We start from the raw sequence: 121,896 nt of genomic DNA on the forward strand, positions 1-121,896 counted from the left end.
GAAGAAAATAATAATAATAATTCTTTTGAGTCTAGAATCAAATAAGAGATTTAAAAATCTTAAGTTATTGTCGTTCTTTCTGTATTGTAGCTTGAAATACATAGAGGCAAGTAACCTGCCTGCTCTATTACGCAGGGGTTGATTTTAAAAATGTTTGGACAGTAAAAATTGGTGATTTTTTCTCATTTGTATTAGAACAATAACACAATATGCCTCATTGTTAATTGATGAACAAACAATGATTTTATTACTGGGAATGGTGAACTATTGAACTATTCAACCTGTTGAAAATTGTAGTCGTAGGCATCTGGTACAAACTATTCGACCTATTGTTTGGGTCAAATTATAAACAGTCAATACTTGGAAATGTAAAGGAATTATGAGTGAAGATCTTACATTGATGTCCCGTTAATCCCCTACATTACTCGGAATGGATTTCATTTGCAATTTCTTAGATTTCCCTTTCACGTCAGCCCATTCCAGTTTTTGGTGTTTCTGGTCACTCGGGTCAGTTTTGTAGGATCAATATATAAGTTCAAATAACTAGAGTCTAATTGATATTGTTAAAAAACATGTCCTCTTTATATTTGTTTTTTAAACTTTTTCACAATTCCAAAGTAGCTTTGTTTACTCGTATATTTCAATGCAATATTTTTTTATTGTAATGTAATAATTTTTTTGTGTCATAATTCTGTTCACTGTAACTTTTTATTGTTTATATTTACCTTGTTTACTTATCGTCCAATAAGTGTTTGTTGTAAATAATCTTGTATTTTGTATACTGTATAATATGATATAGGCAGTTCCATTTATGTTATATTCGAGAAGTTAAAAGAAGCATGTATCAACATAGTCTTGAATGCCGTATTTTTATGTATAATTTTGATTACCTTTTATATTTATTAATCAATGGAAAAATAATATACTTCTATGGATAGGCGCGTTCTATATATCATAAAGAATATATGGTTTCTGTCCGTTGAAATTACCTATAGGCCTAAAACTAAGATGTAAAATTCAGGTTTTTTTATCAATGGTGAGTAAATGTTAAAAGCAATTAATTGTATTCATAGATTTATATTAACAGGATTTTACAAACCATTCCTGCATAAACAAATTGTATCTTACTAATATTATAAATCTGAAAGTTTTTGAGTTTGTGCGTTTTTGTGTGTGTTGCTCAATCACGCATAAACTACTGGACGGATTGGACTGAAATTTGGCATGATGATAGCTCACATTCCCGATTAACATTTAGGCATATTCTTATCTCAAAAATCCTTTCGGGCTCCACCCCAGTGGCTCTGTAGTTCCCCATGTAACCTTATGAGTATTCATATTTAAAGGGAAGAATTTAGTAAGCTGTTTCAACTTTACAAGTTAGTTCTATTATATGCAATAGCATTTAAAAGTTATAGGGTTTCCCAACAGGGTGCAGCACTATTATTGTTTTGTTTTTGCATATATAACAACAGCTAATTTGAACTAAGCAGCTACAAAAAGCTGTGATACACAATGAGAATTGTCAAAGTAGGATTGTTTACAGTTAGGTTTGAGTTTTTAATTTAATGAATAATTTGTGATATTGTGCGAATGTTTGATAATTTTTTTTCTATTGTTTAGGTGCAGTGGTAGAACATTATGGCAATGGTAGATGTGTTATACTATATCTTACCGTAAATTGATGAACCAAATTTTATCAAACTGTGTCCTCCCCCCATTGCAAACGCAAAGCTTGAGTATAACTGCAATAAGCATTTTATACATATATGCCAATCCCGTGCGAAGGACGGGTGATCTGCTAGTATTTAATAACGAGGGGACCCATTGCAAATTTGCTAATTTTAATAGGGTTCAACACATTTTTGAAGGTAAAACTAACGATACAATACCCTTTTCTTTTCAAAGATTACGGTTGTTTAAAGCAGCTATTAAAAGTGAATAAACTTATTAATATACAGATTTTAGATCCACACCATGAAGACACAAGTCGCCTACCTTATCCAAATCGCAATTATCAAAACGTAGCCTATTTTACATACATTTTTATTAACAGTTTTATAAATAAATTCTAAATGTGGTTCAACATTCAGCTGAAGGATCAGATTTTATATTGCAATTTAAATTCGAAAGTGAAAGTGTACGGCTTTGTAATTTGTTGATACCACATTAGTTTGGTAATAAGTTGCTCTAGATAAGTACGCCCAAATCAATGGTGTAGTCAGTGAGGCGGGACTAATGGGATTTACTCGCAAGCATTGTCTTGTTCAACCCTCGTAAGTAGGGGATTAGTTTCTTGCCCGGGTCGGACCGAGGAGCGCAAGCACATCTGCGCTCCTTGGTCCTACCCCCGACGAATTCTTTGGCCGAGGGGTTGACAGTTTTACGACTTGCGCTCCTCTGTCCGTTTCCCACCCAAATGGGCCTCAAGGCAACCCCCTGGGGTGAGCCTCAAGCAAGAGACACCCTCTCGCCCGACCGCACTAACATTCTCCACTGCTATTTTGTTTTAAGTCACACATACTATATTTTGATATTTGTTATTTTAGGTCCGTAATATGGTGTCTTATAAATCGGCATTTTATTTCGTACACAAATTATTACGATATGCATGGATGTTTCAAATTGATTAAATGAACAACTAACTATACCCTTAGCAATATGGAATGGCCTTTGATCGTAACATATCGTTTAGGAGCCCTCCCATATTGGGTATATACTTTTAATAGTTTCCTAGACTTAACTATAAATATTATAAAGTAAATTTATAAACAACACAAGCGTAAAAAATAAAACAAAACGAAAACATTATAAATCACCTCTCAAATTACTATACAAACTAGTATTACTAGTTACAACACACGTACAGTTGAAAAATCATAATTTCCAGCTAATGTAACAATACATATCTCCAAACATTGCCTAGTCACAAAAACTACTTCCTCCACTCGCAAAAAGCACTAGTACGAGTTTGAGCATCAATTTTTTTAACTGCTAAGTTTCAACAGAAAACATCACTGTTAGTTTCGCTTTACATAATTTTGCACAGGAGTCTAACACAGATTCTTTCACAGGAGAGTTTATTTTAATTTGGTTTGTAACAATATTTTGAAAGTTGAGAATAAACGTAGAATGACGCAACTGCATGTTTAGCGCAGTGAGACGTAACATTCACTCTTATACTTTTTACATAAAAAATAACAAAAATGAAAAAAAATACCCTCTTCTTCTTTAAATAATAAGTAGGACGAGATACAAATAGTGCCAAGAAAAGTGTATAAAAAGATGGTAAATATATGATGGCACGTGCTGGTCAACTTTGATTAGACACTCCAATGAAAATCGATCACACCACTTACCATCTTTTATTTGATAAAAAAGCTTTCCGTAAAATTAATCACACGTACTATGCTTATCAAGAAGTTATTTATTTTCAAATAGTAAAACTTATAAAACTGTTACTGGAAGTAAAAATAATTTGAAAGATTCACAAATAAATGTATGAGTTTATGCACAATGATGCTATAAATTAAATAATTAACCACTTTATTATTGAGAAATATGTTGAGTTAACATTTTAGCTAACAAAGGAAAATTTGATTTAAGATATTAGATATTATAACATACAACAAAGCACTGACAGCTGTAACAAATCCTATAATACCAGTAATGTGTTACACAATGATTTCAAAAATTGCTCCAACCATTTGCTCTAAATTGTTAGAAATACCTTAGTTTCAGCCATGCTAGCCTCTGTTCAGAGAAAATTCGTTTTTCTAAAAAAAAACTTCAAATTTTTCTGTAATATTTTTTACATTGGGATTGCCAACTAGGCAAGACACTGAAGATATTTTTATCAAAATGTAAATAAATGTATTGTAAAATATGCTTATCACAAATGATATACATTACAGTAGCAAATTGCTAAATTCAGTACAAAAGAAAAGGACATTCTATTAATACTATTGATCATTGATCATATATATTAATAAACTTGGCGTGTTTTACTAGGCACTGGGATTATAACGACTGTTCAAAGACCTAGAGAGAGCCCGCAAAACATTATTAACTATACAACATCACAACATTATATTTATAAACATTATAAAGTATGGAACTAAAAGTTTCTAGGGTACGTTTTGTATTTTTGACGACGCACCTTCAGAAAAATGGGTACATTTTTTGACAGATTATAAAATATCAACTGTAATGGATCATAAATATAAACAAAACCCCCGAAAATAACCATGTTTGTATTTATTATTTAAACGAAACTGATAAAGATCGTCCAAAACAGATGTACAGGTTATTAGTATTCGAATCCAGCGAGTGACGTCATTCTTTAGGGTTTTTATCTATACTCAGTTATAATATCCGTGGACGATCCCATTGTTGCGATGTTCAGTGGTACCAATGATTTGATAAAACGATGATTTGATGTAGCTTTACTACACAGAATAAACTCTGATTTGCAATTGAACAGTTTCTTGAATGGTAATATTTTAATTTATACTTAATAAAAGTATAATTTATACTTATTTTTAGCAAACTTCTTCATACTAAGCCAGTAAAAAAATATATATTACAGTTTGATCAACTAAAATGATAAGAAATCATATGTCTAACCAAACAATAGTTGAACAAAAATGTTTCAAGCATTTATATTTTATACATATCATAAACTAATAATCACATTGTTTTACCATTGGGGCAGACAATTTGTAAAAAACACTCTTTCAGTGATAAAAAAATGTTACAAATGGAACTATTTACTGTGGGCTGCTGTGGTATACATATTGTTTAGGGACTACAACAACTCGCTTGTTGGGTGGATTGATATTTACGCTAGTCTCCAGCCGAAGACAGTCGAAGGGAGGATCTCGTAGTGATAACGTTCTTGAACAATCCTACTGTAAGTAAATTAGTTTAGTACAATTTGTACTGTTTACCTTTATGTACACGATTTATGAATACGTTTCAAAAGATAGGTTGTTTCCAGGAAATTCTTTTTTGTTTAAACATTACATATAGGTTTGATAGTGAATTTAACGTAATAAGAAGAATTTAACGTTATAATATTGCAACGTCAGTTAGTTGTTTATGTGTAAATGTATGTTTTATTGATTAATTTATGTATATAATTTTGACGATATTTGAAATGTTGGTCAAAGATATAGTGGACATAGTATCCAAGTAAGTATTTAATTAAACGTGTATGTCCTATTTTACAAATAAGATGTTAACAAGAAATATGTTTGAAACACGTTTTATTTTGTATTTAGATATTTTGTTATGGAATCAAGCAAGACTAGGGGTGAGCTGGTGCCAGAGAGCACTGCAGTATAAAACGAAGTAAACTGATAAAAATGGCGGCATGACGTCATCTCTCGGCAACTTGTCCTGTGTTATTCGCTGCCCAACAAAATAATCCACCAACAGAATCACTTAAAAACTTACTGTAATCAATAAATTAAAATTTATATTTCCTATTTAATTGCAGATAGCGCGTTTTATTCTCTATAGGTCAACTTGAGTTTAATTTGCTTTATTTTATAGGTGAATTATCACATTTAAACATTTTGAAAAGTAAGATTTTATTGTTCTTTTTACATTCACAGGCATTGACTAGTCAAAGCTTCAGCATACATGTCTATATTGATAATTTCAGTATATTTTCAACCTTTGTAAATGAAGATCTTAAACTGGCACAAGTTGACAAAAATAATTTCATAATGTCAAAAATCTTGGTTTTCAATTTAAATGCATTGGGAAAAGTTTTATGAAAAAACCGGAGTAGTAAGAAACGTAGTGAGATCAAAATTGGCAAATAATATACGGTAAAAAATAATAAATAAAAATAAAAAATAATAATGTACGGTAGATAATTGTTTTCTATTTTGATTACTGCATTTATTTTTAAGGGGTGAAATAGAATATTTTGGGATTAGATAGTTAATTGGTGGTGTATTTTGCAAAAATCAGAAATCCCCAATAAGAAAATACATTGTATTTATTTATTTTTTTTTTGTAAGGTAAATTTCTCCAATGGCTGACAAATCAACTTCAATGCCTGAAGAGTTACCAGAAGCTCTAAAAGACGTGGGTGTTAAAATGCCTTATAACATAACACACATGAACCGTACTATGACTCCCATTGAACCATCAACGCCTGTATGGAGTGCCTGTAAGATGATTTCAATGATTATATTCAAAACATAAAACTCCTTTAATTTATTTAAGTTTTGATCAATAATAGTTTTAACTGTTTTATTTAACAAGATTAAGTTATTTATTGTATTTTTAAATATTTTTTATGACTACTCAGATGATAATATTTTCTATAGTGCTTATTTGTTTGAAATTTTCAAACCTGTCACCAGGAAGAGGGGGAAGACCCAATGGTAAATATTTATTTGTGGGAATTCAGAGCTGTAATTGAACGTCTCGGACACTATACAATTGCCAGGACATACAAGTTATTTAAAGCAAATTTAAAACATTAAAAAAATTCAAACATACATAGTGTTTTAATAAAAAGTTTTATCACAAAAAACCCGTTACAGACCAATATGGTTTTGAAATTACTCATTAACAATTGAAAAATGAAACTAGTCTGAAAAAGTTGTTCCAATAAGTACAGCTTATGTTTTATTTTTTTAGTGTTTGTGTAATTATCTTTTGAAAAGATTCTACACTTAAATATACACAAGGTGATGTAGCTACTAGATGGTTTATTCAGAAAGTTGTTATTTTTAAGCAGCTGAATTTTTTGTTTTGTTTTTGTTGTGTAAGAACCGCAGTGCTAAATCACGGGGTCATATACAAACTGAATATTGAGTTTAAATTATTTACAGTGTTCATTATGGTTTTGACAATTCATTACTCCTTATCACTGTATGCTTATTGTTTTTTTAACTTAACACTATTTTTTTTAGCTGAAACCCTTGCCATCGGATTTCTGACCCTTGCCATCATAATCAGCTGCTCCATCTTTTATGGCATATATTATATGAGGAGAAAGATCTATAACATCCCTCAAGCTATGGTCCGTTATCAGAAGCAGAATTCAAAACAAGGAACCATCAAGAAGTTACGAGAAGAAGACGACACTGAAGTCGACATTTTCAAATATGGCTACATACAACCGTTCCCTAAACCTAGCTCATGTAACCTATTGTTGGAAAACATGTTGTTCCCTCCCATGGGATCCCATGTAAGTTGTGGTTTTAGTAGTATTTCATAGTTAAGGTGTTAAATTTATAAGACTTTCGCATATACCCTACTAAACACATACTTTGTAAACTACTATGAAACACTTACAATAGCGGTCTACACTCGCATACTCACACACGATCTACAATAATATAACGAGGGTACACACACTAACACTACTTGCTAAATTCGGAAAAAAATATACACTTGATTGGTCAAAAGTATGAGCTTCTCCTAATAACTTTTTAATGGGCTACACCAGGAAATCCAAACTCTGCACACCTCTATATGGCATGGAAGTATATTATTCTTTTTGACATCCCCATTTTGGTGTTCATGTATTTTGGGGGAATCTCTAAATTTTTAAACGTAAAACCCTATCTAGTGACACCTCATTTTAAACACCATCAGTTAAAAAGAACATGGGCAGAAACTAGAGGTCTCCACCCCTACACATTACAAAATGGCAGCATTTTCAATTTTCATCATCCTAAGAGACCCCATTTAAAATACTTACACCTCAATAAACACAACATACCGTACCCGCTATTGTATTTTAACAGGTTGTACCAGAAAAACTAAACTCAAAATTACTGAAGTAAGAAACTAAAAAGTACTTTTTGGTCAGTATGACTCTTTTGCCAGGGACCCCAAATTTTATTTTGGGATCGAGCAGCTTAAAATGTTTATAGATCCCATCAAGTGACACCTCATTTTCAAGGCCATTAGTTGAAAGGAATATAGATGAAAACTAGAGGTACCTAGTAAAAAATGGCGATAGTTTTAAGTTTTCTGGCTTTACATTTAACTTTTTGGAGTTTCCCTGGGTTCACAGGCAAAATTGTGATGATTACAACGAAAAAGTACACTTTAAATTTTAACCCAATAAAATTTTAATGAGGGCTACCGGTATTGATGTATACTTTTAAGTGGGATCTCTTAGGTTTAGTAAAACTAAAAACTGCAATAATTTTGGATTGGGTTGAGATAGGGACCTCCTAGTTTTTGTTGATAACCAAAACAGATGGACTTTAAAATGAGGTGTCTGTTGAAAAAGCTTTGTGTTTAAGAATTTTGAACTGCTCATAAATATAGGTACCACTTTTTCGGGTCCCGGGCAAAAGTGTCATAGCAACCAAAAAGCATCTTTTAGATTCTTGCTGTGGTAATACTGAGTTTAGTTTTCCTTTTACAACCCATTAAAGAGCTAAAAGGGAATATCGATGTATATTTTTAAGTGGGGTCTCTATGGCTGATGAAAAATAAAAATGGTAATGAGTAGAGATAGTACCGGACCTCTAGTTTCCGTCGATATTCATTTCAATAGGTGGCCTTTAGTTGTCATTTGATGGAGTTTTAAATTTAAACATTTTTAGCTGCCTCCAAAACCCCATTTTGGTGTTTTGGACAAAATTGTGTTGGGATACCATAAAAAAATGTACTTTTGCCATATAGAGGTGTGCAAAGTTTGGTATTTCTTGTGTAACCCATTATAAGTTAATAGGGGGTGTCCATATTTTTGCCTAACTCTATATAAACCTGCACAAATCGGCACAAGAGAATCTATCGACTTAACATTTTACACTATTATTTTTTCATGTCAAAGTCACCGATACATTCTATCATTCTGATGCACACCTGAAAATGAGTAAAAATATAAATTATGCACTTGAACAGCGTTTTTTCTCTCATTAAATTATGCATCTAAACCATTGTTTCGAACTTGAGAATTAGTGTAGGGACTCTGTTTTGAGTTTCAAATTTTGTTCAACTCTTTTCTACACTCATTCCTTAGTTTTGTCGTAGACATTCTATATTTTTCTGGAAATAAACATCTGCAATCAAATCTTCGTATCTTGAAGCAAGACCGTCACATTTTAAAGGAAGGCTAGGAAAATATTTGGCAAGATTCAGGTTTGGACCATGAATCTTCCCCAATAATGGTGGAGTTTTGTGCATCCATGTTTTTGTTGTAGATTAATCAAGCGATCTTAATATTTTGATGTGTGTAGGAAGAATATGATCCAGAGGACTCTGAAGAAGGCGATATTTTCAAATATGGCTACGTGAAAGAATTCCAGGAACCCGGATCCTGTGCTCGGTTGAAGAAAAACTACCTGTTGTTCTCTCGCAAGGGATTCCGCGTAAGTTTTTCGATAGTAGTTCATAAGTTGGAAGAGATTAACCCATAAGAATTTCTCATTTTTTCAATATATTATATATTATTATCAATATATTATAAAGCACAGTTTTAGCCAGGTAAACCTTATGGAAGAGGGCTAAGGTTATGATTGCGAATCACCATCAATATGAGTAATGGTGGATGTTTATCGCATCAATGGTTATATAAGCTATAGTTTTATCAAGGAATCCAAATGTTTTGATGTATGTACAATATGAATACACAACAGTGTAAAATAGGTGTTGGTGAATATTCTGTTTGCAAACAATATTATGCTTTTTCACTTGCACCATTATTTGTTAATTTTTTACAATTGATTTTTGAGGGAAGGTTGATCACTTAACCCCCTACCCTGGTTACGACCTTTGTAAAACAGCATGAATTAAATTTCAACAAAAAAGTTTAAATTAGATAGACCTATATAGGTTTTGGTTGAACGAAAAAGTATTCCATTATTATACTGCTCTATTATAGAACAATACCACACCACAGACCTTTCTATATTCTAATCATTTTTTTATGTCCCTTTCTGCTTGCAAACGTGAAAAGGCTACATATGAAGGTAAGTATATAAAAACTGCAAGTGTGGCGGTCTGGGATTTATTAAGGATAAATTTTAAATATTCTATATACCAGCCAAGAACACAGTTTTGGTAATTGGTCTTGAGAAAGGTTATGCAATTCCACTAGCCGGAATTATCTTGCAATTTAATTGGGGTTTTGTTGAGTGTCATAAAGTATTCGGTACATCCGTTGCTACATCACGATGGTTTGGTCGTAGCATGGAATGTGTGTGCTGATTATTCCGCTTAACAAGAGGTGTCAAGCATTCCATGTTTATGACAGCCAAACCGAAATGCGGGGGTTAGTCACTCGAGTTAGAAGAGTTAGAAGAGTGCAATTAAGGGTTGTAAAATAGGAATTAACGGTCACGTCCGGTAACTTTCCCTCGACGTGGTTATCCACGTTGCCCTAATATGTCAAGTTAATCTATTTTGTAACAATTAGTATTTGGTATCGAAGGGAAAATCATTCTTAATTAGCCTTTGTCAACAATAAATTAAGTAGGCCTATTCAAATTTCAAAGTGGCCTTTCTTGATTGAATTTTCTTCCCTCCCCGTCTGTGAGTAGACGTCACACAAGTACAATTGAGGTTTGATTATTCTATTATTGGTTATCATGATTCTCTGTGAAATCCAACCCTTTGGATGGGGGAGTACTGTATATCGACTGTAGGCTACACTGTAGCTCGTATATAGGTTATAGATGTAGGGGATTATAGATTAACATGTTTTACCTTGGAGACATGATTTAACTATTATATAATAGTGAATCATTTATTTGCACAGAAGTAAGGTACAGAGGAAACATTCAATGGTACGCTTAAGTGGTGTCTAGCACTAGTGCTGGTGTCCAGAGCAAAGTCTAACACCGCCCCCCTCGCCATCATGTACTACAACACGCTCTCAGTGGAGACCCTGTGCACTGTGCGATGGAAATTTCTGCACAGTGCTCACCGCTCAGGCTCTTCCTTGCTTCTCATAAGTATATTTTCCGCACAACATACTAGAGCTGTAAGCGCATGGTCGTCTCATAAGCAATAAGTTTCTTCTGTACCTAACTTCTTCGTGTTATTCGCCATAGCAATACATCATCACATAGTAAAAATACCATCTAAATAAGGATTGAGACCAAACAGTCATCACAAAGTACCTATTCTTTATACAGGGTTAATAAAAAGTCTGGAGACCCCTTGAAAGTGAGGGGGTCACTCGATGGGTCTTACCATTTGAAATTGTTGAGTTTCCCCCAAAATAGCTGAAACCTGCTGTCGTCTGGCAAACTTCCTTAGCTGAAGAGGCGATTTGAAGCCGAAACAGGAACAATGCAAAAATAGCAATACTTAACGATCATAATTTTGTTTGCAACGACACAGATAATATAACCCCTACTACAGATATCTGACTGAGGCCGCTAGGCCGCTGCGGCTGAGGGACGTGCAGGGAGGGAGGAAATAGTTAAATTTTTACTCGCAAGGTGTCGTGAGCGTCCTCGGTGTGGTGCAGCGCTTTGCCGTGCCGTTGCCGTAGCCGTGTAGCGTAGCTTACGTTGTCAGATGTGTTGTCACGTCACTCTACTACCGCGTCAGTGCTGGAGAATATCGGTACAAACATCTAGCTTGCTCTTGCTGATAACAAGACGATAACTGAATAGAGATATTGTGTTCACTGATCTCTGTACATGACACTTCATTATATCCTAAGTTTCAAATATTGATATACAACTATTGTTCAATCTTTATTCAAAATATAAAATAGTTGTTGTACGCAAACCTTTTGAGTTCATTATTTATTTTTAGTTTTCATGTTTTTATTTTGATATAACATACATAAAGTACTAATTTTTAAAGCTACTATCAGTTACACGGCGTGGAGGAATATGGAATATAATACAATATAGGAATATAATATACGCCGTGTAAATAACCACCACGTGAGCTCGCAAAATACAGATATCCGTGTATAAAAAAAAGCAAGACGCTTTTTATAAAAGCAAGACGCAAATATACATACAGTATAATTATTGGAGGTTCTTTCTTGTAATGACAGTAATGTGGTGGGCTAATGAAAAATTGGAAGGTATTTGAATACAGTAGAACTCCGATTATCCGAATCAATAGGGACCAGACCCCATTCGGATAATCAAATATTTGGATAATCGGAGTTTTACCGGAATCCCGGAAATTTTAAAGATAAATCCTAATTTTCGGTACTAAGTGAACTTTTAATTAATAATAAATGAAATCAGAACATTTATACAGTTTACAATGCTCTTAGTACAAGTGTTCTATACATGTTATTAAGTTAATAGTTTAGCCAGTGTGTAATTTTGGTGTTCCATCAAAGTCCAAAATTACACACTGGCTAAATGTGTTTAATAACAATTCTTTGATATTTTGCAAAACTTATTACTGTAGCTTTACGTTTTTAAAATTGTTGAAGTAAGCGATTCGGATAATTGGAGTTCTACTGTACCTGAGGTAGCATACTTGATCGTTATTCACTTAATAATTTATGTGATTGATTAAATTATCTTTGAGTAGACTGACCGTCATTCGTTTTGAAAAAATGCCGGTTATACTTTACAATTGCTCGAATTCGAGCAACAGGTGTACTATCTGTTTATAATAATTTAATGGTTTTTACTTTTTATGTTTACATATTGAACAGTGGAGAATTTAAACGTTGTTGAGTGCACAGGTGTGCTGCGATCGGGGTTTAATATATTTGAACTTATCCAAGATAAAAAATAGTTTTCTGTGCTGCTTTCTGTGGGAACAGTGTGGCACTATTTTAAATCATGGCTATTACAGAATATTGTGATTTTTCAAACCTACAAAACAGTTGGTGAAAGTAAACATCTGCTTTTAATGATATTTATTTGTAAACATTGTAGTTCCAAAAGTCTGACCTAGGACACTTTAAAACCCTCTGGGGTGGAGCCCTTTTGACGTATCTGCACCGAACTTCACACATACCATCCTTAAATAATGCTTAATAATGCCAGAAAGAATCATTACAAGCTGTCAAAGCGATTTCAGAGTCCATTGGGTACATACATGCATACATACTTTGCCAAGAAATTGTTATTTTTTTTAAGGTTTTTTTAAGTAGAGTTTTAAATATGAATAAAGTATGGACTGCTGCTTAGAAATGTTGCAAGAAACACGTTTAACACGTAACATTTCTTTAATCTAGCAACAGAAGCTCTAAACGAAATTGTGTAATACAATGGTGATACTGTACACGTATAGTATCCGCAATTATTTTTTTTATCAAACAATTAAAGTATACACGTATAGATTTTAAGTAAACTTTGAAATATAAATTTAGGCCGTACGTATTGGTAATTTTTTAAATATTCGAGTGTGTGTAAGAAAAAATACCCTCACCGCAGCAAAATTGCGGATTAAGCGAATTTCCATTTACTCGGCTTGATTTCAATTCAAATATTCCCTAAAAATTTTCAAATTTATTTTCTATTGAAATAACATTAATTTTAGTTAGTACTGTTTAGGTTTGCTGCTACGGGAAAGATATTGAGGTGAGTTTTTATTATTGAAATGACAGCTTAGTATGAAATAAACAAAATTCCCAAATTGCAAAAGAAAATCATTATATTTTTTTCATTTTTATATAAGTCAAAGAAAGTACAAAGTGAAATGATGAATGCTATCTGACTGTTATTATACTGTTTACGAATCATGTTAACGGTCCGTATGAACTTGTACGGTGCGAGTATAAGGATGAGCATACTGCGTTGTCTGTCTGTCGTCGATGAGTCACCAGGATGGCACCGGCGCGGCGTCAGAGCACTTCCATCCCTCTCCCAGCAACCACCTACCCCTCTGCTCACCATCCCAGACACCAGTCACCACACACACATATATCGGTACTACAAACACAACACTAACACATCGACGCTCGCTGGTCTGAAACAGTTCATACTCAATGTCAGTTGGCAATCAATGTCAACTAAGCTCTATTGTAAAATGGCGTTTGCCGTGTATGTAATAAATAAATAAATAAATAAAAATACTTCATTCTACTCGTAATCAGTGGTTCAGGACACGAAATGTGGTTGCGGCGCTGTTTCTTTGCGCGTTACTAGCAATATTATTTTCCTAAATGATTTCGTTATCAAATAAACTATTTGTCTTTGAAAATACGTACCGTACCGTACTGTATTCAATTATTTACCACATATATCTAGGCCTTAGTACTTTGAACTTGAGGTTAAGCATTTTAATTTCCTAATGGGTTCGATTGAAGCATTTAATATCACAATACTACATTTCACACCATAAGGAAACTAATTAAGTAAAAAAGCGCCAAAACTACTAGAAACGTATTCTGCGCAAGCGCAGGCCCAAGAGACAAGAGACATGTCTGTCCAAACACCGACCGGTTGGTTGGCTCGAGACACGCATCTGTGACACGAGTCACAGGCAACGTGTCTGCGACACTGGTGTGTATGCTCCATAAGTTAACATAGGTTGGTTTTCAAGGGGCATGTTGCAGGCACGAAAAATATCTGCGACATCATGTGTGTAACCCGCCTTAAAATAAAGTTTCCTGCACAAGTTCACGTTACGCTCTTTCCAATGACACCAAAAACATGTCAATCGGTTCAGTAGTTTTGGAGGAGTAATTGTCAGAAAAAACCCCGCTTGCGTATTAAATAAGTACTAAGTACTAGTGTCGCTGTTGCTTGAATTCTGATTACTTTAAAAAGGTTTGACTCAAAGATTATTTGTAGCAAACTGTTAAAAAATTAGCAAACTTATTGACGGTTCACAATTCACAAAACCTGCTTAGGTATTAAATAAGTATAGATAGATATACTGTAGATATAGATATATAAATAGATTAGCATAATTCCGTTGGAAAATATAATAAAAAAAAACGTTTGCAAAACAAAACTAACAGCTCTTTCCTCACTTCAGTTGTTCATTTTTAATAGCTTCAAATGGTTTTCCAGCAACAAATACACTTAACTCGCCTGAATTTTTAATCCATAGTTGTGATAACATACTATCTCGAGGAAAACGAAACATTTTAAGACATTCTAACTTTGCCGAACTGTTAAAACAGTTTCTGTACGAGCACGTTGTTCTTGACATAATGAATAGAAGAATGAACATACTAAAATAAAAAATACATACTCTAACTTACTACATATATACAAAAACACACAAATTAATTGAATATATATATTACAGTCAAATGACGTTATCACAAAATAACTTTTAAGGTAGGTACTGATATGTTAAACCCGGCAACAAGGCTTAAAATTCAACAACACGCGTGCGTGGTGTAGGTGTACTCAGTAGTGTCGGGTAGGTCAGTTTAGTGCGACCGCACTTCTTGATTTTTCGGCGAGGGAGACAGAAGCAGAGGCGCTATCACAGCGTAGTGAGGTCATCACCTCTCCTCTCCTCATATCCCCCTGTCTCTCCTCTGCCCCCCGTACCCCGCGTGGTGTGCAGTGCTAGCAGCGCTCCTAGATGTTGGCGGGCAAACTACGCTGTCCTAGCGCAGCACGTTGCCGCCATCAGCCAGATATCTGTAGTAGGGGTTATATTATCTGTGGCAACGAGCATGCGTTCGGAAAAGGACTTGGTAAAGGCACCTTTGAGCAACTGATCTCTTTGGTAACAGATCCCGAAGTTTGGGTAACTGATCCATTAGAGTAACAGACCAACACCTTTGTCCAAAAGCATTGGATGTCGAAGAAAATTGGGATGTTTTTCTGCCCCAATTTGCGAGTTTCTGCTTCAGTTTTTTTTAACTCATCAGTACTGTGAAGAAGCTGCAGAGCATAGAATTTATTAAACAGCGTGTTACTGTCTGTGTTGTTTATTTCTGAAGATCAAAAGATCAAACAGAGTTGACAATGTAGGTAGATCACTCTAAACGATGATTCATACACTATAACTACACCTGTTAAGGTAAGCTGGACACAGCAGAAATCTGCTCAAATGGATCAGTTACCCAAACTTCGGGGTCCGTTACCAAAAAGATCGGTTGGTCAAAGGTGCCTTTACCAAGTCCTGTCGCGATCGCATGCTCATTGCAAGCAAAACTATGATCGTTAGGTCTTGCTATTTTTGAGTTGTTCCCTTTCAGCTTCAATTTGCCTCTTCAGCTAAGGAAGTTTGCCAGACGACAGCAGATTTCAGCTGTCTCTAGCTTACCTTTAGGACAGGTTAGTGTAAGAATCATCGTTTAGAGTATCTACCTACATTGTCAACTCTGTTTGATCTTTCCATCTTCAGAAATAAACAAGTGAGGTATTCCAAAACTGAGGCCAATGTCATGTTCTTTACTTCAATCACTACTTTTCAATATGGTGTCCACCTGAAATGTACATTTTCTATGTCCAAACATTAAACTACTTTCATGTCCGTCATCTCTTCAATAGCTCTTGGAGACCACAGATATACAGTGTTTTTTTTTAACCCAACCCAAAATAAAAGTACTGCCAGACATATTTAATGATAAAAAAGTTTATAGGTTGGTATCCCTTTGTTCTTTACTTCAGCTGATTAGCATTGTTGTCTAATAATGTATGAGGTTTAGTCTTACTGTATTGGGAGTTTATTGTGAGCAAGACTCAATAGTGTTTTTTCAAGAATGGTTTGAAATTAAGTTTCCAGGTATGATTCCAGTACCTAATAAATCAATAGTATTATTGGCATGATGTACAAATGTAAGGAAATCAAATCTGTAGTACTAAACAAAAAAACCTTGACCTACAAACAATGCATACTCTATTTCAGCTTGTGAAAACGCCATATTGGGTCTTATTTTAAAAATCCAAATAACACCTTATAGATAACTACATAACAATGTGTATCAGCTGATCGGCAATAAAGTAAAGAAAACAGGGATACCATCATAAGCTTTTTTTGTCGTTAAAAAGTGCCTCATTGCACTTATAATATTCAGGTTGTGTTTAAAGACCGCCCTGTATTATTACAGAACAGGGTTTAAACATAGCAGCAGCATCAATTTTCTATTATGTTTTAAAAAACTACGAGTAGACTGCTTGTCCTATTGCGGTGAAAACCGGCTTGAAAAGTGGTAGTGGATAATGTAAAAAGTAGGATTGGGCATCAGATTTTAACTACAGTAGCTTGTTTGGCTGCTAAAGGAGCTTAATGGTCCTTAATGGTCTTCTTTACTTAATGGTCCAGACAATCCTTGCACTGGGTGTCCCAGAAAGAAATGCAATTTAATTTGGGGACAGCTGAATGTCCAAGAAAGATAAGATAAGGAGCTTCAGGTCTTTGTAGCTATGCCCATGGAAAATAATTTGCCATAATTCGCTTTACCGGTAAGCAGCGTGCTTTCTTTTTACGCAACTATTACCAAATGCTTTCTTTTGTGACAATTCAATGACACTTCCGCTCTAAGCACAGACTTCATGATCTCAACCAAACGCCATCAGTGAACATAATCAAATGCTGAGTGAGCAAATTTAAAGCTACAGGATCAATTATGAACCCTTGTCCCATCGGTCGCCATAGAGAAGTGCGTTCAGAACAACATATTGAGCGTATTACAAAATTGGGCCGTATTTCTTTGAGGATAACGAAGGGAACACTGTGACAGTAAATTCCCAGCGATACAAAACAATGATTGATGATCATTTACAGCGGTTCTTGCAGACGTTACCTCGGGCTAACAGGCAAAGACTGTGGTTTCAACCTGTCGGCGCTACGTGTCATACAGCAGGAGACCCCATGACTGCAATAAGGCAGCTGTTTCGTGGGAAAGTCATTTCCAGATTTTGTGACATTAACTTTCCTCCGAGAAGCCCAGACCTATCTCCACTAGACTTCTTTTAGGGTATCTAAAAAGTCGGGTGTACAACAACGCTCCTGCTACACAACATCGTCTGAAGCAAAATATTTGTGAAGAAATTGAAGCCATCCCAACAAAACTCTGCCATTGAGTCTTTGCAGACGTAAGGTTTCGTATGGCAGAGTGCCGGCACCTGAAGGGTCTACATCTGGATGATGTAATCTTTCACAAGTAATTTCCCTGAAGTGTACAAACAGGTATCCTTGCAAAAATTGCTCTAAAGCCATTTTTCTGTTTTATTTGTTTTAAAAGTGCATTAGTTTCTGAGACACCCAGTATTTCAGATTTCAGGTTTGATGAAAGTTAATTTAGGAGTTAAGACTTCAATTATGTTGTTTTAGTACAAACAAAGGTTACATCAATGTTTGTATACTTAAAAAAATTAAACATTTTCTGTGCTGTTTAGAATCAAGATGAAGATTCAATGAGCTGGGATGTTGAAAACCAGACCAATGCTATTAAACACATTAACGAAGCTATGGAAATCTGTCAGCTAAAGGAGGAATGTAAGATCTTAGAATATACTGATTCTTAAAATTAAGATAAGTACTGTAATGTGAGAGTTAATTCTACCGAGTTTTACATCAACAAAAAGATGGTGTGTTTTTATTGAGGGGTGCAAGACAACACAACTTTTAAATATTATGGTTCATCTTGATTAAGTGATACAGTAATTATACAGATTAAAATCCCACCCCGGGTATCTCTATCTATTACCTATTTTTTAAAGCATTTTATACACTATAAAGCTAGTAAAAAATCACCTACATACATAAGTGGAAAAATTCACATTCTAGTCACCCCAACTGTAGGGATTCTTCCCATATGACTTTTTACAGCCTAAGTGCTGACGTAGCTTTCCCTAAGGCATCTTGTGTCTTTTTACCATTTTGTCTTACCCTCTAGGGTACATAAGGGTTGTTCAACATTTGGGGGGAGGAGCTTAGTCATTTTTGCTCTAGGGCGCTCCAAACCTGGCTACGCCTCTGCAAAATATGGATTTTGACAATGTAGTACTGTACATGCTTTGAAACTTTCGCCTCTTTCATAGCCTTGCTATTATTAAAATATATGTGACAAGAAAAGGTTTTTTATAGTTTTGGGTAGTATTTGATTTAAATTTTGCATACAAATTTCAGTTGTCAGGCCACAGAACCTTTCTTAGCCTGACATATTTTTACCTTATTGAATGCCTGAACTCTCTTGATTAAATTGGTACATCTATATTTTACTGTGTGGCGCAGGCGCCGTTTCATACTCTTCAAACATTAAATCTTTTCACTAAACTAATTCTAGTATGCATTATGAACATTGATCTATTTAAAAACCACATGATCATATTATTTGTCCCTCCTTACCTTTTTCATAAGCTGATTTGATGTAAGCAGCAATTTGAATTCTGGTTTTTACCGAATTTTCCTAAATCCATATTTTTTATCAAAATTGGTGCTGTAAAATACACTGGAAAATGGTCAGTGTCAGAACTAATAAGGAAGAAACTATTACCGTATGTGGCATGGGAAGACCTAGAACCGGTAACAATTTACTTTCCCATTTTGATGTCCAGAGGTCAAAAACACAAATCGTTAACATTTTTACATATCATATTTGTGCCAGTGAATGCAATAAATCGAGTCATTTTGGTGCAATTTTGATAAAATTTGTCATGAACCTGTTAGAGATACACCTAAATGAGTTGGCGAAGAAAAAAAAATTGGGTCATGTGAACGAGGTGATTATGGGGTTTATAAATTGTTCAAAAGCCAAATTTTTTCCGTTTAAACATTAAAATGCCCAATTTTCATTATTACGTGTAGAGCTTGAAATACAAATAATTTTGTACAATAAAGGTCACATGGAAAATGCCAAAAACTATACATTTCAATTTCCCATGTTATTCTCATGGAGATATGTGAAGTGTTTAGTTTTGCTTGATTATGGATATACAGGGTGTCATGTTCTATAAGTAAGTACAGTACCAAATATTTATGAATAGGTTTAATGGGTTAAAATAAAACAAAAATGCTACAAAACATCAACTCGATTACATGTGTGTATGGAATATACCACACAAAATTGAGTAGTAGACTTTTAAACAAATATATATATCAACAAGTTGTAATATTTATCTGAACATGTAATTTTTGAAATGTCCTCTAACAATTGTATGTTTATTGCAGATAAAACTATGCTGGGATATTTGACAAAAGACCATATGTGATTTTTTGTGGGAATACAAAAGAAGAACATTGTTTCTGTGTTAAGTTTTATTAACTGTTTTAATTATTGTAAGTACATAGTTGTAAAGCTATGTTTTTATCAATTTCATAAAATATATAAGTTTTTATTCAATAAGTTTTCATTTTCAGTTTTAGCATAGACAATCTTTTATGATGTTTTGTCTAAAAGAAGAAGATTGTTTCAGTTTTATGTTTTATAAACAGTTTTAATTATTTTACATTAGGTTATGTAAAACGTTAGGTTATGTTTGTCGATTTTGTAAAATCCATTAGTCTTCATTGGATAAGTTTTAACTTATTTATTTCCTAAGTTATAACTTATTTATTTAATAAGTTTTAATTTTTCTGTTCTAGTATAATCAATCTTTTATAAGACCTTTTTTAGGATCTTTAGTTGAGTTGCTTTTAGCAATTTTGTGGGAATCCAAAAGAAGGAGATTGTTTAATTTATGTTTTATAAACTGTTTTAATTATTTTACTTAGTTGTTAAGCTATGTTTGTCAATTTTGTAAAACCCATCAACCTTTATTTAAAAAGTTTTAACCTAATTATTAATAAGTTTTATTTTTCAGTTTTAGCATACATAATTTTTTATTTATTCTATGGTTTTAGACCCAGTAGTTTTTCTGTTTTAGACAAACACTGTTTTCCGTGTTCTAAATAAATAACCATACTGTCATTAATGCACTAATTCAAAAATAAAAGATACTTTTAGTTAAACATTTAACAACGCATTCAAGTGAATTTTTCATGTTTTTATTTTGATTGAAGATCAATTTACAAATTTACATACTCTTAATAATTTATGCAACTTTTTGATATTCTAAAAAAAAAGTCAACCAAATGTTTTGTACGGTTTTGTTTTGTATAAATAAAGAAATTTTGAAGTAAAAAACCCAAAAATTTATACTTTAATTAATATTACCTATGTTTACAAAATATAAAAAAAAACTCTTGCTTGGAATTACTTTAGATATAAAATTATTATCGTATAATTTATACCGTCAGTCATTCATATTCTGAGAGCCCACATCACAGTTGTTTTCGATCGCTTGTCATTCCTTATTTCAGCTTGCAATCGTTACAACACAAACTAAGTGAACACCTATAGAGCAGAGTCCATATACCTTTTGAGGTACCAGGAAGCTGTTTAATACCGAGGAAAGAGTCCTCGGTAGAAAAGTCAACCGTATGTCCAGAAGATTCAATCTCCTTAAACCATAAACCAGGCTGTTTTCGGGCATTTAAATAACTTTCTCCCTGAGAAGATGATTATCAATTGTTTGCCAAGGATGAAATAAGATATTGTTATACTCTTTAGAAAGCTATCATTGCAAAACAAAACTAAAAAACAGTAACCAAGACAGGGGGATGGCAAATAGCAGGGTTACCAGTATTCTCATCGCTCTAATTAGTTTTACGTAATCCTCACAAATATGGACGCTAAGATTTAGCCACTCCAGAGCACTATTATTCAGCAGAAGGGTAAACCAGTCCAAATCAGTAGCGCTCATCCCAGAAAGATGGTTTTAATATATTTAGTCCTGTTTCTTCCCAGATAGCATGCAAGCTAAACATGCGTTTGGTGTGTTTTTCGTTCGTTATTAAAAGTATGCATTGGAAGTTTGGCAAAAACTTGTTTTTGTTTCCCGTGAAAGTCTTCTGAAGCTTATTTGCTGTAAGTTTGCGGAAACGTTGCCTGTTGCCGCCTAGCACTACGACCAGGTGCGGGATGAAAGTGAAACGCTTCAAATAGTTCATGATGGCTCCGCACCTGTTCGTGTAGCGCTATGCGGCAACAGGCATCGTTTACGCAAACCTGTGGCAAATAAGCTCCAGAAGACTTTCACGGGAAACAAAAAAAATGCTTACGCCAAACTTCCAATGCATATTTTTAATAACGAACGATAAACCCACCAAACGCATGGGTGCCGGCGGACATTTTTTCGTTTTTTAAAATCAACTGCCCTTTGTGGAAAGACTAACCATAATTAATGACGCTCGACTTTATTAGGCGCAGGATAGGAATAACTTTGGAAATGCTCATCTTTAAATGATTATTTTAGTTTAGGCCTACAAGCGAAAACATTATAAAAAATAAAATAAACTAATACTGAATCATGCTTTGTATTTGGATCCATACCATTTTACTTTCAAATTTATTGAACAAATAGTAAGACAATAGTATTATATATACACTCTAATTAACCCTTTTGGGTGCCAGAAATTTATTTTAGTACATTCTGAAAAGTGCCAGTTTTTTTACTAGGTATGTCCGAAAAGTGCTAGGCTTTCCATAGGGACGAAGCTTAGTGCGCAAGAATACAAATCAGTAAAAGTATAAATTTTCATCCCAAAAGTACCAAGAAACGATATATCGTGCCTCAATTGTATGAGAAATCGATTGAAAGCATCGTTGTTTTAAAATAACAACCAAGTCAACCGATATGCCCATTTAAACTCACATGATTGAAAGTAGCGCCGGCCCGATATATCGTTACAATGTATTTTTCGGTAAGACTACCGACGACGATATATCGTTGTGAAGTATTTTTCAGATGTGTTATGCAAAACGATATATCGTTGCATGGCACTCAAAGGGTTAAATTAACTGTAACTAATTTATATAATAAGTAAAGGGACGTATTTTTTTTAGTTTCGCCGCCGAAAAGTAAAGGAGAAATTAGCGCTGTTTTTCAATAGCTCTCTTAATTAATCCTAGCTGATATACAAGTCAATTGAATAGTCACTATAATTATTACAAAGTTTTTTCAAACTTATTGTAAGGGTTTCGTGGTTAGCAGAGCACGATTAATTTCTCAGATTCACAGAAGCTAGGAGAATTACTATACCTAGCAGTTTTTTTTTATAGACACCCTGTAGATTATGTGACCCCTCTGTAACAATTCTATCCAAGGATCTAGCTAAGGGTAACATTGAGATAATGCTGTTGGCTGCAATTGAGTTCAAGCTTAAGGTGGAAGGACAACATTATATATATTTATATTTTCCATCCTAGTTTCAAGAACTTTAAATGTATTAGAGATTACCTTTTTGTTGTTGTAGCATGTAGTTCTTGTATAAGATGTTTGTGTCACCCTAGATGCATTTATCAACATTTTGTGGCACCATCAGGGGATCTTATTCATCTTCTTATCACTAACGCTATAAAATAGTCTATATTTACAAAAATATTAACACACACACACGGCCACTGTTATTGTTGTTGGGTCAATCGAACAATGGACATGCGGCGGAGTCATGGCAGGTCTTTCTTCCTCTGTTTCATTTCTAGGACTAAGGATATGCTTAATTTTAATTTGGGCCATTTGACAGTTGAGGGTAGTTCGGACTCTCCTGGTTTATGGTCGGGTAGATACTTTAATCTCTACTGTAGTGTTACCGTTTTATGGATGTGTTTATAGTTTTGTCTGTTTTAATGTTGTATATTAATTTGAAAATTAAGTAGGCCTAGAGGTGGCGCAGTCTTCTTTTTTTGCTTAGGAGGATGTTCAATCCATTTATATTTATAGGTACATGTTTTTATATTTGGTAAATTTTCTCGTTCTTTTATCAATTTAATTATTTGAGATGGGGACGCCCACCTAGGTGCGTATTTTAACCCAAATATGAGTGGAGGATGAGTGTTAAATGTTGTGAGATTATCTAAATCTTTTGCTAATGGTTTTGAGTGGGTTTTTGTTCCAAAATGTGAGGGAGTTGCAAAAAGTGATTTTCAAAATATCTTAAATGTCTTATTCTTAGTCACATCCTGTGGAGATAAGCATATGGTTCCCATTGCCGAGCGGAAATTCCTAGAAAGCGGCGGTTAATCCGGGTTTACACGATGCCAGCAGGTGAGACAATTGCCATCACATAGTTGTGGAATTGTCGTAGGCCAGGCAAGTTGAACAAGAACCTGTTCACACGTGGCCAACACTTGACCAGGCATTTTACAGTGAACCAGGGTACTACTGCCAAAAGGCAAGACAGTGCTATTGGCCTGCACCGTTTACACGGTGCCAATTGTCACGACAACTAGGTCTTCGAAGGGTGGGGGGCCTCACTGGGCCCAGCTCATTGTCCTCCTCCTCAGTCTACTCCCAGAGACAACTGAATTTTGAGGAAATTGCGAGGGCAATTGGCCTGAAGTGTTTACACAAAGCCAACAATTTCATACAAGTCAAAATTATCTCACCAACTGGCATTGTGTAAACCCGGCTGCTCTCAAAGCAAGGTTGGAACAAACTGTAATATTTTACGATCGAGGCTGTCTACTGTAATTGTAATTTTATGAATTTGGCTCTAGGCAAATATATGAGATGCAGTCGCCAGCTCAGCCTATGAGTCGAATATTTAATGGGATTGCCAAGTGTAGAAATTTTAGAAAAGGGTCTCTAGAGACAGTAGGCCTACATTGTCCTGTAAAAAAGTCTTCTAAAATGACTTTGAAGAGGATCCTCTCAACATTAAATATTGAGTTTGAACAAACATTTCTAAATAGCCTAAATAAAAATTTAGACCAAAACAAACCCACAAGATTAAGGCCACAGCACATAAATACATTTTTTAGGGAAGTAAAGGGAATAGTGAGCTTTTCCAGCTTTAAAGGTAATTTCATTTAAGTTACTTTTACTCTGCTTTATAAAATATGAAAATGCATGTGCATTTGAGAGGTTATGATCAACCAAAACAAAACCAAAAAATAAAAACAATAACAAAAACAAACAACAAACAACTCTGTTTTTTCTGACAAGCTGCCACTGCTGTCGCTGTCTGCTGAAATACCGGTACAACAAAAACTCACGGTCCATGAATCTGGAAAAAAAGGTAAAATAAAGTAAAAATACGTTGGTTATAAGGCCATTTTTTTAATATTTATTTAAATGCTTTTAATGTTATGTTCTTGCTAAAAAAAGTGCCAAAACAACTTAGAATGACTAATTATATATTTTATAATAAAGAAAATTGAAGATTCCAAAAATACTCAGGACCTCACCCACAAGTTTTGTAAATTAGGTGAGGCCAAGCCAATGTAATATTCTGAATAAACATATTTGAGTTTGAAGTAGGTTGTCTTGGTGGCATCTTGTCGCTGGCCTGCGTCGTAATGGGTCAATGGATGGGAGAGAACGAGTACACAAAAACACTCCACAGCGTAAAAAATGTGTGATAGTACAATTTTCAATCTCCAGAGTTGATTGGTAGTGTAGTGGGCCTAAGTACAAAGATTCAGCTGACATCAGTCACAGAGCAATCCCAGGAAACCAGGGGTAGATGCACGTAAACTCAAAACTTCATCAAAATTAACCATCGAAAAGAAAAGAGTTAAAAGGGAATTGCTTTCAGACGTGGAGACCTCTGATCGTGAATCTTGTGGTGAAAATTTAGTTTACAAATAACACAACTTCTTTGCCAGCAAGTATATACATTTTATGGTATAAAATTTAAAAAAAACTGAAATATTTGCAAAATTTTACAAAAAGTGGATCACGATACCCTTGATAAACACTTTGTGTTCCCAGAGAGGAGGAACTTCGAGAGAAGAGGCGCTAGTCGCCACAGTCATTCAAACTTGAACTTGGACCGAACCGAACAAGCTGCCCAGTTGAAGAGAAGTACGGCACAAAGGGACGTACAACACAAAGTATCGGATCCACCCTTTTAACCAATGGCTCTCCGTTGTATATATGCAGTGAACAGAAACACTTTTCCCTGCGAGAACCAACACTTTGATCGTAGTTTTTCTCGTCAACCACCAAAAGAAGACCATGCAAAGTATGATTCCTTTGATATTTACGCTTTTCCATACGACTTGGTGATATTATTTTAATTAAATATGCCCAAATAATCTCGGTTTATTTCTATAGAATCTGCATTACCGACACAATCTTAGTTGCCTTATTCGACCGATAGAGTTCGGGACCTGCACTACCACAACATAGAGTACATTGTATCACAACAGCCACAGCCACTACAGTACGCTGATGACCGAGCTCACCACTGTCGACCACCATATAATAAACTAAGATTCTAATTTTCTGCGCAACCACTGATCTCCTACCAAATATTAGCAAGGTTAAGATGCTCTACATAGAGCGGGGCTTGTTGACTATTTTGTTGAGCCAATAAAAGATTATATTTTACATCCTCCATCAAATAGTAGCCTAACAACTAGGATTGTTCGTTCAGTAGTTTAAGCGTTTCGTTGTGAAGACATTTGTCAAAGATTTTAACTCGTCAAAACACAATTTAAATTGCAAAATGTCAGATGTGCTGTTTATATTTATTTATTTCATACTGAAACATTAATTGCATAACTGTTGAATCCATGTTTCGGATTTTTTTTTAACACTTATAAAACCAAATTAAGGTCTAAAGATACCAATGACCCAATTAAGGTCATGGGGTTATTTAAGGTCCAATATGACCTTTATACGCTGCACTTTGTACCTCTGACTCGTCTTTGGGACCTTAACTTTGTTTTGTATTGTATTTGAGAATAAGTACCAAAATGGTCTTATGGCATGTTAATTATTACTGTACCAAACATTTTATTTTTACTAATGGATACAACAAAATTTATAACGTGCACAAAAATCGTAGCTCTGCTGCTTACATAAATAAAGTCAATTACAATTGCAAGACTGCTCTCAGAGTAGAAAGTATTATTAGTATACTCTAGAATCACATATACGACTAAAGGATATAGTCTATCTAATCTCACCGTTAGTAATAATTTTCCCGGAGCAAATTTGACATCACGATTGCGGCCCACCAGAGAGTATAAAAGCTCCCATATAACGAAATGCATCTAAAGGCCGCAGGTTTCTGCAGCTTCTAGGTGTGCCGCCTTGCATCTAGCTTGCCGCAGCAGCGTTCGGTGGCCGCCGCGGAGTTAAATTTGAGCACCCATTTAACTCAATCCACTTACAGGACCGCAGGCAGCAACGACGTGTGACACGCCGCAGAGAGTGTAAAAGGGGCCTGAGTCAGCGTCCAGGTTGAAACCCAGGTTGATTTACTTATTTGCTTAGCCAAATCAATCAAATACAATCAGTGTTAGCCATGTCAAAACAAACTAAAATACGAAACTTCTCATGTAGTACCTTTGTAAAACTATTTGCAGTGTAGGTTGAGTGGCGCGATCTTGTAGTCCGGTTAGTGACTAACATAATTAGTCAAGGGCATCAGGCTACTTACTGTATTTCCGAACTGATTAAGGGGGGGGGGGTTGATCTTCGGTTTTAACTTTGAAATAGAACTGTAACAGTTTTGAGACAAATTTTCCTATTTTGAAATTTGCTACCCAACATTTAAATACATTTCTATTAATTTGCCTTTTTTATCCCCTACAAAAGGCCCGAGTGTGCATTGCATACGTCGCACACTCCTCAGGCCATCCCTGACTAAATAGATGCTATTTGGGACCTATTAAACAAACATGCCAGGCTGATCACCAATTTTCAGTATTATTACAATTAATAATAAAAACATTAATTTCTTATATGAGACTGGTAGCTATACGTTCTTACATATAATCTATCATTCTATAGCTACATGAAAACTAATCGGATCATAGAAAAAATATGGATTTACGAATGATATGGAAGGCATTTGCATTATTTTTACTAAATTTCGCATATGTTTTTTAGGTTAGTTCAAGTCAATTCCTTGCCTTGTCTGCTTGTCTATCTTCCTTCGTTCGTTGTCTTCGTCTCGTTTTTGGCGTGCGTTTCTTTGACGTCTTGGTGACTTTGGTTTGAAATTTTTTATCAAGATGAAATACATCTTAGTGACTGGAGGAGTTATCAGTGGAGTCGGCAAAGGAGTAATTGCCAGTTCTTTTGGTACAATATTAAAAAGTTGTGGCATTCAAGTCACATCTATAAAGATAGATCCTTACATCAACATTGACGCAGGCACGTTTTCGCCGTATGAGCATGGTAAGTATATTTTGGCCTTTATTTACATTATTAAAAGATGACAAGATTTAAACATGATTCAATACTATTAACTTAGTGTGTTTAAGTTCTGGATAGTCGATCGTTTTTTCCTTATGTGCTTTTAAGGCACACAATTTCACAAGGTTACAGACAAGGTCTAGAGTCCTTGTTAGCCGTGCCTCATCAACTCTTTATCATACAACCATGTCAAAATAGGTCTTGATGTTATGTGTAACCAAATGTTATGCCATATTTTAAACATCAGCATAGTTGCTTATGTAAAATGTAAGCTAAGTAAGTTATATTGATCCATTACCAAATTTTCTTAGGCCTGAAAACTGTTATAGGTTAGGGACAGATGCTAGGTTAGGTTATGAAATAAGTTTTATACTTAGGTTTTGTAAACTTAAAAAATGAAGCATACAGCATATTGACTCCTTGAAGCCTAGCTTCCTATTTTATTCCTGACCAAATCTTATGTACCGGTAGCTTAGATTATAAGTACGGGCATTATCAGTTTTATGGAATTGCATTGTCCCTCCACCCATGCAAACCATTTTTAACACGTTCACTGCGGATGACGAATAATCTCGTCACTGCTATCGCTTTTCAGTGGCGGGCGACGAGTATACTAGTCAAAGAACCGTTATCAAAATAGAGGTTAGTGTAGCCACTGTGGTGAGAAGCCGTTTTGCTTATGCCGATTATTGTGTCATTGTTATAACTTACTTCAATCTGGTATAAGTTAGTTTGTTTTCTGATCTGACTATTATATTGGGGGTAGAGACGGTTACAAATTTATTGTAGTGTGGGGTTTAGGCTTGGATCCAATGACATTCAATAGAATAACAGAATAATGTTAATGAATGTAGGCCTACTGTAGCATTGTGGAATGAACCTAACCTCAAAATTGTGCTTGACCACTTTTTTGCAGTATTTTTTTATGGTTTAAGCTAGCAGTTTGGGTATTGCGTAGTGCTGCTATCTGTTGGGTCTTTAAAACCATATCCAGAACAAATGGTACACAGTATATGCCTCTCATTTGGATTAAACTAAATTTAAACGTTTTCGTGGACTCATCCACGTACAGCACACTAGAATGTTTGCGCCACCGACAACGGTCGGTCATTGCACAGCCACATTGAACGCGTTAAAAGTATTGCAAAATCTTATCTGTTAAATCAGCTCAAAACCCATCTTTTGTTTCTGATGAGGTATTTTGTAAATGGCAGTCTATAACTTCCAAAGGTTGCTGGTTTGATCATAAGAAAAGGCAGTTGGTAGCACTTTTAGGGCTTAAATTGAACCCAGCCTTTCCTGAATAGCCTACTTGCATTTTTTCATTAATGGTCCTGGCTTAAGAAAGGCGGATTTCAGTCTGTTTAACAAAGCTGCATATGGCATCCCACATCTTCCATTCATATTTTTAGATAAAAATATGCTTTGGGTTCAAAATATTGATTCTATTTCGAAGACTTGCTAGGCCCTTCCTCAAATCCTACTATTTGTGCAGGTGAAGTTTATGTACTCGACGATGGAGGAGAAGTTGATCTGGACCTTGGTAACTACGAGAGGTTTCTGGATGTTACCCTGCACAAGGACAACAACATCACGACTGGCAAGATCTACCAATCTGTCATCACCAAGGAACGCAAGGGAGATTACCTTGGCAAGACTGTCCAAGGTCAGTGGGTTTTATTCGTCTTGTTTCTTATGTCACAACATTGATGGTTGATAGTTTTTTGTAAGGGAAGGCAACAATCCGTAGTTCTGCTAAAATCTATTGCCAACATATGTATTAGGCAGTAGGCAGTACACATGTAAGCGTTACATCACAGACTCGAACACACATTCTTAAGCACTACCTACCTAAAAAAGACTGCGGGGGCATTTTCTTTGGTGAAGATGTACGTTATAATGCTTGCCTGGAAGTTCCCTCGCGGATTGCTATGTGTTTTTGAGTTTCGATGTTTGAAATTGAACCGCACACATTTCATAAGTTAAGCCGGAACTTTTAAAAGTTGGGTAGATGACATCTGAGTTTATGTAAATTCTGTGTAGGCTATTTACTTGTATATGCAACTTAAGGAATATATTTGTGAGTTTCCCTTTTTGGTTGAATGCAATATCCTACAACGTTCTCACAAGGTGCCATAAAAACCTCACTATTTGTCATTAACTGTAACTCGTCAAGGTTCTTATTTCTTTGGATTTGGGTAAATGATACCAAAGAACCGTGAGTTGTTTTACTTTCTTTGTCCATTTTCTTTATATCCAGGACAAAAAACCTAAACACATACTGTACCTACACTCTCTACATCTTCCAGTGTCGTTTTACGTGCACTGGGATGTGCCAAAATGCTTAAACCGTGCAATGCAACGCTGTCATGCACTCAAAGGTTTTTCTGGAAAATGCTTTTATGTTCGATGCAACACTTTCATGTGTAAGCCTACGTAGCCTTAGGAAGCATAATTAATCGATAGCCTAGGACTAAATGCCATGTGCTTCCATAAATAACCTCACAAAAAACCAAACAAAGATCCAGAGAAAACAAAGAAAGTTTTCTTTATGTATAGCCTAGTGTTTATCTCAATAATAAGTTTTGTTTGAATACCAAATATATTAAGGTGTAAGAGTGTTCACCTCGCTACATCGTATGATGACATGACAAGAGATTTGGAATTTGGATCTATTCCAGGAGTTCTATTTTTTGGCCTAAAATGTTTTGTTTTCTTCACCATTGGCACAGAAAACATACTACTATAACCCAGAATGCTAACCGCATGGTAAAAAGCGTTAAGTACTCGGAGAGAGCTTTGCCTGTCAATTCGTAGGCAGCGCCACCAGCATTGCTATGCTGGTGCATTGTGCAGCATTGTACAGCATAGCAACGCTGGTGGTCCGACAATAATCAATTGTTATTTACACTGGGCCTAGTTCAATTCCTGAAGTATATTTGATCTGTGAAAATTCAAATATTTTGTAGAATAATTTGTGAACTCCATGTAGGCCTACTGCTATTTTCACAACAATTTTACAACACAATAACGATGTTTTTTGTCTTTAGTGGTGCCACACATCACAGATGCTATTCAAGAGTGGGTGGAGCGAGTGGCCAATCAGTCCGTGTCTCAGGATGGTGCTAAACCTCAGGTAAACCTCTTGTAATAACCTGTGTCAGGATGATTGAGAACATTAGGAGTCTAACATGGTTTTAGACCAGTTAAACAAGACATGTGCTGTAAACTATGATAGCCTATTAACTCATGCGAACATTTGTAGTAGTCAATATTCAATTACTCTAGGCTGATTTAGTTAAGGCAGATGATTTCTGCAACATTGAGAAATCTTGGCTTGGGTTAATTTTCTGACTTGTTGGTCGACCACTTGACCTTTAGTGACTAGTAGTTCTGCTTAGCAAGGAATCAGAATCTCATACGATTTGGCTGAAGTCCGTCGGGTACATTGCTGCTATGTCCATACACTGCTGCATTTGCCTCTGAGGTCCACTATGATGTAATACAATGCTATGATTCTGCTTATTTACCCGGCCTAACACACTTATTAAATATTAATACAGTAAAACAAAAAGAACCCAAACATGACAGTGAAGACCCATGAATAAATCAGTGAATTTAATTTTCAAGTTTGGGTAGGGATCCTAATGACGTGATCTTGGGTTACACTGTTGTACATTAATTTATTGAACATATAACCTACAGTACAAATAGGGCCTATATTGTATAATGTTTATACTTTTTAGACACTTTGAACGCAATGTGTAATTTATTTTGCATACAAATTATAACGATTAGGCCTAAGTGTTTAAAACTTACAAATTGAGAGTTGAACTTTAATTTTTCAATCCAATTAATTTGTAAGCTATATGTCTATCTTCCTGCGGTCAGGGTAATTTGACCGTAATTTAATTGTGTCCTTACAGAGGCCCACGTTTTTCTCTTGGTAAGCCCAAGGTACCTTTCTTTGTGAACAAAATTGATTCTTGAGCTACACCAGTATTGTAACACTTATGCCATGTTATAGGTGTGCATCGTAGAATTGGGTGGCACCATTGGAGACATAGAAGGGATGCCATTTGTTGAGGCTTTTCGACAATTCCAGTTCAGAGTTAAGCGAGAAAACTTTTGCTGCGCCCACGTCTCTCTTGTTCCTCAGGTAAACCTATAGAATTTTTCTTTTCAAATACAGTTGGCAGGTCAAGAGGCAGTAGCTTTTTTCCTAAAAATAAATTTCTATATAAACAAAAACAAGATACATGCATATATGCTTCAATAATGTGCAAAAACTATACCTTACAAGGTTTGCTTGCACCGAAATAGTGTAAAGTGTAGTAGAACCCCTCATATCCGGCCTCAGTTTTATCGGTCCTCTGTTTATCCGGCCACTCCGCAGAAGCCAATATCTAAACGTATCTCCCTCAGTTTACGGACGTGTAGCTGCACACACTAGTCTCATGGGCTTTCCTAGTAAATCTGAATGTTTAAATTTTACTGTGTTCACCGCCCAGTTTAGTGAATAGGCCTCACTCAAACAGCTGGTTGATTTTTTCAGTGTTAGTACAGTTATGAATGAGATAGTATGTCAATGTAATCCATGGTACAGTACACTAATTGTTCTGTTTTGTCAAAAACAACGACAAGAAAGTCCAAGAAAAAATTTTCAGGCTATATTAAGGATTTAAAACAATCTTCAAAGCCAGTTTATTGTAAGTCATTTTTATCTCCATTTTGACTTTACATTTGTTTATATTATCTGAATTCATAATGATGTTAATTCCTTAACCACATAGTCCTATCTTCTATTGGTTTTACAAACATTTATCTTTTCCTTGAAAACGATCCCAAAAGATACATGAACAATACATTTAGCTAAATATATTGATTAGGTACAAATAATTGTTAGGTATAATAGGTTGGTTTATCCAGCCAAATCGTTGTCTGACCAGAGTCTCGTTCTCGGAGGGCTGGATATAAGGGATTCTATTGTAATGAAAATTTATTACATTTATTAAAAGATTATTAAAAAAAAAATAATTACCTTTTGTTTTAAGCTGAAATAGATCCAACCCATAACTGATATTTTATCCAGTGTCTGAAGGCTTTTTTAGTAATAATTTTGAAAATTGCAGTCACCTTCGACTCTTGCTTCACTCAATGAGTCATACTGAAATTGTTGGCTTAAATTTGATATACATTTTTCGATTTTTCAATAACTTTTTTCACACCACACTCTTGATAAAGTATTAAAGTTAGTATTAAAGAAATCGGAAACTTTACAATATTCAAACATGTCTGTTTAAATTTTCCCAGATCAGATCCTTACCCAGAAATCCCTCATCCTTCTTATCCTTTGACAACGATTCATCGAGCAACAAGTCCAGTGATAGCAAGAATATACAAGATCTGGATCTTATGTTTTGGGAAAGAGGTCGTCAAGATATGGAGGTATAACTTGGCAGGTTTTTAAAACAAAATTGAAACATTTTTTGAAAGATTTTAGTAAAATGCAAACTTTGGATCAGCTATTTTAAGAGCAATTTGAAAAACAAATGTCTAAAGAAAAAAGTGTATGAAACCCAAAAAATTACTAGAAATATCTAAATTTAATGTGTATATACAGGGTGTTCATTTGAAAACTTTCCATATCTGTTGTGTGCAAAGGTAAGGCTTTTAACACTTGTTTGTTCTCAATTCCCCCTAATTTGGACATGCCAAATCCAATAAAATTATTTTCAATTTTGAAAAATGCCCCAAAAGGGCCCAATTTGGGGGGTAGGGGTGCTTTTTGAGAAATTTTTAAAAGTAAACATGGGTTGTGTGATACATCAATTTAAAGCTCTAATCACCCCGATCATTTTGGTGCAAAAAAAGTTTAATTATCTTTAACCGTATTTACAGGGTGGGTCAAAACGTTTTAAAAAAGGACTTTGAAGTTAAGTACCGTATTACCCTAACTACTGAACGGAACAGCGCCAAATTTCTTTCCAAGCTTATTCTTGAGCTACTCTTTAAGATAACTTGTAGTAAGGGCATTTTCCATGTTATTATCTTAATTTTTAAAAAATCTCAAATTTTAAGAATAAAAGAAAGCTGAAAACTCAAAATTCTTAAATAGCAAGGTATGACAAATTCCATACCACGTGAAAGGTCCTTTTTTAACAAACATTTTACGTATTTAAGTTTTCTTTCTATCTCTTACCGTTTAAAAATTGCAGTGGAAAAACATAATTTTCTATGGTAAAATAACTAGTTTTCTAATAAAACACATTGCACTTTGTACAACGATGTAGTAGGATTCATAACAAATTGATCGACTACTTTTACGTGTGTCAGAATTCATCCTGTTCTTTTCTCATTGGTAACTGAGCCAGTTTCAGAAAACTTCCTAACTAAATCATTTACAGCCATATGACTCAATGTTATACCTGGATATCTATTGTTAAAAACTTTGCAGTTATCCTGGAACACTTTTGTTGTGACCAATAAGTAAAAATAAAGTCTATTTTTTTAATTTTACACCATATTTGATTAGGTACTACAGGAAATGGTACTTTTGAAATTAGTACTACCATTGACTAGTCAATGGTACTACAGAAAGCGGCCCACGCTTGGGTTTTTCTCATCAGCTATAAAACTTGTTTTTCACAAAGTAAAACGTAATGACTTGTTTGCCTATCTGCCTAAAAATAATTATGAATTGTTTCCTTCAGTTATTGCACCACTTAATGTGTCTAAAGACGAATTTTGGCTGTTTTATTAGAAAACTAGTTACAATTTTACCATAGAAAATTATGTTTTTCTACTGCAATTTTTAAACGATAAGAGATAGAAAGAAAACTTAAATACGTAAAATGTTTGTTAAAAAAGGACCTTTCACCTGGTATGGAATTTGTCATACCTTGCTATTTAAGAATTTTGAGTTTTCAGCTTTCTTTTATTCTTAAAATTTGAGATTTTTTTAAAATTAGAAAATAACATGGAAAATGCCCTTACTACAAGTTATCTTAAAGAGTAGCTCAAGAATAAGCTTGGAAAGAAATTTGGCGCTGTTCCGTTCAGTAGTTAGGGTAATACGGTACTTAACTTCAAAGTCCTTTTTTAAAACGTTTTGACCCACCCTGTAAATACGGTTAAAGATAATTAAACTTTTTTTGCACCAAAATGATCGGGGTGATTAGAGCTTTAAATTGATGTATCACACAACCCATGTTTACATTTGAAAATTTCTCAAAAAGCACCCCTACCCCCCAAATTGGGCCCTTTTGGGGCATTTTTCAAAATTGAAAATAATTTTATTGGATTTGGCATGTCCAAATTAGGGGGAAATGAGAACAAACAAGTGTTAAAAGCCTTACCTTTGCACACAATAGATATGGAAAGTTTTCAAATGAACACCCTGTATATCTATGCATATCCATAGTGTGGATTATAAATGTAAAAACGTAACACATTTTAATAGACCACTTAACATATTCTAAGGTACACTCAAAATTTGTAGTGGATATGTAGACCCATTTAGTCTTTCCATAACCAGTGAAGAATCTAAAACTGGTTATATGTGTTTTGTGTGGCAACGTTGGTACTTCGGTACCAACAAAATTTTTCTTCTCAGGATGAATTTCACTGTACCTATAACAGATCGTTTTATGGGTCAAACTTTTAAAATATAATAGTTTCGGCCTAAAATTATAATATTTTTTAATCTACACCAGTAGCAGTTTACTAGAGGTCGACATGAGAATAAAGTTTTATATCTATGCTGGAAATTAAACCCGTCACTCCCGCACCAAAGTCCAAGACGCTAACCACTAGGTTAGCAACACACCCAAAACAATTACAACTTTTCTTTACGAGTGGTAACAGATCAGAACACTATTGGTTCTAGTGTGTTCTAACATTACTGTACATAAGAACCACCAGGGTTTATGATTGGAAGGTAGTTTATTTTAATTGTTTTTGTCTCTGTATCACATTTAAATGTTGTTAATTGTTATTACTTGGAGTAGCCCTCCTGCTATCCGTAACCAAAGGGTTTCTATAAGGCTACTTATAAATTCAGAAGTCATCATCATAATTTGATTAAGGAATTGTTGGTTGAGTCTTGTACATTTATTTTATATTGAAGCTAAATAACCTTACTACTTTGAAATAACACTTACTAATTGATTGAATAAAAATTTGTCCTGGGATTAATTCCATTACCATGTACAACACTGATGAATAAAATTATTGATGTCTCGATGCCAAATGTTGATTCCATTGATTGTTGGTTGGCCTTGGAAATGAAACAAAGTATCAATCGCTAAAATTTGATTTCAATATTATTGATCCATCTGTGGTTTATCCTAATAAATAGCTGTATAAAATACTGACTGAACCTCCCTAGGTACCTAGTTAAATTGTAACACCAATATATTTGCATTTATTTATACCACCCTTTATTTTCCATTTAGTTTTGTTAAATATATATCAGTTATAATTTTAAAGATTAAAGATTTCAAGATTCTTTGTTTTGTCATTTACCATGAAATACAGTAATACCACGTCAGATTAGTTAGGCTACATATTAAATACTACATAAGATTTCTACTCAACGAATTGTATAATTTCATCATAGTAGGTAGCAGAATACTTGATGAATATAGCCGTTGGTTGAAATATAGGAGAAAACTAATGTGAGGGTTAAAATTTGTCTTGTTTTTGTTTTACAGCCCCGATCCACAGGAGAAGCAAAGACCAAACCTACCCAGTCTAGTGTGAGAGAACTACGCGGACTAGGTTTGTCCCCCGACCTGGTCGTCTGCCGCAGCGAGAAACCAATCAACCAAGACGTCAAAGATAAAATATCTAACTTTTGCCACGTCCCCCCAGAACAGGTATGCTGTGATATTTATTTTCCTATATTATAATTTGCATTCATAGTTTTGTAACCAGTACTCCCTGTTTTTATGGGCCGAGTGATCTGTGTGGTAATCTAAAAACAGTGAATCACTGTTACAGTTAATGTGCCTGGGAAAATGAGTGATCACAGTGATAAAAAAATACAAAGGTCAGTCTTAAAATAGCATTATCGACTTATCTACCCAACTTGACTTTGACCTGGCTACTTTGGTTTTTGGAATTATTAATTCCTGCCCTAAATTCTGTTTTTAGAACCTCCAAAAAACGTGAAACAAAGAAACCCGAAGGATTTCGATAGTGGAAATATCGTAGATATGCTAAGAAACAATGAACTCTTTCTCCAAATTTTAATAAACACACAAGTGTCATGTTTGAATCATTTCAGGAACTGCACACAATGTTTTTATCAGTAAAAAATCCATTTCTTGTCAAACATTAATGTTGATAAACAAAATTTGAAACAAACTGCCATCAGGTTAACTCGTTCATATTTTGTTTTTTGATTTGATACAAGCCGTCAAAGTACATGTATTCTAATTTGTATTTGTATATTTTTTAAACCTGAAATAATTTTAAAGTTAATCAAACTTAGCACAACCAACATGCTTCAAAGCATCAATGATTTTCATTAGGCACAAATTTGAATGATTTTCTTGAGCAGCTTTAGTTGCTGATGCTTCTAATACCCAAGAATTACATAAAACAGATGAGTTTAGATTTAACAGCTTAGCTTCTCAACATGGTTTAGGCTACAAATACTTAACATTCAGCAATTTTGTGTCCTGGTAAAAAAGCCTGATTCATTCGTGTATGAAGGTTTCAATTTGACGCAAAAAATGGCTAAAACAAAGTTAAATAAAAATTTGGCAAGACACAATTATGTTTTTTTTAAATAATAAAAATAGTTTGGATACCTAATATTAGGCAGTCCATTCAATGTGCAACGCAACTAGTTTCAGTTCCTATGGAGCCATCATTTGGACGTTTTTCTTTATCTTTCAAATTCAAATTCAAATAGTTTATTGCCATTAAGTATACATGTCATACAATAGGCCAGGACAACAACCTCTTTCCATGAGGATTGTCAAATTTAACTGACACAAATGTAAATATTGAAAAAGGGGACACACACACGATACATTTACGGTAACTGATCAGTAACAGCAGTGCAGAGGAAGACAACCGGTCCGAGTTTCCAGTCCAGACTGGTTGAAATTAAAACTTGACTGAAACTAGTTGCACTTTTAATGGATTGCCTAATGGCAGGTATTTGAACCTTTTCCAATATTATTTGGCAATCCAGAGGCCTACAGTGGAGAATGTTTTTGCTGTACACAATACATTACAAGTTTGGTAAAATTATAAATAACAAGACTTTATTTTCTCAACTAAACTGACTAAGTCACAACTTTAAAACATCCTATACGTTTGTGTGGTACAATAATTTAAGTGTGAATAGTATCTTTAACTGCTCTTTTATTTTTTGATGTGTATGTACTGTAAGACTATGTGTATGTAAACCTATTTATGTATTCCTTCGCCTACTGTTCAGTATTATTCAGTGTCGCTGAAATTATAATTGTATCAGCGAGTGTGTCCTATGATTCATCTGATAGCTTATCTTTCTTTATCTTCTGTTTTGTAATATTAACATTCTCTTTGTTGAGACTACAGTTTCTTATCCTATTAATTACTTTTATCTTACTGTTTGTTTTACATTCAGCATTTCATTACCTGTTCTCTAATCAGTTTACTCTTCTGTTTATATATTGCACATTTCTCTGTTTCTGTGCATAGTTGTTATTGTGGGAAGAGTATTTTTTCTAGTTGTTCTATTTACTAGTATTATTCTATCATGTAATAGCCTATTCTTTATGTGTCTATAACGTGTGTTAGACTTATGTGTTTAGAAATATTCTTGTTACAAATAGAATAATATTCTTTAGTACTGAGGATAAATTATTTGACTTCAGTACAACTGCTTAATTTTTCACACTGTGTGTTTTTTTCATCTTCTTGTGCATGTTTGTCATCTTTTCTTAATACTGTAGCTTTGAACATTGCCGTGTACAATATTTTATTTCGAGACATATACACTGACACAGAGAAATTGTTACACCCGAATTATAGTGTTTGTGTTTGAAGTTGTTGTTGTTTGTTAAAATAAAATAAAATGTTGTATAGGTATTTGTAATTTTAGAAATTATTTAAGCGAAATAGATAATCAATCCTGGTAGTGGATAAATACATTTTTAATATCTGGAGCAATCTCTGGTGTTGCCTCCTCGGCCAGGGCTAAGGGTTCGAATCCTGTTCAGTCAGGTCAGGTCACTGACCTTATTATGTGATATTATGTGACTGAGCTTAGTGAGAGAGAACCTAAAATGAACAGTGCCCAAATATTTTAATGCTTGACGGTCGTTAAATAAAAATTAGGACATAGTCTTATCTCAGCTTTTTAATAATCTCAGAAGTGGTAAAAACCTAATTAATTCGACATTTTGGCTTGTAAACTTCTACACAACCAAAAAGTTGATTGGCTTAATGACAGGATGTTGTACTGAAGTGGTATTTAAATCACGAACATGCAGGGCTAAAAATAACAAAGTTATTCATTAATGAGCAAGATTCTCTATCCATCAATATGTGTAAACATCACTATATTTGTTTTGCAATTCTAACTCGCCACTATAATTTGTTTTGGTACAATGAGGTAGATTTAAACTATCTATAATCAATAAATTGTGCATACAATCAATAAAAACTCTTTCTTTTACATATTTATAAAATATATACCTAGCAAACATAAACAACACAATTAATGACACACGGAGTTTATTTCCGGGTATTAACACGTTGAGTGCTATTAGCCTATATCAATTGATGTAGTTGCGCAACCCCCATTACATTAGTTCAGTATGAGCTCAGCCATTGCCGGGCTACGTCCAATCTCGGGGTAACGTAGTACAATCACCGCTCCTCTTTTGTTATTCGTCAGATTGTAATATTTGAATTCCAATTGTGCTCGCTGTTACGGTGCCGTGCCGGGGCTTTGCCCGGGCCTAGCCGCCATTGGCTAGTGCTTGTTGGAATGTCTGCCGCACTCAACATGTTAATACATTTTTGTATTATTATGTATAAAACAGCTTATTCCCTAAATGGGAAATTCGCTTAAAACAGTGTTTGACTAATATTTCAACACATGGACATAAACTCTGCGTGTCACCGATTGTGTTTTAAAATCAAAGGCACTGACAAAGGGTTAAAATATTCCTAAGTGAAAGACCTTGGAACTGAAGATTAATTCTATCTTGACTGTAGGTGGTGTGTATCCATGATCTGTCATCCATTTACCGAGTACCAGTCCTCATGGAGAAGCAGGGAATGGTGGAATTCTTCGTGGAAAGACTTCAGCTCAATGTACAGATGCCGAGGCCTAGGAAACTTATCAACAAATGGAGGGATCTTGCGGACAGGTATTGAGTACAATTTGTTCATTTGAGGATAGATTTTATTTGAGGGAATTGTTTAATTAGTTATACTGTTATAGAACCCATCATATCTGGTCGCTGAATAAACCAACCAACTGTAAAAAAGGATGTAACATACCTAGGCCTAGGGTTTTTAGGATTTTTAGTGAGTATATAAGGCTTACCTGAATGGAAAGTGGTCAAAACTACCATAAGAAACGCTAAACTTTACTCTATATACATAAAAGATTAGATTATTTCCCTGTCACTGACATCATTTTCAACTAAGGAAGAGAGAGTTGTTCAGGCCTAAGAACTTAAGCCTAAGAATATTAGGCATAAAAAGCTTATGTTGTGGGTTTGGGTCCTGGCGTTGGTACCAATATTAATCAGTACAGTCCATTCTACTGCACCAACTCACGCCTTATGTTCCACCTTAGTCATAAAGAACTGAATGCCAGAAACGGCGCGAGCCCTGAGGGCTTAGGTCACATGTTGGCATGACTTGAAGTAATGCGACAAACAATCCCAGGTTTGTGCCTAATTGAGTAGAGGCTTTTTTTGGTCATTAGTCTGATAAATTCTTACACTAAAGTTTTACACTACAGACTGGCTACATGTGTGCGTAAAACATTTTCCCTTCCCTCCGTAAGGAAAAAAAAGGTACATAAGACATAGTGGACAAGTTTTCATCAGATGATTTTTTTCTCAATTTTGCTTTAACACAGACAATTTACAACTGCCAATAAAAACATGTATTTTATTTAATTTTGCGATTAAATCTTGCACATTACTCTTTCAATAAAACTATCCTATCTCCTGATAATTTAAATATACTTGATAATGTACTTTTTTGGGTTGAATCATTGCAGATTGAAGTATCTGCCAGATTAAACTTTATAGGATTTCACATTTTGGAAATTAAATTTCCACCATAATTTCTTGCAGTAGATCATTTATACAATAATGCAATCGCATAATGGGTTCATAGAATGGATGGATAATTGAGCATGTGTTCACACCTGAACAAATATGTAATAGCTAAAAACCAATTGGGCTAAATTTGCATATCATGTTTAATAATTTTTATGTGCAAAAGTGATGTAATAAAATAACTACAAGTAATAGTAGTTGGCTTGAAACTAAAGACAGAAAATTTTAATTAAAAAATAACAACAGCACTTAGGCACAATTAATAATTAATCCACTAATTTGTCAATAATTAAAATAGAATAGCTTTATTCTGATATTTTAAGGTGGAAAATCCTTCAATTCAATAAAAATGTTAATTAAATGTAATTTTTGTTGGTAACGAATTAACATATGTTTCTATTTACATGTTAGAGGACTTATATTTTTAAATCCCCCCCCCCCTAGCACACCCCTACTTCACTCAATATTTGATAGCCTATAAACTTGTAGTTCTTATAGAAAAGAAATAAGTGAAGTTAAAAGGTGTAATAACGGATATTTTTGAAGAATATTTCATTTGGTTACTCTACCTCCAGAATGCTTCTGTTAGTATCCTATCTGTACTACATAGGTCTTTTGATTCTAACTAAGTAAAAATTAGTGCACATACACATTTTCGGATTCCTATTGCATCAGTCGAATTACACAAGTTTATTTCCTAAGCATATTTTCCATATTTTATTCCTGTCAAATAAAAACTGACTAAGATATAAAGTATTATAAAGTAAAACTGCAGGAACTGGGTGTGTGAGGAAGCGACTAGCCTAGTGTGGCTGGTGCAGTAAGATAACATGGGTAGCGTATTTGTCGCCGCGACCTAAAAAGCTCCTTACACATTATTTTTTTGCAAGTGGTCGTGGGCCGTCTTCATTTAATTTAATACATTTCTATTCTTTGTGGCAAACAAGTCGCTTAGTGTGGCTGTAGCTTTAAACAGATATGAGTAAGATTACATTTTCCCTGTATGCTTATAGTTGCATTTGTACAGGGTGGACTCACTACGACGAGATGTGAAGATCAGTTTGGTCGGAAAGTACACCAAGCTGGAAGACTCGTACGCTTCTGTCACCAAAGCACTACAGCATGCAGCCATTGATGTTGGCTACAATCTGAAGATATCGGTTCGTAATTACCTAAGCTATTGGTGTTCAGAGTGAGGTACTTGGGTTTTCAAGGCTTCTGAATCCTGCTTATGAACATTGACTTTTGGTTATGTGATAACTCGTAATTGTTACTGAGTAGGTGTATAGTTGGCAGAAATGTTTACGACGATTTAGAATATTGTCTCAGTAGAGTAGGGAAGCAGGATGAATTCATTTTGAGAATGGGCATATTTAAGCTAGCTTACCTGAGATAATTATAATCCAAGGGCTTCTAGATACACAATAAAAGGTATCAAACTTAGCTTTCACTTTTCACATACATTTGTAGATATATCAGTTACAATCAAGTTTGCACTGTTCGGTATCTACAGCTGTTACTGCTTATCATAACAATACAGTTTATTAATTTAGCACATATGAGGGAGTACCCAAAAAAACACAATTTAAAAGAAATATTTATATATTTACAAATTATTTACACTTCAATCTTATTCCGTTCAAAGTACTGTCGTTGTCTCAGTGGTTTTTCCACTGTTACACAATTATTGAAGTCATATTTTGAAATAGCTTCCAGCTTCTCCTTAGTTTTTTCTTGACATCTTCAATGGTGTGTAATCGTTGTCCTATCATACCTCATTTCATGCGTGAATAAAGAAAACATTCACACGGAGCCAGGTCAGGTAAATATAGTGCTTGTGGTGACTCAACTATCTCGTTTTTAGCCAAAAACAAGCGAAAATTGGTGGCTGTGTGCGCAGCGCAGGTGCATTGTCATGGTGAAAAAACCAGTCTCCTGTCTACCACAGATTGGGTCATTTTTGTCGAACACTGTTGCACAATCTTCGTAAAACTTCAATAGAATTTTCGATAGCCTCATAAAAAGACTTATTCATGGTCTGACGTAAGGGAACAAACTCTGAATGAACAATCCATTTGCATCACAAAAATGAATCAGTATTGTTTTGATGTTTGGTTTGACCTGACGGCAATTTTTGGACAGGGTGAAAATGGCGTCTTCCGTTTCCATGAATGTTGCTTTGTCTCTTGGTTGGACCACAGTCATCTTTGTAAGCTGTTTCACACATTTTTACCCAGTAGAAAACAAAACGTCGCAGCTGCTTGTTCACTTTTTTACCTGCCATTCCAAAAACAAAACACTAGCAAAATGGCGGTTAGAAAAAATGTCACTACAGACGAATACAACCAGCCAGCTTGACAGCAGCGCAGTAGTGCTGAACTAGCAGTGAGTTGCGCCGTACACACTTGGCGACTGAAGCACGTATTATGTGAGCTCCGCCTATGGCAACGCTATTACGATTGTTTCTTCAGTACCCCCTCATATTGTATGATTTTCAATGTATCCATCCATTTTTGTTAACATTTTATGGTTTGGACTTTTTTTAGTTTAGACAAAACGATCCATTTCCAAACGAGAGAGTACTGTATCTTATTCTACTAGAGCTGAGATACATAAATGAGTTTTTCTTGTGTGTAATAAGTATCTCAATTTATTTTTACTATCTGTATTTATGAAGTTTTCTATTCAAAGCTTACAGTTAAGATTTGCAATTGTTTTCAGTACATAGAGGCGGCAGATCTAGAAGATAGTACAAACCATTCAAATCCTGTCCAGTACCATGAAGCCTGGCAACAGCTTTGTAAGAGCGAGTGAGTATCATTGATTATATACTACAATTGAATTTATATAAGTCTATTTATTTTTACCAGTTGTTATTGGTTGTTAGCTTGTGGGTTTGTTGTTGTTTCAAATTTATTTATTCTCATTAGTATACTTTTTGTTATTTTGTCTGTTGTTGTTTAGCTGGTAGGTTTGTTATTGTTGTTGTTATTACATCGTTATTATATTGTTGAATTTATTCTAGTCTATAAGCACAAAATTTGTTATTATTGTCAGGTTTATCAACTATGTATTCTAGTCATTCACTTAGTAATGAACTTGCACAGATTTTGTTCCTATTTGCATTAATGACTGTTAGGAAGCTAAGTTTCTTTTATTTACACATGAACTATCTCATCCTTTCAAACTGTTTACTTTTTGTTCTTGTTAAATGTTACGATATAAGCCAACCTGAGTTGTACTGATTTGATTTGCATGGTTGTAAAATGGAGATGTCCGTTGAAATAAATAAATAAACAATTAAACAATAGATGTTAGGCCTGATGCATTAGACTGTGAATAAGGCAAGCAATAATTTAAGTCGTAAGAGACAAGTACTAAAATGTACCAGTTGCTGCCGGCTCCTTGTATTCATGGAGCAAAATATCTTTTTTCAACACTTCTGTGAAAGTATTGTGCCGATTTAAAAGTCTGAGGTGTCACAGAGATTCGGTCAATATTAATTTGTACATAAATGTTTTGAACTTTAAGTATTTAAACTAAGATATTGTGCCATGATCTTCAGGCCCAAGTTAGCGATGTTGTTGGTTCGGACCCTAGACACTGCCACTACTTTTTATCAGTACAGTTCACCCTTGTGCTGTACTGGCTCACCCCTTGCTTGGTTGAATGATAAGTTCCACGCACAGGCCTCTTTTGCGGGCAAATGCTAGGTAAAAGAGGCCGCCAACCTCTTATAAAAACATAAAAAAAACAATAAAAAAATATTCATAAAATGTCAAAAACCATAATCAAATTTCAAAGATTTTATACTCAATTCAAAATAGGTTTCACCTACCTCTGTCAAATAGTCCAACTATTAAACTGCTCAGTAGCACTTCTTTTGTTGTGAATACAACATTTTCAAAGTTTGCAATGTTCGTCAAAATCTGCTACCATATTACTGAATTAGTCAGGCGCACGGGATTGGTAGAAGACTGAAAGACTACGTCACGTTGTCTCCTCTCCTTTTGTTATCACAGGTGTTATCAGGTCTAGAGTGAGCTGTTTTTGAATTTTTGTCCCACCTTTAAATCCTTGGACACTAGATTCTAGCCGGGAGCTGTTTTACACATTACTTCAGGCTAGTCTTAAAGGGTTGCTGCATTAATATAGATGAAATCCATTGGTGATTGGCAGGATTTGAACCCAGGACCTTCAAGCTCATAAACACCGCGCTCTACCACTGTACCAGCTCGCTCCCCAAACTGTTTTTGAATGTAAAATTGTATTGAGTGAGAACAGATCTGTAACTTTTCATTGAGAATGTGGTCATTGTAACTGTACATTGTTCGTCATTGTACGTTTTATAAATCTCAAAATCCTCCGGGGTGACAAGCTATTGCTATTGGACTATTTTAGGGAACTATATAAAACCTAGGCTTCCAGAGGCCAAAACATGAATTTTGATCTTTAAACAACAGATTCTTTGTTTCAGTGGAGTGATTGTGCCAGGAGGATTCGGCAAACGAGGCATGGAAGGAAAGTTGGCTGCTTGTGCTTGGTGTCGTAAAACCAAAAAACCATTCCTCGGAGTATGCCTTGGACTACAAGCAGCTGTCATTGAATTCTCAAGGTTGGTTACAAACACTTAATTGTCATAAGCTACAGTTACTACTTATATCAAAACTGAACTGAGACTTTTCATCCAAAGTTTTATAACAGTACACAGTAAGCAGCTGATATTATTGTGTCTTTGTAGACGAGAAAGTTTTTATTTACAGAAAAGGCTTGTAAAAATCAGCTTAATTAGCCCAAATACAGGACACTTAAAAAAGGAGTAGGTCTAGTATGAGTTTCTTCTTTAGACTCTCTATGAGCTACATGATACTAGACATGTTTGGCTAGGCACACTACACTTTAACAATAAATATTGGAACAGTTTAAACATTTTACCTACTTAACAAGATTAAAATTCTGTAAAACTGTGTTAAACAGTGTTGTAATTGTATATATGGGTTGTGTTTGATTTATTCTGTATATTTGTTGCTGTAGTGTGGCGAAAACGCGTATACAACTCGATGGGAAGTTGTTAACAGTACATGCGTTAAATCACAAGTCTTATGTCACTGTAAACACTTCCTTTCCAGCCATGTGACTAATATAATCTTTTCGTTCTTAAAAATGTTTGAATAGGCTTAGATTAAGATTATAGTTGTTAAAAAAATATAAGTCATTAATTGTTCAAAAATATACAAATAACATCAATTTATTGGTAAATAATGTGTTTAGTTTAAAAAAAGTAAAAACTGATAACACTGACTGATAAATTGTACACAAATATGACAGAGAAACGTTTTCAATGTTTTGAAAGTGTGACGTTTCTTTAGGAATATCCTGAAGCTAGAGAACGCTAACTCCACAGAGATAGATCCGGAGACAAAACACCCAGTGGTCATAGACATGCCAGAACACACCCAGGGGGACATGGGAGGAACTATGCGGCTGGGCAAGCGGAAGACCATCTTCTGTGACAAACCTCAGTTCACCTCCAAGATCAGTAAGTAGTTTGTGATGTGTCCAAATGTAGGAATAGTTTTGGTTTCAAGATTCGATCGCTGAGTTTCGAGAAGTTTCCGTTTTGATATAAAGTAAGTCACAACCCTTTTGTCTTCGGTTGTCTCTTCTCTAAAGACGTTGTGGATACAAACATTAATTTTTTCTCCTGTCTGCTCTCAAAATAATGTGCAATATCCATCAAAATCCTTAAAGTGAAAAATATTAATCATGTTTCTTATTTTTTTCCCTCACAAAACGTAAAGATAAATAGTAATTTATGTACATTATTAAGTCTCAATACAATTTTTAAGCTGGTAGCAATGGAGCTAACAGATCACCACCAACACTAATGAAATTCTGGACTTTAACAGGAACAAGACTAAGAGGGTTTCAAAATGTTTTATCCATTAATGTTTTAGCCCTTCATCTCAAGGGTCATGATTCAAGAAAGTAATCAAGTTTATTTTTAAACATTAATAAGTGTCTTTGGAATAACAGTCACATCAGCCCTGTTTATAAATTCAGGGAGTACACAGATAGTAGTTGATTATGTTAAACATTACTTTTTATGATCCCTTAAGGTAGTAATGACAACTGCATACGATGTTGTAATTGTGAGGGCAAATTATAAACAGGTTCAGGCTCTTCCTTCTACGTCATAAGTATATTTCCGACACAACATGCTCGCCGTTCAGGCTCTTCCTTCTACGTCATAAGTATATTTCCGACACAACATGCTCGCTGTTCAGGCTCTTCCTTCCTCGTCATAAGTATATTTCCGACACAACATGCTCGCTGTTCAGGCTCTTCCTTCTACGTCATAAGTATATTTCCGACACAACATGCTCGCCGTTTAGGCTCTTCCTTCCTCGTCATAAGTATATTTCCGACACAACATGCTCGCCGTTCAGGCTCTTCCTTCCTCGTCATAAGTATATTTCCGACACAACATGCTCGCTGTTCAGGCTCTTCCTTCCTCGTCATAAGTATATTTCCGACACAACATGCTCGCCGTTCAGGCTCTTCCTTCCTCGTCATAAGTATATTTCCGACACAACATGCTCGCTGTTCAGGCTCTTCCTTCCTCGCCATAAGTATATTTTTTACACAACATTCTCACCATTCAGGCTTTACCTTCTTCGTCATAAGTATATTTCTGACACAACATACTAGTGCTGAAAGTGTATGTTGGTCCCATAATCAACTTTCCTCTGTACCTTACATTTCTGTGGGTACAGCGAAATTCAACTTATGGTAAGCTATCTTATTCCAGTGATGCTCAACCATTTGATAATGCCAACAAAAAACAAACAAAACTATTTGATTTACTTTTTCATTTTATTTTACGTGTAGTTTATAATTGGAGGCTTGATTACATTTCAGGTTTTAAAATACTAACATTCAATGTAACACTGTATTTACTACCACGAATATGCATAAAGTTAAAAGTTGAAATATGTTCAGTGTTTTTGTAGACATTTAACTTCCTCAAATGTATTCAATGCACAATAAGCTTCGGTTGACGGCACGCCGGGTGCCGGGACCCAGAGTCTGCCTCTAATGCATTGTGACTACATGGTGGTCTTTTAAAATTTTGTATGTCCTATTTTCACATCCTAGGATGTTAGGCTCTAGCCGGGGATTTTGTTTCACATTACAGGCTAGGCCCTAGAGGTTGTGGCATTATCACATGGATTAAATCCATTAGTGATTGGGGGGACCTGAACCTGTAACCTCAGGGACTGAAGCCAGTAGAACCAGTAGACCAGGGCACTACTACTACTTTATGATAACTGACCATTTTTGGACAACTGTATTGAATTTATTGATTACTTGTTATTACAGGACAACTATATAGCAACAAGGAGTACATTGAAGAGAGACATCGACACAGGTATGAAGTCAACAAGGACTACGTAGAACAATTGGAGGCTGCAGGGCTCAAGTTTGTTGGTAAGCTGAACAATTCCTTTCAGGTTTTATAACATTAGTAAGGCAGTGTGTGTGACTTAAATACAAACTTTTTAATTTACTAAGTAGGCCTACCTCATTCTTGTACAATTGTTTTGCTTAATACTTTCCACCATTGGCTCTTGGATACTCAAGTACATATCATCTTTAGCTGCAGCCAGTATTGTTAAAATTTAACATGGCTGAGTGAGCCCCACTCATAATGTGTTACTAGACTAGACTTATATTTTATCTTCTATTTTTTTGTTACTGATAATTCATGGGTAAATAATGCGGATGCTTATGTACAAGGATAGGGATCAGCTAGCTTACCTGGTAGATAGAGTCCAGATTAGCTTTGGTAACACATACAAAACACATAAAACAACATAGTAAAATTGAATATTTCGTGGTTTACAATTAGTTTTTTTTTTTCAGTTTGGCTTGGTCAAAAAGCTGGTGTATCCCACAGAAATTTAAATAAGAAAACTCTGTTGGTTTCTCTATTAAACTATCTATTAAACTCTTAAACTATTAACAACTTCTAAATGGTAATGGAATGTGTTGTTCTATCCATAGTCGTAGGACTGAAGCCCGTGTGGACGGGCAAATTCAAGTTTAAAAGATGATGCCGCTAACAACTTAAAAACGAATGTTAAATATAATTTTGGTCCATTCTTAGAGATTAAAAAAAAGTACTTAAAGTTTGTATTTCATGTATTTAAGCATGAAAGCATCCACAAAAGTAGACTAAAGACAGAACTAGTGAAATCATACTCATATTGATGCAGTGCTTACAAAACTTTTCAGTTTAGCAACCTTTTTTGTGACCCATCTATTAGCATAATAGCATAGACAAAAAGAATTAAATATAGACCATTAGCTGTGCTGCGGTTACCATAGGTTCTGGCGCACACCACTGGGAGCGCCATGTAGTTACGGCGTACACGCTACGTAACTACACGGCACTCCAAGCGGTGTGCGCAGGAACATATGGTAACCGCAGCACGGCTGACAGTCTATATTTAATTCTTTTTGTCTATGATAATGATAATAGGCACAACAATAGCGAAAAACCAACACATAATAGCATAATAGGCAATTATTAACATAGTAGACTATTATTATTATAAGTTTATTAATACTATCATGTACACTGAGGAAAATACAACTAAATGAAAACTTGAGGATGATGCTACAGTAGACCCAATTTAGTTCAATTTATTCGTACATATTGTGGCAGACTATTAAGCAATAGCATCTTGTTCATTTTGTGCACTTATTATCAACAGTAGGTTCAAAGAAAAATTTCTTCCTCCTTGTATCTAAAATATATGTACATTTATTACTTTGAACTTTTATCATGAAATCATTAATCTCAGGTAATTGTATTACTTTTTTACTAATTGTTATGGAAATGTGTCAGGCACGGACGAGGTGGGTGAGAGAATGGAGATTCTAGAGTTGGAGGATCACCCGTACTACGTAGCCACCCAGTACCACCCGGAGTATCTGTCCCGGCCTCTCAAACCATCCCCACCCTTCCTAGGACTGATCCTGGCGTCTGTGGGGCGACTCAACACCTTCCTCACTAAGGGCTGCAAATTGTCACCTCGTGAGAGCGACAACGACTCAGACTACATTGACTCAGGTACTGTTCGGACAAATATGGTTCACAACTCCTTTGAGGAAAGATTTTTTAAATGCCAGCCAAACCCTGCCATGGAGGTAAAATTCCATAGGGCTTTTGCACAACTCATATTGTATAACTCAAATGTTTACGGTAAAAATTTGCCCCTTGGGTGTGACGCCAACTTTTCCGGGGTGAAATTCCAGGGGTGTAAAATTTTGCTACACTAGCAATCCTGAAGAATCGTTAGATCAGGTTGACACAGGTTAAAATGTTTTAGTAAATAGGGAAATACAGGGTGAGGCAGTAAAATGGCACAATTTTGAAAAATCACAAATAATTGATTTAGAAAAAAAAGGATAGTCGTTTTAACATAAATCCTAAGTGCATGATTGGAAATTAATGTTTCACCATAAAAATTATTATATTTTTCAATACAGTAGTAAAATGGTGTACTTGGTTTTGCGTTGTTGAATTATGAATTGAAATCAGCCCATGAAGTTTTTTAGCGAATTTCCCTATAGGGAAGTAGCTATTACCGTAGGTGGCACGGTAAGACCTAGACCCGGGACCGATTTACTTTTTCATTTTGATGTCCCCAGAGGCCAAAACCACCATTCGTTCAAATTTTTACCTCCGTGAACGCGATAACTTGAGTAATTTTTGTCCGATTTTGATGAAATTTGGTTTAAAGGTGTAAAGCGGGATAAACTTGAATGAGTTCGCGAACCAGCATGATCGGACCATGGGAACGGGGCTTTACGGGGGGTTTTATGGGGTAAAAATTGGTTTTTCTCACTTTTGACCCTCAACCCAAAATTTCCCAATTTCTCTTTAGACCTTTTTAAAGAGCATAAAAAAACAATTACAGTCCAACCTCAGTATAACGAATCTGAAGGGACCAAACTGAATATTCGTTATATCAAGGATTTTGTTAAAACGAGGTTCGTTATATCGAGGTTAGGTTTGCAGGAATTTCGCTAAGACGAGGTTCAGAACCAGCGTCGGTCAATATATAGGTCAGGATTTGACCTCATTAAAATACAATTAAAGTAGCATAGGCTACAATACTTTACAGTACAGTGTTTACATTGTACAGTGGAACCTAAATTATCCGGCATGGCATAGTAAAGGGGAGGGATCTTGAATATTGCGCAATCATGACAATGGCATTGACCTTGGTACCGGTGAAAAACTGTAAGTTTAAAATCACAGCTTGTTCTAACCCTCCTAAAACCTAGCCAAATACTGTATTGCGTAGTCATAAACCATGTAAAGAACGAAACAAAACAGTAGAAAGTTTTGAAAGCTACTGCTCGCGATAGGCCGGTAGGCTACTTACAGTACAGTACTGATTTATCACAACAGAGTAATGTCAAAAATAATCATTAACTATAGCATTGGTGTTGCTAGTTGAAACAAATCGTATTGAAAACAATAAATTATTAGATAAGTCATTATAAAAATGTATAATAATAGCCAACTTAAGGATAATAAAAACAGTCGTAAATGGAATGTTAAGATAACGATGTTGCTATTCTTTCTCTTTGGGTTTGTTTTTATATTCTTCCTTAGTTTTCTCTTTATCCAAAAATTGTACAATGCACCATAGTTATCCCATATCGCCCAATCACAGCTTACTAAACATTACGTCGTCATCAGTCCTCAGTAAATGAAATCAGTTCAGTTCTCAGTTGCAACATAGCGCGCGCAGCGACAGCAGACAAAGAAGATGTAAAACCGAGCAGACGAATGTTAGCGCAAGCGATGACGTGACCTTTCCATTTCATTTGATAAAGAAACAGATTTTCCCAAAACAATAATTGGGTGGGGGATTTGTTATATCGAGGGAAAGACTAGACAATTCGCTATGCAGAGGTTAAATTCGCAATGTAGAGGTTCTGACAATGACAAATTCGTTATATTGAGGTGTCTTATTTTAGCCGAAATCACGAAAAATTCGTTAAATCAAGGTCGTTGTTATGGTTTGTTCGTTATGTAGAGGTAAAATATACATTGTGTCTTATGGAGAGTTCTAAGGGATTAAAAAAAAATCGTTATATCAAGGAATTTGTTATATCGATGTTCGTTATATCAAGGTTAGACTGTAATTTAGTATATAAAAGTATTTTTGTTCGGTTAATAGTAACGGAGAAAATTAAAAAAATTGTAAATTTAAAATTCCCATGTTATTCTTATGGAGAATATTGTAAAATGTTGTAGTTTGCTTGTTTATGGATATATTTTGTATTTTGATCAAATTTATTTATTTTGTACTAAGCTATCAATATTTTACAAAAAAACACACTTTATTAGTTTCCTTGTAGCAGCAAACCTAGGTACTCGTTAAACCTAATGTTATTAAAATATATTTAATTGAAAATCAATTAAGACAAATGGGAATTCGCTTAGTCGGCAGGTTTGCTGCGGCAGGGGTATTTAGTGATTACATAGCGTCTGCAATCGTTTTATAGCGCTTTGTCCTGCTAGCAGTGGCTTCAAAGTTATTCAACCAAAGGAGGATAGCTTTTCTTGATTCGTCAATAGACTGAGCTCACAGCGGAAAGTGCTCTGAGCACTAACCACACTATCCATGTTTTTGTAATATGCCTTTACAGCAAACGTGTGTTGTGCACTCGTCCAACGCTCCATGGCTACTGAAATTTCCACTTGTCTAGACGCCTATGGTCATGTCCCTCGTACTCTAATAGCTCCCAATTCCTTGTCAGCTGGTTTTGGAATCGTGCTGTTTTACTGCCTCATCCTGTATATGAACATTACAGAATTATCTGAATTAATCTTTTGTATTGGAGATATTCTTTTAGATATTTGAAAGTATCAACAGGGACTGGTATCAGTTGCCAAGTATGATGCAAGTTTGGTGAATCCTGCCAACCAATGACTGTTTTGTTTGGATAAAATCTGACAATGCAGTGAGTGACCCTTCAACACCAACCTTACTCCATAGTTCCGCCTACCTAGAAAATAACCGTATTCTATTGCCTACAAAGCAATCAATTATTGGTGATCATTGTTATGTACGTGTAAAAATGCATATTACTGTGGTTTGAAGTATTGAGATAACCCATAAAGACATAACTGTTTGTGATGTGTTCTCAAATTAGGTATTTTTTGTTGATTCCAGATATATAAACAATAAGTTGATAAAATCTTTATGTTTAATTTAATCCTTTTATTTCAGATATGGAAAGCAACGCCTCCAAAATAACCAACGGAGACGAGGTTAAGTCATCGGAAGGCCAAAGTGCCTCCTCATCTGAATGAGTGTAAACAGTTAGTTCACAGCTACTGGTGAGTTTACAAACGTATGTCTGTTTATACCCTATCTCTGTCCTGTATTTCATTAGTACTGCTGAATTAGCAGTTTGATCTGCAGTGTAGTGGGATTTAAATACTATAGGCTATATAACCTCAATAAAAAAAAATTAATCCTCTCCGTGCGTATCAAGTATCCTGGTACCGAGGTTTTTGTAATGATTATTTATTATGTTCGTCTTTCCGTTTTTGTTGTAATTCAATGTGTGACATCGATGGATTTTTTAACTTTGACAAAATCCTTTGGAACGAAATTTGATGTTCTTGACAGCCGGATGAAGTTTCCATTGGGAACGAAACTGCAGTAACCTACAGACTACTAGGGATCACTCTAACAGTAAATGTGTTTACACCATTATTTATTACTGCACCAGTGATCCGGAGGCTAACAATATGAAAAAAACACAAATCCTTTACCAGATTATCTGGAGCATATTGTCAAATACTTCAATACGTCTGTGACGCATAGCGCTACTCGGCTATATGGCGCGACGACCTCTATCTTACGAGCCTGCCGTTAAAAGTTTCGCTCAGTCTGTCGCCAGCACTCTTTCGCATTACAACAGACATTTGCGAGATTCTCGCTCTCGATTCGCTACCTTCCTCTCAAAAGCAGCCAATTAGGGAGTTGTCGCCTCATTACATTATGGTTTCTCAGATAGGTGTAATTTAGGTGTAGGGAACAATTTTATGATGACAGGCTAAGTTAACTAAAGGGGGGTGCCGGCAGCCTTTTGCCCCTTCGCTGGAAATGAAGGAATATTAATAAATACAGGGTGTCTAGTAGTCGGGAAAATCGGGAAAGTCGGGAATTAGTATTGAATTTCAAAATGGTCTTGAAAAGTCGGGATTTAGTCTTAAATTTGATTTCAAAGTCGGGAATTTCGTTTACGTAACCGCAAAAGCCAATGATGATGTCTACACGGCCTCGGGAAATATTCACGATTTTGCCGCGATAGTGGACGACGACGATGACATTTCCGCGATCGCGGACGACAACGATGACGTATCCGTGACCGCGGGAGACGACGATGATATCTGCTCGGCCGCGGGAAATGTTCATGATTTTGTCACGATCGCGGACGACGACGATGACGTTTCCGTGACCGCGGGAGATGACGATGACGTTTCCGTGACCGCGGGAGATGACGATGACGTTTCCGTGACCGCGGGAGACGACGATGATGTCTACACGGCCGCGGGAAATGTTCCTGATTTTGCCGTGATCGCGGACGATGACGATAACGTTTCCGTGGCCGCGGGAGATGACGGTGATGTCTATACAGCCGCGGGAAATGTTCATGATTTTGCCGCGATCGCGGACGACGACGATGACGTTTCCGTGACCGCGGGAGATGACGATGACGTTTCCGTGACCGCGGGAGATGACGATGACGTTTCCGTGACCGCGGGAGACGACGATGATGTCTACACGGCCGCGGGAAATGTTCATGATTTTGCCGCGATCGCGGACGACGACGATGACGTTTCCGTGACCGCGGGAGACGACGATGACGTTTCCGTGACCGCGGGAGACGACAATGATGTCTACACGGCCGCAGGAAATGTTCATGATTTTGCCGCGATCACGGACGATGACGATGACGTTTCTGAGACCGCGGGAGACGACGATGATGTCATTGATGTTTACAAGGCCGCGGAAAATGTTCATGATTTTGCCGTGATCGCGGACGACGACGATCACGTTTCTGTAACCGCTGCAGTCAATGATGATGTCTAAACGTACGGTACGTGGAAGTTTTCATGATAAAAAAAAACCAAATTCGCTAGTTAGAATTTTTTATTGCTGCATTATTTCTTTACTTGAAAACACCACATTATCATAATACTACTTTATGACAAAGACAGGGGTTGGTGTAGTATTATTCAGAAAATTAGGTTAAGCTATTAAAATTGGTATCGGTATCAAGAATCGAGAATCGATACATTTTGGTATCAACGCCCACTAATTGTTGAAAAAACTAGTCTTGAAAAATCTGGAATTAGTCTTGAAAAGTCTGGAATTAGTCTTGAATTTTATAATGGAAATAAACTAGACACCCTGTAAATAATTGGTCTCGCTTAACGAGCCAATCCATTCATTCTTAACACGTAGAAATACCGAAAACCGACTAGTGAATAGAAACAATCAAACTGAAACCAAACCGATGAAATCAGCAACCAACTTATCACTACCAAATAGCAATCCTTCACCAGATTTTCTGGATAGATCTTGTCACCTCTGATACCTTATGCATTGTACAATATTTAAAAACATTTTCTTTACATTATTATGTGGCCAGCAAAGACAATGCATGGGTGTTATAAGCCCAAGATTTGGTCAGTGAATTCTTCAAGAGAGTAACAGCTCTTCTTCAAAAGCAAATTGGTCAGTCTCTCTTTCAGCGGGTTTTATGGCAAAGTATGTACTTGTTCACAAGCAGTTCAAACATCTATTGATAAAGGGATAAGTCAGCTTCTTCTATAATCAATGAGCTGATTGTCTTGGTGCAATGTTTTTTCCTTGTTTTCAGAGTGAGGATCTGTATAATTGTTTTTATGTGATAGAATTGTCTATTGAAGCTAGGAAGCATAGGCTCCGTGTGTTTTTGTTGCAGCTTCATCGTGTCTAGATGATTCAATTTCATTCAAAGAATCTTTATTTGTTTGTAGCATCGAATACGCATAAATAGTGTCAATGGTGTTGAAAAATTTAAAACAAAGATATCTTAGAATAAACAATGAAAAAATTAACATTACTTCCTACAACTCATTGAAAGAATAAATGGATTTTTTGATGAGGTACTGCTTCAATTTAATTTTGAATTTTTTACTTGATGCTTTTTAGAATTTTGTTATACAATTTCGAACCTGCATATTTCGGTTTCTTTTTTGAAAAGTTCCAGAGGGTGAGAGCTTATTGCAACGCAGCCCCGATTTCTGGTGTTATATTCTGTTCATGATTATTACTGATTAGCTCCAATTCCTGAAATCTATATTTAATGATAAAAATGTTTCGTAAACATATGTTCCATAAACCGTCATTATGTTTTCTAATAAAAAATATTCTTTAACTGAAGTTGCACCATACAGAGATAGCTCAAAGGATATCACTGAATGAATGAAAGAGAAATAAACAACTTTCAGAGATTCTTTTTCTCAATAATTTTTTAACCTAATCAATGCGTAGAAGCCAGAAAAAAATTAGTGAGGGTTCAAAATGAGGGTTCAATTTGAGTATACTTTATATTTCTAAGCCCAAAAATTTCATACTGTCTTTGACTTAAATTTTGTTATTAAATATGGCAACATTAGGTTGAACTATATTTTGAGCTGGTCGATTTTAAAAATAAATAATAATAGTTTTTTCAGGATTCTAGAGCAAATTAAATTGTTGGCATTATAAAAAAAACTGTTTAGATTCTAATTCAGCAACGGTGGAAATTGGTATCATCAGCATACAGCCTCTTGTTCTATGTCAGAACTGATAACAACTTCTTAAGCTACAGCATCTTCCTCAATTATTGTAGCAACTTCCAAGTTTTGAGCAGTGTTCGTCATCTGTAGAGCTTCAATATACTCCACTTTACCATCAGCTGATTTTCATATACAAACTTTTCTCCAGCAACTATTTATTCAAGTAGATTCTTACCGATCAAGACTGAGCAGTCTAATGTGTTAATTCTTGTGCATTTCAGCCAAGATATAATTAATTAGGCTGAGGGTACAAACACACCTCGGTCAGGTCTGGCGTTAGGGAGAGCTTGAAAACTAAGTTTTATAATCAGCTGGGTAACCGAGTAGAAATAGTGCTTACCTATTTATCAGAATTGCTGGTTCGATCCTGAAAGAAGTCAACAATTTTTGAAGGTTCAAAACTGGACCTAGCTGTCCTTGATCATTGGGCTTTATATAAATGATCCTTACTAGAATATCAGCTGATCTCGGCCAGCTGCAAAGTTATCATTTAATTCATTCAACACTCATTATTGTTCATTCATCTTTGTGTTAAAATACGCACCCTAATGTGTTACTGCCTATGAATATAATATAATCGTCTCAAGTAAAATTAATTGCTAACAAGTAATTCCCCCATTTCCTTGTTAAAGAATTGTTTTACCATACTAAATGTATTTATCTTTCTTTACAGGTGCACCAGCTTATTCTTCTCTCTCACTTTAGTATTAAGTGGTATCTAAACCTTTAGGACAATTTTTCCTAGCTAATTTTTTCAATATCCTACTTGTTAAGGATAACTATCTAGGCCGATGTACTTTATCCAAAGTATATGCGTTGTTCTATAGATCAACTTTAGACACAGGTAAACATGAGGTGTTTTTTTGAACACATATCGCATAAGCAATGCATTGCGATATAAGCTTGTCACTTTTGAGTTTTTATTAGGGTGGACAAGAGGGTGTTAAAGATATCGCTAAATAAATTTTATTTTTGTATATTATCATGTATTTGATAAGTGTGATACTGACTAGATTTCAATTATACTTTGGATTGTTGTAAAAAGTAGGACAAGTGTTACATTTCCATGATACAGTTAGAACAAAAGAGGTTTAGATAGAAAATAAACTGGAGGTTATGTACACAGATTTGTACTAGTTTTGTAATTTTATTTTTGTAGATATTTTATCTCGGATTTTTGTTCTTTGTTTACGGTTTAAGGTACATAACCTACAACAATTGTGTAACATCTACCGGTAATTGTGTTAATTAGGAAATGAGAATTTTATTTGTAGGACGTAACTATTGCCATAATAGCAGAGTACAGAATTGTATAATTTTGATATAGATAAGTATAAAATGAAAATATACATTGAAATGTTAACTATCGTAACATAATAAATAAAAATATATTTTGTTTAATGGAATGGCATTCCATGGGTTGTATTTTAGTTAAACTTACATAGTCATATAATTTGTTGTGATATTGAGTAACTTTTAAGTTCGCCTTATAGGAAACGACTCAAGTAGGTTCTAACTAGGGGTCTGTGGTACAGAAAATTTAAGGACAGTACGGTTTGGTAAGGTACGAAATACCTCGGTTCTTGGTACAAAATTGATACAGTATGCGGCTACCAGTATTTTTGCCGTTTTCTTCTTTGGACTGTATTTAAACCATTATTTAAAATCTTAATACATTAACATTACTATGAAAATGGATGGGGAGCGAGCTGGCGTAGTGGTTAGAGCGCGGGACTTCAGTCCCTGAGGTCCTGGGTTCGATCCCCGCCAAGTCACCAATGGATTTGATCTAAGTGATAATGCCGCAACCCCTAGGTCTAGCCTGAAGTTAAGTGAAAAACAATCCCAGGCTCGTGCCTAGCGTCCTTAGGACAAAAAAAAAAAAAAAAGAAAAAACTATGAAAATGGATATTATCTTGCATTCTTCTTTTTCTAACAACAATTACAGTACTATACATTATTTAAACATTTTACTCCTGACAGGATTGTGTCAATAAAGGAACACAGTTAGGATCAAGGCTTACTACTAAGATAAGTCATAGCCATGATATATTGGTTTCAAAATTAGGTTATGAATTTTTAGAAATAAACATGTTTGAGGCAACAATTTGACAAGACAAGACAGCTGGTAACTTTTTTTCTAACACAATAAACTTGGTGTTTAATTTAAACTTTTAAAAACATATCAATGCATTCAGCACAAAGACAGTTGTATAAGCAAATGTGCCAGCTATGCACATTCAAACAGACGACATAATGAAAGACTGGAGGTTATGAATTATGATGAAGTAAATGCAAAGAGGAAAAATGTCAAACATCCAAACTTATATTATTATAATATTCATTGCAAATGTTTGACAATTTCTACACTAACATAGTTCCGTTTATAAAAAAAGAGTGTTATTAATTGTAGCAAAATCTTATATCCGAACTTAATACACTATAATTCCATGTAAAGAGAATTATAACAGATGGGATTGTGACGTATCAGACACTGCTTCCTGAAGAGTAATCTATGCTAAAGTGCAGTTCTAACCTCGGGCAGCTGACTTTGTCGGCTGCTAGGTTACTGTGTTTTGCACTCTACAAATTGATCGGGTCCCTGTTTCTCATTATATTTATCGGTTAAATGTTTGACAATGACTTAATTCACATATAAACTAAAAGCACACAAAAGAACAAGGGAATATAACGAAATAACATACCTACATAATAATACTGGAATGTATTTATAATTAATATTCCTTTGATAAGCCATTTAAACAACTCTTGCTTACATCGTCTGCTCACGTTGTGTGACAACTACGTAAATCATTGTGCAATCTGGCGTGTCTCATTACTCTCATTAGTTTTACCGTTTGACTTGAGAAAAGTAATTTTTCACTACGATAGTGAATTTAAAGCAATTAATTACTATAGGCTATACTGGACCAATGGAGGTAATTAGGCTAGAACTGTACCGTACCGACTTTTTCGGTGAACTGCAGACCCCTAGTTCTTACATATTTTATCCACCTTGGAAACCCCTCTGCCTTTGTATGTTGTCATAATTTTCAAATCAATTTTTAATGAAATACTATACATAATATTAGAATCATATTTAAAAAGGTAGTATTAAGATTTTTTACGTTTGAATTTTTGGGTTAAAATAAATTTATTACTAGTATATTTGTACCAAAATTACTTGGGTTCCTAGATATGTGATGAATCGTCAAGTTAATATACACAGCAGCGAAGGGTAGTTTGGTATGTGTCTATAATTTGTGGAATGTTAGTCATGTATTCCTCTTTTTCTTATTTGACATTGTTAGTTATATTTCCATTTTGTATTATTGTGTTTGTCATATTGTAGTTATTCTGACTTAAAGTGATTGAATGTTTTCATTCTTATTCATAAAGGTGTCCTTCAATTGCGTGATAAAAAATAATTAAAGTTTTTTAAAAAAGAATGGTGTAGGTTTCGTTGTTTTGCAAATTTTATAATCCTTTTTTTGAATACTTTTTTGCCCCAATCGTGGGCCCCCGTGAGGTTGCAACGTTCCCATGTCCCCAATTAGTACTTATCACTGGTTCTTACGTTGATTTAATTTTGAAATCACACACTTTAATTAACACCCTTAATCTTCTTATCAAACTATTTTGATCATCTGAATGGCATAGTAATGCTTGAGCCCTCTTTTATAATTTTTTTCCTCATGTTCTCAAGGCTTGCTTTTACAATGGTGTAATTTTTAATTTTTCTATTCAAGCCATGCTCAGGCAAATCTTTTTCCAAGTTATCAAGCTTCAACACATTTTGAGCCAACTTTTGGAAGTTTTTACCAAATTTAAGGTTGAAAATAACATGAATAAGTGAATAAATATTGTTTATTTCCGATATCACAAAACAATATACAATCATAATAATTTTAGAGAAATTTAAAGTTAAACATATACAAAGTTAGTATAATAAATAATTTTACATTATTTTTATAAATTACAATTTTGGTAATCTACAAGCCAGTTGTGTTCTTTCATTTTAAATTATATTGTTTATATGTAGTGTGTGGTTTAAGTTGATTCTCTAGTTTTTAAATGTTAAGGATTTCATTGCTTGAGTCAAGAACCCTTAAACTAAATAACTGTACAAACGTGGTCATGGTAGAGATCTTTGTAAAATCACGTCCAACAGCATGCAAAATACAGGGTGTCTCATAAATGAAAATTTATTTTACAAAGATTACAACCATTTTGTAAAAATAATTGATGATCATGTCAACAAGTTCTTCAACAGTTAAGCCTGGTTTACACGGGTCGAGTATTTCAGACGAGTTATTCGGCCCAGTTACTAGGCCCAGTTGTTGATTTGTTCAACTCCGCCCGGTACTTTACTAGACTGTCTACACGCATTCCTATTTCGAACAGCGACAGTGTAGGCACAGAGAAGTAATTTTATAATTTCTCTGTGTACTGTGGTGTAGGGTATTCCGTATACCGTAGCTTTCGTGTTAAATGTTTGAGTTTAAAATTGGACTTGAAGAGTTTAATGCTGAATTTATAAATTAATTAAATCACTGAATTAGATTATTAGAATTAAAACTGAATCACCCATTAAATTCAGGGGTTGCTTAAAAGTTTTTTTTTGCAAATAAGATAGACCAAAGTGGAAGGTGGTATTCTAAATAAGAATAAGATTTGTTACAAATTACTATAAGTTGCCTCCAAATAAAAAAAATTTTAAAACACACAAATTTTAATATATTTTTGATAGAAAACATTTTTAGGGAGTGAGCTTTTTAACAACCCATTGATTAATAAAATCGTTCCAGTAGAACTTAAGTTGTACAACAATTTTGAAAACTAAATTTCATAAGAGTGAGTAGATTTACGAACAGCAAGACAATGCAACACAGGGTCAACTGTTCTACTGAACCATTGAGTATTGAGGGTGATTTGATTAGGCATACACTACTGAACTAACCCCAAAAATACTGATCGTTGTGATCGACTCATTGTCAGCGACCACAAAATAAAAAAAAATATTTTTATTCTGTGGTCACTTGATAGCAGTAAACAGGTGTTTTGCGGGCAAATCGTGGTGGTGGGGGTAGCTACTGGGCCGAGCAACTCGGTTTTCAACTAAATCACTCGACTCGCTCTCAACTGACCTTTTTTTATCAACTCGCCCGTTGCTCGACTCGCCTGCATGTCTTCACCAAGCGAGTTAAAGAGCGAGTGGCAACTCGCACACTGACTCGCCCGCCGTACTCGACCCGTGTAAACCAGGCTTAAGTGCAAAGGTTTTATTTTATACCGTAACATGAATTCTAAAATTATTTATTTGTTCCAAAATAATTTGTTTTCACATCATAAGTTGTTTGGATATGAACGGTGCTTAAATAACTTGGAAAACTCAACTCAACTAAATTTTGGATCAGCATGATTTTGGGTTGGCAGAATTATTACATACATTTTAAACTTTTACATACTCGTGTATTTTATTTTTCAATGCATATTTATACTAATGGAACATGTGTTTAGTATTACACCTTCTATGCAAGTTTTGAATAGCTTAATGTAATAATTAATATATTATACTCCTAGCCCTTCAAGAGGAAATAAATATGTTTTGATATTGCTTTGATTGTGCCAATTTCTAAGTCAATTACGAATGATCTTAAAATACATTAGGAAGTGTTTTTTTGCCAGTTATATGCATAATATGATTTCATGTTCGTAATATAGTTTTGTGAATTAGGTTATGTTAATTATAAAATTAATAAAACTATAAATTTGTTAAAAAGAATTGTATTCGGATATTTTATTCAACCCTGTTGTTTAGTAGTAAAATTAATAATTTTATACAAATTCTTTCCTGGATTGCTACTTTCATCAACATAAAAACCTTTTTTTACCTCCATTTTGAGTGATTCTAATAAAAGACCTTAAAGTTCAAGTTTGTATTAAAATTTAAAAACATGGTCTTTCTTTAAAGATAAAAATGTTATCTAGATTCTGATCATCAAAGCATTCATTCTTTCGTCACGTAACAATATTTAAGTTAATTTCTTATTTATCATGCTTAGGGACCCAAATCATTACCACAAGTTTTTTAATATAAAAATCGGTAATTTATTGATCAAAATCTATATTTTTTGCGAATTTCCCATATAGGGAATAAGCTATTACCGTAGTACTCATGGTAAGACCTGGAGCCAGGACCGATTAATTTTTTCGTTTTGAGGTCCCTAGAGGCCAAAAACATCATCCGTTCAAATTTATATATACATATTTATATATGTCTGATAGCACGATAACTCAGGCAAATATGATCCAATTTTGATGAAATTTGGTACAAACGTGTAATCCTACATTTATTTCAACGAGTTTGCGAACGAGCATGATTGGACTATGGGAATGGGGGTTTATGGGGGGTTTTATGGGGTAAAACTGTTGTAGACCGTTTTATGGGGTGTGTTTTTCCCATTTTTGACCCTAAAAACACAAAATTTCACAATTTATTTCCAAACCATTTTGTAGAGCTTAAAAAACAAATAATTTAGTATATTGAAGCGTTATTATGCGCCTAATGGTTAGGAGAAAATTCCAAAAAATTGTAAATTTAAAATTCCCATGTTTTTCTTATGGAGAATAAGTCAACTGTTGTAGTTTGCTTGTCTATGAACATATTTTTATCAAATTTGGAAAATACATTAATTTCTTACTAAACTACAGAATTAACATTTTACAACAAAAAAACACTTTTTTACCCTCCCTGTTGCAGCAAACTTAAGTACTCGTTAAATTAATTCTATTTAAGTAGGGAATAAATGTGAAATTTTTAAGGAGACATTTTAGTGTAAATCCAATCAGGCAAATGGAAATTCGCTAAGTCTGCAGGTTTGCTGTGGCGGGGGTATTTTATAATTCTTAACAAACTTTACTGTAATTTGTTTTGCTAACCTACACATTCACTGTAGATATTTTTGTAAGAGTAATCTAGTTCTTTGATAATTCTTAGGTCATTACTGATAATGGAAATGTCTATTCAAATAACCATCACACTTCAAGTGGCAATAATAAACAAAGTAATTTATGCAATCCTACAAGATATTGCACTAGCCACCGTTATAATTACATTAATTTTTTTATGAATGTAAGATTATTGTTCATTCAGTTTGTACTTGTACTACACATTTGTTAACATTCCAACTGATACCTGACTATAGCTGTATTATGGTAATTGGTCTGAAACCTACAAATCTTGTACAAATGTTGCCTTTAATAAAATGTGTAAGACCCTTTGACCTAACTGACTATCAAGAGAGATTTTGCCTGTTTTAAAATTATTATTATCATTAAAAAAATTCAACCAAGTTGATTACACAAGTTTAATTGCAAATATACAATTGATCGTGTGGATTTTAAAAGCCATGTAAATGGCCTTGACCAACTAATCATAAATTATCTCCTACAATTCATTAAAAATTCTATCTTATCTTAATCTAGGTAAGCCCTCATTCCCTAATCGTATAAAATTAAAAATTTTCTCGGATAGTAATTCCTTAAACTGATTCCATCACAAAGATAGTGTGTTCTGTTTACATGAAATGAAATAAAAATCATTTATTTACATGAGGTTTAAAATTTAAATTGAACTATTTAAATTGGGCCCTAACTACTAAAGGGGGATTTAACTGGAATACTAGGGGGAGTGCTGTAACTAGAATGAATAAGTAGTTATAAAAGACTTACAACCAATCAAGTGGAATTGAAATACTATTTAAATAACCTTGACCTAAACAAATCATAAATAATGTTGTATAATCTAAAACAACAATTTCATATTAACTAAAGCTTAAAAAAGTCAACAATTTGTCCAATATCATATCTTAAATTAAAATATTTTTGACCCAGAGGATGAAAATAACTCCTTACTTCCATACCTCAAAGATAGTATGTTTTATTTATTTGAAATAAAAAATTGAAATTGGATCGCAGTATTTGGATTAGGTCATCCCAATAAAGGGGACTTAGCATGTTTTTGTACATAATCTTTTGCACAACTTAACTAACTCGTTTGAAGTTGTATAACATTTACAACCAGTCAAGTGGAATTAAAGATTATTAACATTTTTTAAACGACCATGGTTTCAACAAATATTAAACACAAAAACTACAATCCCAGGCATAAACAGATCAACGCTTAATCCCAAATTCTGTCCAAAATAAACACATTTTGAGGCCGATAAAATAATAATTCCCTACCAAAAGATGTGTGTTGTGTTTAGCATTTTACATTGAAATGGATAAGATTGTAAAAGGTTAGGGCAGGCAAGTTTTGGAGGGGAGAGGTAGAAAGAGGGGGAGTGTGTGTGTATGTGTGTGTGAGAGAGATCTTTTACAAGGTCATTCAACGCTAATCAGTTATGGCTGCCACCACACTGATCCAAACAGCCCACAAGATTTTCTCCTTGAAGGGTGTTTTCCCTGCAATAACAACACCTTTCAACGACAAGCAAGAGGTTTACTACAACAAGCTTCATGACAACCTTCAGTATTATGAGAAACTACCTTTTTCAGGTGAGTCATTATGCTGTAGTTTTAAAAATATATATGCATTTTCTCACACACCTTTTGTTAAATGAATTTCTATACTTAAATGCATCAAATTTATCGAAACTGTCAAGTGTTAGATAACTAACTTTATAACCCAGTTTTTATTTTTTTACAATGTAGATTTGTATATTTTAACATATTTTGCATGTTAAATAGTTAAATGGGTTGATAATCTTTTCATTTAACAATTAAATTTTCTATTTTGTACATGGGTGCTTATTATTGTATGTATAGTGTAAAGTTATCACTAGGAATGTTACTTTTGAGATTTTACATTTTACCGTGTAACCATTGGTAAAACAGTGCTGTAATCCATGAGTTAAGAGGGACTGGTCTTGATTGAGGTGGGTTTGCACCCCGCCAATCATCAAATGATTTTATAATGAAAGTGGTAGATAATTTTTGATACTAACATACTCTTATATTAATTGACAGTTTAAGTTTCAGCTCTCTAATCAAAATTTTTCTTTCTCCCTAAAAACATTTCCCACCTTAGTAGACAAATGTTAGTTACAATAATTCAACTTTACAACACCTTTCTTCGTTCTTGTTTTTTTCAAAGCCTAAATTTTATCTTGTTTTGTTAGGGTTTCATGTTTACAGCTCTGTAAAAGACTAATATCCCCACATTAACAATAAACGCATCACTTATTGGGTGAAATTTATCTATTGTCAATCATTATAGTGATATCTAAAGGATTAAATGGACTCAACTGTAATCTTTTACATGAGTATATAATCAGTAAAATGATTGATTTCCAAATTTCCTGATAAGTTTATGGAAAGGTAAAACAACTATTAATTTTGTATAGCATTTCATTATGATAATCGTAATATCAATTAACATCTGATTATAAATTATCAAAATCAAATAACACAATTTTAGAAAGTATTATCAAAGCAGCCTTTTAGGATAAGCAATAGCTTTTTTTTACCAATTTACTGGTTGGCTCTTAGCCAATGTCACAAGAGTATCTTGTTTTGTTACAGATTGTTTCTCTAATGTGGTTTTAATTATCATTCAGGGGGTTTCATTTAGTTTAGCCAACATAATACGCTTCAGTATAGTTAAGGATATATTTTTTATTCTATTTTGTCACAACATTTAGTTTTTAATTATTATTTCTATCCAAAATTTGAATTAACTGTCAAATTTTGTATTTTATCATAGAATTGACTTCAAGTGGGAAATTCAGTATTTTTTCAAACAGGAGTGACATGATTAGTAGCTAATAGTAATATGATTTTTCCAGAAATTACAGATAATAATTTTTAATAATATTTTCCAGGATAAAAATAATTATATTTGAATTCCTCTTTATTTTTCTGCTTGGATCTGATTCAACATTCATTTATTTTGTTCATTATTTGTTTATACTTGAGTCATAGTATTCAATAACAGGTTATAAGTAGGATTAAAAAAAAATATCTGTTTAAAGAATCAAATCATGGTTTTAAAATATTTATGTGTATGTTATGATGAAAATATTAAAATTAATGGCTATGAACTAACAAATGAAATCGTTAATGTTTTTGTTCAAATTATAAAAGGAATGTAAATTCGATCTGCATTAATACCTTAACAATCCAAATTTGAACATTAGACAAATAAAAACCAGCCAAAAAATGTACATTCAGCCAATAAAAAATATTCCCCAAAAATGTATTATAAATTTTATAACTGTTTCCCATTAAAACGTATTAAATAAACCTATGCAGATTGAGACAATCATTGAAATATTCTTTTAGAAGTCTCTAAAGCCCCGTTCACACGGGGCGAGTTTACAAGCTACAAGCCGGATTTTTTACACGCAGCTAGTAAAATAGCTCAGTGTGAACGACGTACTCGCTCAAAAGCTGCTTGTAAAAAAGCTCTGGAAAAAGTTGACGCCGGCGCTACTTTACATGCCAACTCGCCAGCTTTTGAGCGAGTAGGCGTGTAAAGTAGCCCAGTGTGAACACAGTTGCTTGTGCTTGTGCGCATGTTACTCAAAGATGTTGGAGGATTTGGTTCAAGCCAGCTACTGAGTGAGTGGAAAAAGCATCGTGTGAACGACTACAAGCGCACTCGCCGACTCGCCGGCGTCTTTCTACACGTCTGCGAGTTGGCGAGTAGACAAGCTCCGTGTGAACGAATACAAGCACACTCGCCAACTCGCCGGCTTCTTACACGCTGGCGAGTAGCTTGTAAACTCGCCCCGTGTGAACGGGGCTTAAGTAAAGATTTTAAAACATTAATTCCGCTGAGAACTTTTAATTTTGATTCATTGTCAAAACCTCTAAAGGTAATCGATCAAAGAGTATCAAAATAGAACTATTGTCAACAAAGAGCAACACAGTAGTTGTATTGGTAGGTTGAACAAGCCCTACTAACTCCAATAATGTGATGTACGGAAGTTATTGGGTGTTGTAGGAGAACTTATTGTCCTTGTCATCAGTTATAAAAGGGAACTAACCGGGTTTAAATATAAAAACCAGGCTGTCAGAAAGGTTTTGTTATATCACAGTACTTGAAAAGTGTTCCATAGTGTTTCATCAATTATTTTTAGTTATCTAAGTTTTATATTTATAATTTCTAAACACCTGGCTACGATATAAATCACATCTAAACGTCCTGATAACGATATAAATCACATTCAGCTATATTGATAGTTGTGACAAATGTTTGTACCTAGATATTCTTTCGTGTATCTTAGTACAAGTTTATTTGTCAAAATTTGGTATTGCATTTGTCCTTCCTTGGAATATTGATCCTTTTAAAAATTGAATAACACTTCTGATCATGTTCACAATATGTAGAATGAAAATTTACTTTGAACAAAAAGATTTACACTAGCATATCGTACAAAGGTACATCAACCAAGTAAGTGCTCGGTGTTGAAATTTAAAATTAATCAGTAAAGTTCATTCATGTTCATTACCGGCTCTACTCTAGCTTTGGTTGATGCATTTCACACACTGGTCTTTGAAGCCCAGGTGGAAGAGCAAATGTGAGGTCAAAACATCAAAATGGAAAAAATTAAAAAAAAAACTATTTTCATAAGAGTTAAAGCTGGGTTTTCCTAGGCGCGGAGTCGGCGAGCGGAGAGAGGAACGCGGAGAGCGGAATTGAAATTAACATGGCATTCCGCTTCTAGGAAAACAGTAACATTAAATTGCCTAAGACAAGTGGAGTCCGCTCTCCGCGTTCCTCTCTCCGCTCGCCGACTCCGCGGCTAGGAAAACCCGGCTTTAGGGCTAAAATTTAAATTTAAGACTGTCTAGAATCTTGTTTAACCACCCTTCCCAAAAAAAGCTACTGCCAGAATAAAATGTGTTGCATTACAATATTACAACCATCATTGAACAACTCTAAAAACATTTATTTATAATTCATTTTTTTTCAAACAAATTTCATGATTATAACATATTCATCCAAGTTATTTTTGTTAAAGGCTACCTTATTAGCGGGTCCAATGGAGAGGTTGCCGCCATGACCATAGACGAGCGACTGCAAGTCCTCAGAAACGTGCGACAGTCCATCGATCCTCGAAGAATGATCATCGCAAACGCTTACTGTGAATGTGAGTAAAGCAAGAATTTAATGTAAGGGTTTTATTTCATTTTGACAACTTTAGAATACTGAATTCTTGATTCGTGGTTGAAAGACTTCCATTTACCGATGTTTTTGCATCAGTGCAGAATCATTTCTGCAGAGTCACTGTTTCTAAGCCAAGTCAACCTGATGTTGACTTGGCTTAGAAACAGTTCATTTGAAGTCTTATACTTCTTGACTTGGTACGTCACCTGTTTTTTAAGTCAGCATTGGTAAATAAAGGGTTCTGTTGATTTTGACACGGTTTTCACTTAAAGACAATGAATCAACAATAAGTGACCCTGCAAGCAAATCCAGAAAGAACACTTAAACTAATCTATAAATTGAGATTGATTCAAAAATCCGTGCAAAAAATTAATTAGGATTTCAATTGAAAGCCATATGATCACAGTTTAAGAATTCTTGCTAAAAGAAGTTTGTCTAAGATTGATGATTTTTGGACAAAATGTCTTTAAGGACCTTTTCTCATTTCTAACTTGGTTGCATGCTGTGAGAGTGTTGGAACACTGATTGTAGTTCAGTTACAAAATGAAGCCCGTAGACCTTACTTAGAAATTTTTATCTCACTTATTGCAAGCCAGACTTCAGATAAAAGAAACTTCTACTGTATCAGTACCAGCAAACCCAACACGCTTAGAAATAGAGGAAAACCACGCAACTCCTCAACACAAAATTAGTTTCTTTGAAAAACATTTAATGTACTACAATGAAAATCTTTTCTGCCAGATTTTTTTGGTGCAACACGATTATGAGCCATTTGGGAAAGCATTCAAAGGTTTAATGTGTGTTAGGTAGAACAAACTTTAGTGCAGGGTTAGAGATGATTTAGTTCCCAGTAAAAAGACCGAAAAACATTTTGAAAAACATAGATTGGAATTTTTCAAAAAAAAGACGACATACATTGGCAATAAATTCTTTAAAGCACTTCCGAATGAACTAAGATCAGAAAAAAATAATAACAAACTAAAATGTAAATTGAAAATATATTTGATCAACAAACCCATTTACTCAATAGAGGAATTTTATGAATACAACAAAATTATGAAGCAGTAGTGGTAGTTTTTTTTTTTAAATTTATAACTGTATTCTTTTTTAGTTTTATATTTGACGCCATTTCTTGTAATGACATGTACAAGGACAAATAAAGTGATTTGATTGATTGATTGATTGATTAAACAGTTTTTCCTACAGTCACCCGACAACGTGGGCTTCCTTGACCAGATTATAGTAAAGAAAGCCTTACTTTGGTGCACAGTTTTTAAATTGGCGCACACCAGTATTCCAACCAAACAACACAAAACAGCGTACTTTTATTATGCACAAAATCTGTGTACGCTTGGAAATAGGTTGGCAACACTTATAGATACTACGACTTCGATCAGCTGGTGCAGCGTTTCCTATTTCGTTCAATGTTTGGATTTAACCTAACCTAAAAACTTGTTGTACAGTGTTTGAAAGACTAATTATTTATATGCTTTATAGTAACTGTAGGAAAAGTAAAATGTGTAACACTAGTGCAAACTGGCTTTGCTGCACTCGAGAAACTTTCCACACTCGTCTACGGCTCGTGCGAAAACATTTCTCTCATGTGCAGCAAAGTGCCACTTCTCCCACTAGTTACACAAATAACTATTGTATTGGGATTTCAAACTTTTCTTTATATGATGTGTCACAAGAATTACAGTTTTTCATAAATAAACTTTGTTTTGTTTGATTATATTTAATTATACTTGATTGTTTGCAGCCACTCGTCAATGTTGTGAGTTGGCCAAGACGTTAGCTCGCCATGGAGCGGACGCAATTCTGGTCATGATACCTTTCTACCATCGCAGGTCACTTAGTGTGAGTATTCAACTCTGGAAACATTACCTAATTGTTAAAAACCATTGTGAAAGGTTTAAGACTAATGGATAATGTATTTAAATCAAATCAAATACCGTAATGCTTTATTCATTAAGTACAGTTTTGTACACTGAATGGCGTCAACTAATATATTTTAAATTAATAATACAGAACCAGCAAATGAAAATAATCATAACTTTATCAGTTATGACTAATGCCAAGAGGGGGGGTGGAAAATTACCCTTCCAAAGAATAAAAGGCGTTCTCCACCAAATAAAGTTTAAGTTTGATGAGGATGATGGTTTCCGACTAAAAGAGGATTAAAGTCCAAAAACTTGAAGAACAAATTCGATCTGTTTGAATATTATAATGATTTTTAAGGGTGTATTGATGTTTGTAAAATTATAAATTGTGAAAACAAACCCAAAACACTTTAATTTAATGCTTTTTAAACACCTTGATATTTGCTATCATCAAGTTCAAAAACTTGAAGAACAAATTCAATCTGTTTGAATATTATAATGGTTTTTAAGGGTGTATTGATGTTTGTAAAATTATAAATTGTCAAAACAAACCCAAAACACTTTAATTTAATGCTTTTTAAACACCTTGATATTTGCTATCATCTGGCCAAGGTGATAAGTGATGAGCTTATTTCATGTGTTGCAAGCAATTGTTAATTTTTTTTAGGTTTTAAAGGATACAAGTAAAATAAAATCTTTGGTTAATGGTATACTCCCAGAACAATCTTAAAGACCAATATTCAAAGGTTAAGCCATGATTACACAATACAAATTGACAAACCTGTAGTTCAACAGATTGTTCTGAAGGTAGAATTATGTCCCTTACCAGAGTGTCTGAGTGATAGATAGATAGATAGATAGATAACAGTGCTTTATTTTTCTGAATCGTTTACAAATTTACAGATTGTATTATTTTTATGCACAAAAGACAATAGTCATTTGACCGTCTGTCTGGTTGGCAAAGTCCACTTCCACTATCTAAATAAAATCAACACTGCACTGATATAAAAAATAATAAACATAAAAGCACTCACTTAAAAGCTAAAATAAAATTTAAACTAATTTACATTCATTCCAATTTTTTGAACTGCACCAAGGATTCTAATCTATTGCCTACACATACTAATACACATACCTACACATCATACTAGGCTATACTGTAAATACATACATACACACATACAAACATACAGATATATTCTAACATACAGTTTTTAGAGTTAAACCAAGAATTTCCTTTTACAGTAAACAGTTAAATAATAAATCTTTGAGATAAAAAGTATCATGAATGCTGAAACATAAAATACTGCTCTAATAAAATGAAAGGAAAAAACAGAGTATATGATTGTTGAGATTCATCATCAAATAGCCTAGTATACAGTATAATGTTTTAAACTGCTTAATTCATGTATGCTTATTGTCACCTGTCGTTCAAAAGATTACCCTCGACTCGAATACCTTTAGAACAGAATATTCCCATCAAGTTAGGATTTTTAAAAATTAAATTCATTTATTAGCTCCCTCCTACGGACCCAGGCTATTTTAATAAAGTTACCCAAACCTCGCCAATCCCTCCCATTTAGATAAGATAAAAACTCATGATAATCAATAGTTAATTTTTGTAAATGACATTTTCTAAGGTCTTTAAACACGGGACACCTTGCCACAAAGTGAAAAACAGTTTCATTTTCATGCAGGTTACACAAGGAACAAAAATAATTTTTATCAACTACCCAGGGTTTATAATTTAAATCTAACATCTCCCCTCTACATTTCATAATCCATGAAATTGTGACGATATCCCTATTATCAGAGAGAAAAGTTCTATCGCCAAGATTGAAGTCCAAATCTATAAATTGAGAGTGAAATGCCGATGTACGCGCTCTGCCAATACATTCCGCCCTCCAGTTATCTCTCAACGCACTCACAACGCTCATCAGCTGGACCTCGACCTGACCTTGCGCAAAGTCTACCGGCAAACCAAACTTGTCACCTAATAATTTCCAGTCACGGTACCAATACACTTTTCTCCTTATCACTTCCCTTGCTAAAATATTTGGCAAACGATCTGCATCCAAACACAACACATTTAATATATATTTTAGATTCATCAAAATAGTATGGAATTGTAATTTGTCTAATCCTGACTCCAAATACAGAAAATAATTAGGCGTATTATTTGGCAACCGAAATAGTTTTTTTATAAACAATCTCTGAACTGATTCCACTGGATCACAATCTAAATATCCCCACACTTGACCTGCATAACACAAAATAGATTTTATTATTGAATTGAAACATACAAATTTAGAATTCAACGGAACTTTATTGTTATTTATAAAACTACTCCACACGGCATTAATAGCTAATTTTGCAGCAGCTGACTTATCATTTAAATGCTTATCCCAGTTAAGAGTTGGTGTTAAAACAACTCCTAGATATTTGTAGGAATTCACTATTTCAATAGGCTGACCTTTGTACCACCATTTATTGTTTCGTGCCAACCTACCACCTTTACGAAATACCATGATTTTTGATTTATTAAGATTCACTTGTAGGTTCCAAATATCACAGTAGGCCTCTAAATTAGTTATCATTTGCTGTAACACTGTGGCTGTTGGTGCTATCAGTACAACATCATCGGCATACATTGAGTGTCTGAGTGTCTACCTCAATTACTGAGGGTTAAAATTAAAGTATTTAGAGAAAATGAAAATATTAATTTAAATGAGTGTGAATCAAATGTTGACCAACATTTTAGATGTCTATAGCTGTAGATCTCAAGATCGCTTCACATATAACTAATGCGCCTAACTATCCTTTCACCTTTGAGTTCCCCACATCCACTCATTTGGATCATGAGTATTTCATTGATATTTGATATTTCCCTCAGATAGTCTACTGAAGGCATGTAGGATTTGGTTTGTAGCAAGCTAAGTTTAGGGGGGGGGGGGTTGTCGGTTCTGCCCCATAAGTAAACTGAAGTAATAATAACAAATAATAACGATTAATGGAAGAAATAAAATAAAAGACTTTTACTTTTATATTACATATAACTTAGGGATGGACGAGATTGAATTTTTAGTTCGAGACGAGACGAGATTTTTTATTTCTCATAAAATTTCGAGACGAGATCAAGAAGGGATTTCCCTTCTCATACACAACGGGAAATGCACATTCAACATTACTACCTGATTTCGTAACATTGTTAGATGATTGTTTGAATACAAAAATAATAATAAGAGGAAGAATATTTAAAATCTTTTATTAAAAACCATCAGCATAAAAAATGTATAATTTTTACGCCTAACTTATTAAAAATGCTTACGATTAGGAAACATGGTGATATAAGTTAGGATAGAGTCAAACTTATCCTAAAATAAAATAAATTATAAAATAAAAGCAATATTAATTTGTATAAAATAGTTACTTGTTTTGGCTTTGTTTATAGTATTAAAACATGTCTCACACTGCTTACACTTAACAAAACTTCTCAAATGATAAAATAATTAAAGTAATATTTACATGTAAAGAATGAATTAAATATGAACGCCTTCAAAAAGGAAACACAACTACAACGCGCTCTTGTATTGCGGGTATTGCATTGACTTTCTGCAGGCATTTTGTTTTATTTTTTATTTTTTTCAATTTTATTCTAGAAAAAAATCTTAATCAAAAAGAAATCTCGTCTCGTATAACAAGATTTAATATTTCCCGAAATTTCGAGACTTGACCATCCCTAATATAGCTAAACATTAGGATTTTAATCACTACTCTCGTAGGGTTGTGCTGCTCGTTACACTCGATGTGCGAAACGCATTTAATTCTGCAAGATGGTGCGATATGCTGGACGCTCTGGAGAACAACTTCCACGTCCCGGCATACCTCATGCGCATTATAGAGGATTACCTCCGGTTCCGCCTCCTCATGTATGATACTACAGAAGGCCCGCGGACGATGAGTGTCACTTCTGGTGCTGCCCAAGGTTCCATACTCGGCCGGGACCTCTGGACCGTTGCCTACGACAGCCTCCTTAGGTCTGAAATGCCTGAAGAAACCGTTTTAGTTGGGTACGCAGATGACATTGCAGCTTTAATAGCTGCTCGTAGTGTTGAGCTGGCCCAGCTAAAATTAAACCGAGTCATGCGAACTATAAACGCATGAATGGCAGATCACGGTCTCTCACTCGCGCTGAACAAAACTGAGATCGTGATTCTGACCAAAAAGCGGATTGACACCATTGTGCCTTTGAGGGTGGGGGACGTCGAAGTCCAGTCCGTTCGTGCCGCCAAGTATCTTGGTGTCATGGTGGACTCTAAGCTTAGCTGGCGGGACCAGATATTCCGAACGGCGGACAAGGCCGCTAAGGTGATCTCTTCTCTTAGCCGGTTAATGGCCAATGTCGGAGGTCCTCGTTCCAGTCGCAGAAGGCTGTTGATGTCTACAGTTCAGTCTGTGCTCCTGTATGGTGCGGAGGTGTGGGCAGACGCGCTCAATAAGGAGGTGTATAGGATGCGGCTTGCCAGAGTGCAGCGTCAGGCAGCACTCAGGGTAGCATCCGCCTACCGAACAGTGTCTGAACCTGCCATCTTGGTGGTTGCTGGAGTAATCCCCGCCAATCTTTTGGCGGCGGAGAGGAAAGCGATTTACCAGCTGCGTGGAGAGGACCATGCAAAAATGGAGGAGCGCAACCGCACCTACCAGCTCTGGCAGGAGAGCTGGGAACAGGAGTCGCGGGGACGCTGGACCAGGAGACTGATTCAGCAAGTCCAACCATGGGTTGACCAACGGTATGGTGAGGTGGACTATTACCTTACCCAGTTTCTGACAGGTCACGGGTTTTTTCGGTCGTACCTGTTCAGGATGGGCAAAGCCGTGTCACCCGATTGCATCTACTGCCCAGGCACTCCCGACAACGCGGAGCACACCTTCTTCCGCTGCCAGCGTTGGGAAGGTTCCCGCCTGGAGGCTGAACAACATGTAGGGCAGTTGTTGGTGGACACGGTCATTCCGATGATGACGGAGGGTGAGGACAATTGGACCTGTATGTCACATTTCGTCCAGGATATTCTCCGCACAAAGAAGCTAGAGCTTGACCGAGATGCAGTCTAGGTCATAAAGAAATTGAATGCCAGAAACGGCGCGAGCCCTGAGGGCTTAGGTCACACGTTGACCTGACCTGAAGTAATGTGACAAACAATCCCAGGTCTGTGTCCAACAGAGTAGAGGGGGTTTTTTAGTGAGTAGTCTGACAAGCTCAGGAGTCTCACACTACAGGCTGGCTACCTGTGTGCGTAAAAGCATTTTTACCTCCTCTCCCTTAAAAAAAAAAAAAAAAAAAAAAAAAATATAGCTAAACAGTATCAGTTTTTCCATACGCGGGATTATTACACCAAAAATGAGATTTTCGGCTCTGACTTCTGTTTTTATTTTTTATACTTAATTTTAGGGTAAAACTAGCCCTAATTAATTAAAACCACTGTAGGAAATATGATATTAATGTTTAAACAGCTATTTAATCATGATAAGTCAATTATAAAACTCTGGATGGAACAATAAAATTCATGCAGAATAAAACGGGATTTTTAGGATCCAAAATTGTGATAAAACAGGATTTTTCGGATTCAAAAGAGGGATAAAATAGTATTTTCTTGACCGAGTAAACGCAATTATTGTTTTGGTCGTGTGGATACACTGAACAACATTTATTCACAAACATTTTGGGAGTGGGCTTGACCCGTGCCTGACCCTTTGTGTTGTTATTATCTTGGAGCCCATTATATGTAGCAACAATAGGAAACTATAACAGTATCTTGAAGTCTTTTGGTTATCCCGTATGAAAGATTTTCCTTGCACCTTGACTCCTTCCCTGTATCTTTGATATTCCATGGACTTGAACAAGTCTGGCCATATTCTTGGAAATGGTTGATCTTTGCTCGCACATCTACAAATATATAGACATTTTACCTGGCCAAAGCAGGGGCTGGATAGGCTGGACGAATACACATTTCCAAGGACCCAGGAGTGTTTATTCCTGCTAGAGATGGGAATAGCCTTTCTTTACAATAATAGTCAGCAACATTCCTTAGCTTTTCGGTAATAGGTGAAATAATACTATTATTCGTATCACCTATTACTCCCTCGTCAAGTGCTTTACAGCTTGTCGCCGTTAATTGGAAGACAGGATCAGCATTTTTTCACTCGCTAGTTCTAATAGTTCAGACAACAATACAAAAATTATCACCAAGAAACAATTATTTTGTGATGCTTGCAGTAGAGGACACTATCAGCAAGATAGTTATTTCATTCAATTAGTTTAAACTGTTCTGATGAGGTTACTAAAATAATAGGGTATTCTCATTAATATATTACCAGGGTAATAGGTGACAGCCAATAGTAATAGTACTATTTATCCTATCATGTTAAATAATGACCACCTCAAATAAGGGCCGCTTTAATAAAAGGGCCCGGGCCCATGGGAGCAAGAGGCTTGTGTTGGGGGCGCAAGGAGGGGAAAAATTCCCCATGGTGGAGAAGGGCGCAGTCATCTCTCAGGCCCATAGTGCATCACATACAAACTGTGGGCCTGCCTCTAATTCTTGCATTTCCTATTCCTTTTAATCCCTGTTTACCAATTACTTTGCAATATTAGAGCAATAAGAGTAGTATCATTGACTATTGGATACAGAAGTAGACATCTCATCTATATGAACCAGCTGTCTGCAATTTTTTACTTAAAAATGAAGTTGTGTAAGCCAGTCACAGAATGTGCTAATCTAAAATTCTTTTTTCTACGTTTTTTTTTTTTGTTGCTGACATATTTGATGGGTCATAACAGTTGCTGTAGCTCATAATAGTCGTTCCATCAGCATAACACGTTGAGTGCGTCTGTTCGGGAACACTCGGCAATGCCTTTTGTATATCTTCATTTTTGCTCTAGCATCGGTCGAAAGCGGACCCATACCAAGTTAGCGTGTAGTGTGTGACTTGCATTTTGTTGTGGTGTAGGTTGGTGGTAAATTTCCCGTAAAATCCCTGTCTGGCAAGTTCAAAAATCAACTTTTTGTTCTGTCTTTTTCCTCCCATTTGGCAATACAATTCCAATAGTACCAGCTACATTCCAAGCAGTGCTACTATCTTTGGGTGTTTAGCGAACTACGTTGACTCTCGTCGTAAAGCAGGACATACCCTCACGTTATTTGGTATTCGTCAGACTGAAATTCTAAAGCCAATCACAAGCGGCAATCAGGTTTGTTCGACGCTGCGGGCTGCGCCGCTCTGGGGATTTACCTGCCATTTGACGTGCCGCAGCTAACGTGCTAACTTGGTAAAAAACTCGGTGGCTTCAACAGAAATTATTAATTTAGACCAGTGCAATCTCTCGGTGGCTCATATCAACTACAAAACATTTGACTTAAAAACTGGCAACAACTTTAACATGGGGATGGAATGTCTATTTGTATCAATTGTCGGTAGTACCTAAGCAGCTTTCCTTTCTATTCCTTATCACTCTATCATGAACTTAATAAACTTATTGATGGTTCTAGGAAGAGGCAGTCCTGGCCCACTTCAGGGTTGTGGCAGACAGTTCACCAGTTCCTGTCATCATATACAACAATCCTGGTGTCACTGGTATGGACATAAGTGTAGATACTATCATCAAGCTGGCAGAACACCCTAACATCAAGGGCGTCAAGGATGGAGATGTAAGATAAAATTTAGGTTCGATCTTCGGACAACAAGTTTCTGAAATTGATGGTTGCTAGTGAGAAATTTGTTTTGTAGAAGTTAGTGCGATTTCTGAGGGGTTGATATGTAGTGAGAGTAATGCTCTTTTACTGACTGGAAATGGCTATTTGTGTAACTAGTGGGCAAAATGGCACTTTGCTGCACACGAGAGAAATGTTTACGCACAAGCCGTAGGCGAGTGTGGAAAGTTTCTCAAGTGTAGCAAAGGCAATTTGCACTCATGTTACTCATTATATTTTTCCTACAGTTATTATAAAGCATAGAAATAATTAATCCAAGTGTTGAACGAAATGGGAAACACTGTACCAGCTGATCGTATTCGTAGTATCTGCGTTACCAACCTGTTGGCTCGGCTGTCCGGCGTCCGCTGCCATTCTAACCTAAACTTTATAACAAAAGCTTTATATCTAGCAATAATTCTTATTTTGGATTCATTCTTTTTGTTTGATTACTATTTGGATAGTATGATTAGTAAATGAAAATGAAAATAAAAGATATATCTCTCCCAAATTTACTTTAATGTGTTATTTTCAATGAAACTTATGGGAATTTCTTATAATTTTATAGAACACTAAATGGCGAGATTAGTAAATATATGTATAGGCCTCTACAGTGCTTTTAAATATCTTTGACACATGTATACTGTTGAAACTGAAAAGTTAATAGGTTATTAAATAAATTTATTAAAAACACGGTAATTTAATAATGACTCTTTAGTTATCCTTTGTACCATATATTAATGTTCTTACTAAAAACATTGAGGGTTCTAATTAAAACACTTTCTACTTCAGAGCCTTAAAAACTTTATTTTTTTTTTTTACTTAACTTTAACGAAGCTAAATTTTGTTTGATCATTACTTTGTAAGTTCTCTGAAAAGAGAGTAAAAAATGTGAGAGTAGTTGTTTTATAACCCATTCTTTTAACTTCATTTTGTGTATTGCCTTCCGGATTACTTCATGAATTGTATACAAGAGGTTAAGTTACCTTGATTCTGTCCAAGTAATCCTTAAGTCGTCATTAGTGCGACCGGTTTCGATGTCTATGGCATCATTGTCAAGCTGAACGTAAAAATCGCTCCTAGGAGGTCGTCATGAGTCTTGAAACACACGTAACACACCGTAACACATAACACGTACACAAACAAAAAACGATAAAATGCATGGCCACACAACTAATTTACAGCACGGCGGCGGGTACAGGGTGTAGGTCTAGACTGACGCCGTGTCTTCCTCTCCCCACCTTCCCCCTCGAGTTATCAGCTGTTGATAATATTTCGTCGATGTTTAAAGCTGTCTCATAAATTATATTTGATTCAAATGAGGATTTATCATTTAGGATGTGTTGGGGGTGTTTTTTGCCGGCCTTGTAAATTTCGTATTCCTCAATTGTATCTAATAATCTTCCTCTTCCTTTATGGGATCGTAGAACTTCTAGATTGGTGTTAAAATCTGTATATTCATGGTTATTATTAATTAAATGTTCAGCAAATGCGGAGTTAGGTTGGTTAATAGATGGTTTCGGGAGATGTTCTTTAAAACGTGTTTTAAATGGGCGTGAAGTCTGACCAATATAAAAGCTAGGACAACTGTCACAATTCAGTTTGTATACACCTGAATTTTCTGTTTGATCGTCACGGTTTGTTTTCTTATCTTTTAATACTGATGAAAGTTTATTCGAGGTTTTAAATGAGACGATAACTTGGTTTTTAGACATTTCTCTGCTTAATGTATGGTTGAGATAGCTGCCAAATTCGGTGGAAACGTATTTCGGTCTGTCTAAGGTTGTATTTATGCGGCTATTTTTGTTCTTATGTTTCAAGATTAGTTTGTCGATGATATTGCTCCTGTAACCGTTAGCTATTGCAATATATTTAATGGTATTGAGCTCTTCGTTGTAGTTTTCTTCAGACATCGGGATTGATAGTAATCTATTAACAAAACTGTGATAAGCTGCCAATTTCTGGTTTTGAGGATGATGTGAACTATTATGGATGGTCTGGTGTGTGGTTGTAGGTTTTCTATAGATTTTAAAAACGAGTTTGTTTTTATCAGAACATCTTGAGATACTAAGGTCTAGAAAATTCAGTGTTTTATTGCTTTCGGTTTCGAGAGTAAACTTTATGTTTTTATGTAAGCTGTTCATGTAAGTTAGTAGCATTCCCAACTGTCGCTTTGTGCCATTAAACAGGACAATAGTGTCGTCTACATAACGATGATAAAATACCATTTTTTCTCTCAAGCGGTTTTTATCAGACCAAGAGGAATAAGTGGGGAGAGGAAGACACGGCGTCAGTCTAGACCTACACCCTGTACCCGCCGCCGTGCTGTAAATTAGTTGTGTGGCCATGCATTTTATCGTTTTTTGTTTGTGTACGTGTTATGTGTTACGGTGTGTTACGTGTGTTTCAAGACTCATGACGACCTCCTAGGAGCGATTTTTACGTTCAGCTTGACAATGATGCCATAGACATCGAAACCGGTCGCACTAATGACGACTTAAGGATTACTTGGACAGAATCAAGGTAACTTAACCTCTTGTATACAATTCATGAAGTAATCCGGAAGGCAATACACAAAATGAAGTTAGAAGCTAGTCAAGCATCTCTTGCCTATAAATACAAAGACGTAAAACTGAAAGTCTTGAAAACTAACGAAAACATCAAGTTTAACAAAAAATGTTTAGAATGTGGCCTGATACCAAAATACATATCAGTCAAACTAAAATCTAAATCTTTTGCTGCATTGAAAGCCAAAGCAATAGCCGAAAAAGCTTGGTTGAAACATGAAATTAAATTCTTACATGCTAAGAAAGACATGTTAAATAAATTACTATTTAACATACATTTGAAATTAATAAGCACATTACATGCTAGCCAAAGAGATGACATCATTTACAACTTAGATTCACAGATTAACAGAAAAATTGTAGCCAAAAAGAGAACACAAAGTAAAAAAATCAAAGATCTCTCAGACACCCAAATACAGAAAGAGATGATTAAATGTAATCACAAATTTCACCCTGTAGTATTGAACCATACAAACATCGAATTTAATGATGAAGAAATTGCTTTACTTAGTAAAGGACTTAATTTTAATTTTTCTAATGGCAGAAAAAAGTCCCTGGTTTCTGAAATTTTACATTCTGAATCCGCTATAAAAATGTTAAAAGACGAAAATTCCAGAACATTAGCTCGAGCCACAATTGTTAAAAAAGCCAGGAATGTAGCAGGCAGTCAATTTGACAGGGCTGAACATGTCAAACATAGGTCACTGAGGAAAGTAGCTACACGCATTAGAGATAAGGTCGCGGAGAACCATGCCGTGATTTGCAAAGCTGATAAAGGAAACTCGATAGTTATTCTTCCTAAACGTGACTACTTAAACAAAGTTTACGCATTTTTTGAGGCTAACGACATAAACCAAATGAGCAAAGATCCGACAGTTAAATATTCTAAAGAAATTAATAAGCAAATTAATGCTAGCACAAAGCTACTCACAAAAACTGAGATGAAAAGTCTAAAAGTAACCAACCCACAGGCTCCTATTTTTAGAGGGTTGCCCAAAATTCATAAGCTGAACATACCCATAAGGCCACTTGTAAATTTCATTCCATCCCCAGGATACAAAGTTGCAAAGAAATTGGACTCCATAATACGACGCGAGGTCAAATTTGACAAAAGTTCTAGTCTAAAAAATAGTACTGATCTTGTAAATATGATAAATCATGTCACACTAAAAGATAGTTACATTTTAGCATCATTCGATGTAGTTAATCTGTACACAAATGTACCAGTAAATGAAACCCTTTCAATACTCGAAAAGAACTTATTAACAAACTCATCTTTATGCAAAGAAGCAGTAAACGACCTCATAAGACTCACTGAAACTATTATGAAACAGAATTATTTCCAGTTTGAAGACAAAATATTTTTACAAAAAGAAGGGTTAGCGATGGGTTCTCCACTATCATCCATATTAGCAGAGATATATTTAAACGACCTTGAGAATAAACATTTATGGTCTGATAAAAACCGCTTGAGAGAAAAAATGGTATTTTATCATCGTTATGTAGACGACACTATTGTCCTGTTTAATGGCACAAAGCGACAGTTGGGAATGCTACTAACTTACATGAACAGCTTACATAAAAACATAAAGTTTACTCTCGAAACCGAAAGCAATAAAACACTGAATTTTCTAGACCTTAGTATCTCAAGATGTTCTGATAAAAACAAACTCGTTTTTAAAATCTATAGAAAACCTACAACCACACACCAGACCATCCATAATAGTTCACATCATCCTCAAAACCAGAAATTGGCAGCTTATCACAGTTTTGTTAATAGATTACTATCAATCCCGATGTCTGAAGAAAACTACAACGAAGAGCTCAATACCATTAAATATATTGCAATAGCTAACGGTTACAGGAGCAATATCATCGACAAACTAATCTTGAAACATAAGAACAAAAATAGCCGCATAAATACAACCTTAGACAGACCGAAATACGTTTCCACCGAATTTGGCAGCTATCTCAACCATACATTAAGCAGAGAAATGTCTAAAAACCAAGTTATCGTCTCATTTAAAACCTCGAATAAACTTTCATCAGTATTAAAAGATAAGAAAACAAACCGTGACGATCAAACAGAAAATTCAGGTGTATACAAACTGAATTGTGACAGTTGTCCTAGCTTTTATATTGGTCAGACTTCACGCCCATTTAAAACACGTTTTAAAGAACATCTCCCGAAACCATCTATTAACCAACCTAACTCCGCATTTGCTGAACATTTAATTAATAATAACCATGAATATACAGATTTTAACACCAATCTAGAAGTTCTACGATCCCATAAAGGAAGAGGAAGATTATTAGATACAATTGAGGAATACGAAATTTACAAGGCCGGCAAAAAACACCCCCAACACATCCTAAATGATAAATCCTCATTTGAATCAAATATAATTTATGAGACAGCTTTAAACATCGACGAAATATTATCAACAGCTGATAACTCGAGGGGGAAGGTGGGGAGAGGAAGACACGGCGTCAGTCTAGACCTACACCCTGTACCCGCCGCCGTGCTGTAAATTAGTTGTGTGGCCATGCATTTTATCGTTTTTTGTTTGTGTACGTGTTATGTGTTACGGTGTGTTACGTGTGTTTCAAGACTCATGACGACCTCCTAGGAGCGATTTTTACGTTCAGCTTGACAATGATGCCATAGACATCGAAACCGGTCGCACTAATGACGACTTAAGGATTACTTGGACAGAATCAAGGTAACTTAACCTCTTGTATACATTCTTTTAAGCTCTAATGAGACCTAAAAATTGGTATAAAATGGTGTTTTTAGCACTAAAATTTTGAAAAATGTATTTTATTTTATTAATCGCTTGGATATTCATGTATCCAAGACTTCCTTTATTGTAATCAGTACAATTCACTGCACAAATTAAATAGTTAGTTACATCCAGAGTGATATTAATCTCAAACTTAGACTTCAATTGTTCACATTTACTCAATTTTAAATACTGTGCACAGTCGGTTACAATTATGTTAATATTGTTGCTAGGTTTGAGCCATAGATTGTTTTTACAGGTTAAACTAAGACTAACGATGAGCTTCACAATCCGGAGGCTACTCACACCACAATAAAGTTAAACTAAGAGTTTGCGACTTCACTTTGACAAAATTCATTGGTTGGCGAGGTTGAACACCCCCGGTGGCGTGGGACCCAGGTTGAAGTCCCACCCTCTACAACTAGATGAAGCATGTTAGTTTGGTACTCAAACTAAATTGTTTATCCTTTTACAGGTTGCCAAGATAGCTTCAATTATTAAAGAAGTGAGAATCAGGGGTTTTGACTTTGAAGTTTCTCAAGGAGCAGTAGGGTATTTTTTGCAGTCTTTGGTTGTAGGTGAGTGTTCATTTTCTTGTCAGATGAATTGAGTAGATGTAAGTGAGATTTTAAATGGGAAACGATACACAATCTGACTTGTAGCAGTTAAGCAAATCACTTGGTCAATGATTTCATTTTGATAGCTCTCCCTAGTGGAATGCTCAACATACCAAATACAGGGTGATTTGTACTCAGTGTGACAAAATTTTTTTGGTGTAAGTACAAAGTAAATGAAGTGTGATGATGCATATCAAATGTTCCAAGTCTAAAAATAAGCTTCCCAAAAAATTATTTTATGTTTTTAAAAAATAACCATGTTTTTTAAACTTAATACAGCGATTTCTCAATTACCTGTATATGGATTTGAGTAGATAATGTAATTTTCGTGTTCTACATTAAATTTTGAACAAGAATAATAGAAAATGACGGAGGATCAGTTGTAAAAACTCCATTGTAAATAGATTCAAATATAAAAATTAAAATGTTTAATACAAATTTTAAAAACAATGGTCTATTGCATTTTTTACACCCTGTATACAAGAAAGTGTCGGAATATGTTAAAAACTGCGCCATTTTATAAGCTTTCCAACCATATTCTACACTATTGAGGTTTATGTCTGCTTATGTACGCTTTAATGGTTTGAAGACTACAAAGCATGGTGTCTTTAACATTTAAAACACAGAAAGCCGGCATGTATTAAGCAAAAGTTGTATTTTTGTTTCAGCTTGAACAGTAAAAACAGTAAAAAAGTTCCCTGTTTTCTGGTATTCAAACCAAAAAAATATCTAAACCTCAATAGTGTAGCATATGGTTGGAAAGCTCATAAAATGGCACAGTTTTTAATATATTCCGACACTTTCTTGTATACAGGGTGTGAAAAATGCAATAGACCATTTTTTTTAAATTTTTATCAAATATCTTAATTTTTATCTTTGAATCTATTTACAATGGAGTTTTTACAACTGATCCTCCGTCATTTTCCATTATTCTTCAAAATTTAATGTAGAACACGAAAATGACATTATCTACTCAAATCCATATACAGGTAATTGATAAATCGCTATATTAAGTTTAAAAGCATGGTTATTTTTGAAAACCATAAAATAATTTTTCGGGACACTAATTTTGAGACTTGGAACATTTGATATGCATCATCACACTTTATTTACTTTGTACTTATATCAAAAAAATTTTGTCACACTGAGTACAAATCACACTGTATAAGCAAAACTGGGGACTTCAGTGGCTTAGAGACTTGGATTTAGCTTTATCAAGGAGGGAACTATTTTTTGATTATTTTAGATTTTATTTTTAAGATGAAATAACACAAGTACGTTCAACTAGAGGTTTTTCCATATCCGTGGCAGCTGGCTAAATAAGCCGTTTTCAGTCATGGATTTGATTCTAATATTTTTGGTCTTAACATGCTGGGAAATTATCCCAAAAATCTCAGCCTCTAACAAAAAAATCCTTGGCTAACTGAAAGGAACAATTCAAGCACTGAAGGGAAGAGCAAGCTTGTCCTTAGACAGAATAAGATTAATTTTTTATACATGGATAGTAGCGTAGAAAACCAGTACTGGCCAGTAAAATACTGAAATTTATTGTGTGTACTGGTACCTTCTTATGTTACTATCTGTGTATTAGGTTGTAAGGGTAAGCTAACAAAACAAATATACTGCCTTTACTTACCGAACCTCTAGCTCACGGGTAGCACCTTCAGCTAATAACGCCACTAGTTCAAGATTGGCTGACTCCAATATCTTATATTTGGGGTCACCTTTGGTTTGCACGTGTAACTTATGCTGTGACTATAATTTCTCCTAGTGCTTAGTTTTGGGAGAAAGCAATATTTGGGATAAATAGGTTTTCCGTTACCCCTCCAATTGAGCCCTGGTTATACCATAATGATACTTCACTTTTTCTCATTCTATCACCACTAAGACCACAGGGTACAACAGACAGTTGAGGTTAAACAAACATCAAAACTGTCTAAACCGTTGTCACCAACCCTAGGTCTGAAACTCTTAACTAACTGTATAGAATTGATCCTTCAACTTAAACGATTTTTACAGGGGCAAGCGGAGCAATAGCAGCACTACCAAATATTTTGGGCCGTGAAGTTTGTCATTTGTACCAACTCTACAAAGATGGAAAAATTGATGATGCCAGCAATCTTCAGCTTAAACTTACAAGGATAGATGAGCTCGTATGTATTTATTGAGTTTCATAGATTTGTTATTCTTTTAGTTTATGAAACGATATAGTGTTTAGTAATTACAAGTAAGTTTTAACTGTGGACATGTCAAAGATATAGATTTTCTTTCACTATCTCATACTGTTCTACAGTTAATTCCTAAAGCCCCCACACCCCTCTATTGCACAGATAGAAGAGTGTGAGTGTGTGTACGGGGCGTAGAGCCCCGGACGAGGACCACAGAGAGAGGCAATAAGGAAAACTTCCCCAAGTAGATTAATTGGCAGAAAATACAATAATTGGGGGTTTCACATGTGAACTATTTTTCCTTTACGGTTTCAAATATTACGATGAAACTAATCGTCCCATAGGGTAAACATCCAAAAATAGAAGATTGTAACAAATTCGAGCTTCAGGCATCTATAAAATCAATTGTAACGATTGTGATAGCTTCTACATTGGACAGACTGTGAACTTTGTTAACCGCTTCAAAAACCACATATCTGCGTGGAGGAACAACAAACCGGAAAGATCAAATGTCGCACAACATCTGTTACAAAATGGCCACTCAATAGGAAAAATGGAGGATAGTCTAGGATTTTAAAGAATTGTAAGAAAGGATGTGTAATGAATGCTTGGGAAGAATTGTATATTTATAAGGAAAAATGTAAAAATAGAAATAAGTTGATTAATGAACAAGTAAATTTCGATTCCAGTTGTACTTATAAAAATGTATTGGCCGGTGCTTCCGGTAGCCAATAGGGTATAAGTAGGGACGCCATTCAAGATTCTTGTCATTTGCCTATTGGGTCTGATGATGATTGGAGTGTCCAATCAAAATCGATCACCACTTACCATCGTTTTGTATATTTACCGTCTTATGAGTAACAGTATAAGAGTAAATACATGTTTTAAGTGTTATAAGACGTTTTTTTTATTTACTTTCCGTAAATTTAATAACACGTACAATGCTGATCAAGAAGTTATTTAGAAATAATGATCGAAAATGTCAAAATTAATCATTGCTATGCTCGAGTTGCAGTTTTTTCAACCCCAAACTACAGTAAAGTCTTTATCCTCTTAAACCTATGTTCTCACCTGACCACAGGTTTGCTCAGACCTGCCTCAAGGGGTTTTAAATCCAAATTGTATTTACCAAAACTCTGTCTTTCAAAGATAATTAAATTCAAATTAAAAAAAATCTAATATATATGTTTATGACAATGCACTTTAATCTCATCCTAAACAACTCCAAGCATAAGGTAACTCTGGTCAACAGAGTAGAATCGTTTATCTCCCAGTAGAAAGTTAAACCGCGATTTATAGCACCATAATAAAATGGGTAGAAGACTAGCTATTGAGGTTATATACAGTAGACTATAGAGTTATATATTAGTTCCCAGTTCCCACCCATTTAGATTCAGCACTAAACAAAATATGGGCAAGCCACATAGTTAGTTATCATACCTACGCGATTGTGATTCACAACAGTCCACGTAACACCTTTGGTCATTCTAAACAAAGGTTTACAGTTTAATTAGGGATTCTGCAAAATCAATTAATCACCTTTTCACACAACTTATCAACACAACTAATCAACATTATGAGTCATTTACCTTGGAAACACCGTCACAAGTGGTTTTGTGAAAAATAAGGTTATACCAAGTTCACCCTTCGGATGGGCGACCTACAGCCTATTTCTTTACTAGGCTAAGTTTACCATTATCACCATCCAGGTAAGGACACAAGACACATGATAAGCTACTTTCAACATTTTTGTCAAATCCTACACCCTATAGTTAGTACCCGTTACTATATGTAGTACCCGTTACTATATGTCATATTCAAAAACATTATTCCCCACTCACCCCTCGAAGATTCTAAGTTTGTTTGATTTTTTCAGCTTAAGTTGTCCAACTTGGGAGTGGCAGGGATGAAAGGAGCCTTAGACGTTGTGGGACTCTATGGAGGGCCTTGCAGACTTCCCCTACAGCCTCTTCCCCCACAGCAACTCAAGAGGATCAGAGATGCCCTTGTCGAAGAGGACTTACTGTAAAACCCACATTTTCTTCCTTAAAATTAAATATTTTAAAATTTCCACTGAAGCCGAGGTAAAAAGACTCAATAAAAGTTACTTTTGTCTTTGCATCATGAAGTCTCAAAGTTCAAGACTTTTCTTTTAAACCTTTCCTATTATTCTGTCTAAAACCCTGTTAAGATGTCTTGAATTAAGTAATGGACTGGTCTAAGCAAGCCTGTAGACAAACCTCTCAATAACACTTGAGTCTCTTATCAAGCTGTGAAAATCAGGACTAAAACCCAAAGAGAAAATCAGAGGTTTTGGGTAGTCAATTATTCACTATGTTTATTACATAGGTATTCTTGTAAACAGTTGTCTGGGTGACTTTGACCCGTGAATTTGTGCAACATGTTTCGGTCTGGAACATTTTATCCAAGATTGACATATTTGTGAAAAGATTTTAGGACAGTAGAGATTATCGTTACATTTTTACTGTGGCTTACACTATTCTTAAAGATGTTATACCGTACATCACTGCATTACTGCAACTGACATCAAACTGTACATTTGTAATTTGAGTTGTGAATAGTTATTTACGTTTTGAGTTAAAAAGCACCAACAATTTTTTTTTTTTTTTTAAGAGGTTGGCGGCCTCTTTTAACCTTGCATTTGCCCGTCCACATAGACTAAGCGCCCGTGCGTGGATCGTTTACAGCAAAGCAAGGAGTGAGCCGGTACAGTACAAAGGTGAACTGTACTGATAAAATGTTCGGCAGTGACCAGGATCCGAACCCACGACATCGCTGCCTTGGGCCCGAAGTCCGCGACGCTACCGACTGAGCCACCGACTCACCAAATTTGTTTAACATTCATTAATTTACTGAATTTGAATTAGGTTTAAGTATTTTCAAGTTTCTTTATGGGCAAATGTGCATGTGCTCCTCTCGTAATCAGACTTTTTATACTTACCATACTTCTTGTCCAATTGGACACCAATTAACATGACAGGAGTGCATGAATTCAGATGTTGATTGCAACTTTAGATAGATCATTGGGACTTGATTTGAGATAGAACTTATTCAAATGGCATTCCAGTACCTATAAACAATATTTTAAACTATATTTTGGTCAAATTCACAAGCAGTTATTAATGATGAATATTTTACTGCTTTTGTGCTATAGTTCTGTCAATCCGGAAATATAAGTTTGTGTAGTGTTTTCAAATATAATTCAAATGAATCAGATAACCAATCAATGAGGACAGTGAAATATATACTGAAATTACATAAGAGATAGTACAATTTCATTAGGGCAGTCAAATATAAAAAATTTGACAACAGCTGGTCCATACACATGGAATGTACTTCAGTTTCTAAAAGTCAATGGTAAAAAGATACAAAAGATATGTATAACGTACATTAAAATTTTTGACACTTATCTTGCCTTACAGATGTATACTTAATCCGTGTATTAAAAATTGTTTGACCAAACAAAAAAATTACCTACTTCAGAAGTTTTGGTAACTGAATCGGTGGAACTTAACTGTAGCAGACAAACCGTGATTAATGATCGAGTCAATCAGGACATCGTGTAGGAAGGGATGTGAGAAAGGCTTCCAACAGCAATAAGAGTCAAACCAATAGACGCTAGTGGTGTTAAATTTGTTTAATGTCAATTATTTGTTGATATAACATTTGTACATATTACAAAAACGGCAGTTGTAGGGGAGGGGTTTTTGTGCACATGCGCATCACGCTTGCCACTCTAATTGACACAATCCTGTTTTAAGTGTTAGAGAAGCTAAAATATATATATCGAACAATTCCGCACAAAGATTCCTACCCTAATGTTGAACTTTCATTGTGAATATTTTTGGATAACAAGTTGAAGTTAGCTAGTTCAATTAATTATAATAAAAGTTTGAGTCTCTTTATAGTAAAAGTAAAAATATAACTAATTTTATCTTCAAAACTTTGTCAGATTTATAATTTAATTTCAATTTTTTGCGATTGCTAGCATTTTTTAAATGATAATTCCTAGGACAAACAATCTTTGTAAAATCATCAATAGGAATATTTCACTTTAATTTTCTCCATAACTTTTAAACTAGACATAAACACCCAGAAAACAAACTACCTCTAAATAGCAATAATTTACCCTTCACAACTAAACTCACAACCAAACACCACATCAGAATCAAACATCAGAATCTTTCACAACAAACAAACGAGCATCAGACTGTGATAGAGAACGAATCGAACCTCACTTGAACACGAGTTTGCTCCGTTCTTTGTACAATTTACGATGAGTTGCTACTATCACTATTCAAACATTGCAAGGTAGAAGCTGAGTCTTGCCACGGATAGTGCCAGGATTGAGGGACGTGAAGACGTGGTGCAATGGCCAAACTCCTGGCCCTTTTGCTGGTCCTGCAGATTCTTACAGTAAGTAAACATCCTGAACATATTTCTTATTTAGCCGTAAGAAACATTGACGATTGTACCTGTTCTTCGGAGTATGTTGAGAAAAAGTTTGGCAATGTTGGTATGAAAAAAAATAATTAATTTTTGTAGGTTTGTTAACAAAAGAAGGTTTAAACGTTTCAATCTTGTGTAAATGTTATTTTCAGTGTAAATGTAGTGTAGGGTATGTAATTTTGAAGGTTAGTAAGATTTCCATATGGATAACAAATATTTGCACACTACGTAAACGATGCGATATTATGTAATCGAACTCTTTCAATTTCAGGGGAAATATTACTTTTTTATCACTTGCATAGTGGTAGATCGTCCATGACCTGTTTAAGAAAGTCAACACTGTATGATATCGAGAGTTTATTGAGTCTTTCAAAGATGGTTCTTTGTAAATATGGGTATTTTTATTTCAATATTAGCTTTAGAAGTATCATCATGGCTATGTTTTGGAGTAAAAAAATATCTTCTATTTATTGTGTTAAGCCATAAAGATGTATTGAAATATTGAAAATTTCAACCCCAAATTTTGTATGTTTTCCAAATAGTAGGTCTAGTTATGATGGGTTTTTGACATTTTGATCTATTCCAAAGTTAAAGTAAAAGTATACCACTTTTGGCTTATCTTAAACTTATTTTGAGTATGTGTAATACTTTATGTATCATCAAAACAAGTAATTAGGAACTACAAGTCAATTAATATGTTGGATATTGTTATTTTGTACACATAAGCCATTCTCAATTGTTTTGACAATAGCAAGGGTATGTAATTATATTATATTAATAAGATGTGACTTAGGAGCCAAAATAAAATAATATTGTTGTAAAATTTAAAGTGAATTTGTTAAAATAAAAACTTTTTAGAGAGGCATTCAGAATTTGTAAACACGTGATGATTCAGAAAAAAATATTTTTGTAAATGCATAACACCGATGAACATAAATTATGATGAGCTTCAATTTGAAGTTAAAATAGATTAAAATAAGGTTTCCATAATTACATCTCAATCTTAATTATATTTTTTTACAACTAAAATTTATTCCTCAGAACAAAGAACTTGTCTAAACTATTTATGAAATCTATTATTGTACTTTGAAGTTAAATATTAACTTTAGTTTAACAATAAAGAATGTTTTGTATGTGATGTAAGAAAAGTATTTTCGTTGAACCCTGTAACCCTGTACCATCGTCTAAAACTTAACAGAACTTAAATAGTTTTCAGACTTGGCATGAACTTAACAACTTAGTCATCAAAAAATGTATAGGTACAATATTTTTAAGCTGCTAATTTTGACGGATAGGCTACATCTAAATTGCAAGAGATACTTTTAATAGTTAAGGGTGTAAACTACCATCTTACAATACATTTTATAACTACATACAATTTCCTGGATTGAGCTTAATCTAAAAGTATAATTAATATTACAGCATTCCAATGTCATTTAGGGTAAAATAATTTTACCTCACTCACCTAATTATCAAGATTAATATTATGTTTTCTCAACTTAATTTACTTTCCTCTCATATCAAGGTTGTGATTTTCCTCATGATAATTATATTTCATTTATCCTGGTACATCTAATATCTTCAAACAGTAAGATGTTTGTACATGTCTTAGCTTTTCTCGACTTTTAGGAAGTACTTTGAACCTAGGGTTCAGGGGTTTCATATTTATGTATAAGCAAGCTTGCTTGGTTGGATTACATATCTCAGATTTTAGTTTTTTTTATTTATTTTTTTTGTCCTAGGACGCTAGGCACGAGCCTGGGATTGTTAGATTTTAGGTTTGAACTACACTTACACAAAACGAGGTTGAACGACAAACTTTCGGGGCTATTCTTCATTATTCAAACTTGGGATTGAGCTAAAATTCCAACATTTCTAAGCAAACTATGTATTTTCCCTTGATTTAGAACCACAAATTTTACATGTAAACTAACCCTTCCCAAATTATTGAATTTCCTTACCATATGTATTACGCACGTGCGAAAGGTGTGGCCAATATTGTTGGGATACTTCTTTTTTGTTTGTAATGGCTCTCAATTTTTGCACTGGGCTCCGCACCACCCAAGGCCAGCTCTGTTTTGAGTTTAAACTTGATTTCAAACTTGAAAAGTGCAACTATTTCTGAAATTTACTGGATCAAACTAACTCGTCCAAATTGTTCAGGTTGAATAACTTAATTAAAAATTTAAGACTTGAAACTGACCTGTTTTATACTTATCTTCTACTTCCAACATGCTTTGATAGTTAAATATTATAAAATTCCACTTAGATGGGACTCAAAAGTGACTTTACTTAGTTCAGACAAAGATTTCATTGAGCGGTCTAAGTATAATGTCTGTTTTTCTGTATTTTCACTCCGAGCATATCCAGATGGTGATTTAGTATTGAAAGTGGTACATTGATAGGAGTATGTAAGGAATGTTGGTGGCACTATTTAAAAGAATCTCATGTCAAATTTCTTCTTTATGATGCAGTGGTCAAGACAGATGGTCTATGAGTAAGAAACTTTAACAAATGTGTTCCACCATTTGGATGTTACTGGTCTGGTAGTTAGAGTGCAGGACTTCTGCCCTCAGGGCTTGGATTTGAATCCCGCTAATTACTAACGGATGTGTGACAATTCTGTGACCATCCACCCATCTTGGGAGTGAGCTGATTTGATTTGAACTGGTGTAGTAGAGCGTAGGACTTTGGTCCCTGAGGTATCGGGTTCAAATCTCGCCAATCACCAATGGATTTTATGTGATATGCTGCAATTCTAGGTCCAGCCTGAAGCAATGCGAACACAATTCCAGGTCTAGACCCGGCTTTTAATGTAGGCTCTAAAGCCTAGCGTCTTAGGATGTAAAAAGTCCCTTCTAGAAAGTCAGGTCTTTCAGGCAACAAGAATTGTATTCATGTCATATAAAATTTGTAAAACGCATATCAATGACGCTTGCCGTTACAATAACTTTTCATTTATAATTGGTTAACTAGTTGGATACTCATTGACTTGTTATGTCTCCAAACAAAATAAAAGAAGTGGTATTCACCTATGCAGATATTTTAAAATTGTCAGGTTAAGATAAAGAAGAGTATTAGGATTAATGGTTTTTTGGGGTTCCAGCTTTAACACAAATCTAACAGCACATATACACTGATTTTTTGTAGCCATATCACGCAGGATTCCAGATTTTAAATTACTCAACATACTGTCACAAACACCTTATTGACAAAAAAAGAGTAAATAAATCATTCTTGTTTCACAGAGCTTTATGTGTTGTCTTTATTGAAGACCACCAAATTTTACATTGATTTGTTCTTCGACACTGGCCAACACTCTTAAAAAACCATTAGTCATTAATTAGATTAGAATGATAAAAAAAACATAGGTAAAAATTTTGAGGCAAATATATTTAATGAATGGTGAATAAATTATATGATAGCTTCGTTATTTACTATTTATCAGCTGAATGGTTCCGAACCACAAAAGACAACTGAGTTTTCTCATGTTCAAACCGACAACCTTCTTACTAACTTCTTACGGGGGAGCAAGCTGGTGGTTATAGTACGGGTGGTGGAGTGGTTTAGAGCGCTGGACTTCGGTCCCTGAGGTCCCGGGTTCAAATCCCGCCAAATCACCAATGGATTTTATCTAATTGATAATGCTGCAACCCTTAGATCTATCCTGAAGTATTATGAAATAACAATCCCGGGCTTGTGCCTAATACATTTATGTATATGAGAAACATAATGTACTTGTTTGTGTTTTGTGTTTCTGTAAACTGACTCTACTCATGCATGTATGTAGCCTACTATTTGAATAAACATGATATGATTTTAAAAATGATACTGCCATGAGAAAGTTTCCATAAGAACATTTTTTCCATGGTGTAAAAAAATATAACTTTTTAAAACTGCTGGAATATGTTAAGTTCGGGAAATTATGAGACACAGCAGGAAAACATCAGTTTGAGGGTCCAAACATTTTTAAAAAGTGGGACCAAAGATACCTGAATGAGGTGTAGGCTTTTGATAGTGAAGAACGTTTTGTCATTTGCAGCCATGTATTGTTCAATTACAAAAGTTTCTAGAACAGGAACGGTAAACCAAAATTAGGCTAAATCTTGAACAGTGAGTGGAAGGTTTAGAATTTTTGATCAGCTTTCCATAGTTCTACTCCTTTCTCAGTTCTCATAAAAAATCATACATAAAAATTAGAACAAATCCTAATTTAACATAATGAGATACAATATTCTGAGACCATAATTCATTGAAACTTCCTAAAGTTAAATTTCAAAACAAAAGCCAAGCTGATAGCTGATCACTTTCAAACCATTCTCTCTTAATTAAAATTGAAATTTTAAAAGTTACTGAAACAAAATAAAATGTTTAACTTCAATATTTTGAGGTATTATGAAGAAAATATCATAAATGCTTCTGGCCGAGCATACAGAAGACACCACTCGTTTATTCTTCTTGCTCGAAACAACTGCATTTATGACTTTCAAAGTGTATTATTTATTTATGATTATTTAACAATCCAATTAAGTAACAATCTTGTAAATTTACACTATTCATCTTTACCTAGAAATAAAACATTGAAACTATTGAAATTATTGAAAAACATTTATTTACCTTGCATTAGATGAGATTCATTTCTTTCTTTTCATGCTGTAAATGTTTTTATTTTAGTTGTAAAAATTTAAAATCAATGAAAAATCTTAATTTGTTTCTGGTTTTCATAATTTCTTTCCAAAAATTAATAAATTTACCCCTACCAGCACAGAAAACATACTACTATAACCCAGAATGCAAACCGCATGGTAAAAAGCATTAAGTGTTTTGAGAGAGCTTTGCCTGTCAATTGGTAGGCAGCGCCACCAGCGTTGTACTACCGAACCCCCCAGACACCCTGGTTTGCCCCACCCTTGTGACGGTTCTAGATCCGCCACTGTCGCTGCTCTCATGGATGGTCAGGAGCCAAGAGCGAATAACAGCACAGCTCCGACGTAAACAGTCCCATTAGAAAGCATGTCTGTAATATCTACGCGTTGTATCTACGACATAAACACACTCCAACTCAGCCACACTCACACGTACACTCTCATACACACACTGTTTAATGTATCTTTTGATTTAGCATGGAGATGTTGTATATATTATTTTTTTGTAAGATTTAACATTCATGGCGACTTTATTATACAATTTTTGTGTTGTAAGTTTCAATCTGCTATTAACTAGTAAAAAACTTTCAATATTTAATTTTACGACCTCGTATACAGTACAAATAAATGGGTGAACAACAAATAGTCCAGGGGATGAATTTTTATTCCTAGGAACCGGGATAGTTTTTTACGTTACCGGCACTTCAGGCTAGACCTAGGGGTTACAGCATTAATACTTTTGAAAAAATCCATTGGTAATCTGGTGAGATTTGAACCCGGGACTTCACGGACCGAAAACCTGCGCTTTACCGCAAATTCCTTCACGGACCGAAGGATGACATGTTTTGTGTTCTTTTATTGTATATCTATTAGCCCCTGGACTCTAATTTTCTCAAGTAAGTTAGCTGAACTCTATTCCTTTTCAAATAACTACTTAGTAGCCAATTGAAGCCTTTGAATCCTTTGATATCAAATAGAACCAAAATTAATGGAATTGCTGAGCACAAAATATTTCTCCATTGTTTTATCCAAGACTGAAGATATCTGTTGGAATAGTGAGGCTGGTTTAGTGGAAGGATTTCAAATAAGTTAGTGGCCTAGGTTCAAATCCTAACAAACGCCGAATACCGAGACTGGGGGTCAACATAAACTGTATGTCCAGTTCAGTTATTGAGAAACAAAAGGAAAAGTATTCAGAATCTTAGGTTATTTAAATTAGGAGAACTTACCATATTCTAAAAAAAATCCCTCCAAAACTAAAAGAAATTATAAAAGGTCACTCATTTAAAAGGGTTGGTTCAATTAATATTGTCACACCAAACCAGCAGCTTCAGAAATTTCCCAATATATGCTCAGTAAAAAAAACAATATACAAAGGGAGATATGAAATTTTTATTTTATTTCTTCTCCAACATGTAATTAAAACTTCCTTAAAATGAGTAACTGTAAGTTAATTGAAAAATATATCTTTAGTAAGGCATTATTAGAATAAAAATGCCAGGAAAACTTATTTTGTTCTTTGAAAACAAAAACATTGTTTTGTTGAGAGGTTGTTTATTCATTGCCAACTGTATATAGGGCATAAAGAATCAGAATTGGATCAGTTCTTCTTACCTTTTGAAAAGTAGTTAGTGGTAAATACCTTGGTATTTTATTTTCCAACTTCATATATCAATGGTATTTGTAAAATTTCCAGTACAAATTTCCCAATTTTTTAGGTTCCTTATGTTCTCAGTTAAACAGACAAATCTGATTTCTATAGTTTTATCATTATATCTCTTTAGTTAATATTTCAAGCTCAATTAGTTTTCACTACAATAATTTAAAATTTTTAGATTTTCAATCAATAAAAAAAAAATACTTTTTGCTACAAGTGATTTTGCAGAATACAAGTGATTTTGCAGAATAAAATCAAATTGAATGCATATTAGTAAAAGCGGTCCTTCAGCAACAAGTAGGAACATCCAGATAGCACTGAGTAAACAAAAAACTGATAAAGATTCATTTTATGGCTATTATCAAACTGGCATACAGCACTTTCATTGCCGGCGTTTGTGGTGAACGTGGAAATGTGTTCTTCGAGGGAAGTGATTTTTGTGATCGTCAAAGTTCAAAGTTTCCGTAGGAATTCCGCCAAATGGTTCGGTAGAATGGTCAGAACAGTGTTTTGTCTTAGACTCAGACAGGGTGCCATTTTGTACAGTGGGGGACAGGATTGTAGTGTGTGAACTGTGACAGTGAGGAAGTTTTGAGTGCCAAGGTCAAATGTAGAGTGTCGAGGTTGAATATCCAGTGTCATGAGACAGGATCCTACAGAAATGGAAGTGGAATCGACTAAGGATATAGGCACTTAAGCTGACAAACATTATGTACCTCTTGCATTTATGTTACTTTTTGAATGTGTTCTATGATAATATTAACTCACTCTTACTTACTACCTTAGCCACACATACCTAAGAAGATATCGGCCGCACCTCCATCCCTCTATCTTCCGTATCTTACTCTGATGCTCCTAACCGCTCTATATCTCCCTTCACTTGTTTCACAATTTTTGTCATGGTCTTCCTTTTAGTCTTCTTCCTTCAGGGTTCCTCATTACTACTTGTTTTAAATCTCCTCCTCTTATCAAAACGTGCCCAGACCATCTGATCCTTTAAGTTTAAGTGAAGTGAAACTATTAAACTATTAGATATTTATGGTATTAAAATATCTGTTGAATACAGTTGTTGTATGGATGAAGAAAACATCTGTTTAAACTATCTAACTATAAAACCAAAGACAACTTCATTTTGTAATTGCTATGTAAACAAATGTTCAGAAAATTAAAATCATGTCTGCATTGCAAAATTAGTTTGTAATATACAAGAACAGAATGCTCTGGAAATAAAGTTCAGAGCAAAGGTCTTACGGTGGAAACAATATTTGAAAATTGTCTATTGCCCTTATCAAAGTTCTAGTTTAAGGTTAAGTTTGTATTTGTGTTTAAAACTATTAATTACAAATTGAGCTGATATTGTAAATATTTAAGTATAAAAAACTAAAATTTCTGAAAGATGTTTTGTGTTTTAATGATTCAATCCTGTAAAGGTATCACTACTAAACAATAGGCCTACTTCATTTTTTAGATGTTTAAGTGTAGATATCCTAACTCCTATGATATGTTAAGATTAACTGATAACATACTAATGTTGGTAAATTATCTTATACCATTGACCTAGCAAGAAATGCATGAGCACCATAGGTTTCTAAGCAACACAGAAATGTTTTAGCAGATTTCTAGTGTAGGGAATGCTATTACCAAAGGCGCAGATCACAACAGATGTTAAGTAAATATTAATATTTAGGTATTGCGTCTTAAAACGCCATCAAGTTACCATTTAAAGCAATAAATTTCAGGTCACTTACTATTTTGTTCAAGCTCAAGGGGAATTCCTTGTAATACACATATTTTCCAGGTAATATTAAAGGAGTAACTTTTGGTCCTACAAATGATCCTTTTAAGTGTCAGTTTAAAACATTTAGGTTCAATTATAATTGTTATATATTTTAATGCTGAGGGTCTTATCTTATCTTATCTAACAGGGGCAGGTCGAGACCTTAAAGCACTTCATCCGAAATCGAATTATTGCGCACCCCAGACAATTGCTTTCTTGTTGACCTACAAGTTAAGGCGCCCAATGAATGCCTGTAGCTTCCCAATTAGTTCATCCTCAGGAAGGTATCTACCTCTAGCCATATTACCAAGAGTTATCAGTCTAGCGTCAGAGAGCTCGTTACAATCAAAGAGTAAGTGATCAGCTGTCTCTTCTGACCTATCACAGTACCTACAGATCGGTTCACCATCATACAGGGTGAATAAAAAGTCAAGACCCACCCATCTAATTTTTTCCCAAGTAAATATACAGAGATATCCTTTTGGTGGTCGAGCAATCTTAGCAGGAAGTTTCATTTTATCCCAAAAGGGGGGATTTGGGGGGCAACTCAAATATTTTAAATGTAAACCCCCTTCAAGAGACACCTCATTTTGAAGTGTTTACAAAAACTTAAAGAATAGTGAAAACCAGAGCTCGCTATCTCTTCTCTATCCAAAATGGCAGCCAATATTAACAATTTTACCGTTGATTTTCCACAACATTTGACGGGCTACCATTTTGGATAGAGAAGAGATAGCGACCTCTAGTTTTCACCATCATTTAAGTTTTTGTAAGCACTACAAAATGAGGTGTCACTTGAAGGGGGTTTACATTTAAAATATTTGAGTTGCCCCTCGAATCCCCCCTTTTGGGGGGACACTCAAAAATTTCAAAATGATAAAATGAAACTTCCTGCTAAGATTGCTCGACCACCAAAAGGATATCTCTGTATATTTACTTGGGAAAATATTAGATGGGGGGGGGGTCTTGACTTTTTATTCACCCTGTATATGCCCATCCGTTGTAAATGTTTCCTGAATCTTCCATGACCAGTTATCAGTTCAACAGTTAATTTAATTCTTCGTCTGTCTAGTCTCAAGAGGTCAGAGGCGACCTTTTAGGGTTTGAGCAGATCAAAATGTGAGTGACTTATTAAAATTTTGAATTTGAATAAATTATGAACTCCACGAAACTCAAAGTAAATACTTGAGGGCAAAGTTGATGTAAATAAACTTAGATGGCTTAGCTAAGTTTACATGGTGTATAACGTACATATGTTAGACATGATTTCAACAAAGATCGAGATTCTTGTGAGAGCAGGCCGGGGGTTTGCATTTGATGGACCTATGGACCCGAAAGATAATTTTGCCCCTCTCCACCTATCTTGTGGCGGGATTTTTGTGTTCCTTGCGCCCCCAAAAAACCTTAACCTCTTGCGCTCCTGAAAATTACCTAATTAAAGCAGACCTGTATGAGAGTTGTGATAGTGATATATTTACTGTAGCTAATGTATACAAAATCTATGTTCCAAATCTCCAAATCTAATGTTTATGTTGACCAAATCTAACTATAGACCACCAAACATCCAGTGGAGAGATAATTTTCCTACAATTTGAACTTTGTGCTGTTTATTGATGGCAACTTTAACACCTTGACTGCTGAAAACCTTTACACAGGCGCTCCTAAACTGCGGCGAGGCCCGGGCGTGCTACTGAATCGGCGGTTGCTATTGGCACAGAAATATCCCAATAAGACGAATCACAAAAGAGCATTGGTGATTGTTCTGCGTTGCCCCAAAAGTAGACATATTTCACTGAAACACCCAAAGGTAGCAGCACTGCCTGGATCAATAACCAGAGTCTTTGTAATATGGCTCAAATAGAGAAAATCCCCGAAAAGAGGACAAAAGCAATGCCAGACGGGATTTTACGGGAATGTTTAGTATACCCAAACCCAGGGCCTCTTTAGTAAATTGTCTCATTGGGCCTGAGCCCAGGGACGCAAGAGGGCGCAAGGGAAGGGGCGTAGGGAGGGGGGGGGGAGATATCACTCGAGCCCATGGCTTGTCACATTCTAACCACAGGCCCTCCAAAACCCATCTTCAATGAAAGAAAAAAAGGAGAACTTACAATAATTACCACCAGGATTAAAATTACTAGTATAAATCGTCTCAATTAGGATATTGAGTAGGGAGAGTAGTGCGAGAGACAGAACTTTTACCCAAAACTCTTCTTATTCTCTGAATATGAATTATAACTGACATACTGGTCATTTCTTAGATGGCTGAACAAAAACAATGGTTGTGGGGGAAGAGTTCTAATGTGCATGCGCATCCTACTCGCCAATCAAAATGATTCGATCTATTTGACACATCCAACACATTAGCTGGCATTAAGAACAGTAAGGATTCTATTGTATATTAACCTCTCCAACATAGTAAAACAAACACTTAGAAGGGCAAAATGGCAGTAGCTTTCAAGCGGACTTTTCCTTTTCGAAGAGCAATACAGTTTTTGCAACAGAATTTTCATTCCCTTAATAAATATACTAATAGATTCATTACATCAAATCACTAGATAGGTAACCACACTGAATGTCCTGGCTGTTAACACATTGACTGCGGCCTACTGCCTACTGCTACAGCAGTAGCGCGGCACTAGCACTGCTCGCAGCCTACTGCTGTATCAGTAGTGTGCTCGCCTGCCAAATATTGTGTCTGTCTGAGCCCAGCTCTCGACCGGCGACAATGTGATTGTTGCCAGGCTGTAGCTTAGAATACGAGCTTTATTTTGGAGTAGGTTGGTAGATGGTAACCTCTGTTGCTTTTATTGATCTAGATATTGTCTGGGATTGCCTGGGGCGCAAGGAGGAAAGAAATCTATTTTATGTAAGGTAGGATGAGAGGGGCACAATCATCTCTTGGGCCCACATCACATGCAAACCGCGTGCCTGAGCTGACTTTTCCCACAGAAATAGTTAGATTTCATCGAGGGATTCTTTTCAAGGTGGGAATAGCTTCTTAAAATACGACCCAACTGCAAATGAAGGTGAAAACAACAACCTCAGAAGAAATAGGTTTACAAACTAGGGTAGGTAATTTCAACCGTTGGAAGTTTAAATGAAGACAGACATCTGATTGAGTGATACGTCCTGCTTTCTAATGGTTTCCCAAAAAAATGTTTTTTTCTACATAACACAAACTATGCGGGGGTTCAATGGTCTATCAATTTTAATTTAGCTCTGTGCTGGGGGATTTTGTTCACATGTACAGTATAGGCTACATTTACTTGTATTGTATTTCATAAGACTTTGTAGTCTCTTTCTTTAGACTAGTAGGCTGCAATTAGTATTCATTTTGTTACTCTGCAAGTTGACAATCAAAGCCATACAATTTAAAGTAATTTACTCCAGATCATTACCAAAAGGCCCTGGTTGACTTCCAATCAAAAAAAATATTTAGTAAGTTACTTATCATAAATTTAATAAAGTACTTCAGTGATTTTCCAAAATACTATACTCCCTTTTATGATCAGCAGAGGCAGTTGTTCATCAAGTATTTGAGATAAAAACAAAGTAGTATACATTTTCACCAAATTGGAAAGGTTCTGTTTTTTATCCATTCTAATAAAACTAAAATTGCAAAACTATAAGGATTACCGTATGATATTTATTAATATATGTTATAAGTTAAGTCAAAAGATGATAAATGTATTATCTGAGATAAAGTAACCAATATATACATATACTGTGCAATATAATAACATTGAATTATACTTGGAAACAACTAGCTCAACACTGTACAAAATGACATTGTACAGGTACTGAAAGAAATCATGTTTGAATGGAACCCAAAATGAAGTGCGGTGGAGAGTTTGAACTTAAATTTACAGTGAGAAACCTTAAAGTGAGGAAGATGCCCAAAGGAAATACAGAAGATTCACTATGACTCGGGGACAATGTAAGAATTTGTAAATGAATTACCAACTAAAATGGATGTTTATGTAAAAAAATAATTTACCGTGAGTTTTACAAGACACTATGAGATAGTAAGAGGCTGATTGGTTTTGCAGGTGCCAGGGCATTCTCGACCCATTTCACTAAGTGAACTCCTTTTTGGCTCAGAACCGACAAAAGCTCCAGAGAAAACTACCAAGGCTCCAACTAAAACTACTGTAAAACCTTCAACAACACAAGCTACTTCTCCACCTAGTACAAATCCCACAACAACAACAACAACTCCAGCTCCTCAGACAACAGTTCCAACAACTGCACCTCCGATAAGTCCACCGACTCAAAAATCAGACGATGTGGATGAGAATGATTCAGAAGAGGATGACTCCAGTTCAGAAGAAGATTCAAGTGAAGAGGATGATAGTAATGAAAAAGAAGATTCCACAACCGAAGCCCCAACTACTACCACTACCGAAGAACCAACAACAACGACAACAGAAGAACCTACAACAACAACAGAAGAACCAACAACAACAGAAGAACCAACAACAACAGAAGAACCAACAACAACAGAAGAACCAATAACAACAACCGAGGAAGTCACAACAACTGAACTAAACCTTCCACCAGGAATGTGTTTATGTCCTTGTGCTACAACTCCTCCCCCAGAAACAACAGAATCTAATACATGTGCGCCATGTTCAGAAGAAACCACAACTCCTGAACCTATGGAACCCCCAACTACAACTCCTCCACCTGTTTTGACAACAACTCCACTTCCCGATACAACAGAGGAAACAACTGAACTAACAACAACAATAGAACCTCCACCAACATCTGAGCCGGAAACCACAACAGAAGAACCTACAACTACTCCTGAACCAACAACAACAACAGAAGAGCCTACAACTACTCCTGAACCAACAACAACAACAGAGGAGCCCACAACTACTCCTGAACCAACAACCACAGAAGAGCCAACAACAACCACGGAAGAACCTACAACAACCACGGAAGAACCTACAACAACCACAGAAGAACCTACAACAACCACGGACGAACCTACAACAACCACAGAAGAACCTACAACTACCGAAGAGGCTGAAGAACCTTCAACAACCACAGAGCGCTCTCAAACAGAAGAAAATACGACTACTGCACGCCCTACAACCACTAAAGCACCAACAACTAAAGCACCAACAACTAAAGCACCAACTACTAAAGCACCAACTACTAAACCTCCACCCACAACCACAAAGCCTACCGCTGCATCAAAATCTAGAACTACTTTATCAGCCGCTGAAAAATTTAAAGCCGGTCAGGTATCTGGAACTGGTGTTGGTAAATATGCTGAATAGTTGATTTCTTGTAAACAACCAGCTGACTCCATGCTAGCCTTTGCTCCAGCTCCCTTGCCTCTGGAGATAGATTATAAAACTTTGAATCTAAGATCTACAAGCGAAAACGAAGCCGAAACTTCAACCGACTTCCTTCTCACCGAATGGAAATTAGGTTAGTCTAAAGTATTGAACATTTTGTTTAAGTTATATTATAAAATTATGGTATTTCAGAGAGAATATAACTCACTGCATAGCAAGATTGCTTATGTTTCTGAAGCGTTATTAGCATTATATACCAATGCTAAAAATCTTCCTTTATGTTGCAGACTCAACAATTTTTAAGGACACTAATCACTATACCTATAAACAGTAATGCTTGTATTGCCTAGAAACTGAAGATAGTAAGAGGCTGGTTGATTTTTCAGGTGCCTGATCACAATACTTCTTACGATAACTGAGTCGATTTTTGGAAATGATCCTACCAAAACCAACGACTTCATCTCTAATTACTGTATTCTGGGAGATGACACAACTTCAAAAACTGTGACTCCATCCATAGAAAAGATCTGATTGATACTGAAGATTCACAACGAAGCAACTCATACACCAACTGATCCATTCCAGGAAGAATGATTGAACTTTTTCTGCGAATGCAATTGATTTTTCTTCGATGTCATATTCATCAGTGTCAAAATATCTTTTAATAGAATGGAATGAAAAGACTGATTATTTTATGTTTTGAAGTAAAAAATTATTATTATATTGCATCTGAGCTATGTAGTAAATTATTATCACTGTATAATTAATTAGTGTACCAAAATATTCAGATACAAAACCTTGTAAAATACTTTAGTCTCATTACTCCTAACACGCTGACTACTCTTGTCTTTAAGCTGCTGATGATTAATTTATCTTTTTATTTAAATTTTGAACACTTATAAAATTTTCCACCAAGATATACTCAAGGTGAGTTGGAATGAGTTCAATCTCCACTATTTTTTACATTTCATATTATATCAACCCCAAGCTCCCAATTACCATTGATTGATGACCGTTCGACGTAGTTCTCACTTTCAGCCCCCAGCTTGGGTTACTCCTTTTCTTATCAGAACAGGGTTACGACACATAATTTGTATGTAGAAATTTTAAAAATAAAGTGTAGTCAACAACTATGGTTGGTAGGCCTAGTTATCAAATCACCCTCTATTGCAAATATTGGTTGTGAATATTATAAGAGGTGATATTTTTACATAAAAAAAAAAAAAAACAGAAAGAACTTTCCGTAAATTACTTTTATTGACATTACCAAACACAATAGCTAGTGCTTGGGCTGAAATTGCAGACATTGCTGGTTCTACACTGGTTACCCGCTTTCTTATAACTGCCTTCACTTCTTGTTTGATCATGTGTCAAACCGTTCACTGCCTTTAGTTAACAGCACAGACTAGTTGCTCTTAAAAAAATAACAATAAAACACTACTTCTTGACCCTCCGCTGGAAAACTGTGCATCACGACTCCTTCTCAAAACTTGATACTTAATAGTTTATGTTTATGAGATGGATACACATAATTTGTCAATGGAATAGGGCAATTATTGACCAGTATCGTAAAAAGCAAATCAAAATTGTTAGTTTTCAGTATTTCTGACTTAACTACTTGATCAAACATTTTTGTTGCCTAAAATAGGTTAAATTACTCAACTGAAGATAAAGATTTCCCCCCTATATTTCCTTGCAGTAAAGCCATTGCAAGATCAACATCTGCCTGACCTATGGGAAGATGGGAGAAAAATCTGAAATATTTATTGTAACATAATATTTGAGTTATGTGGGTTGACAAAGTAATAAATAATCATACGTATACTCAAAATATGGTATACAGGGTTGCTGTGATTTTTGATCGAGACTTTGAATACAATTTTCACAGCATTGTCATAAAACGATTCAATGCTACATAAAAAAGTAATATTTATTGAGACAGATGAAAGATCCAGAAAATATATGATGGTTCAGGAAAACAACTAAACTTAATCAGCTAAAACTCTCATTATAATGTTAAGACAAAATTTTACAACTATCTTCTGTGGACTGTAGAGAATGAAGAAAACTCATGAAAATCAACTAATTTTTTGGCTATTTAGAAGATTATATCTAAAAGTCAAATTCCAACAAATAGATCCTCAGTTTTTCTTTTTAACTACATAACATTTGGTTTTTGCATTACTCTAAACAGAATAATAACCACACTTAAAAGGCATATTCAAAAGAAAGAACAAACATATTCTGTTTGTTGAACTATGGACTAACAGTGAACAAAATGACATAATTTACTAATTTATTTTGCTTAACTTGCATTAAAAGCACCATACAATTACAACACTTCACTGGTTAAGCACACACAGTAGGCCCTAATGATAAAGTAAATTTGCAGAACACCATAATAAAAAGTGTGCAATTCTCTCAGAATCAACATTTCCATCAACTTCCACACCTAAGCCTTCTTTATTTGTTGGATTTTACCTTCAGTGGAGTAGTGAGTTGGGGACGATTAGAAACAGTGTTACCACTCTGCTTTCCCCAAATATCCTATATAATGGGTGAGGCAGTGAGAGCACCCCGATTTTCTTTCATTGTCACATTATAAGTAAGCAACAATGAATAAACAGCTGTGCTTATAACATCAATTAAACCATGCCATTAAAAAAAAAAAAAAAAAAAAAAAAAAAAAATTGAGCCTGAGACGACACTGTAGCCTAAGCATTGTACACTGAGATTTTTATGTGCAAACCTATTTATAGAATTGTAATTCTTGTGCAAACACCCAGAGATTGTTTGGACCACATTCCATCCTTGGTCAACATGGCACTGTTCCAGATCGGAAAGCGATAGGGAACTGGGTAAAATTATTGATGATAACAGCTTAAACCATAAAAATTATCGGTGGGTGTTGCAAAAGTCTTTGTACACCAGCAAATGTCGAAAGAGTGTGATTCACAGTAACCCGAAGTCCAAAGAGGTTTGCCAGGAAGCTTTCGTTGTTGGAAGCTTTGGCTCTTTGCTTTCTTTGGGGGTTCTCCCTGTAAGCTACTTAAAGTTTAAGGGTTTTTAAAGTTGCTCTAGAGATTTGCTTGAACTGAAGCTAAGAATTGTCCAGGAAAAGAGATTCCTGAAGAAATGCTGGAACAAGTATTCAATGGAATTTTTCAAGTGACCAAAAAGGAATGTCAAGTAGGACAAGCACGTCACTTGAAGGATTTTGTTTTCAAGACTTTGTTAAGTTAAAATGGCAAGATAAGCTATGTTTTGATGTGCTATTTATATGTATAGGGTAAATAGTATTGAATTTATACTATTTATAAATTGGGGTGCTTTCATTGCCTCGCCCTGTATTGATAGGTAAACCCTGCTTTTTCTAAAAGAATGGCGAGCACAAAAACACTGGGAAATGTACGAGTACCACTGTTACACTTCAACTCTGCTGCTCATGAACTCCTTATGATGTAATCCTGAAGATTCATTGAGTGATGAGTCCTCTAGGGCTGTTTTAGAACTTGATTCCTTTCCTCTTCAACATTGGATTAATTACCTTATGGATTAATTTACCTTACCAAATGAGTCAGGTTTTAAATTCTTTATATGTGATGCTGAGGCTTTTGTAAGAGGATGTTTGTTAGCAAACATGCTTATCCAAAAGACTCAATGCTTTAACAATGCCAGTGAAAATCAAACTAAAATGTCCTAGTTCCAGCTTTCTTTTATGAGTTACAGCATTTTTCAGGACGGATTTCATCCGTTTTAATTCTGTTATGCTGGTGGATACTGTCGTTGGTTTTGGTGTTTTATGAGGCCAAAATACCTTAACAATAGGGTTAAAAGGTTTTGGGGCAAATGGCAAGCATATATTTAGTTTACATGTATTAGACATATTCTGATAACTGCTAGTAAAAGTATTTCATTCAAATCTGACAAGAGGCAAACTTGGATCAGTTGATCTGTTAAGATTTGGTTTATTTTTTGTTGTTATTGTGGTTTTATAAATAGATACTGATGTTAGCATTCATATTACAAATATAGCTGATTTAATTTATACATAAGATTTAGTGCATTGCCTCATTTTCTATTTTTTCCAAGAATATTTGCAAGTAGAATATTCTCAGTGAAACTAGGAAAAGAAATTATGATGTCTCTTTCAATTAATATTATTAATTTATTTAGTTAACTAAATCCATGGTAATCAAATATGAAGGGGATCAACATATTACAGACAGATTTATTTTTATAATATGAGGAGGAGAGAAATAGGGTGGCTGAGTTTATAAATAAGGGCAAATGGTCTTATAGCACGCTTGATTAAGTCTTTATAGTAGAAAACAAATTTGAAAATTGAAATATACAAAATAATACAGACGAGGCAATGTTGTAAAAAAATCACCAATTTTGATTTATGATAGATAATTTTTGCCTTATGAAATACATTATTGAATTAATTTTTAAAACCTATTTTTGGTTCATGTGTTTTATATAATTGGTAATTTAATACTTTTTGAATTAAGGTGGTAGCTTGAAACTTTCAAACAGGTAAAGTTGTTGTGTAGTAAATCATTTGAACAATTATGAATATCCAACGAATTCAGTTACACAAAACAAATCAATGTTCATGTTACCCAACAGTTTTCTGTAGTAATTCATAAACTACAAAATTGAAAATTGTGCATCCTTTAGAAAAAAAAATACATGAAATAATGCAGTAAAAAGTAAATTGATGATCATAAAAATAACAAAAGTCCTTGGTAAATGTATTAGAAAATAACCATACAACAAATATTAGGGGACTCAAAATATGTCAACAGCGGGAAAATTGAGTTTCTTTTTTTTCAGGCAACAACTTGTTTCCCTATACCCAACATTCTAGGAGACTTATTGTTTGGATCTGCGGATTCTTCTGACGAGTCACCCCCTCCTCCTACACCATCGCCAGCACCGAGAACAGCGAAGTCAGACCAAGGGCTCTTGGATGGGATAGGAGCAGCTTTAGGAACACTTTTGTTTGGGGCTCCATCTGAAGAAGAGGAAGGGCCAGTCACTGAACAGCCAACGGAAGCACCAACAACAACGGCAACAACAACAACTGAAGCTCCAACAACAACCACAACAACTACAGAACCTCCAACAACAACAACAACCACAACAACTACAGAGGCTCCAACAACCACAACAACTACAGAGGCTCCAACAACAACTACAACAACTACAGAACCTCCAACAACAACAACCACCAGCACAACAACAGAAGCTCCAACAACCACTACGACTGAAGTCCCAACGACAACTACAACGGAAGCTCCAACGACAACTACAACGACCAAAGCACCAACAACAAAAGCTCCAAAGCCTACTATTAAACCAACAACTAGCAAAACAACAAAAGCTCCAGTTCGTACCGGTTCAAAACAATCACAGAAAAACATTGGAACTCATAAAGGTAGCAAATATTCAGAGTGATAACATATACAATTTATAATTCAGGTTGTTTGTGTGAAAGATAAGTAGTAAAATTGGTACAGTACTAGCTAAGTGTATTTGTAAGATAATCATTGCAAAGTTCTTATCCCTGTACCGGTACCTTTATATATTACTCATGTTCATTTGAAGTCTAGCAACCAAGTGAAATGGATGATCAGTGGCTGATTTAAAAGACGGTTTTGACTTAGTTTAAAAATCACAGTTAAACTTAATATTTTTTAATCAGGGCTCATTTAAGATGACAATATACCATTATTAAATACAAATATTCCCTACGAGTTTCATTTAAATTAAATTCAAAATTGCATAGTATAAAATTGATAAAAATTTGAAAGATAAAATAGTGATAAAATAAAATGGATATAAAACTTGGTGAGTCTATGCAAAATGACTGGTTAAAATCCCACTTTAAATATATTTCATAATATGAGATGTAAACGCAAAGTTTTATTTGGTGTACTTTACAGTTTCAAAACTCAAAAGTTTACTCTTTTACTTGGTCAGTTTTTACTACTTTGGCAAAACAGATTATACTACTAGCATTGATTTAAGAGTTTCGACAACTTTAAGCTCTTTACAGTAGTTTTATTTTGCTAAACTTTAAAAATATACACATTAATTTTTCCTGTAAACAGATTATTTGAAACAAAGGACTTTGTGTTTGTATGATTGCTCAATGGATTGTTGTATTAAAATAGTATGTAGTAAACTAGTTTAAACACTTTTATCTATATCTTGCTACTCACAGAACAGTCTGATGATTTTATTTCTTTGGGTTTTTTGAAAACTAAAGTAACTTTAGAAAAAAAAAATTGTTCTTGATATAGAGAATTTTTTTATTAAAATGATATGATATTTCAAAATTGACTGAGGCTAAAAATCATGAGTAAATGTGATTACATGTGAAAAATCTTATTTTATGTTCTTTTATTGTTTAAACTGTTGTAAAATATTGTTTTAATGTTAACATTAGTGTTAAATGTTGTTTTACTGTTGAAATTGTTGTTAACATTCTGTTGTTAAACTCTTTGTTAAATGTTATTTTCCTGTTAAAATTGTTGATAGTTTTGTTTTTGTTAAAATATTTGTTAAATGTTGTTTTACTGTTGAAAATTTTGTTGAGTTTTATTTTGCTGTTAATTCTTGTATTGTTGTTAAAAATTTACTTTGAAAAATGTTATTATATGTTATTTAGTTTTTAAAATGTTATTTTACTATTACATGTTTTGGCAAAAGTTATTTCAGTGTTACAATTAATTGCTCAAATGTTTTAGATAAATTTTAATTTAACTGGTAATTCTTTTGAATTTGTTAACAATCAAAACAAAAGATTGATTTGTGAGAATATTTATAAGACAAATATCTTTAAGACTGATAACGAGAAAGGTGTACAAGAGCTTTGGATTATATATTCATTTTGCTGTGATTATTAAAATAAACTTGTGTCTATTTACTGTGTTATTTTCCTTTTGCACTCATAAAAAAAATGTTAGTTTAGACAATTGGTTTTAAAATTTGGCAGTGTTTGAGTTGGTAAATTAATAATATAATGGAATCAAAATGTTCTTTCGAAATTTCATTTTGTTGATAGTTCTAGGTAGTTTTTTCCAAGGAAGGTTTAATGAGACAGAATAAAATATTCAGTGCTTAATTTGAAACATTTTAGATTTAGGAAACTTATTTATGGCATATTTTAATTGTACTTCTCAATCCATTCCCACGACGCACATTACACATTTTTATTTTGCTCGAACTTGAATATGAATTTTGCTAAATGGATCAACTGTATATAAACGTTGAATATACTGAAACATTGCAAAAACATTCAGTCAAAAAATCTTGAAACTGCATGGAGTTTTAAGGTTCTCTAAAATGATGCATTTGACGAAGAATTTAGTTCAATTTTACCAACCAAAATAACATGTACATCAAAATCACTTGTTTTATGTTTACGAACTAAGTGAAAAATTACATTAACAAATTACAGTTTAATGCATTTTTCATAACACTTATTTATAGTTAAAAAAAAGCGCAAACTCTATGACTCAAAAATAAAATTGTTGACTCAAAAATAAAATTGTTAACGAAAAGAGCTTTAGAAGGTCTTGTAATAAAAATTTAAAATTGACTTATTAATATTTTTGAAGACAGCAGATAAGAAGTTTTTTAATAAAAAAAATTAGACTACGAAGACCTTAAGATGTAACATGTGTTTTGCCCTGCTTTAGACTTACTAATGTTAGATTAGATCCATTATACGATTGCTAGATTATGATTTAAAACAATGAACAAGTCTCTTGATGTTGTATACCTGTAATATATTACTTTTAAATTTAAACTGTTGATCATATTGTGATTGACCGCCAGAGCTGTTTGATATGATTTGGATACAATGCTTGTGACAAATCCTGACTTGTCTTTGTAGATTTTGGCATGTATCTGTTGGCCTTTAGAAATAAATCCAAAAACGAAACTTCAAGGATAATCAAATAAAACAACAATGCTATTTCCTTTAGTTACGTCATACGATCTTTGGGTTATGCTTAAACAAGAATTATGAAAACCCTTCACAAAATACAGAAACTATGACTGCTTTTTGTCATTTTTTTACAAACTAATCTCATGTCACTTTTTTACTCAAGGTAACATACTTAAAAAGTTAGTATTTACTCTGGTTAGTATGTAATATTCTTATATACTACTGATTTAAAATGATTTACAGGTAAGAAGACTGTTTACAACAAATATATTAGTTTATTCCTACAAGTTACAACAATAATTGGATACACTTTGTTTGTTCAATAAAAACATTTTCATTTCAAGTAAAGTAAGAAATTCTAAGACTTATTTCGTGTAGGTAAAACAGGTCTTTCTAAAAACCTGACGGAAGCAAGCCAAATACTGATCATACTGGTCATCATTGTATTGTAGTCATACATCAATGAATAACTTTACACAAACACGAAAAGGTTTTATGTATCTAACACTTTTAGTTCATAGACAAATTTATCTATCTAATACATTGTGAGCTGATATATACAGTATCTATGAAACATAGCAATAACATTTTATATACAGTATAAGTAGTAAGTAAGAGACATTTAACTATACAGGACATACATTATTGTACACATAGATGCATAATCATATTTTACTAATTTTTAGCAAATTTAAGAAAAAAATGTAAAGATTTTAGGGATTTTAGGTAGCATTGGTTACACAAGATAGCACTATGAAGCCTTTTTTGTGTCTAGAGTATAAATAAACAATTGTAAATTAAACCCAATCTGACATTTTATTTGTATTATGATTTTAATTGAAATATTTGAATTACTGTAAAGAATAAAATTTTTAAGAGGAAATAAATAACAAATAATCACTTTCAGGTATATAAGATAATGTTAATTGATTAAGATAAAGTGTTATTAAATTATTGTCTGTGATAATCACAACTAGACAGATTTGCAGAACTAATTGGAAAAGATGGTTGAAATCATCCTCTTTTCCAGGTACCTTCAGAAACATTTCCAATACCTGGTCTCTTGGATGGTCTATTTGGCTCAAAATCAAATACTTCTCCGGACCCAGCTACTACTACAACACCAGCACCTACAACTACTACTGCACCAACATCCAGACCTTCCAAAGGACTTTTGGGAGGATTAGGAAGTGCCTTAGGTGGGTTCCTTTTTGGAACTGGGGATTCAACAGAATCTTCAGATGCCTCACCACCAACTACTATTCAACCAACCCCAAGTCCAACAGTACCCAGCTCCACTCAAACACCCACACAAAAGAGCTCTCGTGGTTTACTGGGTGGTCTAGGAAGTGCCCTTGGTGGATTTCTATTTGGTACATCAGACGAAAGTTCCTCAAACGAGACAAACGAAGAAGAATCAGCATCCTCTGAAGAAGAAGCCTCAACTGATTCAGAGGGAAAGGCAAGTGATGTAGGTCCTGGAGCATCAGCATCATCAGAAGGAGGTGCATCTGGGGAGGCTGAGAGTAAAGCAAGTGATACCAGTGCAGGAGCATCAGCATCAACAGAAGGAGGTGCCTCTGAGGCAGAGAGTAAAGCAAGTGATACAGATGCAGGAGCATCGACATCAACAGAAGGAGGTGCATCTGGGGAGGCTGAGAGTAAGGCAAGTGATACCAGTGCAGGAGCATCAGCACCAATAGAAGGAGGTGCCTCTGAGGCAGAGAGTAAAGCAAGTGATAACAGTGCAGGAGCATCAGCATCAACAGAAGGAGGTGCCTCTGAGGCAGAGAGTAAAGCAAGTGATACAGGTGCAGGAGCATCGACATCAACAGAAGGAGGGGCCTCTGAGGCGGAGAGTAAATCAAGTGATACCAGTGGAGAAGCATCAGCATCAACAGAAGGAGGTGCCTCTGATTCAGAAAGTAAAGCAAGCGATACCAGTGCAGGAGCATCGACATCAACAGAAGGAGGGGCCTCTGAGGTGGAGAGTAAATCAAGTGATACCAGTGGAGAAGCATCAGCATCAACAGAAGGAGGTGCCTCTGATTCAGAAAGTAAAGCAAGTGATACCAGTGCAGGAGTATCAGCAACAACAGAAGGAGATGCATCTGGGGAAGCTGAAAGTAAAGCAAGTGATACAGGTGCCGAAGCATCAGCCTCAACAGAAGAAGGTTCCTCTGAGGCAGAGAGTAAGGCAAGTGATACCAGTGCAGGAGCATCAGGATCAACAGAAGGAGGTGCATCTGAGGCAGACAGTAAAGCATGTGATTCCAGTGCAGGAACATCAGCATCAACAGAAGGAGGTGCCTCTGAGGCTGAAAGTAAAGCAAGTGAGACAGGTGCAGGATCATCAGAATTAACAGAAGGAGTTGCCTCTGAGGCAGAGAGTAAGGCAAGTGATGCCGGTGCAGGAGCAACAGCATCAACAGATGGAGTTGCCTCCGAGGCAGAGAGTAAGGCAAGTAAGACAAGTGCAGGAGCATCAGGATCAACAGAAGGTGGTGCATCTGAGGCTGAGAGTAAGGCAAGTGATACCAGTGAAGGAGCATCAGCATCAACAGAAGGAGGTGCCTCTGAGGCAGAGAGTAAGGCAAGCGAGACAGGTGCAGGAGCATCAGAATCAACACAAGGAGGTGCCTCTGAGGCAGAGAGTAAAGCAAGTGATAGCAATGAAGGAGCATCAGCATCAACAGAAGGAGTAGCTTCTGAGACAGATAGTAAGGCAAGTGATAGCAGTGCAGGAGCATCAGGATCAACAGAAGGAGGTGCATCTGAAGCAGAGAGTAAGGCAACTGAAACAGGTGCAGGAGAATCAGAATTAACAGAAGGACTTGCCTCTGAGGCAGAGAGTAAAGCAAGTGATACAAGTGCAGAAACATCAGTATCAACGGAAGGAGGTGCCTCTGAGGCTGAGAGTAAAGCAAGTGATACCAGTGCAGGAGCATCAGCATCAACAGAAGGAGGTGCCTCTGAGGCTGAGAGTAAAGCAAATGATACAGGTGCAGGAGCATCAACATCAACAGAAGGAGGTGCATCTGGAGAGGCTGAGAGTAAAGCAAGTGATACCAGTGCAGGGGCATCAGCATCAACAGAAGGAGGTGCCTCTGAGGCAGAGAGTGAAGCAAGTGATACAGGAGCAGGAGCATCGACATCAACAGAAGGAGGTGCATCTGGGGAAGCTGAGAGCAAAGCAAGTGATACCAGTGCAGGAGCCTCAGCATCAAATGAAGAAGGTGCCTCCGAGGCTGAGAGTAAAGCAAGTGAGACAGGTGCATTAGCATCAGCATCAACAGAAGGAGTTGCCTCTGAGGCAGAGAGTAAGGCAAGTGAGACAGGTGCAGGATCATCAGAGTCAACAGAAGGAGTTGCCTCTGAGGCAGAGAGTAAAGCAAGTGATACCAGTGCAGGAGCATCAGCATCAACAGAAGGAGGTGCCTCTGAGGCTGAGAGTAAAGCAAGTGATAAAGCTGTAGGAGTATCAGCAACAACAGAAGGAGATGCATCTGGGGAGGCTGAGAGTAAAGCAAGTGATACAGGTAAAGGAGCATCAGAATCAACAGAAGGAGTTGCCTCTGAGGCAGAGAGTAAGGCAAGTGATACTAGTGGAGAAGCTTCAGCATCAAGAGAAGGAGGGGCATCTGAGGCAGAAAGCAAAGCAAGTGATACCAGTGCAGGAGCATCAGCATCAACAGAAGGAGGTGCCACTGAGGCTAAGAGTAAAGCAAGTGATACAGGTGCAGGAGCGTCAGGATCAACAGAAGAAGGTGCATCTGAGGCAGAGAGTAAAGCAAGTGATACCAGTGCAGGAACATCAGCATCAACAGAAGGAGGTGCCACTGAGGCTGAGAGTAAAGCAAGTGAGTCAGGTAAAGGAGCATCAGAATCAACAGAAGGAGTTGCCTCTGAGGCAGAGAGTAAGGCAAGTGATACTAGTGGAGAAGCTTCAGCATCAATAGAAGGAGGGGCATCTGAGGCAGAAAGCAAAGCAAGTGATACCAGTGCAGGAGCATCAGCATCAACCAAAGAGGGTGCCTCTGAGGCAGAGAGTGGAGCAAGTGATACAGGTGCAGGAACATCAGTATCAACAGAAGGAGTTGCCTCTGATTCAGAGGGTAAAGCAAGTGACACTATTGACGACTCATCAGCATCAACAAAAGGAGGCGCCTCTGAAGCTAAGAATGAGGCAAGTGATACCAGTACAGGAGCATCAGGATCAACAGAAGGAGGTGCCTCTAAAGCTGAGAGTAAAGCAAGTGAGACAGGTAAAGGAGCATCAGAATCAACAGAAGGAGTTGCCTCTGAGGCAGAGAGTAAAGCAAGTGAGACAGGTGCAGGATCATCAGCATCAACTGAAGAAGGTGCTTTTGAGGCTGAGAGTAAATCAAGTGAGACAGGTGCAGGAGCATCAGCATCAACAGAAGGAGTTTCCTCTGAGGCAGAGAGTAAGGCAAGTGAGACAGGTGCAGGATCATCAGAGTCAACGGAAAGAGTTGCCTCTGAGGCAGACAGTAAAGCAAGTGAGACAGGTGCAGGATCATCAGCATCAACTGATGAAGGTGCCTCTGAGGCTGAGAGTAAAGCAAGTGAGACAGGTACAGGATCATCAGCATCAACAGAGAAAGGTTCCTCTGAGGCAGAGAGTAAGGCAAGTGATACCAGTGCAGGAGCATCCGGATCAACAGAAGGAGGTGCATCTGAGGCTGAGAGTAAGGCAAGTGAGACAGGTGCAGGATCATCAGAATCAACAGAAGGAGGTGTCTCTGAGGCAGAGAGTAAGGCAAGTGAGACAGGTGCAGGAGCATCAGAATCAACAGAAGGAGGTGCCTCTGAGGCAGAGAGTAAGGCAAGTGATACCAGTGAAGGAGCATCAGGATCAAGAGAAGGAGGTGCATCTGAGGCAGAGAGTAAAGCAAGTGATACCAGTGCTGAAACATCAGCATCAACAGAAGGAGCTGCCTCTGAGGCTGAGAGTAAGGCAAGTGATGCCGGTGCAGGAGCAAAACCATTAACAGATGGAGTTGCCTCTGAGGCAGAGAGTAAGGCAAGTAAGACAAGTGCAGGAGCATCAGGATCAACAGAAGGAGGTGCATCTGAGGCTGAGAGTAAAGCAAGTGATACCAGTGAAGGAGCATCAGCATCAACAGAAGGAGTAGCCTCTGAGGCAGAGAGTAAGGCAAGCGAGACAGGTGCAGGAGCATCAGAATCAACACAAGGAGATGCCTCTGAGGCAGAGAGTAAAGCAAGTGATACCAATGAAGGAGCATCAGCATCAACAGAAGGAGGTGCCTCTGAGGCAGAGAGTAAGGCAAGTGATGCTGGTGCAGGAGCATCAGCATCAACAGATGGAGGTGCCTCTGAGGCTGAGAGTAAAGCAAGTGATACCAGTGAAGGAGCATCAGCATCAACAGAAGGAGTAGCCTCTGAGGCAGAGAGTAAGGCAAGCGAGACAGGAGCAGGAGCATCAGAATCAACACAAGGAGGTGCCTCTGAGGCAGAGAGTAAAGCAAGTGATACCAATGAAGGAGCATCAGCATCAACAGAAGGAGGTGCCTCTGAGGCAGAGATTAAGGCAAGCGAGACAGGAGCAGGAGCATCAGAATCAACACAAGGAGGTGCCTCTGAGGCAGAGAGTAAAGCAAGTGATACCAATGAAGGAGCATCAGCATCAACAGAAGGAGGTGCCTCTGAGGCAGAGAGTAAAGCAAGTGATAGCAGTGCAGGAGCATCAGGATCAACAGAAGGAGGTGCATCTGAAGCAGAGAGTAAGGCAACTGAAACAGGTGCAGGAGAATCAGAATTAACAGAAGGAGTTGCCTCTGAGGCAGAGAGTAAGGCAAGTGATGCTGGTGCAGGAGCATCAGCATCAACAGATGGAGGTGCCTCTGTGGCAGAGAGTAAGGCAAGTGAGACAGGTGCAGGAGCATCAGAACCAACTGAAGGAGGTGCCTCTGAGGCAGAGAGTAAGACAAGTGTTGCCAGTGCAGGAGCACCGGCATCAACAGAAGGAGGTGCCTCTGTGGCAGAGAGTAAGGCAAGTGAGACAGGTGCAGGAGCATCAGAAACAACTGAAGGAGGTGCCTCTGAGGCAGAGAGTAAGACAAGTGTTGCCAGTGCAGGAGCATCAGCATCAACAGATGGAGGTGCCTCTGTGGCAGAGAGCAAGGCAAGTGAGACAGGTGCAGGAGCATCAGAAACAACTGAAGGAGGTGCCTCTGATTCAGAGAGTAAAGCAAGTGATACCAGTGCAGGAGCATCCGGATCAACAGAAGGAGGTGCATCTGAGGCAGAGAGTAAAGCAAGTGATACCAGTGCAGGAGCATTAGCAGCAACAGAAGGCGTTGGCTCTGAGGCAGTGAGTAAGGCAAGTGAGACAGGTGCAGGAGCAACAGAATCAACAGAAGGAGGCGCCTCTGAGACAGAGAGTAAAGCAAGTGATATAAGTGCAGGAGCACCAGCATCAACAGAAGGAGGTGCCTCTGAGGTAGACAATAAGGCAAGTGATGCCGGTGCAGGAGCAACAGCATCAACAGATGGAGGTGCCTCTGAGGCAGAGAGTAAGGCAAGTGAGACAGGTGCAGGAGCAACAGAATCAACAGAAGGAGGCGCCTCTGAGGCAGAGAGTAAAGCAAGTGATACAATCGCAGGAGCACCAGCATCAACAGAAGGAGGTGCCTCTGAGGTAGACAATAAGGCAAGTGATGCCGGTGCAGGAGCAACAGCATCAACAGATGGAGGTGCCTCTGAGGCAGAGAGTAAGGCAAGTGATACAGGTTCCGAAGCTTCCTTTTCAGCAGAAGAAGGTGCCTCTGAATCAGGGAGTAGTGGCATTTTATCTACTGAAGGAGAAAGTGTTAGTGCAGAAATAAGTAGTTCTGCACAGGATGATGCTGGTGGGTCTTCTTCCAATGATGGATCGGATCATGTAGAAGCAAAAGCAAGTGCTGAGGCAAGTGCAGGAGTGTCATCATCTGATGACGGAACTATTAATGTAAAATCAAGTGCTTCAGCACAGTCGTCTGCAGAAACTGCATCATCTGATGGTGAAAGTAGTCATTCAGAAGCAGCCGCTTCGGCCGAGTCCAGTGTGGAAGTTTCTGTTTCAAAAGACGGAAGTTTACATTCGGAAGCTAGCACATACGCCGAATCTAGTGCTTCAAGTACAGATAGTACTGGCCAAACAGACTCGAGCGCTTCTGCACAAACTACAACAGAAATAACAACCTCTAAAGATCATTCTGAAGTAAGCTCTTCTGCAGAATCTGGTACAGAATCGACTTCTCCTAAAGACGGAACTGACCTTAGCGAAGCAAGCAGTTCCACACAGTCAGGTTCAGGATTGTCATCATCTACAGCTGGAACTGATACAACAGAAGCAAGCAGTTCCACAGAGTCTGGTTCAGGAGTGTCATCATCTACAGCTGGAACTGATAAAGCAGAAGCAAGTAGTTCCTCAGACTTAGGTTCAGGAGTGTCATCATCTACAGCTGGAACTGATAAAGCAGAAGCAAGCAGTTCCGCAGAGTCTGGTTCAGGAATGTCATCATCTACAGCTGGAACTGATAAAACAGAAGCAAGCAGTTTTACAGAGTCTGGTTCAGGAGAGACATCTTCTGCAGCTGGTACTGATCATTCAGAAGCAGGCAGTTCCACAGAGTCTAGTTCAGGAGTATCATCATCTACAGCTGGAACTGATGAAACAGAAGCAAGCAGCCCGTCAGATTCTGGTACTGGAGCGTCAACCCCAGATTCAGATACCATAGGAAAAGTCTCAAATGATATCAATGACCAATCGACAGAAAATTCAGCAGGATCTACAGGGCCTGCAACCTCTTCAAGTAGTGGTTCAAGTAATGATATTGGTAGTTCTGAAAATAGCTCTAGTGTGGAAAGTGAACCAGAACAAGAAGAACATGACGATACAGAAACGGACACCAGTTCAGATAACGAGGGATCAGATTCCGACTCAGAATCAACAATTACCACAACAACTCAACGATCCGTTGCTGTTGCCTACACCACAACTCAATCCCCAAAAACAACTTCACGTCCCTCTACGACGACATTACGAACGACAACTAGAGCGACAACCAAACCGACAACAAAACCTACGAGCAAGAGCGCGAAGCGGCCAACAACTTTGTCCCCGTCCCAGAAATATACCGCTTTAGGAGCGAAAAAGGGATCTTCTTACTCAGAATGAGATTTAATATGATTTACAAGAGCCGGTTAACTCGATCTCGATATAATACCTCATAACTGTTACCTCAATATTCTATCATAAAAGTATGGCAGTATTGATAATAATGATATGTGTTCGTTTTTGTACCTTTTTTTGTAAACATTAGTTGTTTGTATCTCTGTAGGTGTTTGCCTTGTAGGAGGGAATCATTCATTTAATCATTAAATTTGTTCAACACTGAAACTATTGTCAAAGACAAGTTAGTACCTTACCCAGTTCTTTGAGGACATTTGCCACATTGTTCAATTTACAAACATTCCACATAGGTAGTTTTTCCAACACACTGTACATTATAACATATTTCTAGTCTTAGTTGTATAACTTTAGATTTTAGGGTGTATTTTTTAATTTATGAAACTATTCGTATATTGTACTCCAATTTTAAAGAATAAATTTTGTATGTTTGTTACGTTTATTTGATGAGCTGTCTATTTTTCGTCACACTTTATTTACCAATAAATAGTTGTTGTAGCCAAACACACATACTATTGTAAACATCCATATTTTGCCAATTTTCAAACTAGATCTTGAAAAAACATTAACAAAACACCCTGAAGCGGATACATTTATAGTGTTGATTGCATTCTGTCACTCATAGGTATACTACGACTAAGTTTAATTCTTT

The 121,896-nt window shown here is 35.5% G+C and overlaps 4 protein-coding genes across 5 annotated transcripts; all 4 read left to right on the top strand.

Annotated features, from left to right (window-relative positions):
- Nucleotides 1-27,760: 27,760 nt before the first annotated feature.
- LOC128998029 (CTP synthase 1) lies at nt 27,761-63,051 on the top strand. Of its 2 annotated transcripts, none has more exons than XM_054423966.1 (14): nt 27,761-28,010; nt 29,524-29,694; nt 31,079-31,164; nt 32,056-32,187; nt 36,743-36,907; nt 40,254-40,408; nt 42,363-42,495; nt 44,057-44,145; nt 45,813-45,950; nt 46,705-46,874; nt 48,719-48,826; nt 50,250-50,474; nt 53,656-53,779; nt 57,940-63,051. In XM_054423966.1, exons 1-13 carry the CDS (start codon nt 27,845-27,847, stop codon nt 53,736-53,738), a joined length of 1,821 nt encoding a protein of 606 aa, XP_054279941.1. In that variant the 5' UTR covers nt 27,761-27,844; the 3' UTR covers nt 53,739-53,779; nt 57,940-63,051. The 2 variants fall into 2 exon arrangements, with proteins under 2 accessions (XP_054279941.1, XP_054279940.1); XM_054423965.1 differs by having other exon boundaries at nt 53,656-53,765.
- A 2,619-nt stretch (nt 63,052-65,670) lies between these two features.
- LOC128998301 (4-hydroxy-2-oxoglutarate aldolase, mitochondrial-like) lies at nt 65,671-89,335 on the top strand. The gene is made up of 7 exons (XM_054424380.1): nt 65,671-65,828; nt 69,299-69,427; nt 71,204-71,301; nt 78,872-79,030; nt 84,898-85,000; nt 87,059-87,192; nt 89,084-89,335. Exons 1-7 carry the CDS (start codon nt 65,675-65,677, stop codon nt 89,234-89,236), a joined length of 930 nt encoding a protein of 309 aa, XP_054280355.1. The 5' UTR covers nt 65,671-65,674; the 3' UTR covers nt 89,237-89,335.
- A 2,117-nt stretch (nt 89,336-91,452) lies between these two features.
- On the top strand, nt 91,453-111,277 carry LOC128998183 (mucin-5AC-like). Its single transcript, XM_054424198.1, has 3 exons — nt 91,453-91,644; nt 103,807-105,044; nt 109,878-111,277. Exons 1-3 carry the CDS (start codon nt 91,600-91,602, stop codon nt 110,527-110,529), a joined length of 1,935 nt encoding a protein of 644 aa, XP_054280173.1. The 5' UTR covers nt 91,453-91,599; the 3' UTR covers nt 110,530-111,277.
- Nucleotides 111,278-112,834: 1,557 nt separating this feature from the next.
- Nucleotides 112,835-121,616, top strand: LOC128998184 (fibroin heavy chain-like). Its single transcript, XM_054424199.1, has 2 exons — nt 112,835-112,855; nt 114,060-121,616. Exons 1-2 carry the CDS (start codon nt 112,835-112,837, stop codon nt 121,230-121,232), a joined length of 7,194 nt encoding a protein of 2,397 aa, XP_054280174.1. The 3' UTR covers nt 121,233-121,616.
- Nucleotides 121,617-121,896: the final 280 nt, after the last annotated feature.

This window comes from Macrosteles quadrilineatus, unplaced genomic scaffold (assembly GCF_028750875.1).
Source record: "Macrosteles quadrilineatus isolate MER2022 unplaced genomic scaffold, UCM_ALF_1.0 Scaffold_7__1_contigs__length_78375512, whole genome shotgun sequence".
Classification (NCBI taxonomy): Eukaryota; Metazoa; Arthropoda; class Insecta; order Hemiptera; family Cicadellidae; genus Macrosteles; species Macrosteles quadrilineatus.

Excerpts from the sequence above, each read along its gene's own strand:
- LOC128998183 (XM_054424198.1), top strand. The coding sequence starts at position 91,600 with ATGGCCAAACTCCTGGCCCTTTTGCTGGTCCTGCAGATTCTTACA. Across the intron at positions 91,645-103,806 it reads TGGTCCTGCAGATTCTTACA|GTGCCAGGGCATTCTCGACC; the intron begins GTAAGTAAACAT and ends TTGGTTTTGCAG. Across the intron at positions 105,045-109,877 it reads GTTGGTAAATATGCTGAATA|CGGGAAAATTGAGTTTCTTT; the intron begins GTTGATTTCTTG and ends ATATGTCAACAG.
- LOC128998184 (XM_054424199.1), top strand. The coding sequence starts at position 112,835 with ATGAACAAGTCTCTTGATGTT. Across the intron at positions 112,856-114,059 it reads TGAACAAGTCTCTTGATGTT|GTACCTTCAGAAACATTTCC; the intron begins GTATACCTGTAA and ends CCTCTTTTCCAG.
- LOC128998301 (XM_054424380.1), top strand. The coding sequence starts at position 65,675 with ATGGCTGCCACCACACTGATCCAAACAGCCCACAAGATTTTCTCCTTG. Across the intron at positions 65,829-69,298 it reads TGAGAAACTACCTTTTTCAG|GCTACCTTATTAGCGGGTCC; the intron begins GTGAGTCATTAT and ends TTTTTGTTAAAG. Across the intron at positions 71,302-78,871 it reads ACCATCGCAGGTCACTTAGT|GAAGAGGCAGTCCTGGCCCA; the intron begins GTGAGTATTCAA and ends TGATGGTTCTAG.
- LOC128998029 (XM_054423966.1), top strand. The coding sequence starts at position 27,845 with ATGAAATACATCTTAGTGACTGGAGGAGTTATCAGTGGAGTCGGCAAA. Across the intron at positions 31,165-32,055 it reads AGGATGGTGCTAAACCTCAG|GTGTGCATCGTAGAATTGGG; the intron begins GTAAACCTCTTG and ends GCCATGTTATAG. Across the intron at positions 48,827-50,249 it reads TGCAGGGCTCAAGTTTGTTG|GCACGGACGAGGTGGGTGAG; the intron begins GTAAGCTGAACA and ends GAAATGTGTCAG.